We start from the raw sequence: 144,179 nt of genomic DNA on the forward strand, positions 1-144,179 counted from the left end.
GCACGCCAGTACAGTATGATACAGTACAGTGGCAGCGCCGCAACTTCCGGGTCAAATGCTCCGGGCACATGACAGCATGTGACCGGCGCTTGTTGCGCTGCCAGTGTACTGTATACACTGTACTGGCGTGCACCGAATCCAGCAAACCGGCAAAAAGCCGGACATGTGTACCCGGCCTAAGTGTTAACAGTTTACTAAAATCTAGCTGTCAAGGCAAAATACATCTCTTTAGATAGAACATACTGCAAAAGAAATGACTTGCCACATCCTAAGCAGAAGTCACCTGGACAATGTTTTTATTGGATGTGTTGAAAATATTTAATGTTTTACAAAAAAGCCAAAATATCTTCCCACCAGAAGTTTACATGGCTACATGTGAATTACACACCAGAGGGCGCTATCTGACCACGATGGATATTATTATTTATTGCAGCAGATTTTCTTGTTTGCATTAGTTTTTTTTTTTCTTTTAATGTGAAATTAATATTTTTAAACTCTATGGTTTGAAAAAGTATAAATGATAAATACTGTAGATAAAGGGATAGAAATAATCAGATAGATTGATAGATAGATAGATAATAGAGAGACAGATAGATAATAGTTAGGGACATAGATAATAGATACAGTAGATAATATATAGATAAATAGCCTAAATCTCACCTGTGAGTCACTGGATGTATGTGCACACATTGCAGATTTGGTGCAGAAATTTTCTGCATCAAATCCACACCTTCTGTCAGAAAAATGCTCCAAAAACCGTATGCATTTTTGGTGCATTTTTTTACCATGCGTTTCACTATGCTTAGTTATTGGAAAGTGTTTTTACATATTTTATTATCTATTTGTATGCTCATCTCCACTATGATCTGTGATTCCCCATCATTGCTCATTTTTTTCTGCTAAAGACCTGTACATGGCTCCTTGAACCTTGGTTACCTTGCAGCGCATGCGCTCTCTCTTTTTTTCCCATGCTCTCAACTCGGGTAACCTCTCCTCACCGCTGCTCTATGTGGCTTCACGGCTGAGATCCAGAGCATGCGCTTACATAACTTTCCCACGCTTATGCACTATAACAACTCTGAATTTCTTACCTTTATTTTCTCTTGGAACGAGTATTAACTTGTTTCGTTAGAATCATCTCTATTTATTTTAATAATATTTTTTAACTCTATGCTTTATTAAATAAATTAAAAATTACAATACACATTTTTTAGGATGAAACCATATCTTTATTTTTATTCCCGGTCTACCCAATATATACTTTTACACAGTAATTTTACATTTTTTATATATGAAAAAATCTTTTAATATCAGTAGGTATACACATTTGGACTAAAAATGCATATCCATACTTTTATATTTTTATATATTCTTAGCAGTTTTTTAGGAATGCATTATCTATTTATTGATTTATTTATATATGCACAGATTGAAAAATCCCTGGTGGCGTCAACCACTGATGGTCTGATGCCCCTTTTTACAGATATGCTCATCTTCTGTGGGGTTCTTGCCTCTTAAGAGGACACACTGTTTCTCTTCCTTTTTCTTATTTTCATAAATCCCCCCCCCCTTTTTTTTCCTTTCCTTTTTAATTTTCTGAATTTTCATCCATTTATTGTTCATTTCTAATGTAATTAGATACTGTGACCATTATATGTACATTTTACAAAGTATTGCAAAACGCTGTATCATGCATGCAGATGTTTTTTTCTTCACCCGCCGATTTTTTTCAAAGTGCTAGAAGGCGGTCCTGTTTAGATACCATATGTATATAAGGGTTACATCTCTCTGTACATGCATTGTTGATATTCTGGTCCTGAAGAAGAGGTTTTATACCTTGAAACGCGTAGACTGATGGAATAAAAGATTGATTAACTTATCAACATCTCCTCTGCATTTTCTGACGGATTGCGCGGGTTTAACCCCTCCTTCCCCTCCACTTTGAAGTCTGAACCACGTGGGGCCGCGGCAGCCGCCATTATCTCATGCTATCTGTGGTGGTTGTGACCTTTCACAACCACAATTAGTGAGTGTAATTTACTATATATTAACCGTGTGCTTATCTGGTAAAACCCTATTAGCGCTTCTTTTTTCTAGCTTTTTTCTTTTTATTTTCTCAGAATTTCTCAGTAAAGCAGATTGATGAAATATTAATTCTTTCTTTATAAATGTATTCTTTGCCTCGAACAGGTGAAATATATCCTTATATTGTGTAAGGCTAATTACGAAAGCATGCTAAAATTAGCATCTTCTCAGGTATCACTTGAAGAGGATCATTGTTTTTTAACAATTTTTTTTTAGATATAATAATAATATAATATTTATTCATTTATATAGCGCTATTAACTCCATAGCACTTTACATTGGAAACACTGTCCCCATGGGGGCTCACAATCTAAATTCCCTATTAGTATGTTTTTGGAGTGTGGGAGGAAACCGGAGAACCGGGAGTAAACCCATGAAAATATAGGGAGAACATACAAACTCCTTGCAGATGTTGTCCTTAGTGTAAAACCCAGGACCCCAGCGCTGCAAGGCTGCAGTGCTAACCACTGAGCCACCATACAGTGCTAACCACTGAGCCACCATACAGTGCTAACCACTGAGCCACCGTGCCGCCCATACAAATATCTTTCTTAGTACTATTTGTAACGTAACTAATATATGTAACTTGAGTGTTTGAGTGGAATACTTACACGGATTGGTGTTGGTGGAATGGGGATTTTTTTTATACTTAACTAAGGCATGTGATATTTGAATACTGAGCAAATAATATGTGACTATCATATGGCCAAAGGTACCGTATATCTGTTACTAATGAGTATATGTGATAAATGTAATTCGTATATTTAAAGAAGTACTTCAAATTAATGAAAACTTTACAATGCGCATAAATAATAATTGGAAATTAAAGAAACAATATTCGTGCTTGTCCAATGTCTTCTTCGTGTATGTATGCATTGGAAAAACTTTTCATAGTTCTAGGGTATGTGAAACAGTCTAAATCAGGGGTCTCAAACTCGGCTGGGTGTATGGGCCGCACAGAGGAAAAAAATACTTTGGGGGGCCGCATTCTTTGCAGGACAAAGTGACATTTTTATTGGTACCATATATAATATATATTTTTTTTTTTTTACACACCTTTGGATTACTGATTTTGAACATTTTCACTTGTTTATTATAGCAAACGTGCACATTCTTTGTTTAAATATATATAAAAAAAATGTGTTTGTTTTTTTACATTTTATTCCTTTCTTGTAACTAATAGTCTTATAATTAGCACTATCTAGAGATTTTGACCAACATCTTTTAGTAATGTTCCCCATCTTGTAACGCGCCCATCCTTGTACCCTTGTAGTATTGTGCCCCATCCTAGTCCCCATCCCACAGTAATGTGCTCATCCTAGTCCCCATCCCACAGTAATGTGCTCATTTTTGTCCCCATACTAAAGTAATATTCCCCATCCTTGTCCCCATCTTGTACTAATGTGCCTCATCCTTGTCCCCATGTTATAGTAATGTGCCCATCCTTATCCCCATCCTATAGTAATGTCCCCATCCTTGTCCCCATCTTATCGTAATGTGCCCATCCTGTACTAATGTGTTCATCCTTGTCCCCAATCTATAGTAATGTGTCCATCCTTGTCCCCCATCTTATAGTAATGTTCCTAATCCCTGTCCCCTTGTAGTAATGTCCCTATCCTGTAGTACTGTGCCTATCCTATAGTAATGTACCCAGCCTTGTCCCCATTCTATAGTAATAATGTCCCCATCCAATAGTATTGAGCCCATCCTTGTAATGTCACAATCCTATAGCAATGTCCCCAGCCTTGTCCCCATCCCATAGTAATGTGCGCACTCTGTCCCCATCCTTTAGTAATGGGGGGGCAGCGGCTATAACCTACCGATCGCTCTCCTCAGACTCCACAGACGCCGGAGTGAAGCTGAGGGGAGTGGTCTCCGGCCCCAGATCCACAGTGATTGGAGAGATCGGTCAAAAGGCCGGTCTTTCCAGTCAGAGCTGGGGGAGGGTGAAACAGAGGTCACCAAGCTCCAGCCAATGATTAGTGTTACAGCTGCAATGATCAGGGCTGGATTTCAATGTTTCAGCCATTTTCAATGGTTGAAACATTACAGTGGCTGTGATTGGCTGAGCGGCGTTCGTCAGCCAATCACAGCCTCCAAAGGTCCGGGGAGGAGACACCACCCCTCCTGAGGTCAGTCAGAGGGCCCCTCCTCCCCGAATCTAAGATATTTTCAGCGATCGCAGCCACAGGGGCCGCGATTTCACCATGATGTACTGGGTACGTCATGGGTCCTTAAGTACCAGGGAGACATAACGTACCCAGGATGTCATAGGTCGCTAAGGGGTTAATGTGCCGTCCTTCACACACACACATGATTTATGTCAAATGATTGTATGACCGGCGCGAGAGCGCAGCGCTGGGAAAACATTCATCTGACATAAAGCGCAGACAGTGGCTGCGGCCCCTGCACCTGCCGCGATAGTCACCGGGGGCACGGGTCTGGGGGCCGCACAAAGCAGCCTGAGGGGCCGCATGTGGCCCGCGGACCACGTGTTTGAGACCCCTGGTCTAAATGATTGATTGACTGAACAGCTGTTAACCGTAATTTGTCCAGCGAGTTTGAAGCTTCAAGTGAAGAAAAAAAAAAACCCTTTTTAACGTCAAGATCATATATATATGTATCATATATATACGCTTTGTTTCCACCTACAATTCTGAGTGGCATAAGATGCGAGATATTTTGGCTCGCCATTGGTCGGTTCTTAAAACCGACCCCGTTCTATCTCGGTCTCTCTCTCCTACACCCTTGGCCACGGCTAGGAGAGCCAGAAACCTGAGCGATTTCCTTGTTCATAGCCACTACATCACCAAAAAGTCAAATCCATTTGGTTCCAGTGGCCCCACTTTGGGCTGTTTCCCTTGCGGGCACTGCCTTGCCTGCGCCAATGTCCTTCGCTGCAATTCCTTCACTAGTTCCGATTCTCTACGTTCATTTACGATTCAACATCGGATCTCTTGTAGTACTGAAAATGTCATCTATTATGCTACTTGTAATTGCCTATACATCTATGTAGGACTTACCTCTAGAGAATTTCGGATACGGGTGAGGGAGCATGTGAGGGACATTGGCGCGGCCAGGACTATGGATGATTTCTCTTTACTAAAACTCTACCCCGCCATTTAAAAAAATATCATAACTGCGACCCCAAAACCCTAAAAATACGTGGCATTGATGTGGTCCACTGTGGCATACGGGGTGGTAACATTAAAAAGATGCTCTCTCAAAGAGAAACCAAATGGATTGTCGCTTTGGACACGGTCGCTCCTAAAGGTCTTAATGAAGCCCTTAGCTTTGCTTCTTTTCTTTAGGCCAGCTTTACCTTCTCCCTCCTCCCCTTTTTCAATCCCCCCCCCTTTCTCTCCACCAAAGGGACATTCCCTCCCCCTCTCTGTTTTCCATATATTTGCAATGGTGTGTTTTTTCGCTTATGTGATTACTGTGCTTTTCTGATTACAACAAGTATTGCGTATGAAAACGCACTACCCTCTCATCCATTGCATCCCCTTTACCGGTTTCCTTGTGGCTTTTAAATTATATGTTCTGTTTTATTCACTTATGGATTTATTTCCTCCTTTTTTTCTAGATTTTTTAATATGATGCGACATATCCCATGTGACTATATTAATATGGAGCAGATTGGTCTGTTTGAAATGCACCATGGCTGCTTTGGAGATGCGACCTGACCTTATATTCCATCTGGCGACCTCCTGTATACTAGCTATTTTATAGGTTATGCAGGATTATGTTTCATCCTATGATATGCATTATTTAGATGCCGTCTCTTTATCTGTGTAATTCATTCTGCATGATTAGACGCTTCTATGTTTGTTATATGTTCTGTGGTTACCGCCAGTCAATTCTGTTATTCCATTCTATCATTTCTGCATCCCCATATATCCATTCACTGTGTCCGGAGTCTTGTGCGCATGCGTGCGCCCGCCTCTCGTCCCCTGGCCGTGCTCCGGCGTCTCTATGGAGTCCGCGCATGCGCGGCGGTCTGGGCATTCCTGCCCTGGCCTCCGCGCATGCGCCTGACTCCTTGACTGCTGGGGCTGCGCAACGGGGGGCGTCTCGGCGGGCCCGCGCATGCGCCGTCTGACTCCGGAACTGCGAATCTGCTTCGCGGTTTCCACTGCCGCGGAGGTATTTATGGGTCACTCTACCGGATATGTGCACCACTCCTCACTTTCCCCCATGATGAAGTGGCAAGCGATGCGCTAATAGCCGCGAAACGTGCGTCGGGCCCCCTGCCACTGGACTCAGGTAACATGTTCTTTTAAACAGGCACTCTGCCATACCCCTGCCTGATTGCGTTTTTGGGATAAATTGTTTGTTATTGTATCACCCTTCATTCTACTTCCTGTGTCTTGCTAAACGGATTATCAATTTACTATCACATATTGCTTACTGGATGTCCCTATTCGGATTGTAGCTTCTTTGTAGGCTATTACATTTACATGATATTTTTTAGTAATTTCTGAATTACTTTTTGTGATTTGGGTCAAAACCTCAATCCATCTTGGGGGTCTGCTTTACTGACACTCTATATACCACACATACCACCAAATTGAAGTGGTAATTCTGGCCCAGTCCTTTGATTACTCAGTCAGGAGCATCCTTGTTTTTGTGGGATTTTTTATTGTTTTCACTTGATTAAAATCTACTGTAGTCACCCTGTACCCTTGGATGCTTCCTGATTGCTAACCACATTTCTGGCCAGTGATTCTGACCCACCATAAGGACTTCTCCCTTGTGTTTTAACCCTTCAGGGATTACCCAGGTTTATTGACCCCATTTAGCACACAGTTTCTTTCACATTCATCCCAGGTGATTAGGGGTTTACCAATACTGAACATGTTCGCCTGTCAGTCCATACCCGGCTAAGGTTGATTTTGTCTGTACCATCTGTTCCCCACCCTCTCTTTTATTAATACTAATGTTTTATGTACTGCACTGTGCACTTTGAATATAAAAATAAAAAAAATGTGTGATATTTGATTCAGCTTGTTGCTTTGGTTCTCCTGTTTATATATATATATATATATATATAAAATTTAAAATAAGTTTAAAGTATATACCGTATTTTTTGGATTATAAGACGCACTTTTTCTCCCAAAAATTTGGGAGGAAAGTGAGGGGTGCGTCTTATAATCTGAATGTAGCTTACTGGGGTGGTGGAGGGGGGTGGGTCGCATGAGGTTGGGGGAGAGTTGCGGCGGCTGGACTGGTGCTGCGGTGGCTGTGCTGGTACTGCAGCGGCTGGTGTGGGGTTTCCATCAGCTGGTGCAGCTGTGTGGGCTCTCTGGCGGCTGGTGCTGGGGCGGTGTCTCTGGCGGCTGGACTGATGCTGCGGGGAGGGTGGTGAGGACTTCAAATAATGCCACCTGGAGTGCGCAGATAGAGCCCTCGGCTCAAGCCCTCATCTGCGCATGCGCTGCCTCCTGCACCTGGAGGTCGCACTTGTGCACTAGATCTTGGCTTGCCGTTGCGCCGACAGCTCAATCTGCGCTGACTCAGGGTGCCATTTGTTTGAAGCCCTCAGCCACCATCGCAGCCGCAGATTGAGCCTTTGCACAGCTGCCCCAGCACCAGCACAGCTGCCACAGCATCAGCACAGCTGCCTTAGCATCAGCACAGCTGCCTCAGCCCCAGCCTCCGCCTACAGTTTCCGGTACACCCACCACCCCTGCCTCCTGTGACCCTGCTCCACCACCACTGCTGCCCCTCCAGTAAGACACCACCAGATTATAAAACGGACCTCATTTTTTTCACCTTTTTTTGCTCTGAATTTGGGGTGCGTCTTATTATCCGGTGCGTATTATATACCAAAAAATACGGTAAATATTAACAATGAACGAATTTATTCAGAACATATCTTATTCATATACATATTCCTTTAATAATGATGTGTATCAGAATTTAACCAAATTATAGATAGGTAAAACTCATATCAAAGGTTTACTCCAAAGACTCACATTCTTGAATAATTATTTTTAATGTCTTTACCTTTATACAGTTATGTTATTTATTTTACTGATACACAGATTGGTAAACCTTTTCTTCTCAAACAAAAAAGTAATATAAAGTTTTATCCTGAAGATTTCCAAAATCATTTTTAATTTAATCTTGATATATGAATTTTTTTATAACATCATATTTCATGATATCAAAAAGAAAAAAGTTTTTGGTCCTAATTACATATTTATGTTTGATTAATATACATGTCTACACAATATTTTAATAATCAATATTAATCAAGTACAAAGAATAATTATTGGGAATAATACATTGAAGTATGGTAATCACAAAGCATTCATATACTAAAGAAGAGTATTATCTGCAAAAATTACATGAATTAATTATTTTTATGATTTAATGATATGCCAGGTATAGAAATCATATAGAATATTTGTAATATTAAAGTTATGTGTTTATTAAGGACATAAGTGTCAAATACATAAGAGGCCTTATTTTTATTCCGATTTTTATCCTTTATTTTTATTCCAATTTTCATTTTTATTCTGATTATTTTTTTATTCAATATTTGAATTTTTAATCAAAATTTTAATTCTACAACTTTTATTTTTCCTTCAAATATTTGATATCTCAATTGAGAAAACACTTCAATATTTAGTTAAGTAATATCTAATATAAGAATATTACTTTATTAAATATGATTATGTTCAAGTTAATCACATTATAAGGAAAAGTTTCAACTTTTTGGAAGAAAAAAAAACATTCATCGATATATTGAATAATTTGCTTTCTAGTTACACATTATTCTTACATTAGTATGTTAACGCAATAAGGATGAAATTTTGGTTTTAGTTACACATTTTCTTATATAGTAGGTTATTTAACTCCTTCAGCCCCCGGGCATTTTGCGTTCTTCCGGGTTTTTTTCCCCTCTCTTTCTTCCGAGAACCATAACTTTTTTATTTTTCCGTCAATCTTGCCATATAAGGGCTTGTTTTTTGCGGGACAAGTTGTAGTTTTAAATGGAACCATATGTTTTACCATATAGTGTACTGGAAAATGGCAAAAAAAATTCCAAGTGCGGAAAAATTGCGAAAAAAGTGTGATCGCACAATAGTTTTTGGAATATTTTATTCACCATGTTCACTGTAACACTGATGTGTCGTCGTGATGCCTGAGGTTGGTGCGAGTTTGTAGACACCAAACATGTATAGGTTTACTTGTATCTAAAGGGTTAAAAAAAATTCACAAGCTTGTCCAAAAAAAGTGGCGCACGTTTTGCGCCATTTTCCGAAACCCGTAGCGTTCTCATTTTTCTTGATCTATGGCTCAGTGACGGTCTCGAGCTGACGTTTTTAACTATACCATTTTTGCGCAGATGCTACGTTTTGATTGCCTGTCATTGCATTTTGCGCAAAATTTGCACCGACCAAAAAATGTAATTTTGGCGTTTGGACTTTTTTTGCCGTTTACTAATCAGATTAATTGATTTCATATTGTGATAGATCGGGCATTTCTGAACGCGGCGATACCAAATATGTGTATATTTTTTATTTTTTTAACCCTTTAATTTTCAATGGGGTGAAAGGGGGGGTGATTTGAACTTTTAGGTTTTTTTCTTTTTTTTCTTAATTTTTAATACTTTTTTTCAACATTTTATTTTTACTTTACTAGTCCCTCTAGGGGGCTATAGCGATCAGCAATCCGATCGCTCTGCCAAATCTGCAGATCACAGCTACAGAGCTAAGATCTGCAGATATGGTGCTTTACTTTTAATGCCGGCTGTATTCCGGCATTGAGAGTAAATGACTCATGTTAGCTCCAGGCGTCATCACATGACCCTGTGCTACCATGGCAACCACCGGAAGTCACGTGATCATGTCACGTGACTTCGAATGGGGGCGGGGTAAGTCAGCATAATAGCATAATAGATTTTGGCAGCGAGATTTAAGGGGTTATTAGTCGCGGGTGTAAACACCTGATATGTGCACGGATCACCGCGGCCTGCCCACGGCAGGGGGAGAGGATTAACCTCACACGATCCATGACGTACCCAGTACGTCATGGGTCGTTAAGGGGTTAATAAATAATAGACAGATCAAATAAATGAGATTAGAGTAATAAAGATGGAAAAGACCAAGGTACATCTAGTTCTACCTTTCTACATCAAATATATTTTTAATCAATTATAATCATTTAAAATGAATAATATTGTGTTTTAATGGAATCATCCAGTCTTTTCTTAAAGGTTGTTTTATTATCTGTCAATTATTACCCCTTTGGTTTAGCATTTTACAAATGATCTATCTAAATAAGCCACATTGTTGCCTTTCATATTTAGTATTATATTTTGGTTACATTCAAACACATTGCCTCCTATGGGTTGGAAAAGTAATTACACCAATGAAGTAAAAAAGTTATTACATAAAAATACCATTGTACCATTATTCAGTATTATTTCATCATTCTAAGTATTAAATTATATTAATATTTTTACGATAATAATAATGACGTGGTATTATAGTATTAAAGTTATTATATGCCGTGATGTTATGGGTAGCATTATTACCATATTTTAGTATCTTTATTAGGGAATGAAGTCTTCAATAAAGATTACAGAAAAAGACTTTTACTATTTTTTAAGTCCAAGTTATTCTACAAAAAGTTGCAAAAGCTGATATCCAAAAGTCCAAAAGGTAACATCCCAAATAAAGGGCCATTTACACGCTGCGACATCGCTAACGATTTATCGTCGGGGTCATGGTGTTTGTGACATACATCCGGCGTCGTTAGCGACATCGCAGCGTGTGAAACGTACGAGTGACCTTCAACGATCACAAAAGAGGTAAAAATCGTTGGTTTTGGAGAGGTCGTTCATTTACCAAAAATCGTTGTATGTGCAGTAACGAGGTTGTTTGTCGTTCCTGCGTCAGCGCACATCGCTATGTGTGACACCGCAGGAACGAGGAACATCTCCTTACCTGCGACCACCGGCAATGAGGAATGAAGGAGGTGGGCAGGATGTTCGGCCCGTTCATCTCCGCCCCTCTGCTTCTATTAAGCGGCCGCTTAGTGACACCGATGTGACGCCGCACGAACCGCCCCCTTAGAAAGGAGGCGGTTCGCTGGTTACAGCGACATCGCTAGGCAGGTAAGTCTATGTGACTGTTCCTAGCGATGTTTTGCGCCACAGGCAGTGATATGCCCATGACGCACAACCGAAGGGGGCGGGTACGCACGCTAGCGATATCGGTACCGATATCGCAGCGTGTAAAGTACCCTTAAGACTGTGTCAATTACAATACATTTACCGCTTCAGGACTGCAGCAGGATGGACGATCTTATTATAAAGCCTCTTTTTTTTTATCATTTTCAAAACTTCATGATACGTATTGTAAGGAATCTGCAAACCTGACACATGTTCTGTGCATTAAGACTTAACCACAAGTGTTACAAGGAAAGCATGGAACGTGTGAAGTTAACCCCTGTCATGCTGACCGAAGACATCCCACCATCCGTTCCAGGAATAACAACAGGCAGCGCAGAGGATCCAAGGTGATTAATGTAAATTTCACACTGCTCAGATACCAAACGGAAGAAAAAAACAATCCAGCTTCATATAAAATCTTGTGCAAGCTTTATTTTAAAGGACGTCAAAATTATAATTACAAGGGACAAAATAGGGAGCCCATGTGCGGCTACGCGTTTCGAACGCTTCCCGCGTTCTTTGTCAAAGAACCTTGCATACAGAAATGCTATGATTAGAACGTGTAAAACTCACAAGGCTGTGGACGTGAGGCGATACCTCATGGAGACCTTCCTACAAGTCATTGGGTATGATGGCTGCGTGGAGTGGCCTCCACGCTCACCTGACATGACCCCATTGGACTTCTTTCTGTGAGGTCACATCAAACAGCAGGTGTATGCGATCTCTCCACCAACATTGCAGGACCTACGACGACGTATCACAGAGGCTTGTGCAAACGTGTCACCTACTATATTGCACAACGTGCAGCAAGATACAGTATGCTGTCCAGAGTCCAGATGTGCATTGCAGCTGACGGTGGCCATTTTGAACATCCAAGTTAAATGAGCGCCATATGCGTGACCAGCATTCAGTGTTTTGGGGGGCTCGAGGGTTTCATATCATAGCATTTCTGTATGCAAGGTGTTGATTTGTATTGAATTGATGATGCCCTGCAACTTTGTAATTCACTTTTTTTCACTATCTCGTTCCGTTTTCGAAATAAAAATGCGAACTCCGTTGTTTTCCACCAGGTGGCGCTATAGGTGGTTTCATTGCATAGCACATGGCTACTTTACTATACCTAGAAACCACTTCTATGCCTATAGCTGTCGCCGTTCTCAAGTTAATGGCGGTGGATAGGATATGGGTGGACACACGGTATATACCATATCATATGATATTCAGGGTCTTCTCCGGGGTCACTTCTTCCGAAGATCTTTGCTCAAGCAACACATGCCAGCAGACCCACGGCATATGGCCTAACCCATTCAGGAACCAAGGAAAGATGGATAAGGAAGTAGATTTCTACTGATTAAGTAAAGAAATGGACTATTATTGAACTCATCTTGTAAGCTAACGAATAATACTATTTTTTCCTTTCTGTAACTGATGTAATGAACTCTTATATTTTTGTCAATCCATACATCTATTTATTTTTACATTTTTGAAGTCTGTTTTTCATGCGTCTCATCACGTATATATGCAGGACATTTATTTTTACAGTCCTTAACCATCGATTCCAAATTAATCATTCAAGGTTATCCTGGTATAATGGTGAATGGCAAAGAGTATAGTGCTGCATTCTTATAGATAATAGTAGAAAACATGCAAACCAAACAGTACTTTGTTTGACCATGCTCTTGTAGTCAATATAATGCCTACAAAAAACTCAGGGTCCCACATCAACAAAATGCAAAATAGATTGGCTTTACTTATCCTAAAATTAAAACTCACATAAAAAATATATTAATTTTGAGCAGAATATTAGTCATTATATAAACCATTTATGTGACAGTCTATGATCACATAAACTAAATAATAATTAATGACTATTGTTATGTTGAAAAACCTTTCATTCATATTAGTACTTAAATAAAAAAGCATAGAGTTTAGTTAACTAAGCTAAATACATGTAGTATAATAGCAGCGAACATACATATTACTATAATAGTGCTAGAATTCATACAGGCCAGGATCTCCCCAACGCACGTTTCACCGTCACTTCTTCAAGGAACAATAAAACGCACATTGGGCAGTGATGTGCTATGTCTAGTATGTACTGCGTTCAGGTCCGAATACATCATTGCACCATTTTGATTCTAGTTTACTTAAGGAAGTGTACTAGCACTTTAACGTTCAGGTACCAATAATTACAAGTATTTCAACACAAAAATTACAATTCATGACTATTGATATGTGATCAGAAACTGACATGGTTAGTTGCCATCATGACTAATATTTTCTTCAATATATTTTTTTGTATGGGTTTTATGAATTTTTTGAACTATAAGCAAAGCCAGTGTATTTTGTATTAGGGTAGCATGGTGGCTCAGAGGTTAGAACTAGTGAGTTTCCTCCGGGTTCTCTGATTTCTTTCCACAATCCATAGACAAACTGATAGGGAATTTATATTGTGAGTCCCAATGGGGATGGTGATGATAAACTCCCTAAGGCCTCCTTCACACGTCCGTGTCTCCGGTACATGTTTGGTCCGTTTCCTCACATGCCGGAGACACGGGCACACGTAGACCCATTAAAATCAATGGGTCTGCGCACACGTGCGTGTTTTGCCATGGACCATGTGTACATGTGGAGCATACGTGTGCCCGTATGCTTCACGCATGTCCGTTTTTCTCCGGCATCACGGGTGTCACATGGACCACACTGATGTGACCGGAGAAAACACACGTGTCTGTGAAAAAAAAAAAAATCTATATTCACCTTCTCCAGCCCTGCTTTCTCTGCTGCTGCTGTCACTTGCTTCCAACCGCCACTCATTATGCTCATCGCATATTCACTTCACTGTGGGCCGGAAGCAGCAGCAGCGGGGAGTCGGCAGGACCGGAGACCGAAGACCAAAGATCAGCACCACGGAGAGCAATGCCAGGGACAGGTGAGTAGAAAGTTCCCATTCTCCATGTGTTATCACGGATAACACACGGGTAACACACGTGTGCCATAAACACGGCACATGGAGGACAATATGCACCTTTGACTCGTAAGTGAAAAACATATGTGATTTTCACGGACGTGTGAAAGAAGCCTACATTACATTTTCTTCAATATATATATTTTTTTGTATCCGTTTTATTTTTTGAACTATAAACAAAGTCGGTGTGGACTGGCTCCAACCCTCCTGGAAACGGTAGAGGCCTCGTTCCGTAAGGGACGGTTGCGCCACTCTTTCTATGAGGCAACCATCGTTTTGCTACTGAAACCCGACAAGGATCCATTGGATTGTGGCTCGTACAGGCCGATCTCTTTGCTGAACTCAGACTATAAAATACTTACCAAAATATTAGCAACTAGACTTAACAAGGTGATCTCCTCCATAATACACGAAGATCAGTCGAGATTCATTCCGGGTAGGAGTACCTCGGATAATCTGAGCAGGGCGCAGGTGATCTTACAGATGGGCACCAAGTTAGAGGAGGATTGGGCTCTGGTCTCATTGGATGCGGCCAAGGCCTTTGACTCTATAGAATGGCCAAACCTGCTGGAGGTGCTGCGGGCAATTTGGTTTCGGCAACAATTTTATTAGATGGATTGAGATTATATATAAAGCACCGTCTGCTAACATCCATGTGGGTGGCGGAAACTTTCTCCTTGGGGAGGGGAACCAGACAGGGATGCCCCCTATCCACTCTCCTGTTTGCCCTGGCCATGGAGCCGCTGGCGATGCGCATCCGGGCGGACCCAATCTACCAAGGAGTGAAGCACTGAAAGGGAGATGAACGCCTGTCATTGTATGCGGACAACTTGTTATTGTTCGCTTCTAGTCCGGATTCCTCCATTCCTAGGGCTGTGGAGCTTATTGACTGATTCGGGGAGCTCTCGGGCCTGGCAATAAACTGATCAAAGTCATACCTCCTCTTTTTGTCCCAGGACAGAGAGGAAGTGGCAAACACCCACATATGCAGGATTCCAGTGGTTGATCATTTTAAATACCTGGGGATTATACTGACAAAAAGCCCTTCGGAGATGATAGCAAGAAATATCGCCCCTCTTTTATCACATCTTGGGGAGAAATTTAATAGGTGGAGCCAGCTCCTGCTTTCAGTGGCGGGAAGGATTAACCTTCTCAAAATGATATTACAACCAAAGTGCCTCTACATTACCCAGCATGTATTTGTGCAGATCCCCTGCTCCTTCTTTCGGTCCCTGGACTCCTTAATGATTACCTTTGTCTGGGGCGCCTCTAGATCAAATGTCCAGCTGGCCAAATTACAGAGGCCCAATGACCTGGGGGGTATGGCCCTTCCAGATCTCTATTTATACTACCTGGCTGGACAACTGAAATATCTGGGTCAATGGACGCTACCTAGGGTGATGGGCTCTCCGGAGGGATTTTTGGCAGAGTTTACAGGTGTGGACCTCCTATGGCCCCTATTGACTGATTACAAGAGAGCCTCTGGGGGTCGTGTACTCCCGATACACAAACTGGGGGCCAGGGTCTGGAAGGAGGTTAAAGCCATCTTTGGATTCCATGATGTACCAATTGAAACCCCCTTATGGGGTAACCTGGACCTTTCGCATTTTTGTGGGCTGCCGGACTTTGGTGAATGGAGGAATTGCGGAATGGTTTCCCTAAGCTCAATTGTCCGTGATGGTGAACTCCGCCCTTTTGCGCAACTGCGAGCGGAATTCGATTTGCCGGAATCCCATGGGTTTCAGTACCTCCAGATCAGGCACGCCTTTCAGGCTCAGTTCTCTGGTCGTGGGGTTAGATTCTCTTCCTTCCCAATCATCGGAATCATTAGATCACAAGGCCCTGGCGGTCTTATCTCCAAACTATACTCTTCTCTCATTCGGGCCAAAGCCATGAATAACCCTCTTTCTGTCCGGGATAGGTGGAGAGCCAGGATTCCTGAAATAGATGTAGTTTGGGACGACATCGTCGAATCCCACACTTTGGTCTCTCCTGCAATTAATAACAGACTGATCCAATTATACATAATACACCAGAGTTATATCACCCCCCAGAGACTGAAAAAGATGAACAACTCGGCGGGGGAGGGTTGTCCGAGGTGTGGGAGAGACGGTGCGGATTTCTGGCACATGATATGGGAATGCCGGATCATTCACTCTTATTGGGGTGAGGTTATAGCGGTTCTTTGCTCCATACTTGAAAAGCCGGTCCCTATGAGCCCGATTTTGTGCTTATTTGGTGTGGTAGATGTACACTCTTGGTCCCAAGATGAGAACCTATTATTAAAAAAGGTCCTGTTTTTGGCCTGGAAGGGTATCATACTAAATTGGATGAGTATATGTTCCCCATCCAGGGCTTCTTGGATTGTACTGGTAAATGCTATAATACCGCTAGAACAATTTGTATTCAAGTCAAGAGGTTCCTTAAATAAATTTGACAAAATCTGGGGCAGATGGCTGGGTTCGCCCTTGACTGGGGGCTCACCCGGTTCCCTGGCTAATAATTTACAAACACTGTTGTCGCCGTAACAATTTTGTTATCATATTGGTGATATGGAAGGGGAATTCTATGGATTATGAAGCTATGTACAGTTAGGTCCAGAAATATTTGGACAGTGACACAATTTTCGCGAGTTGGGCTCTGCATGCCACCACATTGGATTTGAAATGAAATCTCGACAACAGAATTCAAGTGCAGATTGTAACGTTTAATTTGAAGGTTTGAACAAAAATATCTGATAGAAATTGTAGGAATTGTACACATTTCTTTACAAACACTCCACATTTTAGGAGGTCAAAAGTAATTGAACAAATAAACCAAACCCAAACAAAATATTTTTATTTTTAATATTTTGTTGCGAATCCTTTGGAGGCAATCACTGCCTTAAGTCTGGAACCCATGGACATCACCAAACGCTGGGTTTCCTCCTTCTTAATGCTTTGCCAGGCCTTTACAGCCGCAGCCTTCAAGTCTTGCTTGTTTGTGGGTCTTTCCGTCTTAAGTCTGGATTTGAGCAAGTGAAATGCATGCTCAATTGGGTTAAGATCTGGTGATTGACTTGGCCATTGCAGAATGTTCCACTTTTTTGCACTCATGAACTCCTGGGTAGCTTTGGCTGTATGCTTGGGGTCATTGTCCATCTGTACTATGAAGCGCCGTCCGATCAACTTTGCGGCATTTGGCTGAATCTGGGCTGAAAGTATATCCCGGTACACTTCAGAATTCATCCGGCTACTCTTGTCTGCTGTTATGTCATCAATAAACACAAGTGACCCAGTGCCATTGAAAGCCATGCATGCCCATGCCATCACGTTGCGTCCACCATGTTTTACAGAGGATGTGGTGTGCCTTGGATCATGTGCCGTTCCCTTTCTTCTCCAAACTTTTTTCTTCCCATCATTCTGGTACAGGTTGATCTTTGTCTCATCTGTCCATAGAATACTTTTCCAGAACTGAGCTGGCTTCATGAGATGTTTTTCAGCAAATTTAACTCTGGCCTGTCTATTTTTGGAATTGATGAATGGTTTGCATCTAGATGTGAACCCTTTGTATTTACTTTCATGGAGTCTTCTCTTTACTGTTGACTTAGAGACAGATACACCTACTTCACTGAGAGTGTTCTGGACTTCAGTTGATGTTGTGAACGGGTTCTTTTTCACCAAAGAAAATATGCGGCGATCATCCACCACTGTTGTCATCCGTGGACGCCCAGGCCTTTTTGAGTTCCCAAGCTCACCAGTCAATTCCTTTTTTCTCAGAATGTACCCGACTGTTGATTTTGCTACTCCAAGCATGTCTGCTATCTCTCTGATGGATTTTTTCTTTTTTTTCAGCCTCAGGATGTTCTGCTTCACCTCAATTGAGAGCTCCTTAGACCGCATGTTGTCTGGTCACAGCAACAGCTTCCAAATGCAAAACCACACACCTGTAATCAACCCCAGACCTTTTAACTACTTCATTGATTACAGGTTAACGAGGGAGACGCCTTCAGAGTTAATTGCAGCCCTTAGAGTCCCTTGTCCAATTACTTTTGGTCCCTTGAAAAAGAGGAGGCTATGCATTACAGAGCTATGATTCCTAAACCCTTTCTCCGATTTGGATGTGAAAACTCTCATATTGCAGCTGGGAGTGTGCACTTTCAGCCCATATTATATATATATAATTGTATTTCTGAACATGTTTTTGTAAACAGCTAAAATAACAAAACTTGTGTCACTGTCCAAATATTTCTGGACCTAACTGTATCTGCAGTGTGACGTGGTCCCCATCACCTAGTTTGCATACTCCTTTGTCAATATGAGTTCTTTACCACATGTTAGACACATCTGAAGTATTTATTGTTTCAATGCCAACCTAAAAGAACAGAAAGTGGATTTGATTATGGATGTTTTATCACTCTAGATATTAATTGATATTTCCCATATCCTGACTGTACAAACTGTTGATTTGATTTCTGATGTAATGCCATACTTAACCTTCAATAAAACGAGTTTAAAAAAAAACAAAGTCAGTGTATTTTGTATTGGGGTAGCACGGTCGCTCAAAGGTTAGAACTTGTGTGGGTTTCCTAGTTTCCTTCCACAATCCAAAGATAAACTGATGGTGAATTTATAATGTGAGGCTCAATGGGGATAGTGATGATAAAGTACTAGGTGATATAAGCAAAGCATAATAAATAAATAATAATAAGTCTGTGTGGGACCCCTAATTCTTTATAGGTGTTATATACTGTACATTTTTCAGGTGACCACATTTGGATTACTTTGTGGTTTTATCCTTGGCAGATGTGATCTTTACTTCTTCTAGATGTTGACTCTGGAGGACAAAACTGCAGAGATATTACTTTCGATACAAGTCATGAAATTATTGTTCTGATAAGTTTTGCCACCGGGCTGGTAAAATTGTGTATCTCCATCCAGCTTACCCAGGTTGTACATATATTCATTGCATGTCATTTTCGCTATTTCTTCCTGCACCACCTTTAGCATCAGCATCTATTCACCACCTATATTTGCACTATTGAATTTAAAAACCATCAATTTTCAATGTAGCTCTGACATCTATATTATAATATATATATATATATATATATATATATATATATATATATATATATATATATAAATTTTTTAAACAAAACTGGATCAGATACAGAGTACAGAAAAAAAAGCCTTTGGCATTGGTGTTATTCCAAAAATGTTGGGTGCATCATCCTAAAGTCTCATTCAGATATCTGATACTCTTGTACGTGTTCTGTATTTTTCGATTTGCGTCCATTATAGTCTATGGACATGTGCACGTGTCAATTTGTGATCCAATTTGCGGCTCAAATAATGAAAAAGATAAATAGCTTTCAGATGCCATCTGTGTGCTCCTACAAGTGCTGTCTGTCACAGGGAAGTTGATAAGAGAACCTTTAAATAATCTCGATCAATGGTTTTTTTTCATATGAGAAAAATGGATGTTAGAATGATTGATCCAACATACTGATGAAGAAAGAAAGAAAAAGAAAAAAGTCTTATGATGAGAAAAAAAAATTCCTTCAGGTTAGAATTTTGATGACCTTAAAGGGGTTGTCCACTTTGTTTTTCGCTTAAATGCATATATTTCAGGCTAAAAGTAATTTTTTGCAATTTGGCTTAATTAATAATTTTGCACAATTATCCATTTAGAGAAAATATTTTTCAATCAATTTACAAATAGATGGCTTCCTTGGATAAGAATTTGTAAGCTCAATATTCCTATTTTCTTTATAAAGAAAACAATGTTTTTTCATTTATCCCAGTAATTTTTTTTTTTAATATTTCAAGTATAATATGTTTTGTATATTTACTTTTTTTTAACTAATTTTTATTGAGATTTATAACATTTAATAATGGGCATAATACAAACACAGAACATTTACATTAAGAAAAATGAGATCAGCGGGTATAAAGGGCATTAAAACTTATCAATGGGATTGATCGGCCCTCCAGTGGCTCCGAAGACATATTGCATCCTGGATCGTAGTAAGAAAACTGAAGACGTAAACAACCCTTAAGCCTGCTTTACACGTTGCAATTTCGCATACGATATCGTATGCGATTTGCAACGCCCCCATCATATGTGCAGCACGTTCAATTTGTTGAACGTGCCGCACAAACGATTAACCGCCGTCACACGTACTTACCCTTCCATACGACATCGATGTGGGTGGCGAACGTCCACTTCCTGGAGTGGGAGGGACGTTTGGCGTCACATCGACGTCACGCGGCAGCCGGCCAATAAAAGCGGAGGGGCGGAGCTGAGCGGGACGTAAACATCCCGCCCACCTCCTTCCTTCCGCATTGTGGGCCGGGAGCCGCAGGACGCAGGTGAGATCTGTTCATCGTTCCCAGGGTGTCACACACTGCGATGTGCGCTACCCTGGGTACAATGAACAATCTGCCGTTCAATTCGTCAGGAATGAACGACGTGCATGCGATGAACGGTTTTTCGTTCAATCGCAATTGCATGTCGCTGTCACACGCTACAACATACCTTACGATGCCGGATGTGCGTCACTTACGACGTGACCCCGCCGACACATCGTAAGATATCTTGTAGCGTGTAAAGCAGGCTTTATATGCAAGTTATCCACGGAGCCACTCTAAACCCAACCTGCTTCACTTTATCCAGACAAGATTTCCTTATACATTTATACACAGACAAAAGTTAGGGGACACACATTGGATGCGTATGGGGGGTACGTATGTGGGGTGAGGGGGAGTGAGGGGTTGTTTTTTCAAATAATTTAAAAAAAAAAATGGCATGGGGTTCCCCCTATTTTTGATAACCAGCCAAGGTAAAATAGACTGCTGGGGTCTTGTATTATCAGGCTGAAAGGACCCATGATTATTTGGCTGTTACCAGCCTTAAAATAGCAGCCAACAGCTGCCCCATTAGTGGCACAAACACTTGCCTGGTTAATATTGGCAGTTTCTGATAAACGCCTCTCAATTACTAACTCCTGGGCTTGATGCCAGCTGTCAATTAACAGATGATATCAACCCGAAAAGTATTACCCCAATTGCCATTGCCGCAGGCAATTGGAAGAGCCGGGCAAAGAGCCAGAATTAGGGCATTTAATGGATCTATCATCTCTGTGTGTGTCGGCTGTGGGCTTCTATTTTTAGCCTGGGAAAGGCCAAAAAAACATGAGCTCTCCCAACCTGATTTTACCAGCCCCCAGCTGTCTGCTTTACCCCCATCTCCTTTATTGTGAGTATTGTGAGCCTACGCGTATATCGCACTGCACTTGGATATCATCCGAGTGCAGTCCAATGTTTCTCTCGCACCATAGACTTGTATCGGTGCAAGTGACACGGCATGCTGCGATTTTTTTCTCAGTCCGTTTAGGGCGGAGGAAAAGCTCACAGATCTGAGCTTCAGCATTGTCTTACATGGGGCTGAGTGCAATGTGAGATTTTCTCACTGCACTCGTGCGAGTCGTACGCAAGTGTAACTGCCCTAAGACACACTTTCAGCACGGAATGGCTGTTCAAGCTATGTACAAGCGCTCATACAGTATGGTGGGCCTAATAATAATTTACCATCTATCCTGCTTGTTTTTCCTCTTTCTCCCCCTCCTCGCCTCATCTTTGACAGCTGTAGCTTCATAGAGCCAGAGCGGAGATAGATGGAAAACAAGCAGGATCTTAGGTTCAAAATGTGTATTTAAATGATTAGCCCCGCCTTGATGCACCAAGCGTCTGTGCTTGGTTTGAACAGTCATACTGTGCTGACAGAGTCCTTTTAACTCATTCTGTAGTCAGCAATAGTTAGTGCAACCCAGAAGCTATAGAAGGCAAACAATGCAGAATTTTTTACGACACCCGAATGCAAATATGATTATTAGATCCAATTATATGCTTTTAGATAAAAAAAAAAAAATTGAGAATAGACACCAACTATGCTATGCAAAACCCAACTATTACGCGTTCTGGTAAAAAAAAAAACAACAAAAAAAAAAAACAAACACAGAAAATTGCACAAACTCATCTAGCTGACCTGAAATAATAATCTCTTAAATTTAGTAGAGACTTTTATGATTTATTTTTATATATGATTTCCAAAATAATTTATATTACAGTAATAATAATAATGATAAAAGATAGAAACATCTCCAGGAAACTGCACAAAAAAAAATAAAAATAATATTAATAATAATTTTTTTTTAAAAAAAAAGGTACAAAAAGTGACACGGTTAGAAAAATTAAGTTGATATTGTTGCATGGGATGGAACATGGAGTAATGTGACCACTGCCTAAGCAGCTTTACCTTTTCTCTGTAGTCAGCAGAGTATGGATCTGGCTCTGAGCTGATTGCCTGGATTATTGTAATGCTTTACTAATTGGTCTCCTTGTTACTAAACTCTCCCCTCTCCAATCCATTCTGAATGCCGCAGTCAGGATCATTTTCCTCTCCAACCACTTCACTGATGCCTCTGCTCTGTGCCAGTCATTGCACTGGTTGCCTATCCGCTACAGAATCCACATAAACTTATGACTCTCACTCACAAAGCTCTCCACGGTTCCGCACCACCCTACATCTCCTCCCTCATCTCTATCTATCACCCCACCCGTGTCCTCCGCTCTGCTAATGATCTAAGACTGACATCCTCAACAATTCGAACCTCCCATTCCCGTCTTCAAGATTTCTCACGAGCTGCACCTATGCTCTGGAACACACTACCAAGAACAATCTGATTAATTCCCAACATCCACACCTTTACGCGGGCCCTAAAAATGAATTTCTTTAGACTAGCCTATCAACTCACTGCCCTGATCTCATCTAGTCCCATTCTGCCCTTCATAAAATTTACTTCCAATTCTTGTCCCCTGTATCTTCTGGTTCCTTCCTCTTCATGCACTTGTTTTTACACTCTATACCTGTATAAATTCTGGCTGGTGACTGGTCCACGCAGCTCTTTCTAAATCTCCTATTAAATCGATGGCTGGACCATATATAACAAGCTTTTCTCCCCCCCCCATTCACCTTTTGTGCCTCCCCTATCCCCTATTTCCTCATAGACTGTAAGCTTACAAGAAGGGTCCTCACTCCTCTTGGTATCTTAATTTTGCTATTTTGTTTTGTCTCATATTGTCTGTACATGTCCCCTCTGAATTGTAAAGCGCTGCGGAATATGTTGGCGCTATAGAATTAAATAATTATTATTATGTCTGTGTGTGACTGCCTGGTAGCCCCAGATCCATTGTGTAACATAGTCATTGTTTCCAACGAGGTTATTACTGAATTCATCCTTTGTATCTAGTTGGTCTCTGATTAATCTTGATTTTTCTTTACTCAAGTAGTCATGGAATGTCTTAAATTTCGGTTCTTCATTTTTTGCTTCTTTATTCGCCATATTTTTGATATCCAATTCTACTCTCTATACATACAAGGCATTATTCCGATTTTAAGTCACTCTGGGAAATAATTATTACTATGCTCTTTGATAGTCTGAGAGGTCTACCATGTCATTCAGTTATTGCGATTTTAGACTATTGCCTCTCTCATTGCAGATATGTCTCGTGAACAACATGAAGGAGTGGTTGGTACCATTGAGACCCTATTAAGCGAGGCGGAGGCGCTGAGGGCACGTTGCCAAAAACAGAGCGATGACGTGAGACAACGATGCAAGACCTCAGGAATGAGAACAGAGACCTCGTAGAACGATTTTCCCAGGCAGAACGAGACCTCAGGGAGGTGAAACGCTCGATAAATGAATTAATGGACGCCAAGGTGGCTTTTGAAGCCAGGGAAAGGCAGGTGCGAAAGCTGAGCAAGCAACTGTGATGAAGAACTCTAACAGACGTGGATTCCTCAAATTCTGAAAGTGGCCCCCCGTCTAGGAGATAGACATGGATGAACATAGTTTAATGACAGCTTGTAAGGATCCATCATTCCCATCAACTCACTAGATCCATCACATCTACGAAGCCAGACACAATTTAGCTTTTCTTAAATGAGATGTTATGGTTACTTAGGCCTCTCTTATGACAAATTTAGTATATTAAAATAATGTAGTACAGTGATATGTATCATTTGTTCTATAGATAACAATACGTAGTTGCAAATCAGTCTTTGCAATGGTTATTAATACACTAGGAAATATTTAATTAGGTGCGACAAAGCTATGAGAAGATTTCCAATTTAAAGGAGACCCTTTAATCATTTATTTCCCTATTTTTGTTGTAGGTATATTTTATATATTGCATAACAAAAGAACCCTTGAACATAAAATAGTGTCATCTATAAGCAGACAGTTCTTATTCTTATCAAGTGAAGCCACCTGTCCGTATCTACTATGTGCCCCTCTAAGGTCAATGATCTACTAACATTAAAGGGAACCCGTCACCACTTTTTCGGCCTATAAGCTTTGGCCACCACCACCGGGCTCTTATATATACAGCATTCTAACATGCTGTATATAAGAGCACAGGCCGGGGGTATAACATACAAAACATTTTATAATACTTGCCTAACATTCACGCTGTGGGCCATATGGGAATCTCCGTTGTCCAGTGCCGGCACCACCTCTTTCGGCCATCTTTGTTCTCATTCTTCTCTAGCCGCGGTGCGTGACGGGTCCGATGTCATAAACACTCGCCGGCATTCAGGTCCTGAGCAGGGCAGATCAAAGTATTGTAATGCGCCTGCACAGGACCGGCGAGTGTATGACATAGCCGCGTCATGCACCCAGGCTTGAGAAAGAGGACAAAGATGGCCGAAAGAGGAGGCGCCGACACCTGAAAACGGAGACGCCCATTAGGCCCACCGCGCAACCGTTAGGTAAGTATTATAAAGTGTTTTTTATGTTCTCACAGCGGCCTGGGCTCTTATATAACGCATGTTAGAATACTGTATATAAAAGAGCCTGGTGGTGGTGGCCGCAGCTTATAGGCCAAAAAACTAGTGACAGGTTCCCTTTAACTCACATAGGCAGCAGAGACCCATATTAATTTCATACTTGCGGTCACATGACTGCACAATCTTACAGGCAATACCAGAGAAATCCTGAAAGTGAGTGCACCACTCATGGTCAAGATTGTCCAGTATTGGCCATGAGAGAGTCATATTCAGACTAGACTTGCTTTCTATTGCTTAGCGCTCTTCTATTGAGAGAGAGTGAGCACGTCTAGTCCTCACATGACCGCAAATATGCAAATTGCATACTTGTGGTCCTCTGACTACCCAATCCCAAAAGGCACACCAGAGAATCCTGAAAGCAAGTGCAGCGCTCACTGTCAGGATTCAAAAGTCTGAAGTCAGAGTAACTGCAGATTTTCATTCCAAACCCGGACATGCCCTTTTCAAAACTATGTAAACCCTGCTGTTTTCCAAACTCTGACATTGTTTTTCTTTTGTTCTTGCGCCTTTCCATTCCTGATGAGATATGGATCTCTGTTTCTGTATAGAAAGCAAATCTTTTTTTTTAGCCAGCTGGGAGTGCCCATTATGGAAACGCCCACAGAGATGAATTGATGGCCATGCCCCCTTGGATAACAAGACCAGCTTTCCATACAGGGAAGAGAGCGCCATATCTCTGGAATGGAGAGGAGCAGAAACAAAAGGAGAACAGCGCCGAATTCAGGAGAACTGCGGCATTTACAGCAGGCAAACAATATTCATATTTATGGTAAGTGACAGGTCCCTCTTTAAAGAGCATCACACTGAGAATGAGACTGCTCGAAATGTATTCATGAGGACAGGCTGTTCTGTTAGCAATGAAGGGATTAAACATGACTACAAGTATGGATACTTATTTAATGCTTTAGCTAAAGTCCAATCTTTAAGGCATAAAATGCATCTAATGATCAATGTGAACACACATATGGCAGCTATAAAAGGTTTCCTATAGGTTATAGCTTAGTCTTTAAGTAGGAACAGATAACGTAAGAAACAAACGACTATAAAATATAACCATGAATGTAAGGAAATCTACAAATACTCCAGATCAGCATTTAACATAATATAGCAGGGCGCTGCCATCTATCCGGAGCTCGTCAATGGATTTCAGGTCTAGTTCTGGAGGACCAAAGTCCCCAAGTGGAGCCCCGTTGATGGCAAGCCTGAACATGCCAGACTCAGGAAGGACTAGTACCTGAATTTAGGGAAGAAAAAGGAAAGAAATAATTACAAAAAACTAATAGTTACCAAAAAGAACAGTCAAAAATGTCATTACCACTTGAGTAGCATTACTTTAGAATATATGACATTATTACAATAAAACTCTTATTTCCTAATGTTCTTTAGAAGCATTTATGCTCAGCATTAATGAGTACACCCCCTTTGAAAAGGAAGATTTTAATCAATATCTCACTGAATACAAGAACACTCTTCAAACTTTTCACAAAACGGAGTTTCATATAACTGTTTTAAACAATTAGATTTTTTTCCCCATGTAATCAGAGAGCAGCATGATGTAGTGACAGCGACGCTGATTCCATTGATGTGTCACTTGCTAGTCTGCATATTGTCATTTTGATACAATCACTCTTTTCTCTGCTGCAGATCTAGCAGAGCTCAAAATGCTGAGCTGTGTATAAGCTCGCCCACACCAGTCATTGAAAGAAAGCTGCTAATCAGTGGTGGGGACAGGGTTATACAGAGCTAGGAGGACTAGACGGCATAAGACACCTAGTCCTGCTCTACTGCTGATAAAACACTGATTCTACAGTATTTAAACAGCAAAACATAGTGCAGTAAGTGACACATTGCTGGAATCAAAGTTCCAACCCCTACATCAAGCTGTTCTCAGATTACATAACAAAAAGCTGCTGACAGATTCCCCTTAAGACACATTAAAGAAACTTTTGTTTATGTTAAATTGGTGTGACCGGTAGCAGTTACGTAAATTTGCTTATAGATAGCGGCACTCTGTCTTCAGCTTTGTAGACATTTATTATGAGCTATAAAATGATGTCTCAGGGATTACTCCAAAATGTATGTCATGGTGATATATGTACTTGCTGATAATATTGGTAAGCCATAGACATATATCGGTTGTGGTGCGCATCTGTGCCTGTATCTAATAGCCAGAGAGCTTACCTCAAAATATTTCTTTTCATGGAACACAAAGAAAGGCGTGTGGATTTTTTGTGGTTCCCCCCATGACTGTCCCATGGAGTAGTTGTAGCACAAGGAACTGTCTTTGAAGCTTGCGGTAAGTATAAAAGGAGTGATATTCTCAGACTTCAGCGAGAAAGTGATCCTGTAAGAGAATAGATCACATGTGTCACATACTGGAGGAAAATCCAATTCTTACAATATAAAAAAAACAAACAAAAAACACACCAGTGTTATCTACAATACAGATTGCTAGTACAGCCAGTAGAAAGATGATCTTGTCCTATGCAATAAGGCTGACTATATACAGAACTAGCTGTAGTACCCGGGCGTTGCCCGAGATAGTAACTGTCTCTCTCCCTGTCTGTGTCTCTCTCTGTGTCTGTCAGTCTCTCCCCCTGTCTGTCTCGTTCCCCCATCTGTCTTTCTGTTTGTCTGGCTTTTTTTTTTTTCCTGTCTCTGTCTGTTTGTCTCTGTCTGTTTGTCTCTGTCTGTTTGTCTCTGTCTGTTTGTCTCTGTCTGTTTGTCTCTGTCTGTTTGTCTCTGTCTGTTTGTCTCTGTCTGTTTGTCTCTGTCTGTTTGTCTCTGTCTGTTTGTCTCTGTCTGTTTGTCTCTGTCTCATTCCCTGTCTGCCTGTGCCTGTCTGTCTGTCTCTGTCTCCCCACTGACATCCTATTACCTCACACATAAGCTTCTTATATTATGAATGTCCTTTGTTCCTATAGCAACCAATCACAGCTGCTATTAATAACTTGTAGCTCCTAGCTCCATTCAGTTTAATGGAGGCAGTTCTTTGGAGAGTAACTGTAAAGTGCGGGGTTACATTTTCCAGTCAAAACATAGTCTATGACATTCCCTGGGTCACATGGGGTGTATGTGCAAAATTTTGTGATTGTAAATGCAACGGTGCGGATTCCTTTAGTGGACACACACACACACACACACACACACACACACACACACACACACACACACACACACACATACATACATACATACACTCAGCTTTGTATATTAGATAACCATGCTTCTGTCTATTTTATACATGTCCTAGAGGCACTGTATGATATATGATGTCCTTACTGCCGCTGCCTCAGTGTGCTACAATGAGAGAGGGGAGCAAGAATCTCTCATGTCTGGTGTGCTGCAAACTGGAGACACCATGCTAGCTAGTTTCCACTAGCTCCGAGATAACTGAAAATCACAGATACTGTAGTACTGTAGAGACATAGTAGAAATTGTGTAATTGCTTATATACATACACAGCAGCTCATTCTCACACGTCTTCTAGGTATGCTTTACAGTGTAAAGAAAACTTTTTTAATGCTTTTCAGACGTTTTAATAGCATGTAAATCGGTGGACATCTGGGTCCTCAGACTCTGGTGTTTCTGGCTCAAAAGATGGCTTAAAAGTGATGAACTAAGGAGATTATAGGGGGAGTACAGCAGAGTACAGGAGCAGTGGAAGCCTTTGACTTTCTATTGCACCCATCCTCTGCTGCGAGTCCTCTCGGGCTGGAGAAATGCATTGATATTTCCTTACCTAAGCACTTTTTAGCAATCTTTTGAGCAATTGGTTGGGGTCTCAGGACCTGGACCACCACCAAACTACATGCAATTAAAGGGAACCTGTCAGGTGCAATATGCACAGAGAACCACAAGCAGTTCTGGGTGCATATTCCTAATCCCTGCCTAACTGTCCCTGTATCTAGTAGCATAGACAAAGGGATTTTTAGAAAAAGTATTTCTAAAGATCCTTTATTATATGCTAATGAGCGCAGGGACTAGTCCCAAGGGCGTTAGTTCCTGCACTCATTCCGCCCTCTTAGCATGTTAGCACGCCTACAGGCATAAGGATTTGCTTGCAAAACAAAAAGCTTATTGCACATTTTATAATGTGGGTGTGGCCATGCGATTAAGTAAAAGCAAAGGCCCACTACCTACTCCATCAAACATTTAAACACAAGAAAAAGGAGTTTTAAAGGATAAATATAAAGGCTTTATTGAGTACAAAGATTAAAATCAATTCACATTCATAGAATGTTCCAATATCAATTCATATTCAATAAGTATTACAATAGAACCTGGAAGGTGTAAAAGGACAACAGTAAGAGGTAGGTGGGCAGGCTTGACCCAACGCTGGAATTACATCACACTGTAACTCTGCTGAGATCAGCCCTCCTATTTATCGGATCAGCCCAATGGCTAAAGTGTAAGTCCCAATGGGAGGGGGAGCAGTGAAGCATATTACCGTACCAAGGTGGCAGCGTGGGAACAAGCAGGCGGTTAGGTTGGAGCCCCCAGGAACATCCGACGTACGTTTCGCAACTACGCTGGCTTAATCATGGATCCATCAGCAGAGTTACAGTGTGATGTAATTCCAGCGTTGGTTCAAGCCTGCCCACCTATCTCTTACTGTTGTCCTTTTACACCTTCCAGGTTCTATTGTAATACTTATTGAATTGATATTGGAACATTTACTATTTCTATGAATATGAATTGATTTTAATCTTTGTACTCAATAAAGCCTTTATATTTATCCTTTAAAACTCCTTTTTCTTGTGTTTAAATAAGGATTTTCTTGCAGATTTGTGGCAAAACTGCACTCAAAAACACAACAAAAAACAACACATTGTGTGCACACAGCCTTAACACGAGAAGTCCCAGGAATTTCGCGCTCCATAGGGTTCCAATGGTAGAAATATTAAATGACCCCTCTCTGGGACTTCTAGTGTTAAAGTGTTTAAGTAAAAAAAACTCTACACAAACTCGAAACATAAAATATTTATCCTTTATAGAATTTATATTTTGACCTGAATTTATGCTTAAAAATTACAATTTAAATTCAAGTAATCCCCTATACATAATGTGGGGGTTCATTTACTGCTTGTTGGAAGTTCAACTAATTTTGATCAAGCTGTAAAAATCTGTGTCACAATGGCGATATAATCCTCATATTAAGATGAGCATTTTTGGAATTAAAATATACTTATTTTAATATCAGACAAGTAAACGTTCACAAAAAAAATGACAGTCAGTCGGAAATTGATTTTCACCATAAGTACACCGGCCTCACGGGGTCCAAACTCTGTTTAATAATGTGGTCGTTTTGAAATCAGGTGACATTTCTGACATCTCAATCACATCTGCACCCAAATGACAAGAGCTGTCAATAGCAGTACATTGATGGCTTCTATATATCAATTGCTTACACAGAAGAGGCTATACAAATAATGTAAATGGCACAAAAATAATATTGTCAATTCATACTGCCTAGATCAACTATAGGGGTACAGAAGGAGCAGCTACACCCGAACCCTGATGCTTAAGGGGACCCAATAGCCACATAAGAAGACCCCAGAATCATAAATATAACATAGCAGGTTGCTTTGGGGCGAGGCTACTCTTGAGCACTGACAATATGGCACAATATTAAAGAAATCAAATAATGAAAAGCAAAATAAAATCATAATTAACTGACTCTTGCGGGTTTTCAGTCACCAAACCGCGAACTAAGATCATCTGACCTTCTGACAAGCCCATGGGCAGCGGCCAGGACAGGGGAAGAGTGTTTGCAAAGAAAAAAGAAGGTCATTCTATGAAGTATGCCCTGAAATATAAAAGTATCTTTATACAGTATAGAAACTGATTATATGGACACAGACCCAGATATTATTTCGTTGTACCGTGGTCCAGGTACAGTATCGTCACAGCCATGGCTGGACGTGGTAGATGTACACACACAATATATTTACTGTATATTACAGAAAATCACATATATAAAAGCACTCACCAGATCCGAAGTTCCAGCTTTTAAAGGCTTCAAGAAATAGAAATGAACATAATTTAAATTTAAAAAGTTTTACATTTAGTTTTGCATCATAAATATAGCCATTATTGTTTGCAAGAGTGGACACAGACAGCAATAAGACTTGTGAAATACAAGCTCTTAATCAGCTAATATAGGCTATGTGGGGGCTCATGCTGAATATAGGAAGCTTTGTGGGGGCTCATGCTGTATAAAAGGAGGCTATTTGGGGGCTCATACTGCATATAGGAGGCTACGTGGGGGCTCACAGTGAATATAAAGTGACTATATTGGGGCTCATATTGTATATACAGGGATTTTTTGAGAGCTCATATTGTAAATAGGTGAATGTGTCGAGGCTCATACTGTATATAGGAGGTTATGTGGGGGCTCATACTGTATATAGGAGGTTATGTGGGGGCTCATACTGTATATAGGAGGTTATGTGGGGGCTCATACTGTATATATGAGGTTATGTGGGGGCTCATACTGTATATAGGAGGTTATGTGGGGGCTCATACTGTATATAGGAGGTTATGTGGGGGCTCATACTGTATATAGGTGGTTATGTGGGGGCTCATACTATATATAGGTGGTTATGTGGGGGCTCATACTGTATATAGGTTATGTGGGGGCTCATACTATATATAGGTGGTTATGTGGGGGCTCATACTGTATATAGAACGTTATGTGGGGGCTCATACTGTATATAGGTGGTTATGTGGGGGCTCATACTGTATATAGAACGTTATGTGGGGGCTCATACTGTATATAGATGGTTATGTGGGGGCTCATACTGTATATAGGAGGTTATGTGGGAGCTCATACTGTATATAGGAGGTTATGTGGGGGCTCATAATGTATATAGGTGGTTATGTGGGGGCTCATACTGTATATAGAAGGTTATGTGGGGGCTCATACTGTATATAGGAGGTTATGTGGGAGCTCATCATGTATGTAGGGACCTAAAGTATGTGATGACTCATACTGTATATAGGGGGCTATGTGGGGGCTCATACTGTATATATGGGGGGCTGTCCAAGGGCTCAAACAGTACAGCCCAAAAGTTTGGACACACGTTCTCATTCAAAGAGTTTTCTTTATTTGCATAACTCTGAAAATTGTAGATTCACATTGAAGGCATCAACGCTATGAATTAACACATGTGGAATGAAATACTTAACAAAAAGTGTGAAACAACTGAAAATATGTCTTATATTCTAGGTTCTTCAAAGTAGCCACCTTGTGCTTTGATTACTGCTTTGCACACTCTTAATTAACAAAATTTTTTGTTAAGTATTTCATTCCACATGTGTTAATTCATAGTTTTGATGCCTTCAATGTGAATGTACAATTTTCAGTCATGAAAATAAAGAAGACTCTTTGAATGAGAAGATGTGTCCAAACTTTTGGTCCGTACTGTATGGTATATGGCAAAATGTCAGTATACAGTATTTTTCATTTTATAAGACATACCAGATTACAAGATGCACCCCAAATTCAGAGGAAAAAAAAGGTAAAAAAATAAATATATGGGGTCTGTTTTATAATCCGGTGGTGTCTTACCGCTGTGCTGGGGCTGCAGGCTTTGCGCCGTGCTGGCTCTCCTTTGTGCTGCTCTGTTCTGTCCTGGCTCTGCCCCGTGCTGGCTCTGCAGCAAATCTGTCCATTGAGAAGCCAGCAAAGTCTATGAGAATTCAGAAGTGCTGTGCCCACTTTGAGTATTTTTGCCTTGCGTATTTGGTGCAGATTTATTTTTTTCTGCACCAAATCTGCACCAAACATGCAAGGGAAAAATAAGCAACGTGGGCACAGCACTTCTGAATTCTCAGACTTTGCTGGCTTCACAATGGCCATGCAGATTTTGCTGCAGATTTCTGAAAATACGAGTCAAAACTACATAGCGTGCACACTGGGCCTAACAGCAACTACATCATGATAGCGACAGGAGTCATTACATGACCCGCTGCTACCACGGCAACCATCGAGTCCCCGGCATGGGGCCTACGATGTCGGTGGGAAAAGATGTGTGCGGCCATTTAAATCACGCTGTCACATTTTCACAGCATGATTTAGGGGGTTAACAGGTGCGAGTGGATCGTGGATCCGCCTGCGAGGCACACGTCAGCTGTTCAAATCAGCAGACATGTGCATGGATCTTCGCCGGCTCACCGAGCAGCCAGCAGTAATCACCCCCTCATGATTTAGGATGTGCCAGTACGTCCTCACTTGTGAAGGGGATATGTACTGTAGACAAATGACACACCATAAACGCAGAAAAAAACAAACAAACAAAAAAAAACAAAACAAAAAACAAAACAGGATTTTTTTTTACTGCTGAGAAACCAGGCTTTGCTGCAGGAAAAAAAAATCGCAGTAAAGGTATGTGTGCACATTGAGTTTTTGGATGCAGAAATTTTCTGCACCAAAATGTGCACCATGTGGCAGAACAACGCACTAACAAACCACATACATTTTAGGTGCCTTTTAGTGCCATGTGGTTTTTTTTGTGAAATCAATGGCTGGTAAGGATACAAAACGCATATAAAAAACGCACAATTGACATGCTGCTTCTTTTTTCTGCACCAAAACCTGCAAGGAGAAAAGAAGCATCGTGTGCACAGCAAGTCAGGATTCTCATTGACTTTACTGATTTAGGCAACAAAATGCACCAAAAAACGCAGCGTGCGCATAAAATGTAAAAATGGATTAAAAATGCAACATGTAAACATATGTGTCACTCCTGGAATACTGTTGCACTTTTCGGGCATAGACTTTTCTGGCTGATGTGGTACCATAAAATGATTTGTTTCCTGCACATAATTAGAAGGTCAGAATTGTATACATTACCTGGCAGAGCGGGTACTCAGTCATTTCAGCATGATAAGGCTAATGGAAGGATAAAAAAAGAAGGGAATTTTGTTTACTTACCGTAAATTCCTTTTCTTCTAGCTCCTATTGGGAGACCCAGACAATTGGGTGTATAGCTTCTGCCTCCGGAGGCCACACAAAGTATTACACTTTAAAAAGTGTAACCCCTCCCCTCTGCCTATACACCCTCCCGTGCATCACGGGCCCATCAGTTTTGGTGCCAAAGCAGGAAGGAGGAAACTTATAAATTGGTCTAAGGTAAATTCAATCCGAAGGATGTTCGGAGAACTGAACCATGAACCAAAAGAACAATTCAACATGAACAACATGTGTACACAAAAGAACAACAGCCCGAAGGGAACAGGGGCGGGTGCTGGGTCTCCCAATAGGAGCTAGAAGAAAAGGAATTTACGGTAAGTAAACAAAATTCCCTTCTTCTTTGTCGCTCCATTGGGAGACCCAGACAATTGGGACGTCCAAAAGCAGTCCCTGGGTGGGTAAAAGAATACCTCGATAAAAAGAACCATAAAACGGCCCCTTCCTACAGGTGGGCAACCGCCGCCTGAAGGACTCGCCTACCTAGGCTGGCATCTGCCGAAGCATAGGCATGCACCTGATAGTGTTTCGTGAAAGTGTGCAGACTCGACCAGGTAGCCGCCTGACACACCTGCTGAGCCGTAGCCTGGTGCCACAATGCCCAGGACGCACCCACGGCTCTGGTAGAATGGGCTTTCAGCCCTGAAGGGACCGGAAGCCCAGAAGAACGGTAGGCTTCAAGAATCGGTTCCTTGATCCACCGAGCCAGGGTTGACTTGGAAGCCTGCGACCCTTCACGCTGGCCAGCGACAAGGACAAAGAGCGCATCAGAACGGCGCAGGGGCGCCGTACGAGAAATGTAGAGTCTGAGTGCCCTCACAAGATCTAACAAGTGCAAATCCTTTTCACATTGGTGAACTGGATTAGGACAAAAAGAAGGTAAGGAGATATCCTGATTGAGATGAAAAGGGGATACCACCTTAGGGAGAAATTCCGGGACCGGACGCAGAACCACCTTATCCTGGTGAAACACCAGGAAGGGGGCTTTGCATGACAGCGCTGCTAGCTCAGACACTCTCCGAAGTGATGTGACTGCCACTAGGAAGACCACCTTCTGCGAAAGGCGTGAAAGAGAAACCTCCCTCATCGGCTCGAAAGGTGATTTCTGAAGAGCCGTTAGCACCCTGTTAAGATCCCAGGGTTCTAGCGGACGCTTGTAAGGAGGGACTATGTGGCAAACCCCCTGCAGGAACGTGCGTACCTGCGGAAGCCTGGCTAGACGCTTTTGAAAAAACACGGAAAGCGCCGAGACTTGTCCCTTGAGAGAGCCGAGAGACAAACCCTTTTCCATTCCGGATTGAAGGAAGGACAGAAAAGTGGGCAAGGCAAACGGCCAGGGAGGAAAACCCTGATCAGAGCACCAGGATAAGAAGATCCTCCACGTCCTGTGGTAGATTTTGGCGGACGTTGGTTTCCTGGCCTGTCTCATAGTGGCAATGACCTCTTGAGATAACCCTGAAGACGCTAGGATCCAGGACTCAATGGCCACACAGTCAGGTTGAGGGCCGCAGAATTCAGATGGAAAAATGGCCCTTGAGACAGCAAGTCTGGTCGGTCTGGTAGTGTCCACGGTTGACCCACCGTGAGATGCCACAGATCCGGGTACCACGACCTCCTCGGCCAGTCTGGGGCGATGAGGATGGCGCGGCGGCAGTCGGACCTGATCTTGCGTAACACTCTGGGCAGCATCGCCAGAGGAGGAAATACATAAGGCAGTCGAAACTGCGACCAATCCTGAACTAATGCGTCTGCCGCCAGAGCTCTGTGATCTTGAGACCGTGCCATAAATGCCGGGACCTTGTTGTTGTGCCGGGACGCCATTAGGTCAACGTCCGGCGTTCCCCAGCGGCAACAGATCTCTTGAAACACGTCCGGGTGAAGAGACCATTCCCCTGCGTCCATGCCCTGGCGACTGAGAAAGTCTGCTTCCCAGTTTTCTACGCCCGGGATGTGAACTGCGGAGATGGTGGAGGCTGTGGCTTCCGCCCACAGCAGAATCCGCCGAACTTCTTGGAAGGCTTGACGACTGCGTGTGCCGCCTTGGTGGTTGATGTACGCCACCGCCGTGGCGTTGTCCGACTGAATTCGGATCTGCCTGCCTTCCAGCCACGGCTGGAACGCCTTTAGGGCTAGATACACTGCCCTTATCTCCAGAACATTGATCTGAAGGGAGGACTCTGGCTGAGTCCAGGTACCCTGAGCCCTGTGGTGGAGGAAGACCGCTCCCCCACCCTGACAGACTCGCGTCCGTCGTGACCACAGCCCAGGATGGGGGCAGGAAGGATTTTCCTTTCGACAGAGAAGTGGGAAGAAGCCACCACTGAAGAGAGGCTTTGGCTGCCCGAGAAAGGGAGACGTTCCTGTCGAGGGACGTCGACCTCCTGTCCCATTTGCGGAGAATGTCCCATTGGAGTGGACGCAGATGAAACTGCGCAAATGGAACTGCCTCCATTGCTGCCACCATCTTCCCTAGGAAGTGCATAAGGCGCCTCAAGGGGTGTGACTGGGCTCGAAGGAGAGATTGCACCCCTGTCTGTAGTGAACGCTGTTTGTCCAGCGGGAGCTTCACTATCGCTGAGAGAGTATGAAACTCCATCCCGAGGTACGTTAGAGATTGGGTCGGTGTCAATTTTGACTTTGGAAAATTGATGATCCACCCGAACCTCTGGAGAGTCTCCAGAGCAGTGTTCAGGCTGTGTTGGCATGCCACCCGGGAGGGTGCCCTGACTAGAAGATCGTCTAAGTAAGGGATCACCGAGTGTCCCTGAGAGTGTAGGACTGCCACCACTGTTGCCATGACCTTGGTGAAGACCCGTGGGGCTCTCGCCAGGCCGAAAGGCAGTGCCACGAACTGAAGGTGTTCGTCTCCGATGGCGAAACGCAGGAAGCGCTGATGCTCTGGTGCGATCGGCACGTGGAGATAAGCATCCCTGATGTCGATTGATGCTAGGAAGTCTCCTTGTGACATCGAGGCGATGACGGAGCGGAGAGATTCCATCCGGAACCGTCTGGTTTTTACGTGTCTGTTGAGCAGTTTGAGGTCCAGAACGGGACGGAATGATCCGTCCTTTTTTGGCACCACAAACAAGTTGGAGTAAAAACCGTGACCCCGTTCTTGAAGGGGAACAGGGATCACCACTCCTTCTGCCTTCAGAGTGCTCACCGCCTGAAAAAGAGCATCGGCTCGCTCGGGGGGCGGAGATGTTCTGAAGAAACGAGTCGGAGGACGAGAGCTGAGCTCTATCCTGTAACCGTGAGACAGAATGTCTCTCACCCATCGGTCTTGGACATGTGGCAACCAGGCGTCGCAAAAGCGGGAGAGCCTGCCACCGACCGAGGATGCGGTTTGGGGAGGCTGAAAGTCATGAGGAGGCCGCTTTGGGGGCGGTTCCTCCGGCGGTCTTTTTAGGACGTGACTCAGACCGCCATGAATCAGAGTTCCTCTGGCCCTTCTGTGGCCGGTTGGACGTGGAGAATTGAGACCTGGCTGAGGGCCGAAAGGACCGAAACCTCGATTGTATCTTCCGCTGCTGAGGTCTGTTTGGTTTGGACAGGGGTAAGGACGAGTCCTTTCCCTTGGATTGTTTAATGATTTCATCCAATTGCTCGCCAAACAGACGTTCGCCAGAAAATGGCAAACCGGTTAAGAACTTCTTGGAAGCAGAGTCTGCCTTCCATTCGCGTAGCCACATGGCCCTGCGGACTGCCACTGAATTGGCGGATGCTACCGCTGTACGGCTCGCAGAGTCCAGGACGGCGTTCATGGCGTAGGACGAAAAGGCCGACGCCTGAGAGGTTAAAGACACAACCTGCGGAGTAGAGGCACGTGTGACTGCATTAATCTCAGCCAGACAAGCTGAGATAGCTTGGAGTGCTCATACGGCTGCGAATGCCGGAGCAAAAGACGCGCCTATGGCTTCATAGATGGATTTCATCAGGAGCTCTATTTGCCTGTCAGTGGCATCCTTGAGCGATGAACCATCTGCCACTGCTACTATGGATCTAGCCGCCAGTCTAGAGACTGGAGGATCCACCTTGGGACACTGAGCCCAACCCTTAACGACTTCAGTGGGGAAGGGGTAACGTGTGTCATTAAGGCTCTTAGTAAAGCGCTTGTCCGGAAAAGCTCGGTGTTTCTGGACTGTATCTCTGAAGTTGGAGTGATCAAAAAATGCACTCCGTGTACGTTTGGGAAACCTAAATTGGAATTTCTCCTGCTGAGAAGCTGACTCCTCAATCGGAGGAGTTGGAGGAGAAAGTTCTAACACCTGATTGATGGACGCTATAAGGTCATTTACTATGGCGTCCCCTTCAGGTGTATCAAGATTGAGAGGGGCGTCAGGATCAGAGCCCTGATCTGCCACATCCGCTTCATCCTCCAGAGAGTCCTCATGCTGAGACCCTGAGCAGTGTGATGAAGTCGAGGGAAGCTCCCAGCGAGCCCGCTTAGTCGGTCTGGGACTGCGGTCCGTTTCGGAGTCCTCACCGTGGGACCTAGGAGTCACCCCAGGAGCACTTTGCTGCGCCGACCGAGGGGGGCCTGGGGGCAATGATTCCACAGTGCCCGGGGCCTGTGTTACCGGTCTGGACTGCAAAGCTTCTAGTATCTTAGCAGACCATTTATCCATAGACTGAGCCATGGATTGAGAAAGTGACTCAGAAAGTTTCTCAGCCAACGCTGCAAACTCTGTCCCTGCCACCTGAACAGTGGAAGCCGGTGGTTCTACCTGGGCCGAGGGTCCCACCGGTGGCTGAGGCTCCGGCTGAGTGAGTGTCACAGGGGCCGAGCATTGCACACAATGAGGGTAGGTGGAACCTGCAGGTAACATAGCCGCACAAGAGGTACAGGTTGCAAAATAAGCCTGTGCCTTGGCACCCTTGCTTTTTGCGGACGACATGCTGTTGTCTCCTCTTAGAGCAATCAGTGAGGGTATATAGCCAAAAGCAAATAGTGCGGCCGAACAGAGTAAATGTATACAATATAAGGATATAAATATACACTTCGGCACCCAGGGGGGCCAGCACCTAGTAACAGGTGCGGCTTACCGACCGCCCTCAGCGGTTGTGTGTCCACCAGATTCCCTGCCTGGGCCTCCCAGCGCTGTGGAGCTCAAGTCTGAAGTTCTCCACCGGTAGAAGTGCTGATAGCAATGGCTGCCAGCGTTCTGAGAGGAGGAGGGAGCCGTGGGCGTGCCTCAGAAAGTGCGGGAATCTGGTGCCCCGCAGTGCTCAGTGAGGGGGGAGGAGGATACCTAAGTATGCTCCAGCCCTCACCGCTGACGTCCAGCTAGCGTCCCGTCCTTACCCCTGACTGGCAGGCCCGGGGGCGGGAGTATGCGGTGCTAGGCCGCAAAAGCCGGGGACTAAAGTTATTAACGCGGCCGGCAAACAAGTGCGGTCTGCGCGGTAGTCCCGGCAACACAAAATACCAAGCAGCTGCTGCAGCTCCGTTACACAGGCGCTGTATGCGCCGTCCCCAAGGGGACACAGAGTACCTCAGAGGAGCAGGGCCTGTCCCTGATGATACCCGGTCTCCTGTCCGTCAGATTCCCCCAGGGGCTGCGGAGGGAGCCCGGTCCCAGTGCATGGTGACCGGTTAGGATCCCACTTCACCCAGAGCCCCTAAGGGATGGGGAAGGATAACGGCATGTGGCTCCAGCCTTTGTACCCGCAATGGGTACCTCAACCTTAACAGCACCGCCGACCAGAGTGGGGTGAGAAGGGAGCATGCCGGGAGCCCTGTTAGGGGCCCTCTTTTGTTCCATCCGATAAAGTCAGCAGCTGCTGCTGACTAAAATGTGGAGCTTGCGTGAATGTGTCTGCCTCCTTCAACACAAAGCAAAAAACTGATGGGTCCGTGATGCACGGGAGGGTGTATAGGCAGAGGGGAGGGGTTACACTTTTTAAAGTGTAATACTTTGTGTGGCCTCCGGAGGCAGAAGCTATACACCCAATTGTCTGGGTCTCCCAATGGAGCGACAAAGAAAAAGTTGGTATAACTTATACAGATATTAACCGGAGTCAACAGCATGGACAGAAGCAATATAGAGATACAAAGTAAAGACAGTGACATTAAAAAATAGAAAAGGAAACAAAAACAGCGTTAAAATGTAAATATCCCAACTTGCATTAGTGCTCAGAAATGAGACCTCCTTTACAGAGACATCTCCGTAGATCCCCAATGTGTCCACATAACAGAGGGGGAGACGATAGGAGAAGTCCAGTAAATGCTGTCCACTTATGCTGACCTACATAGGAGAAAAAAAAAATGGTGTCGCATAAGACTAGACCTGCATTGTGGACTATATACGCTCCGTGCAAACTCATCTGTATAAGCACCGACACTAGACGGTCCCTGTGCAGTAAAGGCCGCTTTACACGCAATGACATCGCTAACGAGATGTCGTTGGGGGGTCACGGAATTCATGTCGCACATCAGGCCTCGTTAGCGACGCATGAACGACCGTTAACGATCAAAAATACTCACCTAATCGTTGATCGTTGACGCGTCGTTCCTATCCCAATTATCGTTGCTGTTGCAGGACGCAGGTTGTTCGTCGTTCCTGCGGCAGCACACATCGCTATGTGTGAAACCGCAGGAACAACGAACATCTCCTTACCTGCGGCCGCCCGCAATGAGGAAGGAAGGAGGTGGGCGGGATGTTTGACCTGCTCATCTCCGCCCCTCTGCTTCTATTGGGCGGCCGCTTAGTGACACCAATGTGACGCCGCACAAACCCCTCCCTTAAAAAGGAGGCGGATCGCCGGCAACAGCGACGTCGCTAGGCAGGTAAGTACGTGTGACAGGTGTAAGCGATGTTGTGTGCCACGGGCAGCGATTTGCCCGTGACGCACAACCGACGGGGGCGGGTACGCTCGCTAGCGATATCGATAGCAATATCGCTGCGTGTAAAGTGGCCTTTACAATATATGGGTCCTTGCAGTTTACAAAGTTTGCACCATTTGCCTTGTATAGCCTTCATGCTGCAACATGGCAGAATAAATAAATAATAATAATAAAGTATATTTATATAGCGCCAACATATTCCGCATATTCCGTTATACTCTTAGTTAGCTCATTCTGCTATCAGGGAGCGCATTCTGGCAGAGGTCTGTAAGTCCTTTACTTTTTACAGTGCAACCTTGATTTAAGAGTACCTTGGTTTGAGAGCGTTTTCCAAGACAAGCAAAGCTTTTTAAAAATGTGTAACTTGGTTTAAGAGCAATGATTTGCAATAAGAGCAAATACTCACCAGGCACACGTCTGGTTCTGTCCTTTCACCGCGCTCTAACCCGCTCTGGAGGTAACTTTCTGCACATATGTACTGTATACAGTATACCATTGTACAGTACAGTATATACTATACAGCATGTCTATTAATTTGCTTTTGTGGATACAGTATTGTACTCTCTTTCTGATAACCAGTGCAGCACATCGCTTGTACTGTTCCTCCCGCACACCAACAATTCTGTTGGAAGCTAATGTGCAGTTTAGTTTGTTTTACATGTTTTTACTGTACAGTATTATGTATTAGTGTCTGGTAATAATTTTATATGAATACAGGACATTATTTTGTATTACTGTAATAAGTTTGTATAAATACAGTAAATATTTTTGGGTTGTGGAACGAATTGTCTGCGTTTCAATTGTTTCCTATGGGAAAATTCGCTTTGATATAAGAGTAACTTGGTTTAAGAGCACAGTCCCGAAACCAATTATGCTCGTAATCCAAGGTTCCACTGTACTGAGCTGCTCTCAGATGATTTAACCACACGAAAGTTAAGTTCTCCATTGTGGTGTAAGTCAGCTGAGAGGAGATCCGTAAAAGACACATAAATAAGTTTAATATCTCACTGATGGACACATAGTATCTGCAAAAAGTAATTGGGGCTTGGTTGGGACTGTCCACGATCAGGGTCCACAGCGTTTTAGACACAGTATGTTTCATCTGCATCCAAAACACTTCGATGTACAGAACAATCACAGTGGATGTGATTTCTAGAAAGTACTACCTGCAGCATGTACTGACTTGCCTTGTGGCTTTCTGAGCCGCAAGCATGTCAATTCTTTGCTGCAGAGACGTGAGTGTTCTCCGCAGGGAGAACAGAAGGGAGAGATTGCAGCGCCCCGAACCCAAATCAAAGGCACGAAAGATGCGGTCTCCTGCAGAAGAGACTCGCTTCCCTGCAAGTCCGGACCTGCTGCATCCAGGAAGGAGCAGGTCCTGATCATGTGCACAGACATTTAATGTAGCATTTTTTCCAAATATGTTGCCGCATACAGTACAGACCAAAAGTTTGGACACACCTCATTCAAAGAGTTTTCTTTATTTTCATGACTCTGAAAATTGTAGATTCACATTGAAGGCATCAAAACTATGAAATAACACACGTGGAATGAAATACTTAACAAAAAAGTGTGAAACAACTGAAAATATGTCTTATATTCTAGGTTCTTCAAAGTAGCCACCTCTTACTTTGATTACTGCTTTGCTCACTCTTTGCATTTTCTTGATGAGCTTCAAGAGGTAGTCACCGGAAATGGTTTTCACTTCACAGGTGCGCCCTGTCAGGTTTAATAAGTGGGATTTCTTGCCTTATAAATGGGGTTGGGACCATCAGTTGTGTTGTGCAGACGTCTGGTGGATACACAGCTGATAGTCCTACTGAATAGACTGTTAGGAATTTATATTATGGCAAGAAAAAAGTAGCCAAGTAAAGAAAAACGAGTGCCCATCATTACTTTAAGAAATGAAGGTCAGTCAGTCTGAAAAATTGGGAAAAATTTGAAAGTGTCCCCAAGTGCAGTGACAAAAACCATCAAACGCTACAAAGAAACTGGCTCACATGAGGACCGCCCCAGGAAAGGAAGACCAAGAGTCACCTCTGCTGCAGAGGATAAGTTTATCTGAGTCACCAGCCTCAGAAATCACATGTTAACAGCAGCTCAGATTAGAGACCTGGTCAATGCCACACAGAGTTCTAGCAGCAGACACATCTCTAGAACAACTGTTAAGAGGAGACTTTGTGCAGCAGGCCTTCATGGTAAAATAGCTGCTAGGAAACCACTGCTAAGGACAGGCAACAAGCAGAAGAAACTTGTTTGGGGAAAGAACACAAGGAATGGACAACAGACCAGTGGAAATCTGTGCTTTGGTCTGATGAGTTCAAATTTGAGATCTTTGGATCCAACCACTGTGTCTTTGTGCGACACAGAAAAGGTGAACGGATGGACTCTACATGCCTGGTTCCCACCGTGAAGCATGGAGGAGGAGGTGTGATTGTGTGGGGAAGCTTGGCTGGTGACACTGTTGGGGATTTATTCAAAATAGAAGGCATACTGAACCAGCATGGCTACCACAGCATCTTGCAGGGGCGTGCTATTCCATCCGGTTTGCGTTTGGTTGGACCATCATTTATTTTTCCACAAGACAATGACCCAAAACACACCTCCAGGCTGTGTAAGGGCTATTTGACTAAGAATGAGAGCGATGGGGTGCTACGCCAGATGACCTGGTCTCCACAGTCACCAGACCTGAACCCAATCGAGATGGTTTGGGGTGAGCTGGCCCACAGAGTGAAGGCAAAAGGGCCAACAAGTGCTAAGCATCTCTGGGAACTCCTTCAAGACTGTTGGAAAACCATTTCCGGTGACTACCTCTTGAAGCTCATCAAGAGAATGCCAAGAGTGTGCAAAGCAATAATCAAAGCAAAAGGTGGCTACTTTGAAGAACCTAGAATATTAGACATATTTTCAGTTGTTTCACACTTTTTTGTTAAGTATTTCATTCCACATGTGTTAATTCATAGTTTTGATGCCTTCAATGTGAATCTACAATTTTCAGAGTCATGAAAATAAAGAAAACTCTTTGAATGAGAAGGTGTGTCCAAACGTTTAGTCTGTACTGTATATTGTGCTCTATTCACTGGAAGAATTACTATACCTGCACAGATATGGAGAGAAAAGTAAAAAGACTCCCGGGCACACATTGGAGCTTCCATTTCTCTTTTCCAAAATCAAAACGTTTTATCAGATTCCATCCCATAACCCATTTACCTTTACTTTCTCTGCAAGAAAAAGAAAAAGGAGCACAAAAGAGTCTCCTCTTCGAAGTGGGAAGTCTGAGAATTTGTGCTCACGCAGCCACTTGTCCCTGAGCAGGGTGTTACAGACGACGTGTCCATCCGAAGAACAAAAGCGTGGATTGAAGTGAAAGGCGATGTCCGAGCGAGGAAGAGTGCTGCAGCCACACTGAAAGTCAATCTGGAACCTGGGAATCAGATAGTGACAGGAGAATTTCTTATTTATCAAATCAGAAAGACCGAATACATCCGCTCCTATTGAAGACTTTATTCTCATATATGAGGAGACAACTCAGAATTGCCTTTTGGAAGCAAAATATAAGTGTCTGACTTTCTATAATTACATCTGTTTTTTTTATAGTAATACTTCAAAGGAACAGCTGTAAACAATGACATGTCACTCTAAACATAAAACATAAATCCCTTAATTCCCAGGTCACCAGATAAGGAACTTGTAAACATTATCTATTCCAAATAAGACTTTGTTTGACTGCAATAAATCTTTATCTTATGCCCTATTACCCAAACAGGAGAAGCCTAGAAGGACAGCAGCTAACGCTCCCCTTCTTCATACATCAGCAGATACAGAATCATACGTACAGACAACAACAATTAAAGCCGCTTTTCACGCAGCGACATCGCTAGCTCGTGAAAGCTCCGCACCCGCCGTTCATGCGTCACGTGCAAATCGCTGCCCGTGGCGAACAATATCGTTAGTACGCGTCGCACGTACTTACCTTCCTAACGATGTCACTGTGGTCGCCGAACAACCTCTTTTTGAAGGGGGAGGTTCGTGCGGCGTCACAGCGACGTCACAGAGCGGGCCACCAATAGAAGCGGAGTGGCAGAGAGCAGCCGCATTAACGTCACTCCCACCTCGTTGCCGGGGGACGCAGGTACGCTGTTGTTCGTCGTTCCCGCGGTGTCACACGTAGTGATGTGTGCTGCCTCAGGAACGACGAACAACCTGCGTCCCAAACGAGCAACGATATTTGGGAAATGAACGACGTGTCAACAATCAACGATTTCTGCAGTTTTTGGGATCGTTAGCGATCACTTGTAGGTGTCACACGCAACGGCGTCGCTAACGACGTCGGATGTGCGTCACGAACTCTGTGACCCCCAGCGACATCTCGTTAGTGATGTTGTTTCGTGTAACGGGGCCTTTACCGTATTTTTCGGACTATAAGATGCACTTTCTTTCCCCCAAGTGTTCCAAATGACCACTCTGAATATGGAGAGTTAATGTTCCTTTATTTCATCTTTAGGTCGACGCGTTTCCGGAGTCTCAGCTCCCTTCCTCAGGACACACAGGACAAAAGTACATCAAATCTGCTAAAACATGAGGACTGCCGAATATATGTACATTCCGTCACGATGACGTCAAAGCCCACCCTCTTCCAAAAAAAAGGGCGGGAATGACACATCAGAAAAAAACAAAAAACATGACAGTAAAAATCATGAACAAAGGAAACATTACATATCAAAAATATCATCATATTATCCAAATGGGAACGAAATAAAATCAATAAAAGACTTTAATAAAAAGAAAAAAAGTGTATGTGTATTATTGTGCGTTAAAGATAAAATACGGGAAATGAACTCTGCAATGCCAAGCTGCTCTGCAGCGGTCTCGAACCCCTGAGAATATAACTCTTTTCCCAAACCGGGTTGCATCTTAAGGGAGAAACAATGTCTCCACCTTAGAAGTCCCGAAAATGCCTTTGAAAATCAAGTATAGAGAGGAGTACCTCTGAGAGTGAAGCTGTGAGATGATACGTATAATTCCGAGTGTTAACGTGCAAAAACTGCGTAAGTCAACGTCAAGTACCTAGGCAGGGGTGAGGAAAGTTCAGAGCGTGGGAAAAAAGTGAGTGCGCATGTCAGAAAAAAGGTCCGGAGCTTGTTAAAACAAGCTCCGGACCTTTTTTCTGACATGCGCACTCACTTTTTTCCCACGCTCTGAACTTTCCTCACCCCTGCCTAGGTACTTGACGTTGACTTACGCAGTTTTTGCACGTTAACACTCGGAATTATACGTATCATCTCACAGCTTCACTCTCAGAGGTACTCCTCTCTATACTTGATTTTCAAAGGCATTTTCGGGACTTCTAAGGTGGAGACATTGTTTCTCCCTTAAGATGCAACCCGGTTTGGGAAAAGAGTTATATTCTCAGGGGTTCGAGACCGCTGCAGAGCAGCTTGGCATTGCAGAGTTCATTTCCCGTATTTTATCTTTAACGCACAATAATACACATACACTTTTTTTCTTTTTATTAAAGTCTTTTATTGATTTTATTTCGTTCCCATTTGGATAATATGATGATATTTTTGATATGTAATGTTTCCTTTGTTCATGATTTTTACTGTCATGTTTTTTGTTTTTTTCTGATGTGTCATTCCCGCCCTTTTTTTTGGAAGAGGGTGGGCTTTGACGTCATCGTGACGGAATGTACATATATTCGGCAGTCCTCATGTTTTAGCAGATTTGATGTACTTTTGTCCTGTGTGTCCTGAGGAAGGGAGCTGAGACTCCGGAAACGCGTCGACCTAAAGATGAAATAAAGGAACATTAACTCTCCATATTCAGAGTGGTCATTTGGCGCAGCCCTGCAAGCCCTACTTCACCATTCTCTGTTATCAGCCGTTTTGGGTGCTGCTGCCGTTGGCCGTGTTTATTGCCTGCTCAGTGGTTGTGACTCTCACAACTTACGGGGTGAGTGAATTTCTTTAATTACCCCACGTATTTCTCAGATAAGACCCTATTTTGCGCTTTCTTTCCACAGTTCTCTGTGTACTTTCCCCCAAGTGTTGGGGGAAAGTGGGGGGTGCGTCTTATAGTCTGAATGTAGGGCTGCGGGGAATGAGGGTGCTGCGGTGGAGCGGGTCATCGGCGGCATGAACAGGCTGTAGCAGTCTTTCGTGACCATGTGGGCCCGCTCATTTCATATGCATGTGTGGCGCCCCTGACCTGATCAGGCACCACTGAGTACTGCACCCATGCTGGGACAGTACATGCAGGTAATCCTAAAGGCCAGAATGAGGTGTGTACGCGCAAACACATAGCAACCAGGTCTCCCACACCTTTAGAGGGGACCCTTGGATAGTCTGCAGAGAGGGCTAGCTTTCAATTCTTTTCACGAGGTGAAGCGGAGGGGCTGGGAGCTAAAGTGCAGAGGCTGTAAGGAAAGAGAGGAGGGTCAGTCTGGTAGTGGAGTGCGCCGGTTGCAAGGAGACGCGCGCTGCCACTAGTCAGACCATGCGCGGTGTAGTGACAGATGGCGGGGGAGAACGGTCCCAGGTAGTCAGAGAAAGAGGTGCTCCTGGTGACTAGGCATGCACGGGGTACAGGTCCCTAGAGCAGACTCCAGTTCAACTATCTGCTAAACCTGCCGGTGAGGGGGAACTACAAGTACCTCACCAACCTACAGAGTCTGAGCCTCAGCAGCAACGCAGGGACAGATAAGAAGACAGAGCCAGAAGCCATCTCACCTGGTCCACGCTACCGGCAAACGGTCCAAAATGGGGAGAAAAGGCAGTAGCTACTCCCTGGATAGACCCCCACGGTACTTCAGGTCAAGGGGTTATCCGAAAACAGAAGTGCTAGGAAGGCGAGCTAACTTGTTACCTGGCCCGAAGGATACCTGGTTCTACCTAGTTTATTGCAGCATCGCCCGGGTCAGCTCACAACAGCAGCACAGTGAGTAAAAAACAGTTAAAGACTTTCGGACTCTGCCTGAATTATTCTGGGACCCATTATCTACTCACCTGAGCCCCTGGGGCCTGCCTCACTCACGGGAGGCCACACCATCCGACTGCAGACTCCATCAGCCCCAGACGCTCATAAAATCTGCAGTGGCGGTCATACATATCCCTGACCGCAAGCCGTGAGTGGCGTCATGACACATACATATTTAAAAACTAACATACCTGTTGCCATATATACAGAAGAAGGTCCTGTGGCGTCCCTGAAGCTGGAGCGGCATCCCTTGGGGGGGGGGGGGGGGGGACACCTTCTCTTTTGGCGTTACGAACAGGATCCAGGACTAGAACCGTTCAGACGGGTGACAGTGTGCCTCAGTAGTCCGCTTGAAAAATTTGAAATCACCGCCATTTTAGCCACCGCTGAAAAGTGCATCATCAAGAAGCTGCAGCTAGCGCAGGAGAAGTAACCACCCACAGAGAGGAGTGACCGTCCCAGGATCCCCAGAGCGCTCTGACCCCGTGAGAAGAGAAAATGGGAGGGCTGATCTGCCTCCGGACTGCTGGGACGTCCTCAGTCCTGTGGGAGGAGAAGCAAGAATGAAACTAAGGACAGAAGCTGATGACCGAGGGAAGAAGCAGGATGGCGTCAGCAGAAGGAGATCATAAGGAGCAGGGGTGGTCCAGGCCCATGTCTGCAGAGGAGCTGGAAGCAGAAGTGGAGATAATTGCTGATCGCATGGAGGAGCAGCGGAAGAGTGAGGTGGCCAACTGGAGGCACAGGATTCTAATGGCGATCAGAAACCTGCGACTGTCCGTGCAGCAGGACCAGCCTGGAGGCGCCGCCCATGCCCAGCCTGGACCACCGTCGGCGAAGGCGATCCCACCACCGGGTGTTTCCAGCACGACCCTGGATGAGTCCAAAACAACCCCTGCCCTATCTACTATGCTGATCCCGCCGGCGGTACCATCAGAAGCCGGTGCGACGCCCATGCCGTCCGGACCTGAAGCGGTCACAGCACCCTCCCCGCTGGAGAGGGGTCCGGATGCCCTGACCTCGGCTCACCTGGCTGCTAAATACCTGTTCAGCAAGCTGCCGTCCTGACCTGAAGCGGTCACAGCACCCTCTCCGCTGGAGAGGGGTTCGGATGTCCTGCCATCAGCTTACCTAGTTGTGAGAGGTCCAGTCATCGAGTTGCCACTTGCCCGACCGGAGGAGGTTGCAGCACCCTCTGAAAGAGAAGGAGACCATATTAAGGCCATGCTGCTGTTCCCCCACCAACCGACCGGAAGAGGTTGCAGCACCCTCCGCCAGGGAGGAAGATTTGCAGAACCCCGGGGTCGGTGCACCAAGGTACCAGGCACTGACCTTAGTAGACGAAAGTCGATTTAGTCCGATTAGTTAAAAAAAAAAAAAAAAAAGTACAGTTTAAAATGTTTTTATGCAAGTTTAAAGTAAAGTTCAAGAATATGTGCCCGCAAGGACTTTTGCGTGAACTTTTCAAGTTTTCCTTTTAGCACCAGGTTATGTGCTCTTTATATGGACCATAGGTTATGAACTGGCTATAAACACAAACTCTCGCAGTGTACATAGTTACCTCAATGGTACCAACTCCAGAGTCTACCTGTTGAGGGGCATGGCTCTGCACCACCAAGGGGGCACGCCTGTTTATGGGGTCTGCTCTCCAACACAAAGAAGCAGGTACGCCTGTTTATGGGGCCTACCCTTCGCCACCAGGATAAAGAGGACTGTTGCCAGAATGGTCTGCGGCGGACCAGGCCGAGACCAGGTCACCAAAAGGACTGGTGATCACTCGGGTTTTGGGTTAAGGACTCGTGGGTGGTGATGGCATGGTACCTGGTATGTTTATATGTAAATATCTCCCCTGTGTGGGAAAAGTTGTATTTTATTTTCTTGTCTTTGCAGCCCGAGGACGTGCTGTCGATAACCAAAGGGGAATGTGGCGCCCCTGACCTGGTCAGGCACCACCGAGTACTGCACCCATGCTGGGACAGTACTTCCAGGTAACCCTGAAGGCCAGAATGAGGTGTGTACGCACAGACACATAGCAACCAGTTCTCCCACACCTTTAGAGCGGACCCTTGGGTAGTCTCCAGAGAGGGCTAGCTTTCAATTCTTTTTAAGAGGTGAAGCGGAGCGGCTGGGAGCTAAAGTGCAGAGGCTGTAAGGAAAGAGAGGAAGGCCAGTCTGGTAGTGGAGCGCGCCGGTTGCTAGGAGATGCGCGCGCTGCCATTAGTCAGACCCTGCGCGGTGTAGTGACAGATGGCGGGGGAGAATGGTCCCAGGTAGTCAGACAAAAAGGTGCTCCTGGTGACTAGGCACGCACGGGGTACAGGTCTCTAGAGCAGACTCCAGTTTAACTATCTGCTAAATTTGCCGGTGAGGAGAACTACAAGTAACTCACCAACCTACAGAGTCCGAGCCTCAGCAGCAACGCAGGGACCCATAAGGAGACAGAACCAGAAGCCATCTCACCTGGTCCACGCTGCTGGCAAACGCTCCAAAAAGGGGAGAAAAGGCAGTAGAGACTCCCTGGATAGACCCCCACGGTACTTCAGGTCAGGTGGTTATCCGAAAACAGAAGTGCTAGGAAGGCGAGCTAACTTGTTACCCTCAGACTGGCCCGAAGGAGCCCCTGGTTCTACCTGGTTTACTGCAGCATCACCCGGGTCAGCTCACAACAGCAGCAAACTGAGTAAAAACCAGTTAGGCCCTGTGCGCACACTGAGTTTTTACCCGCGGTTTTACTTGTGGTTTTGCTGCAGAAATTTCTTGAGAAATGTTTGTAATCTTTCTGCAGACGTTTCCCAGCAAAACCTATGGGAAAAAAAAATTAGCTGTGCGCACGCTGCGTTTTTTTCTCAAGAAAATTCTTTCTGCAGAATTTCTTGAGAAAATTTCTTGAGAAAATGTGCATGTCTTTTCCATATGTACCTGCGGTATTTCACTCCATTCACTGTAATGTAATCGCGAAATACCGGGGGTATACCGCAGGTAGCAAATGATGTGCGGTATACCCTCGGTATAGCCGCGATTTCCCTGCGGTAATGTTCATCACTATCTGCGTTTTGCAGGGAAGTGATGTCATTATGACAGGAATAGGAAGCGGAGCATAAATACACACATCACACTCCCTGGACACCACACAGAAGCACTTCCGTGTGACCTCCGTCGGGTGCCCGTGCAGTCTGTGTCCCGATCCAGCCCCGCGGCTGCCTGCACTGCAGTGTCAGTGTCTGCCCACCCTGCAGTGTCAGTGTCTGCCCGCCCTGCAGTGTCAGTGTCAGTGTCTGCCCGCAGTATCAGCATCTTCTCACACTGCAGTGCTGGCAGCCGCGAGGATGACGAACGCTGCTGTCAGGTTAGATGAGATCATTACCTGCTGTGACGATCTTCTGCACCGCTGACGTCACCGCTGTCACTACCTTCTATGCCCGTCTCGCGGGCGGCCCGAGACTGTCACTAGCGGTGACGTCACAGGCTCTCGCGATACTGCTGAGAACGCGGCGGGCATAGTTACAGTGCTGACATCAGCAGTGCAGGAGATCGTCACTGCAGGTAATGATCTCATCTAACCTCCTGATGGCAGCGCTCGTCATCCCCTGCAGTGACCTGGGCTGACCTATTGATGTTAGCTCAGGTCACTGCATTGCTCTCCCAGCCAATGGGGAACATTCTGTTCTTCATTGACTGGGACATCGACTATGGTATGGATCATCATGGGACCCCCTTATTGGATTACACCGGACCTGGAATTGATTGTTCTTTTGAATAAATTGGTGAAAGAGGGAATGTGTTGGGGAGTGTTCAAATAAAACTTTTTTTGTTGTCTATTTTTTATTTCTTACCGACTGGGTTGTGATGTCGGGTATCTGATAGACACGTGACATCACTAACCCCAGGGCTAGATGCCAGGTGACATTACACGTCTGGCATCAACCCCATATATTACCCCGTTTGCCACCGCACCAGGGCAACATCTATCTATTATCTATATTATATATATATATTATATATTTTTATAAATAAACAGAGGGACCAACCCGCAGAAAAACCGCGGCAAAAAGGGCGCAAAATCGCGGCAAAAACGCATGCATTTTTCCCGCGTTTTTTAACCGCAGGTGCGGTAATCTTCAACTCCCAGAAGTTTCTTAAGAAATTTTCTTGAGAAAAATCACTTTTCTAGTGCGAACATAGCCTAAAGTCTTTCGGACTCTGCCTGAATTATTCTGGGACCCGTTATCTACTCACCTGAGTCCCTGGGGCCTGCCTCACTCACGGGAGGCCAAACCAACTGAATGCAGACTCCATCAGCCCCAGACGCTCATAAAATCTGCAGTGGCGGTCATACATATCCATGACCGCAAGCCGTGAGTGGCGTCACGACACATACATATTTAAAAACTAACATACCTGTTGCCATATATACAGAAGAAGGTCCTGTGGCGTCCCTGAAGCTGGAGCGACATCCCTTGGGGCGACACACATGCATCCTCCCGCCCATCATCTCTCAGCGCTGAAGCCAGCGCTGACAGGTGGGCGGGATGATGGGCGGGGAATGCGCGCATAGTAAAGAGCCGGCCCGCGTGATCACCCCTGGCAACTACAGCCTGGAGTGATCATGTGCAGTTGTATTCACTGCACCCCGCGTATTATCATCTGCGCGGGGGGAGGGGGCAGTGAATAAGTATGGTATATTCACAGTTCCCTGCAACATCGCGATGTCTTCCTTTCTGCCGGCCAGCTGATGTGTGTAGAGAGCGGTGAGCACAGGGATGACATCATCGCTGTGCGCACCGCTAGTCTCCACACATATCAGCGGGCGGCAGACAGGAGGACATCGCGATGCTGCAGGGGAACGGCTCCACACAGGTCAGCAGTGCTGCTGCTGACACAGACAGGAAGACGAGCGACGCTGCAGGGAGTGAGGAAAGGTGAGTTTAAAAGTTTATTTATTTTCTGTGCCATAGGATGCAGTCCATATAGCAGGATGAAGTATATAGCAGGATGAGGGCATTTAGCAGGATGGGTGTCTATAGCAAGATGGGGGTATTTTGCAGGATAGGGGTATTTAACATGATGGGGGTATATAACAGGATGGGGGTATATAACAGGATGGGGGTATATAACAGGATGGGGGTATTTATCAGGATGAGGGCATTTATCAGGATGTGGGCATTTATCAGGATGTGGGCTATACCAGGATGAGGAACATATATACAAGGATGGGGATCATATACAAGGCAGGAGGATCATTACCAGGATGGGGTACCTTAGTAGAGAATTTGGGGACATTACCCCCATAACAGTGTTAGCAGCAGATCCTCGCCCCATAACAGTGTGTCATGACCACATTTTTTGCTTAAAATTTTATTTTCCTATTTTCCTCCTCTAAAACCAGGGTGCGTCTTATGGTCCGAAAAATACGGCACTTATAATATCCAGCTATTAATACAAGACTAAAATTCCTATAACACTACTGATAATGAATACAGACTATTGCTATGTAATGTGACAACAGCATGATGTAGGGGCTGAGACCCTGATTTCAGCAATATATCACTTAATATACTGAGTGCAGCAGTTGCGATAGAATCACAGTTGTCTCTGCTGCAAATGTAGCAAAGCTGGGAATGCAGGCCTGTGTATAACCCCTGCCCACACCACTAATTGGCAGCTTTTTAATTAGTGCTGGGGTCCGAAGTGGACCAGTGGTCCTGTAGTGATAATCTCCTGCAGATAAAACACTGATTGTATTGAAACAATAGCACACAGTCGAGTAAGTGACATCATTGGAATCAGGGTCTCTGCCCTTAAAGCATTCTGCTCTCAGATTACATAGCAAATACTTGCTAAGAGGTTCTCTCTAAAGTGGATGTTTACTACAGTCATGGCCAAAATTTTTGAGAATGACACCAAAATTATATTTTCACATGATCTGTTGCCCTCTGGTTTTTAATTGTGTTTGTCTGATGTTTACATCACATACAGAAATATAATTGCAATCATATTATGAGTACCAAAAGGTTATATTGACAGTTAGAATGAGTTAATGCAGCAAGTCAATATTTGCAGTGATGACCCTTCTTCTTCAGGACCTCTGCAATTCTCCCTGGCATGCTCTCAATCAACTTCTGGACCAAATCCTGACTGATAACTGTCTTTTCTTGCATAAGCAATGCTTGCATTTTGCCAGAATTTGTTGGTTTTTGTTTGTCCACCCGTCTCTTGATGATTGCCCACAAGTTCTCAATGGGATTAAGATCTGGGGAGTTTCCAGGCCATGGACCCAAAATCTCTATGTTTTGTTCCATGAGCCATTTAGTGATCACCTTTGCTTTATGGCAAGGTGCTCCATCATGCTGGAAAAGGCATTGTTGGGCGCCAAACTGCTCTTGGACAGTTGGGAGAAGTTGCTCTTGGAGGACATTCTGGTACCATTCTTTATTCATGGCTGTGTTTTTAGGCAAGACTGTGAGTGGTGCGATTCCCTTGGCTGAGAAGCAACCCCACACATGAATGGTTTCAGGATGCTTAACAGTTGGCATGAGACAAGACTGGTGGTAGCGCTCACCTCTTCTTCTCCTAATAAGCTGTTTTCCAGATGTCCCAAACAATCGAAAAGGGGATTGATCTGAGAAAATGACTTTTTCCCCAGTCCTCAGCAGTCCACTCCCTGTACCTTTTGCAGAATATCAGTCGGTCCCTGATGTTTTTTCTGGAGAGAAGTGGTTTCTTTGCTGCCCTCCTTGAAACCAGGCCTTGCTCAAGCAGTCTCCGCCTCACAGTGCGTGCAGAAGCACTCACACCAGCCTGCTGCCATTGCTGAGCTAGCTCGGCACTGCTGGTAGTCCCATCCCGCAGCTGAAATAGTTTTAAGATACGGTCCTGGCGTTTTCTGGTCCTTCTTGGGCGCCTGGAGCCTTTTTGGCAACAATGGAAGCTCTCTCCTTGAAGTTCTTGATGATGCGATAGATTGTTGACTGAGGTGCAATCTTTGTAGCTGCGATACTCTTCCCTGTTAGGCCATTTTTGTGCAGAGCAATGATGGCTGCACATGTTTCTTTAGAGATAACCATGGTTAACTGAAGAGAAACAATGATACCAAGCACCAGCCTCCTTTTAAAGTGTCCAGTGGTGTCATTCTTACTTAATCATGACTGATTGATCGCCAGCCCTGTCCTCATCAACATCCACACCTGTGTTAATGAAACAATCACTAAAACAATGTTAGCTGCTCCTTTTAAGGCAGGAATGCAATGATGTTGAAATGTGTTTTGGGGGTTAAAGTTGATTTTCTTAGCCAATATTGACTTTGCAAGTAATTGCTGTTAAACTGATCACTCTTTATGACATTCTGGAGTATAGGCTAATTGCCATTAGAAAAACTTAAGCAGTAGACTTTGTAAAAATGAATATTTGTAGCATTCTCAAAACTTTTGGCCATGACTGTACAGGATAGCTCCTTTTGAATGACCTCAATGTGCAGCATAAAATAAGAAAATACATATAGATCTCCCAGACTAACACCACCACTCCTCCCTGAAGCGCTGTGCCACCTGGTTATCTTGTATCGTGGTTAATGCCACGTGAACGTTGCAGCCTATCGCTGGCCAAATTCTTCATAGTTCCTTCAAAGTGGACATCAAACCTGATAGAACTGGGAAAGCTGCAGCCCATCAATGATAAATCAGACAGCACATAGACTGCAGGCTGGTGTCATCCGTGCGCTGCCTGTGATTGTCACAAAGCCATAGACTTGTATTATTACTATTTATTCGTTATGCTGGTACAAGAAACGGAGATATGATTGTTTGCACAAACGGTCCAGTAAAAAACATGGATGTCCGATTAATTCCATAGATTATAATTGGGTACAGGGTCTATCCGTGAAAATCAGTATGAGAAACATGGACGTCTGAATGAAGCTTTAGCGAGTGGCACAAAGCAAGCAACCGAAGCTGCAATTAGTCTATCACATAATGATCCCTCACTGCAGGCACCAGACTGTGCGGGACCAAGCAATGGCTGGTCAGCAGGCCACAGCATAGCTAGATTATTACAACCCCTGGCAAAAATTATGGACTCACCTGAGTGAGACTCATCTGAGGATGTTCATTCAGTTGTTTACTTTAGTTTAAACAAAGCAGATCACAGACATGGCACAAAACTAAAGTCATTTCCAATGGCAACTTTCTGGCTTTAAGAAACACTAAAAAAATCATGAAAACAATGTGCAGCCAGTAACGGTTACTTTTCAAGACCAAACAGGGAAAAAAATTCTGGAATCACTCAATTATGAGGAACAAATTATGGAATCATGGAATCATGAAAAACAAACAAAAGAACACTCCATTACATCACTAGTATTTTGTTGCGCCACCTCTGGCTGTTATAACAGCTTGCAGTCTCTGAGGCATGGACTTAATAAGTGACAAACACTACTCATCATCAATCTGGCTCCAACTTCTCTGATTGCTGCTGCCAGATCAGCTTTGCAGGTTGGAGCCTTGTCATGGACCATTTTCTCAACTTCCACCAAAGATTTTCAATTGGATTGAGATCCAGACTATTTGCAGGCCATGACATTTACCTTATGTGTCTTCTTTCAAGTAATATTTTCACAGTTTTTGCTCTATGGCAGGATGCATTATCATCTTGATAAATGATTTCATCATCCACAAACATCCTTTCAATTGATGGGATAAGAAAAGTGTCCACAATTTTAATGTAAACTTGGGCATTTATTGAAGATGTAATGACAGCCATCTCCCCAGTGCCTTTACCTGACATGCAGCCCCATATCATCAATGACTGTGGAAATGTACATGTTCTCTTCAGGCAGTCATCTTTTTATTGTTTAGGTTTTCTGTATGTAAATCCCATTTCCTTTAGGCGGTTTCTTACAGTTCGGTCACAGACATTGACTCCAGTTTCCTCTCATTTGCTCCTCATTTGTTTTGTTGTGCATTTCCTGTTTTCGAGACATATTGTGTTAAGTTTCCTGTCTTGACACTTTGATGTCTTCCTTGGTCTACCATTATGTTTACCTTTAACAACCTTCCCATGTTGTTTGTATTTGCTCCAGATTTTAGACACAGCTGACTGTAAACAACCAACATCTTTTGCAACTTTGCGTGATGATTTATCCTCTTTTAAGAGTTTGATAATCCTCTCCTTTGTTTCAATTGACATCTCTCGTGTTGGAGCCATGATTCATGTCAGTCCACTTGGCGCAACAGCTCTCCAAGGTGTGATCACTCATTTTTAGATGTGGACTAACGAGCGGATTTTATTTGATGCAGGTGTTAGTTTTGGGAATGAAAATTTACACCGTGATCCCATCATTTTTTCCTCATAATTGAGTGATTCCATAATTTTTCCCCTGTTTGGTCTTGAAAAGTAACCGATACTGGCTAGCACATTATGCTTTAATGATTTTTTTTAGTGTTCCTTAAAGCCAGAAAGTTGCCATTGGAAATGACTTTAGTTTTGTGCCATGTCTGTGATCTGCTTTTTTTAAACAAAAGTAAAACAACTGAATCAACATCCTCAGAGCCAGGGGAGTCCATAATGTTTGCCAGGGGTTGTATGTGGCCGAGTCATCATTTTTTTTAAATCAAGTTACTCTTCTTTTTTTGGCCTTGTGAGGCCCTGTGCGCACACTGCATCTTGTTACGTTTTTTGGGTGCAGTTTTTGGACCAAAACAGCATGTATTTCCTTCCCCAGCAAATGGGATTTCAGTTTCCATCCAGCTTCTTCTGGCTGCATCTTTGTGCAGCATGTCAATTCTTCCTGCCTTTTTGCCAGCAATTTTGAGCCCTTCCAGTCAATAGATTTAACATAACAAAACACATTGGGCAAAAACGTGGTAAAAACACATGCCTTTTTTGGATGAGTTTTTGCCGCAAGTGTGTTTTTTTTCGGGCCAAAAAAGTGCATCTTTGTGGTCACCACAAACATGCAGTGTGCACATATTTCCTTACAGTCATTGAATACACTAAAAGCCGCATGGGACAAAAATGCACCAAAACCCGCATGTGTTTTTCGGCCACAAGATGCGTTTTTCTGCCATAAAGGTGCAGTTTTTAGATGCAGAAATTTTCTGCAGCATGCGCACATATGTGATGCCCTTGGCCTATCAGGTCGTCACAGAGTACTGCACAAGCTGCCCTTCCATGCAGTATTCCACCTCTCTCTTGGTTCTGGGTCCCTACTTACGTGGTATTGCCTCCAACAGCAAATCAAATCCTAGAGACACCCTGCACCACACCCACCAGACACACCAGTGGACGGCTTGAGTGGAATAGAGTCGCCCACCTGGGGGGTCAGGGAGGGGAGGTGAGGAGTGTAGTGAGTTGAGAGTGAGAGGTGAAAGTGAGAGGAGGTCGGGAGCGGGGCTCCTAGAGAACTGTCTAGGTTGCAGACGGTGGTCTGGGTTAGAGGAGTCGGACCCCCGGTCACAGGGGATCGTGGCAAGGTGCATGGAACGGTCGAGGACAGCCGGCAGCCTAGCACCATCACCGGTGCGGGTCGAAGGCACAACGGGGTACACGGACCCTAAGTCGGGAAGTAGCTTCAGGCAACCCGATAATTCACCTGAGGAGAACAGAGCCTTTATGATTCGTTCCCAACCGCTCCAGAATTAGGGCACTAGCGCAATGAGGGGGATAGGACTTTCCAAACTACAACGGTCCAGGAAATCCCAAGCGTGAGCCCTGAGAGCAAGCTCCCATACTTAGCCATTGTAGGGAGCAGGGCTCCAGGCTACCAAGTAGAAGTCTAACTAAGTGCCAGGAGGCAGGTCACGGATCACCAGGCAGCACCATTGGGGACGGGACCCGGACGAGCTCTCCTCAGCGGCGTCCAGAGACTTGGTTTACCGGTTGTCAGTGTCCGCTTAATGGACCGAGTGAGTTCAAGAGTGACCCCTGCATCCCACGGCACCCACTCACCGAGTCCCGAGGCATTCCCCCTCTCTGTGAAGGGCAACTGAGACCCTGGAGATCATGATCAGTGTCGTCTTTTCCGGTCGCCGGTCACGTGATCGCCGTTATAAACCGTGTAACAGCAACGACATGAAAGTTAAAGCAGCGCCAGTAAAAAAAAAAAAAAAAGATTCATCTCCCATCTGGCATGATCAAACATGTTAGATGGGAAATGAATGTCCTCCCCCGGTGCTCAGTGTGGCCAAAGTCTGCTCACCTCCCCCCCACGGCCCCGTCTCCCTTCCGACGATCTAAAATGGCCACCGCCGCACGAGTCGTGTCCCGCCGCATTCATCTTTCTTCTTTGATTTCTGTGCCATCTGACATGGCAGATGGCACAGAAAGGTCCCCCCAGGTTACCCCCTGTCAGGCTGTCACCTCCCCTCCCTCGGTCTCCCGTTACCTCCTGCAGCGTCGGTTCCTTGCGCCCTTCCTTCTCCTTGTCTTCAGCAGAAATGCTGGCCGCATGCGCAGAGCGCCTGTCAGCCGACTCTCTGCACGCAAGGACACAGCTTGCTGCAGGTTCATACTGCTGTGCTGTGGACCTGGGGAGCATGCTGGGGAGCGTGAGTGCAGTATTACTGCACTCACACTCCTCACATAAAGGGCCTGCACTTCCAGAAAATGGTGGATACGTTCCCTGAGCGTATCCCCATATCTTGGGACACAGAGTCATTGTGGGACCTCCAAAATGAATTATGGCGGACCAGAATTTTTTTTTTTTTTTCTTCAATAAATTGGTGAAAGAGAGAATGTGTTGGGGAGTGTTTTTTCAAATAAAATGTTTTTTGCTTTCTATTTATTTTTTTTTATTATTATTGACTGGGTGTGTGATGTCGGGTGTCTGATAGATGCAGTGACATCACAACCCCAGGGCTTGATGCCAGGTGACAATACACAGCTGGTATCAACCCCATATATTACCCCATTTGCCACCGCACCAGGGCAGTGGGATGAGCTGGGAAAAAGCACAAGGATTGGTACATCTAATGGATGTGCCACTTCTAGGGCGGTTGTGGTCTGCTATTTTTAGGCTGGGAAGGGCCAATAACTATGGACATTTCCACCTGAGACTACCAGACCACAGCTTTCCTCTTTACCTTAGCTGGTGGTCCAATTTGGGGGGGGACCCAAAAGAGCCTGGGGTGCCCTCCAAATTCGATCAACAACCAAGGTAAAGCTGCCAGCTGTGGTTTGCAGGCTGCAGCCATCTGCTTTACCCAAGCTGGCTATCAAAAATGGGGGGACTCCACTTTTTTTTTTTTTATTTATTTTTTGGTTAAATACAAGTCTAGGCACCCTATAGTGCCACATGAAAGTCACTAAAGGGCGCCAGTTTACAATATTCAGGGGGGTGGGACATTATATATGTGTTTGACATCTTGTCTATCTATCCATCCTAGCTTTTTAGGCTGCGTGCCTGCGATTAGGGTTTCAATAGTTTTGGACGCTGTGTTTTCGCTGCATCCATAACGCTGCGATGTGCAGTAGAAGCGCAGTGGGAGGATTTTTAGAAATCTCCTGTTCGCTCTGCTTATTTTCTCCACAGCATAAACTGACATTTGGTGCTGCAACATGTCAATTTATGCTGCGGAGACGAGAGTTCTCTGCGGATAGAATAGAGCTAAAGTCAGCAGCGGCCCAAACCTGGATCATGGTCACGGGCAGCTGCGTTCTCCCGTGTTAACACTCACATCTCCTCAGACTCAGTGTCACCGGATCGAGAGCACAAGTGAGAAATTTGCTGCTAGAGCAACACTTTTGTAATGTCCCTGAGGGTTCAAAATGCTAACTATACCCCTGAATAAAACCCTTAAGGGGTTTAGTTTCCAAATTGGGGGTCACTTGTGGGGGATTTCTGCTGTATAGGTACCCTAGGGGCCCTGCAAATGCAACATGGTGCCCGCAATCTAATTCATCTTTACCAAAATTCAAAATGGTGCTCCGTCCATTCCAAGCCCTCCCGTTTGTCCAAATAGAGGTTTTTGTCCACATGTGGAGTATCCCTGCGCTCATTAGAAATTGGATAAACTGTGGGGTCCACGTTTTGGTGTTTCCTCTTGAAAATGTGATAAATTTGGTGCTAAAGCAAGATTTTTGTGAAAAAAAATGAACATTTTCAATATGATGACCTAAGGTTATCAAAATCTGTGAAGTACCTGTGGGTTTAAAATGCTCACTATACCACTGGATAAAATCATAAATCATTGAGAGGTCTAGTTTCCAGAATGGGGTCACTTGTGGGGGAGCTCAGGAGCTCTCCAAACGCGACATGGCGCCCGCTAATGATTCCAGCCAATTTTGCAGTCAAATGGCGCTCTTCCCTTCCGAGCCCTGCCGTGCACCCAAACAGTTGATTTCCAGAACATATGAGGTACTGGCATACTCAGGAGAAAATTCACAATACATTTTTGGTGCATTTGTTTCTAATACCCTTGTAAAAAAAAAAAAGCTACTTGGTTGAAGTAACAATTTTGTGGTAAAAATGTATTTTTTTATTTTCACAGCTCAACGTTAAAAAAATTCTCATCAAACACCTAAATAAATTCCTTGAGAGGTCTAGTTTCCAAAATGGCGTCACTTGTGGGAGGTTTTTGCTGTTTAGGTACCTTAGGGGCCCTACAAATTCAACATGGTGCCAGCAATCTTTTTCAGCCAAATTTGCTTTCCAAAACTCAGATATTGCTCCTTCTGTTTTGGGCCCTCTCATTTGTCCAAACTAAGGTTTCTGACCACATGTGGGGTATCAGCGCGCTCAGAAGAAATTGGGTAACAAATTGTGAGTTCCATTTTGTTGTGTTACTTCTTCAAAAAGTAAATAACTTGGCCCAAGAGCAACATTTTTAGGTAAAATATATATATTTTTTTCATTCCACATTGCTTTTGCTCTGGTGAGGCAAATGAAGGGTTAATAAACTTTTTGCATGTGGTTTTGAGCAGTGTGAGGGGTGCAGTTTTAGAATGGTGTCACTTTTGGGTATTTTCTGTCACCTAGGCCTCTCAAAGTCACTTCAAATGTGATGTGGTCCCTAAAAAAATGGTTTTGTGAATTTTGTTGATGAAAAAATGGGAAATTGCTGATGAACTTTGATCCCTTCTAACTTCCTAACCCCAAAAAGTTTTGTTTCAGAAATTGCACTGATGTAAAGTCGACCTGTGGGAAATGTTATTTATTAACTATTTTGTGTGACAGAACTCTGTGGGTTAAGAGCATAAAAATTAAAAGTTTGAAAATTGCAAAAATTTTCGAAATTTTCATCAAATTTCCGATTTTTTCACAAATAAAAGCAAAAAATATCGTTCTAAATTTATAACTATCCTGAACTACAATATGTCACGAAAAAACAATTTCAGAATCACCGGGATCCACTGCAGCGTTCCAGAGTTATAACTTTGGCCTAAGACACACGGCGTGAAAATCGGAGAGAGTGGAGTGTGATAAAACATCGCATTCCACTCGGACCAATTCTAGCCTGTGTGTCAGTGCACATGAGAGATTATTTTCTCAGCCCTAATCGGACCAAGAAAACAATCGCAGCATGCTGCAGGTGCAATGCGATCCTTGTTTCTCTCGCACCCATTCAAGTCTATGGGGCGAGAGAAAAATTGCACTGCACTCACGTTACACCGATGTAATGTGAGTGCAAAGCGAGAAAGGCAATTGCCAGCAACGAAGGAGAGAGGGAGATAAATCCCTCCCTCCCCTCAGTGCCGGCCCACCCATCCTCAGAGCCGGCCCGCCCCTCCGCAGCACCGGCCTGCCCCTCCGCAGCACCGGACCGCCCCTCCGCAGCACTGGACCGCCCCTCCGCAGCACTGGACCGCCCCTCCGCAGCACTGGACCGCCCCTCCGCAGCACTGGACCGCCCCTCCTCAGTGCTGGCCTGCCCCCACAGCTGAGATTCAATTGCATGAATGGACCTCAGTCGCAGTGACACTCGCATGACACTCGACTCCTGCTGTGCTGCCAGTGTGAGCCAAGTGTCATACGAGGATCGCATTAGTCCCCGTGTGGCCCCGGCCTTATAAAAGGACACTGGTCAGAATTGCAAATAATGGCCTTGGCATTAAGTACAAAACTGGCTTTGTCCTTAAGGGGTTAAAATATTTGCAAATGAAATATAAATTTGGTGCAAATCAAAAACAGGATTAAAGCACAAAAAACTAGACAAAACTAGTCATAAATACAATAGTGAATTGAGCCCTATGAACGAGAGAGAGAAATACCGTAACTAAATAATAAATGGGGGTAAAACAGGAACTGCCATCAGATAAGACAAAAAAGGGAACAGAAGACAAGGGCACTGAGCCACATACCTAATGGCATCACTGTCAACTCTTCCTTGTATAAGGATCATGCGTCCATATTGCAGACCCCCGAATATCGTACATGCATAAGGAATAACCTGTATAACCACAAGGAAAAAGAACACAATCACTAAAACAACAACACACAAGAAAGCGGAACATCTTAAAGGGAACCTGTATCCCACCGCTGCCACCAATTGTGGAGACACGGGGCTCAGTGGGTGCTATCGTCCGCTGGCCCAGCTGCCTTTAAAAAGACAGCGTGGCCCAGGGCTCATCCCAACTGAACGCCCAACCTCCTTAACCGTGGGCGTAACACTACTCAGACAACACAGGATGAGGGAACCACAATAATTAGACTTTATTGGATCCCCAAACAATTAACGGCACATAACACAACCAGCAAAACACACAAATGTAACAGGCAACAGAGTCTCACCCTTCCGCTGGCTCACCAGGGATTAGATTGTTCGTGCATCGGGGTTTCCAGGGCCAGCTACTCCGAGAAAAGAATAGCGGCAAGCGTAGGAAGCTTACCGAGCACAGCAAAGTCTGTAGCCAAGTGACCAAATTGTCCCAACCTGGGTTCCTTCCTTAAGTAGTCTTTGGTATGATGATATGATATAATCCTGGCAGCCGGAGTCAAAATCCCTAGACTGCAGTTATGGTCTCCAATCAGAATCGGAGCCCCTAGATTGAAGCCATGTAGCCAAGTGATCCTCTAGTCGGAGCCAAAGTCCCTAGACCGAGTCCACAAGGCATCCTGGTTCTGATCCCCTAGCCAGCTCCTAAGAGCTTAGACTGGATCATGCAACATCCATTAACCCCAGGTGACTCCAAGAAGTCCCCTTTCATAGCCCGCGCCTTCCCTTAGGATATACTGTGCCCTTATCGGATTGGTTGTACAAGGTTGCTTCTCTTATTGGATGAATTTCAAGCTGCATGGATAATGTTCATATAAATGATGTGGACAGAAAGATTGAGGATATTTACATGTAGTCTGCAAACCACAAACTAGACAATAGCCACTGAGGTAATTTACATTAGATTAGCAATACAGAACTACATTGCAATGAATGCTCAGAGGGGTCTGGAGAAACAATAGTTTAGCAAGCATGAGTTAACACACAGAAGAACAATACATCTGGCTAATGTAAGAAATTTAACCCACGACACACATTGAAAAAGTCTGTGTCGTCACACCTGTCAGCAGTTTTTTTTCCCTATTAAACCAAAAATACCACCTTCTGCAGCTCCTGGGCTGCATTCTAGGAAGATGCACCTTGTTGCTGGCCCCCCTTGCAGACCGCTAAAAGAACTTTATAAAATCTTACCGTTTCCTATGCAAATGAGTTTGGTTGGCCAGATTGTCAGGCTCTAATTCGGCTCCTGTCCCCCCTCCTGCCGCTGTTCGCGTCCCCAGGCACGATTTACATGGATGACATTGTCCCCGTCATCGTCCACGCTGCTGGAGTCTCGCGCAGGCGCATTTCGCTGTGCCCCTATCGCGGGGCTGAGCATAAAGTTTCCCTCACGCGAGCTCCGGTGATGCAGTTGGCAAGGCACGAGATTATGGGCAGCGCTGTGTATGACCTCACCAGCGTCATCCTCGTACCCACCCATAATCTCGCGCCTGTGCAACTACATCACCAGCGCTCGCGCGAGGGAAACTTCATGCTCAGCTCCGCAATAGGGGCACAGCGAAAGCAGCGTGGACGATGATGGGGGCGGCGTCATCCATGTAAATCATGCCTGGTGGACGGTGAACAGCGGCAGGAGGGGGGACAGGAGCCGAATTAGAGCCCACCCATCTGGCCAACCAAACTCATTTGCATGGGAAACGGTAAGATTTGATAAAGTTCTTTTAGGGGTCTGCAAGGGGGGCCAGCAACAAGGTGCACCTTCCTAGAATGCAGCCCAGGAGCTGCAGAAGGGGATACTTTTGGTTTAATAGTGAAAAACTGGTGACAGGTTCCCTTTAACATATTTATGAAACATTCTAAAATGTTTACAAATATATATATATATATATATATATATAAAAAAATAGAAGTAATATTTTTAGGCTATGTTGTTCACACAGGGCGTTTTTTTGTGAATTTTTTTTCCTGCCCAAAACCTGATCTTGTGGCAAAAGTATCCTGGGGTTATCTGCAGTTTTGGTCAGTTTTTGCTGCGTTTTTTGCTGCAGTTTCTTCTCATTGCTTTCAATGGGTGAAAAACGCTGGGAAAAGTAGGCAAAACTGATGGAAGAATGGACACACTCCTATCAAAACCTGAACAAAAACTAAGGTCAGGGAAAAAACAAAAAACACGCTGGTAATTTGTGTGTATGTGCATGAGATTTCTGGAATCTCAGACTTTGCTGGGACTGTTTTGGCAGTGTTTTATTAGCGCGGATTTGCATAAAACCCAAAACAAAAAGCGTGCTAAAAACTGCACTGTGTAAACATAGCCTAATATACACAATGTTTTAAAGGGCTACGACTAAGCATTGCCTTCCAATCACAGTCCTCTGATACATCAGGAAAAAGATGCATTAAAAGGGGTCATTAAAGAAGTTAGATCGCAGAGGAGGTTTGATCACTGGGACCTCTGCTGATTGGCAGAATGAGTCATTTTTAGCATTGGCACTCCATTGTAATGGGGATTAAAGAGCACCAAGTGCTGGTCCGTGCATTCAGATCCCATTGATCAATAAGTCGACAATAAATAAGGCCTCTTTCACACATCTGTATTATTACATCAGCGTTTCATCAGTATTTAGATGCCAAAATCAGGAGTGGAACCTACAGAGAAGAACAATAAGGCCTAAAGGCCCCTGATACCCGCAACAACATCACGAGATGTCGTTGGGGTCACAGAATTCGTGACGCACATCCGGCCTCGTTAGCGACGTCGTTGCGTGTGACACCTACGAGCAACCGCTAACGATGCAAAATACTCACCAAATCGTTGATCGTTGACACGTCGTTCATTTCCCAAATATCGTTGCTGGTGCAGGACGCAGGTTGTTCATCGTTCCTGAGGCAGCACACAGCGCTACGTGTGACACCCCAGGAACCAGGAACAACACCATACCTGCCGGCAACGAGGTGGGCGTGACTTCCATACGGCTGCTCTCCGCCCCTCCGCTTCTATTGGACGCCTGCCGTGTGACGTCGCTGTAACGCCGCACGAACCTCCCCCTTAGAAACGAGGCTGCTTGCCAGCCACAGCGACGTCGTTAGGAAGGCAAGTATGTGTGATGGGTCCTAGCGATATTGTGTGCCACGGGCAGCGATTTGCCAGTGACGCGGAAACGGCAGGGGCGGGTGCTTTCACGAACGACATTGCTAGCGATGTCGCTGCGTGTAAAGCCCCCTTAAGACACAAGGCATGAAAATCGGAGAGAGTGGAGTGCGATAAAACATCACATTCCACTCGGACCAATATTAGCCTATGTCCCAGCACCCATGAGCGATTATTTTCTCAGCCCTAATCGGACCAAGAAAACAGTCGCAGCATGCTGCAGCTGTAATGCGATCATTGTTTCTCTCGCACCCATTCAAGTCTATGGGGCGAGAGAAAAATCGCACTGCACTCGCAGAACACCGGTGTACCGTGAGTGCAGCGCAAGAATGGCAATAGCCGGCAACAGAGGAGAGAGGGAAATAAATCCCTCCCTCTCCTCCGCAGCGCCGGCTCTCCCCTCCTGAGACCCGGCATGCCCCTCTGCAGCACCGGCCCCCCCCTCTTGAGTGCCGGCCGGCCCTCCCCTCTTGAGTGCCGGCCCCCACCCCGCAGCTGAGGTCCGATCGCATGAACGGACCTCAGTCACAGTGACACTCACATGACACTCGGCTCCCACTGTGCTGCCAGCGTGAGCCGAGGGTCATGCGAGGATCGCAGTAGTGCCCCGTGTGGCTCCGGCCTAATTGAAAGACTGACACCTATTCTGTGTTTTGGGGACACTTCTGGTTTTTGGCTTCCAAATACTGATGCAAAATACTGATGTGTGAAAGAGGTCTAATACAGCTCTTAGGTGGCGAGTGCTGCTCTGAACAAGGTGTTCTACTTACACGGCAAAGGTTTACTGTTGCATTTCATTTTCACTACTGTGGTTGGAATATCTCCTGTCAGAACCAGAGCTAACTAAAAGGATCATTTAGTGCAGAGGTCCCCAACTTCAGTCCTCAAGACCCACCAATAGTGCATGTTTTTGGGATTTCCTCAGTATTGCACAGGTGATAGTTTAATCACCTGCACAGGTGAGGATTCCACCATTTGTACAATGCTAAGGAAATCCTGAAAACATGCACTGTTGGTGGATCTTGAGACGTGTTCTCCAACTACAGTCCGGAAAACATGCACCAACAGGGCATGTTTGCAGGATTTCCTTAGTATGGCACATGTGATAATTTAATCACCGTCCTACACAGATGATTATTCACACCTCTGCAATGTAAGGAAAACCTGAAAACATGCACTGTGGATGGTCCTTGCTTTGAGGACTGGAGTTCGTGGGCAACACTGGCCTTGAGGACTGGAGTTGGGGTGGGGGAACACAGGCATTGAAGACTGGAGTTCGGGGGTAAATGCTGGCCTTGAGGACTGGAGTTGGGGGGGAAACGCTGGCCTTGAAGACAGGAGTTGTGGGGCAAACGCTGGCCTTGAAGACAAGACTTGTGGGGGACACGCTGGCCTTGAAGACTGGAGTTGTGGGGGACACGCTGGCCTTGAAGACTGGAGTTGTGGGGGACACGCTGGCCTTGAAGACAGGAGTTGGGGGGGACGCTGGCCTTGAAGACAGGAGTTGGGGGGGACGCTGGCCTTGAAGACAGGAGTTGGGGGGGCACTGGCCTTGAAGACAGGAGTTGGGGGGGACGCTGGCCTTGAAGACTGGAGTTGGGGGGGAAATGCTGGCCTTGAAGACTGGAGTTGGGGGGAAATGCTGGCCTTGAGGACTGGAGTTGGGGGGAAATGCTGGCCTTGAGGACTGGAGTTGGGGGGAAATGCTGGCCTTGAGGACTGGAGTTGGGGGGAAATGCTGGCCTTGAGGACTGGAGTTGGCGGGGAAACGCTGGACTTGAGGACTGCAGTTGGGGGGGGGGCGCTGGCCTTGAGGGAGAAATGCTGGCCTTGAGGACTGGAGTTGGGGGGAGGGGAAACGCTGGCCTTGAGGACTGGACTTGGGGAGGAGGGGAAACGCTGGCCTTGAGGACTGGAGTTGGGGGGGAATGCTGGCCTTGAGGACTGGAGTTGGGGGGAATGCTCGCCTTGAGGACTGGAGTTGGGGGGGGGGGGGAACACTGGCCTTGAGGACTGGAGATGGGGTGGAACGCTGGCCTTGAGGACTGGAGATGGGGTGGAACGCTGGCCTTGAGGACTGGAGATGGGGGGGGAACGCTGGCCTTGAGGACTGGAGATGGGGGGGGGGAACGCTGGCCTTGAGGACTGGAGATGGGGGGGGGGGGAACGCTGGCCTTGAGGACTGGAGATGGGGGGGGGAACGCTGGCCTTGAGGACTGGAGATGGGGGGGGGAACGCTGGCCTTGAGGACTGGAGATGGGGGGGGGGGGGGACGCTGGCCTTGAGGACTGGAGATGGGGGGGGGAACGCTGGCCTTGAGGACTGGAGATGCGGGGGAACGCTGGCCTTGAGGACTGGAGATGCGGGGGGGAACGCTGGCCTTGAGGACTGGAGATGCGGGGGAACGCTGGCCTTGAGGACTGGAGATGCGGGGGAACGCTGGCCTTGAGGACTGGAGATGCGGGGGAACGCTGGCCTTGAGGACTGGAGATGCGGGGGAACGCTGGCCTTGAGGACTGGAGATGCGGGGGAACGCTGGCCTTGAGGACTGGAGATGCGGGGGAACGCTGGCCTTGAGGACTGGAGATGCGGGGGGAACGCTGGCCTTGAGGACTGGAGATGCGGGGGGAACGCTGGCCTTGAGGACTGGAGATGGGGGGGGAACGCTGGCCTTGAGGACTGGAGATGGGGGGGAACGCTGGCCTTGAGATGGGGGGGGGGACGCTGGCCTTGAGATGGGGGGGGGGAACGCTGGCCTTGAGATGGGGGGGGAACGCTGGCCTTGAGATGGGGGGGAATGCTGGCCTTGAGGACAGGAGTTGGGGGCGAATGCTGGCCTTGAGGACTGGAGTTGGGGGGGAACGCTGGCCTTGAGGACTGCAGATGGGGGGGGGACGCTGGCCTTGAGGACTGGAGATGGGGGGGAACGCTGGCCTTGAGGACTGGAGATGCGGGGGAACGCTGGCCTTGAGGACTGGAAATGCAGGACTCTGTTTTAATGAATAAAGTCCAGCCATCAAAATGCCCCCTTTTTAGTCAAGATTAGGTCTTATTTAGGCCCTGTGCGCACGCTGCGGATTTACCGCGGATTTGCTGCAGAAAATGTGTCTAACATTGCTGCAGTCATTCCCCAGCAAATCCTATGGGTTTTAAAAAATGCTGTGCGCACACTCCATTTTTTTATACCAGCGGATTTTTCGCTGCGGAATTAATGAACATGTCACTTCTTTTCTGCAGGTAACTGCGGTTTTTGCCATAGATAATGGTATAATCTGCGGGGACCAACTTGCGGAAAATCTGCGGTAAATCCATGGCAAAAACGCGGGTGCGGGATTCTTTCAGAGGGTCCGATTTTTTCTTAAGAAAAAGTCACTTTCTAGTGCGCACATAGACTTAGAGCCATTTTTCAGCCATTGAACACATAATCACTATAATCTATGGAGCCATTAACATATCCATGATTTTTGGGCTGTGGACCATGAGTCTGCAAAAAAATGAACCCAGCAACATCTCCGTATTTGATATGACTCAGATCAAAATCCCTCATAGAAGTCTATGGGACCGTGATAATCTCGGACAGCTTGTTTGCCATACGTGTGCCATTCGGTGGGAGCTTTTTTTTGCAATGAAGCAGAACCCCCCTCCCCCAAATTACTGAATGTGACCTTGCCTAAAATGCCATTGTAAAAAAAAAAAAAACAAGTTTTGAGAATTGATTCTGGAAATTGGCAAAGAAAGAGTCATACAAAATGTTTGTATTGTGCACAGAGATTCCCTTCACTTACTACTTTATTTTGTACAAAACTCGTAGCGACAATATTTCTGAGATTTTAGTTTATTTTATATCAATGAATAACACGCGACAGGTAAGACATGTTGGGCGTTTTGTCTACGCAATGTTTTCTTAAAAACAAAAAAAAAAAAAACAACGCTATCTGCATTGCAAAAAATCCTATTTGCTTGAATTTAAAAAAAAAAAAGCCCAGGCCGCTGTGTAGAACATAAAAAACACTTTATAATACTAACCTAAACCGGTCAGTGCGGTGCAGACTGGTCAGATGGGTGTCTTCGTCCTCCGGTGCCGGCGCCACCTCTTTCGGCCATCTTTGTTGTCCTACTTCTGAAGCCGCGGTGTATAACGCATCCTACGTCATCCACCCTCACCAGCATTCCGGTCCTGAGCAGGGCAGATCAGAGTCTTGTAGTGCGCATGCGCGGGACTGGCAAGTGTGTATGATGTAGCCGCATCATGCACCGAGGCTTCATAAGAAAGATGAAGATGGCCGAAAGAGGACAAAGACGCCCATTTGACCAATCAACGCCGCAGCGACCGGTTTAGGTGAATATTATATAAAGTGATTTTTATGTTCTCACAGTGGCCTGGGCTCTTATATACAGTATGTTAGAATGCTGTATATAAGAGCCCGGTGGTGGCAGCAGCTTATAGGCCCCAAATGTGGTGACAGGTTCCCTTTAACTATTTCCTTTCCAGAAATCACACTTTAGGCCTCCTTCACATGTCTGTGAAAATCACGCACATTTTATTTTTCACGGACGTGTCAAAGGTGCGTATTGTCCTCCGTGTGCTGCGTTTATGGCACACGTGTGTTCTCCGTGTGGTATCCATGATAACACACGGAGAACGGGAACTTTCTGCTCACCTGTCCTTGGCGTTTCTGTCCGTGGTGCTGATCTTCGGTCTCCGGTCCTGCCGACTCCCCGCTGCTGCTTCCGGCCGCAGTGAAGTGAATACTCAATGAGCATAATGGGTGGGGGTCGGAAGCAAGTGACAGCAACGGCAGAGACAGCAGTGCTGGAGAAGGTAAGTATAGAAAGTCTTTTTATTTCACGGACATGTGTTTTCCCTGGTGCATGTCACACAGATCACATCCGTGTGCGGGCCGTGTGACACCCGTGATGCTGGAAAAAAATGGACATGTCTACATGTGGAGCACACGGGCACACGGTCCATGGCAGAATACGCACGTGAGCGCAGACCCAGTGATTTTAATGGGTCTACGTGTGCCCGTGTCTCCAGCACGTGAGGAAACGGACGTGTGAAGGGGGCCTAAGGCTATGTGCGCACGTTGCGTACAGTCACTGCAGAAATTTCTGCAGCGATCTGAAGAGCACATGTGCGCTTTAAATCGCTGCAGAAATGTCCGTAGTGAAGCCGATTCCATGCGCTCTGCCTGCAGCTCCTCCCATAGACAGAGCAGGAGCTGCCAGCAAAGCGCACGGAAGAAGTGACATGTCACTTCTTTTTACGCAGCGCTTCGGCAGTAGCCGAAGCGCTGCGCTCTTAAAACGCCACGTGCGCACGGCCCCTGCACAGTCTCCATAGACTGTGCAGGGGACGCAGGACGCATGCAGTTACGCTGCGCTACAAAGCGCAGCGTAACTGCATGTATTTACGCAACGTGCGCACATAGCCTTAGGGAGAGGGGCACAGTGGTGAATAGGCCTTCATACCTCCCTCAGTGATTGCATTCCTGGCAGTTATTAGCTTTTTCCCAGTTACTTATCCCTCCTCTCTACAGACATGACATGTGGTGACTTATCTACAGTAACAAGCAGGATTCTCCTGTACACACCGGATAGAAGACAGGCGGCTGCAACAGCAGGGACATGGGATCCATAGCTGGATGCTAGCGTCTAGTTGTTTACTTTGTTTGTTTTTTTAGGCAATGACGTCACCGGAAGGGGCGGGGCCTCCTCAGTGCCGTGCTGATCTGTGGGCGGGGCAGTGCTCGGGCTCCTGTGCAGAGCGGAGGGATCCTGACCCTGAGGTGGGAGGAACATTCAGCTATTGCTCATTAGCAGGGATGAGCGCGCATGCTCGCCGCTACTCGGTGCTCACCCGAGCATCTCACTGCTCGGTATACTCTGCGAACTCCGAGTACCGGAGACATGTTCGGGCAGATGCTCGGCTCCCGCTCCCAGCATGTGGGCGGTATTTACAGTCAGCCCACATGCAGGGATTGGCTGTCACACACTGGAATGCCACAACCAACATGGCTGTGGCATTACAATTATTGGCTGGCTGCACAGCTTCATAAGCTCTATATGGCAGCTGACGGCGCTGTGCTCGGCAGTGTGATCACCGCCTACCAACCAGCTGCAGCCTCTGCTCGATCTAAATTAGGCTATGAGCACACACTGCGTTTTTGTGCGTTTTTTAGCGCTAAAAACGCACAGAATCGCACCGTCTTTAAAAAACACATGAAGAAAATGCGTTTTTAGGCTAGGTTCGCACACTGCGTCTTTTTGACGCTGCGTTTTTGTGCATTTTTGGCCGCGATTTGGTGCGTTTTTGGCTGCGTTTTGCTGCGTTTTTTATCTCTGCATTTTGCTGCGTTTTTCCAATGCATTGCACGGGGGGAAAACGCAGGAAAGAACTGACATGTCCATTTTTTTTTTTTTAACTCAAAAACGCAGGTAAAAAAAAACATATTTGTGCGGACAGCAAAAATGAAAACTCATAGACTTTGCTGGGGAAGCAAAGTCCTGCAGTTTTGAGGCCAAAAACGCACCCGAAAAACGCGCAAAAACGCCGCGAAAAACGCACTGTGCGCACATAGCCTTACCACGTTTTGGTGCGTTTTTGGCTGCGTTTTGCTGCGTTTTTTTTTTTAATCAGTGAATATTGCCATTAAAGATTGTTGAAAAAAAAAAAAAGGTCTGATGTCATTTCCTTCTTCCATATGTTCTTCATTCTCCACTAGTGTATGCAAGAGAGCAGACAGCTGCAGAACTACATCCACTAGTGTATGCAGGAGAGCAGACAGCAGCTGCAGAACTACAAGGCTCAGCATCCTCCATCCAGAACTGTATGCAGGATTTCTTTGCCCCACCCAAACAAAAAAAATGACGTGGGCTTCGCCATATTTTTATATGCTAGCCGGGTACAGCAGGCAGGTATGGGCTGCCCCCAACCCCCAGCTGCCTATTTGTACCCGGCTGGGAACCAAAAATATAGGGAAGCCCTTTTTTTTTTAATTATTTCATGAATTTCATGAAATAATTAAAAAAAAAAAATGACGTGGGCTTCGCCTAATTTTTGTGTCCAGCCAGGTACAACTAGGCGGCTGGGGATTGGAATCCGCAGTGCAGAGTGCCCAAGCTTTCTGGGCACCCCCGCTGCGAATTGCAGTCCACAGCCACCCCAGAAAATGGCGCTTTCATAGAAGTGCCATCTTCTGGCGCTGTATCCAACTCTTCTAGCTGCCCTGGTGACGGGTGGCCTGCTGGGTAATAATGGGGTTAGGGCTAGCTGTGTATTATCAGCTGGCCCTAAGCCCGAAATTCATGGTGTCACGCCAATATTAGACATGGCCACCATGAATTTCTAGTAAAGATAAAAAAAAAACACAACACACAGAAAAATATTTTTATTAGAAATAAAACACAACACAATTAGCGACTCCATCTTTATTGAAATAAAGAACCCCCCTCCGCAGTAATCCTTGGTCAAGGGTCCCGCGCCGTCAAATCCGGATCCAATATCATCTGATCGGTTTGCTGGAAGGCAGAGCGATCAGATGTTGTGTCAGGTTCAAGGGCCTGAATCACATGACACAGCAGCTGATTGTATAAAAGCCGGTTATACAATCATCTGATGCATCGGTGCAAAAAAAAACAAATACTCACTTATGTGCTGATTACTGGCATCTCCTGGAGCGGAGTCTGATCCCGTCCGATCGCTGCAGGAGCTGCCGGTAATCAGTCTCCTAACGGTATCAGCTGATAGGTGAAACCGGCCGGGTGCCGGCGTCACCGCGAGACTTACGATCAGCTGATGCGTCAGGTGACTGCATCAGGTGATCCATCGCCAGGTCCTGCAGATATCGGATGTGCCTGAGAGCACACAGCCGGAGTGGCGGTACCGGGAGAGGAGCTGGGAGCGGACATGGCATCGGGAGTCTGCAGACAGGTGAGTATGACAATTTTCTACTGTTCACTTTTAATTTAACAGCTGCTTCCACCTCCTTAATAAACCCTTGTTCTTGAAGTTTTTGCAAACTTGCACTGATAATCCATTTATCCTCCGGAAGCGCCGAAAGGGATTTTGTCTTTACCTCCTGCACGGGAGCGGACATGGCACCAGGCGGGAAATGGAAGCAGCGGTGGCGGTACCGGGAGGATTCACGCTTCTGTGTTTACTGACAGAAGGCATCCTCTTCCTGTACATGTCACTTTACTGCCCACCTCCTGCGTTTATAGCTGCGTTTTTAGTAATAAAAACGCACTAAAATGCAGCTATATTTGCAATTTGCTGTTTTCATTGCGTTTTTGAACATCTCATTGAACTCAATGGGTGGAAAACGCAGTGAAAAACGCAAAAATAATTGACATGCTGCGTTTTTGTGGATACCACAAAAACGCAGCTAAAAAAAAACGCTGTGTGCAGACAGCAAAAATGAAAACTCATAGACTTTGCTGGGGAAGCAAAGTCATGCAGTTTTCTGAGCAAAAACGCACCCGAAAAACGCGCAAAAACGCCGCAAAAAATGCACTGTGTGAACTTACCTTTACATAGCGCAGGGGAGCAGCAGCGTCTTCCTCCCTGTGCTGTGTGATGTAGCAGAGCTGCATGGGTTGAAGAAAACAAGACCAGGATCGTGGAGGGCTGAGAGTGAGTAATAAACATGGAGTCTCTAATGTGTCTGTGTATTTATTTATAATAAAGTATTTTTTCTTTGTGTGGTGTCTTTTTTAACCCTTTATTGGAGATTCTTAATTGCCGGGTCAAACTTGGCCTGACATTAAGAATCTCAGGCTTAACACCAGCTGGTAAAGCAAACCTTGTATTAACCCCTTATTGCCCAGTGTGCCACCTGCCACCAGGGCCGCTGGTAGAGTTGGATACAGCGCCAGAAGATGGTGCTTCTATGAAAGCGCCATTTTCGGAGGCGGATGGGGACTGCAATTTGCAGTGGGGGGGCAGAAAGCTTGGGCCAACCTGCACTGCGGATTCCAATCCCCAGCTGCCTAGTTGTACCTGGCTGGACACAAAAATTGGGTGAAGCCCACATAATTTTTTTTATCTATATATATAATTGCCTTATTCTGTCTGTCTGTCTGTCATGCTTCAAAATTGTGTCCTTCCGGTGACATTGTGTCCTTACGGTGACACAAAGCTGATTGGCCGCTGGGCTCGCCATGGCCCCGCCCCCCCACACCGATTGGCCGCTCGCCCAGGCTGCGCCCCCACACGGATTGGCCAGCCGCTCGCCCAGGCTCCGCCCCCCCCCACAGATTGGCCTCTCGCCCCGGCACCCTGCAGGCATTGGCAACTCGGCCACGCCACGCCCCGCCCCCCTCACGCAATGGACGTTAGCTCTGCCAAAACCCCCCCCCCCGCGCATTCCCCGAACTGACACGGTCACGGCTCCCAGGTGAGTACTGTACAACCCCCCCCCACGGGAGCCCACATCAGCGTACGCCGCCAACCCAGCCGACACTTACCCTCGCATTGCTGGCCTTGCCGCCGTATGCTGGTGTGGGCTCCCGTGCGAGTGGGGGACGTGATGCGCTGGTAACCATCCTAGCATAGTTACTAGCACATCAAGGTCCTGCAGCGGCGGAAGATCCACACGCACGCACATAACAGCACACACACACACATACACACACATCAGATCACACTCACTCTCACAAACACCTCACACACACCTCACACACACATCGCATCCACACACTCACAGCATCCGGCGATATCGCTTGCTTCTCGGCCTCGATACTGTGCTGTTGTGACCTTCCAGGACCTGACGGAGGATCACATGGCCAGAAGCATGTGGTATCTCCGGATGTTGTGAATGTCAGCGCGTATGTGCGATATCGTCAGTGTCTGTCTGTGTGTGTGAGTGTATGCGATCGGGTGTATGTGAGTGTCGGGATCGGGTGTGTGTGAGTGTCGGGATCGGGTGTGTGGGAGTGTCGGGATCGGGTGTGTGGGAGTGTCGGGATCGGGTGTGTGTGAGTGTATGCGATCGTGTGTGTGAGTGTCGGCAGAGGAGCACGGCGTGCTGGAGGAGGCTGGGAGCAGAGAGGCTGATCTTGGGGAAGGCTGGGAGGGGGAGGCTGTTGCTGGGGGAGACTGGGAGGGGAAGGCTGATGCTGAAGGAGGCTGGGAGGAGGAGGCTGGGAGGAAGGAGGCTGGGAGGAGAGAGGCTGATCCTGGGGAAGGCTGGGAAGGGGAGGCTGATGCTGAGGGAGGCTGGAAGGAGAGAGGCTGATGCTGGGGGAGGCTGGAAGGAAAGAGGCTGAGGCTGGGAGGAGAGAGGCTGATGCTGAGGGAGGCTGGGAGGGGAAAGCTGATGCTGGGGAAGGCTGGGAGGAAGGAGGCTTGGAGGAGAGAGGCTGATCCTGGGGAAGGCTGAGAGAGAGAGGCTGATGCTGAGGGAGGCTGTAAGGAGAGAGGCTGATGTTGCGGGAGGCTGGAAGGAGAGAGGCTGAGGCTGGGAGGAGAGAGGCTGATGCTGGGGAAGGCTGATGCTGAGGGAGGCTGGGAGGGGAAAGCTGATGCTGGGGAAGGCTGGGAGGACAGAGGCTGGGAGGAGAGAGGCTGATCCTGGGGAAGGCTGGGAGAGGGAGGCTGATGCTGGGGGAGGCTGAGGCTGGGAGGAGAGAGGCTGATGCTGGGAGGAGAGAGGCTGATGCTGGGAGGAGAGAGGCTGATGCTGGGAGGAGAGAGGCTGATGCTGAGGGCAGAGAGGCTGATGCTGGTGCAGCATGGAGGATGGTGCACGATGGGGGGTGCGCAGCATGGGGGATGGAGCACGATGAGGAGTGTGCAGCATGGGGGACGGAGCACGGCTGGAAGGAGAGAGGCTGATGCTGGGGGAGGCTGGAAGGAAAGAGGCTGAGGCTGGGAGGAGAGAGGCTGATGCTGAGGGAGGCTGGGAGGGGAAAGCTGATGCTGGGGAAAGCTGGGAGGAAGGAGGCTGGGAGGAGAGAGGCTGATCCTGGGGAAGGCTGGGAGAGGGAGGCTGATGCTGAGGGAGGCTGGAAGGAGAGAGGCTGATGCTGGGGGAGGCTGGAAGAAGAGAGGCTGATGCTGGGGGAGGCTGATGCTGGGGGAGGCTGGGAGGAGAGAGGCTGATGCTAGGGAACGCTGGGAGGAGAGAGGAGAGGCTGATGCTGGGAGGAGAGAGGCTGATGCTGGGATGAGAGAGGCTGATGCTGGGAGGAGAGAGGCTGATGCTGGGGGAGGCTGGGAGGGGGAGGCTGATGCTGGGGGAGGCTGATGCTGGGGGAGGCTGGGACGAGGGAGGCTGATGCTTAGGGAGGCTGATGCTGGGGGAGGCTGGAAGGAGAGAGGCTGATGCTGGTGGAGGCTGATGCTTGGGGAGGCTGATGCTGGGGGAGACTGGGAGGGGAAGGCTGATGCTGAGGGAGGCTGGGAAGGGGAGGCTGGGAGGAAGGAGGCTGGGAGGAGAGAGGCTGATCCTGGGGAAGGCTGGGAAAGGGAGGCTGATGCTGAGGGAGGCTGGAAGGAGAGAGGCTGATGCTGGGGGAGGCTGGAAGGAGAGAGGCTGAGGCTGGGAGGAGAGAGGCTGATGCTGGGGAAGGCTGATGCTGAGGGAGGCTGGGAGGGGAAAGCTGATGCTGGGGAAGGCTGGGAGGACAGAGGCTGGGAGGAGAGAGGCTGATCCTGGGGAAGGCTGGGAGAGGGAGGCTGATGCTGGGGGAGGCTGAGGCTGGGAGGAGAGAGGCTGATGCTGGGAGGAGAGAGGCTGATGCTGGGAGGAGAGAGGCTGATGCTGGGAGGAGAGAGGCTGATGCTGAGGGCAGAGAGGCTGATGCTGGTGCAGCATGGAGGATGGTGCACGATGGGGGGTGCGCAGCATGGGGGATGGAGCACGATGAGGAGTGTGCAGCATGGGGGACGGAGCACGTTTGGGAGTGCGCAGCATGGCGGATGGACCACGTTTGGGAGTGCGCAGCATGGCGGATGGAGCATGTTTGGGAGTGCGCAGCATGGCGGATGGAGCACGTTTGGGAGTGCGCAGCATGGCGGATGGAGCACGTTTGGGAGTGCGCAGCATGGCGGATGGAGCACGTTTGGGAGTGCGCAGCATGGGGGATGGAGCACGTTTGGGAGTGCGCAGCATGGCGGATGGAGCACGTTTGGGAGTGCGCAGCATGGCGGATGGAGCACGTTTGGGAGTGCGCAGCATGGCGGATGGAGCACGATGGGGGGTGCGCAGCATGGCGGATGGAGCACGATGGAAGGTGCACACCTCCCCCAACACACACAACACACCACACACACTGGGAACCACAAACACCGCCCTACACAGACACCCACACACACAGACAACGCTGCACACACACAACACCCAACACACAAACACCGCGCCATACATAAATATACGCACATATCATGCAACACACACATTGCACAAAACATACCTCCCCCCAAAACACACCACACCCACACAAACCGTGCAACACACACACACACAACGCTACACACACAGCGCTCCACAAACAACGCAACACACACACAACACCGCTCTCACCCCCCGCCACACCCAGACAACACCCAGAACATGTACAGCTCCTACACAAACACTTGGTAACTACACACAACAACATCTATATATATATATAGATATATATAACAAAAATCATACATTAACTACACAATACGTAAATTCTAGAATACCCGATGCGTAGAATCGGGCCACCTTCTAGTATATATATACATATATAATTATTTCATGAAATGATGAAAAAAAGAGCTTCCCTATATTTTGGTTCCCCACTGGGTACAAATAGGCAGTTGGGGGCAGCCCATTCCTGCTTGCTGTACTTGGCTAGCATACAAAAAAATGGTGAAGCCCATGTCATTTTTTTTTTTTTTTTTTTTTTTTTAGTTTTTTGGAAAAAAAACTTAAATAAAAAGGGCTTCCCTGGATTTTCCATTGCCAGTGAAGAGAACACCACGCAGTGGGGGTTACCAACAAGTAGCTTCTTGGGTTACCCTTAGCTAGCAATAGAAAATGCAGCGGTAGCCCACACATTTTTTTTGTTTTACCGGTTGGGGTTATGTGTTTGCGTTTTTTCTTTTATTTTTTAATGATTTTAAAAAAAAAATCAACATAGGCTTTGCCATATATTTGTATGCCAGCCAGGTACATCAGGCACGTACGGACTGCCCCCAGCTGCCTATTTGTACCCAGCTGGGAACCAAAAATATAGGGAAGCCCTTTTTTTTTATGTCATGAATTTCATGAAATAAAAAAAAAACAAACAAAAAAAAAAAATGATGTGAGCTTTGCCCAATTTTTTTGTCCAGCCAGGTACAACTAGACAGTTGGGGATTGGAATCCGCAGTGCAGGTTGGCCCAAGCTTTCTGCCCCTCCCCCTGCTGTGAATTACAGTCCGCAGTCACCCCGAAAATGGCGTGTCCATAGCAGAGCCATCTTCTGGTGCTGTATCCAACTCCACTAGTGGCCCTGGTGCTGGGTGGCTCGCTGGGTAATAATGGGGTTAGGGCTAGCTGGGTATTATCAGCTGGCCCTAAGCCCAAAATTCATGGTGTCATGCCAATATTAGGCATGGCCACCATGAATTTCTAGTAAAGATTAAAAAAAAAACACAGAAAAATAATTTTATTAGAAATAAAACACAACACAATTAGTGACTCCATCTTTATTGAACTAACACCCCCCCCCCCGCCCGCCGTAGTTCTGGGTGGAGGGTCCCGCAATGTCCATTCCGGATCCAGTATCATCTGATCGGTTTACCGGAAGGCAAAGTGATCAGATGTATCAGGTTGAAGGACGTGAATCACATGACACATCAGCTGCTTGTTTAAAAGCCGTTTACACAATCAGCTGATGCATCATTAGAAAAAAAAAACTCCTCTGTGCAGTCTCCCGTCCGATCGCTGCAGGACCTGCCGGTAATCAGATGATGTGGTCACCTGTCAGCATCAGCTGATCGTTTAAGCCGGGTGGGCGGTAAAAAGCTGACCTCACCGATGGACTTATACGATCAGCTGATGCCGTCAGGTGACCGCATCAGCTGATCAAGGGCAGGTCCTGCAGCGATCGGACGTGTCCCAGGAGTCTGCAGACAGGTTAATATGATATTATTTTTTTCTTCTTCTACTGTTCACTTTTGGTTTCGCTTTGTAGTGAATGTATAGGCAGAGAGAAGCTGCCGCACATATGCTACTAAGTGAAAGTACATGTCACATGGGGGAGGAGGAACACAGGATTCTTCCTCCCCCTAATACAAAGACAACATTGCTCACAACAGTGACATGGGAATCAGAAATGCTTACAGGGGTCTTCCCATGCTGCTCCCATGTCATTTGAGCACTGTTGTTACACATTTGTGACAGTTTTGAGCTTTCTCCAGGCCACTGGGGGTGCGGCCGGAAAAATGCTCGAGTTTCCCATAGGCTAACATTGGGCTCGGGTCGAGTACTCGAGCATTTCAAAATGCTCGACCCAAGCATCGAGCACCCGAGCATTTTATTGCTCGCTCATCTCTACTCATTAGTTATAACTCTGAGGTCTCAGACTGTATTTTGGGGGCAGAAAAAAGTGTCCCCTGTCCCTGCTGGGGGCTGCAGGTCATGTATATGTCACAGGGAATGTACTGAAGATGCAGCACGGTGCTGTGGAGGCTTCAATAAGCAATGGGGGGTTACACAGGCCAGGGGGCGACGCTGCATGGCGGGGGGGACTTGCAGGGGGAGATGCATGTTGAGGAGGAGGCTTACACTAGGCGATACTGCATGTTGAGGGGGCTTACACTCTGCGACACTGCATGTTGGGGTTACACTAGACGACACTGCGTGTTGTGAGGGCTTACACTAGGCAACACTGCATGTTGTTGGGGGGGCTTACACTAGGTGACACTGCATGTTGGGTGGGGCTTACACTAGGCGACACTGCATGTTGGGGGTGCTTACACTAGGCGACACTGCATGTTGACATGGGCCTACACCATGCGACACTGCATGTTGAGGGGGCTTACACTATGCGACACTGCATGTTGTGCAGGCTTACACTAGACGACACTGCGTGTTGTGGGGGCTTACACTAGGCAACACTGCATGTTGTTGGGGGGCTTACACTAGGTGACACTGCATGTTGGGGGGCTTACACTAGGCGACACTGCATGTTGGGGGGGCTTACACTAGGCGACACTGCATGTTGGGGGGCTTACACTAGGCGACACTGCATGTTGGGGGGCTTACACAAGGCGACACTGCATGTTGGAGGGGACTTACACTAGGCGACACTGCATGTTGGGGGGGCTTACACTAGGCGACACTGCATTTTGGGGGGCTAACACTCAAGGCTGTGGAGTCGGTATAAAATGGACCAGACAGCAGTAGAACAACACCACCAGACTGGGACCCCCAATTGCTCTACGCCATGGGGACCCACTAACCAGAGACAGGTGCAGAGGAAGAAGTTACCAGATTACTAACTGGCACTGGGAATAAGGGAACCTGGAGGTGAAACCAGCCGACCTCGGGTACCCAGTTACCATCACCGGACAGTGAGTAAAACCAGTTGCACTGAACCCCTTGTGTGGACTCCCTTCTTCCAGCATCTGTCACATCATCTACCCTCTGGGGCCCGGCCCTGCTTGCGGAGGGCCTAACATCCAGGCTGCCATTAACACCAGCCCCAGCAGTGGACATTGTGCAGCGGCGGCTCCATACACATAGCTTCAACACCGCAAGTGGCGTCATAAGTGAACATTTCTTTATCCCCTGTAAATATTCCCCTTTACTTAAAGGGCCCAGGGCATGTAACCAGGCATCAGCCACAAGAGTGACATTCCCCAGATATACACCACCCGGGACCGAGTACCCCATACTCCTGGGCAACACAGAGACATGTCCGTTTTTTCTCCGGCAGCACTGATGTCACACGGCCCGCACACTTATGTGATCCACATAACATCAGCGTGACACGTACTGGAGCAAACACATGTCTGTAAAATAAAAAGATTTTCTATATTCACCTGTATACAGCACTGCTTTCTTCAGCTCTGCTGCCTCCTGCTTCTGACCCCCACTCATTATATTCATAGAATATTCACTGCACCTCGGAGCTGGAGCATCGCTGGGGACAGCACAGGGGACCACATCGCTGGGGACAGCGCTGGGGACAGGTGAGTATTCAGCAAGCAAGCAGTGTGTGTGTGTAGTGACGTCCAGGAGGTCATCCTAGTTCCCAATGAACTCTGATGAATCCGTGAAGTCACCATCATGACACCGACTATAGCGTGGATGTCACCACAGAGGTGTCATCAGGAGATCATCAGACTCCGATGACCTCCTGGACGTCACTGCACACACATTGCTTGCTGTATACTCACCTGTCACCGACTATGCGGTCCCCGGCGCTGTCCTCGGTGCTGTTCCCAGTGATGCTCCTGCTTCCAGCTCCAATGTGCAGTGAATATTAAGTGAGTATAATTAGCGGGGGGGGCAGCAAAGCAGAAGAAACCAGCGCTGGATACAGGTGAATATAGAAAATCTTTTTATTTGAAAGACGCGTGCTTTCTCCGGTACGTGTCACACGTATGCAAACACAGATGTCACGTGTGACACACGTATGACCATACCCATGCGTGTGGCTTGTACCTGATTAAACACTGACGTCTGAAAGGGGCCTAAAGGGAATCTCTCAGGTGATTTTTGTGTATCGTACTAACGGTATCCTGAAATAAAGCTTGGGCAGCCCTTTCATGATATGTAACTTTTATTCCTGTACGATGCCCCATTATGTTGCTATAAGCCCTTGAAATGTTATGATCTCCTGCAGATGCGTATTCACCCCTTTTCCCCGCCCACCCATGTGCGGCGACAGTGATTGGTGCAGATTGTCAGTATTCATTTGTTAGAGAAAGTGAAAGTAATACACTATAGTGTGCGGCTAAGGCTAGTTTCACACTTGCGTTGTTTTCCTTCAGTCGCAATCCACCGTTTTGGAAAACAGCGGAATCCGTTAACGGATTCCACTGCTTCCCATTGACTTGTATGGATGACGGATTGCGACTAATGGACCTGCGTTGCTTCCGCTGGCTGACGCTGCGTTGCTTCCGCCGGGTGGAAGGAACGCAGCATGTAATGTTTTTTGAGCAGTGGAATGCTTAGGATTTCGCTGCACATGCTCTCTCTGGCTCCCTGCACACGTAACCAGGGTTAACATCGGGTTACTAAGCAAAGCGCTTTGCTTAGTAACCCGATATTTACCCTGGCTACATGTGCAAGGAGCCAGCGCTAAGCGGTGTACGCTGGTAACCAGGGTAAATATCGGGTAACCAAGCAAAGTGCTTTGCTTAGTTACCCGATATTTACCCTGGTTACGTGTGCAGGGAGCCCGACCCTTCCCCGCTTGGCTCCGCCCCCTCCCGCACTCCACGCCGCATGTACACACACACACACTCACCTGTCCCCAGCCATGCAGTCCCCGCGGCACTGACGTCCTCAGTGCCATGGCCCTGCTCGGCTCCACCCATCCCGCACTCCGCCCCCCGCACACATTCTCGGCGGCCGAACGATCAGCTGATCACCCGGCGGCCAGCTAATGAGAGCGATCAGCTGATCACCCGGCGGCTGGCTGCTGTGAGCGATCAGCTGATCACCCGGCGGCCGGCTGCTGTCAGCGATCAGCTGATCACCCGGCGGCCGGCTAATGAGAGCGATCAGCTGATCACCTGGCGACTGGCTGCTGTGAGCAATCAGCTGATCGTTCACAATAGTCTGCCGCCGGTAAAACTGTAAAGAAAAAAAAAAAAGCAGATTCTGTTGTTTTGTATGATCCGTTGCATCCGTTGTGCCACTATATGCAACACATCCGTTGCATCCGTCACACAACGCAATGCAACGGATACCGTTCAACGCAAGTGTGAAACTAGCCTAAGGGAGGGGGTGTCACCGCTGCAGGAGTAGTTTCACTTTCTCTGACAGTCTGCACCAATCACTAACGCCACACAGAGGTGAGCAGCGGAAGGAAGTGAATATTCAGGAAGTGTTTACATCCTCACCTACCTGTTCCACCCCTTTCCTCTTCGTGAGGCATATTTGTGACGGTATTATATCTTTCAAATGATACATGGTTAATAGAAATTGCTTTAGTAAAAAAAAAATAATACATCAAATAATGCTAGCTTCTTAAACACAGTTAAAATGAAATATTCCAAAGCTAAAAAACAGCATTCGCGTGGTCACCGGGAGTTTAAATCAACATCTAAGGCAATAATAATAAAACTAATTTTACTGCTTGATTAATGATTCTTCTCTAGTAATACTTGCACAGCAAATTATACAGTTATTGCATACGGCCTACTACCTGTCCTGGCATGATACCACCTAGAATATGTAATTGCAGTGCCAGACACTATGATAAGAAGTAATCCTATGCAAAGTGAAGAATCACACACACTAATCTTTATTACCCAGCTGCGATCATGCTGTCCAAGCATTCATTTGGCATGTAGATTATACAAAGAATTTAGAAATCATATACCAGGCCTAACAATAGCTCATTAACTTCCAGTAGGCAACTCGCATTCAGCTTGTACAACCTGCTTAGAAATAGAAGTATGAAATGTTAAATGAAATTTTTATGTTATTATACAAAACGCATAGTGGCCCTGTAGTGATGGGCCAGGGGGGCCTCGGGCTGTGTAGTCGTGGCGAGATTTTTCAGGCTTGCCCCTGGCTCCAACACTACCTCAAGGACAGGGGTTGACTTGATGGGGCAGAGTGTGGTGATGTCGTCGGTCGTTGCACAAACAATCTCCAGGCAAGATGTGATGAAATCAAAAGCCATCTTTATTCACACACGGTGTCACAATCCGGCTGTTGCATATAGCAGAAAAAAACCACTTCCTAAGGCTGGGGGACAACCTGCCCTGACGTTCCCTCACGTGGGGCTATGCCCTGATTACTCCGCTTCACCGGGCTCCCACTGTCGGTTACACACACACCGGACCCACACCGGCTGCTTCACTCTCCGAGGTTGCGTCCACTCCCGTTCTCTCCGGCGTCCCCGCTTCACAGCCCCCACACTCTGCCCCTTGATCTTCACCCTCTCACGTCCCGGATCCAACCATAACCTTCCTTTTGGTTAAACTTAACTACTACCCCAGTAGTATACTGGTATTCGAGTTCTTCGCCATGGGGACCGGCCATTATCTCCCGAGTGACGGTCTCCGCTCTCGCACTGGATCCGGCTCAGGGGACGGGGATCTTCGGGTCGGTAGGGGAGACGGCAGCACCGGATCCCAATAGAAACCCCAGTCATCTCGCTCCAGCATCTGGGCATATTCCTCCGCCGGAATTCGAGTTGGCGCAGGCTTTTCAGACTCCACCGCGGCTGGCGGGGGTCTCTCTGGGTGGGGATATGGGGCTCCCAGCATCCGGCTCCCTGACGGTATCTGGGCGGCGTAGGTCGCCCGGACCTCCGTGGTGGTCGCACCGGTCTCCGCATCCCATGTCGTGAGCCAGGTCACCCTGTTGGCTCGTCCCGGTCCTCCAGGTACGGCCGGCAAGTAGGCGGGGAATCCCTCCGCGGACACCAACTGCTTCTGGCGGTTCTCGTCCAGGTTCTCCATTTCCTCGGCAGCACAAGGCTTCAGTACGTGCGTCAGGGTCAGTGGCGAGACTACAGGAAGTGGAGGCGGGCTCACTTTTCCCGCTCTTGAAGATGCTCCACCCTTGGTCCCACGCCACAAATCAACCCCTCCGCGGCGGCACTCCTTTCTCTTCAGCACACCGCCCACTTTACATGTTCTTCGGCGCGCCCTGGGACTGGCGCCTCCCCTCTTTGGGCGGAGTACTCTGTGCTTCTTCTTCGGCACCGGCCAGCCCCAGGCTCTTCTTTTGGCGCCAATTTTTCGCGCCCTTTTCTCCTCAACTTCACAGATGGCGGCCATCTTGTCGCCATCTCGTGCCCGGTCCAACGCCTGGGGCACTTCTTCTTCCCACCATGGGACTGGAAATCTTCTCTCATAGCCCGGATACGGTGCACTTGGCACTACTTGATCTCCGGCTTCTTGGGTTCCTGGCAGGGGAATCGTATCCTGCCGACTACGCCACATGTAGTGATGGGCCAGGGGGGCCTCGGGCTGTGTAGTCGTGGCGAGATTTTTCAGGCTTGCCCCTGGCTCCAACACTACCTCAAGGACAGGGGTTGACTTGATGGGGCAGAGTGTGGTGATGTCGTCGGTCGTTGCACAAACAATCTCCAGGCAAGATGTGATGAAATCAAAAGCCATCTTTATTCACACACGGTGTCACAATCCGGCTGTTGCATATAGCAGAAAAAAACCACTTCCTAAGGCTGGGGGACAACCTGCCCTGACGTTCCCTCACGTGGGGCTATGCCCTGATTACTCCGCTTCACCGGGCTCCCACTGTCGGTTACAGCCCTACACAAAAAAAACATTGAAATTGGTGGGAAACAATCTAGTAAATGAAGAAAATATTAGTTGCCTCCTATTTTGCTCTTATTATGGATAAAATTGTTGCACGGCATAATGCAAAATGTAACATACAGTTCAGGAGGGATATAACTTGTTACATAAAAATCCTCCTTTCCTCAGGAGGAAAAGTCATACATTAAGGAACTGTCACTTGGTAAAAAAAATAATTGAGTTATATACCTTTTAAAAATCCCTGAACTCCCCAGATTCTGCCAGTCTTTTCCGTTTTGCACTGCGTCACTCCACTGCAGAGATATTCACATTTGTTGCTTTTGGAGCACATCACAATATGTGAAATCTCTGCTTGCACTCCAACTGGGCGTTTCTTCAGAGTCTGCTCTTGGGGCGTGTGCTTCCACCCCTCCCTCCCAGATGCTAGCATCTGAGACTGTTACATCAGCTGTTAAGCAATGATTGGCAGCAACAAGGAGGGAGGGCTGAAAGAACAAGCCCCAAAGAAGACTCTAAAGAAACACTCGGTTGGATTGCAAGCAGAGATTTCAGCAGAAAAGAGGGCAACCAGTCCAGTTAGCCCAGGCAACACACTTAATGCACCAACAGGATGCAGACAAGCCTCTCAACATGATGGACACTTCACAGGTGCAAGGTAAATTGCACACTAGTGGCGCGCATAGGGCACTGTTCACACTCGTATGCGCATGGTATCCAACCAGCAACCTATTACCACGCCCTTACTATTAGGTTAGGCGGGTTACCCGGACACTACTCACTACAGCACACAAGGGACAAAGACTCCACTATGCACAGCCGTATTAGGAGGCCTGGCTGCACCCCGTATAAAAAAAGTGCAAAAAATATATCATATATATGAGGTATTAGTTAGCAAATTTGATATATTTTTTTCATTTTTTCATACGGGGTGCAGCCAGGCCTCTTAATACAGGCTGTGCGTAGTGGAGTCTCTGTCCCTTGTGTGCTGCAGTGAGTAGTGTCCGGGTAACCCGCCTAATCTAATAGTAAGGGCGTGGTAATAGGTTGCTGGCTGGACACCATGCGCATACAAGTGTGAACAGTGCCCTATGCGCGCCACTAGTGTGCAATTTACCTTGCACCTGTGAAGTGTCCATCATGTTGAGAGGTTTGTCTTCATCCTGTTGGTGCATTAGATGTGTTGGCCTGGGCTAACTGGACTGGTTGCCCTCTTTTCTGCTGTGAGTATGTTAAATTTTTGGGGGAGTTTTTATCTCCTCTTTTTGTTGCTATATTTGATATTAAGCAGAGATTTCACATACTGCCATGCAGGAGAAACCAATGTGAACATTTCTGCAATGGAGTGATGCAGTGCAAAACAGGAAAAAACAGAATCGGGAGAGATCAGGGATTTTTACAAGTTATTAAGCTTATTGTTTTGGAGCAAGTGAAAGGTCCTTTTAGTCGTATTATAAAATTCTTCCTGCATTCAGCTGCCACTGAAAGGAGCTCTTTATTAACCCCTTCATGACTGACAATGCACCGTACGTCCTAAATCATGAAGGGGTAATCACCGCCGGTTTCTGCATTGAGTCTGCGGCGATCCCTGCACGTCTGCTGATTTGTACAGCAGACATGTGTGCCTCGCAGGTGGATCCACGATCTACCGGTGCCTGTTAACCTCTTAACTCATGCTGTCAAAATGTGAAAGCGCGATTTAAATGGCCGTAGCGGGTAGTGCGCCCTTACATGACGTGATCACGGGGATCGGATGGTTGTCAAGGTAGCACAAGGTCATATGATAACTCCTGTAACAGAAGACGGGCATTTCTCCTGATCTGAGCTGTGGAGTTCTGATCAAGTGAAATGAATGAGTGATCAGACTGCTGCAGATCCTCATAGTCCCCTAGGGGGACTAGTAAAATAAAAAAAAGTTTTAAAAAAATTTAAAAGAAACAAACTAAAAGTTTAAATATAAAATAAATTAACCTGATCAGTAAACGGCGTAGCGTCAAAAAATTCCAAACACTAAAATTACATGTTTTGGTCGTCGCAAATTTTGGAAAAAATGCAATACCAGGCAATCAAAATCTAGCATCTGTGCATAATTGGTACCGTTAAAAATGTCAGCTCGAGACACAAAAAATAAGCTGTAACTGAGCCCCAGATCCCAAAAAATGAGAACGCTACAGCTCACAGAAAATAGTGCAAAAAGTGCGCCCCTTTTTGTGGACAAAGTTCCGAATTTTTTTTAACTCTTTAGCTAAAAGTAAGCCTATACATGTTTGGTGTCTACGAACTCGTACCGACCTAAGGCATTACATTGGCACATCAGTTTTACCATATAGTGAACAAGGTGAATAAAATATTGCAAAAACAATCATGCAATCGCTCTTTTTTTGCAAATTTTTCTGCACTTGAAATTTTTTGCTATTTTCCAGTTCACTATATGGTAAAACTTATGGTTTCATTTAAATTTACAGCTTATCCCACAAAAAACAATCCCTTATATGGCAAGATTAACAGAAAAATAAAAAAGGTTACGGTTCTCGGAAGAAGGGGAGCAAAAAAACAAAAAAAAATGGAGAATCGCCCGGGGGTGAAGGGATTAATATTGAGCTCAATGAGAAAGGTTTAATATACAGTTAGGTCCAGAAATATTTGGACAGTGACACAATTTTCGCGAGTTGGGCTCTGCATGCCACCACATTGGATTTGAAATGAAACCTCTACAACAGAATTCAAGTGCAGATTGTAACGTTTAATTTGAAGGTTTGAACAAAAATATCTGATAGAAATTGTAGGAATTGTACACATTTCTTTACAAACACTCCACATTTTAGGAGATCAAAAGTAATTGGACAAATAAACCAAACCCAAACAAAATATTTTTATTTTCAATATTTTGTTGCGAATCCTTTGGAGGCAATCACTGCCTTAAGTCTGGAACCCATGGACATCACCAAACGCTGGGTTTCCTCCTTCTTAATGCTTTGCCAGGCCTTTACAGCCGCAGCCTTCAGGTCTTGCTTGTTTGTGGGTCTTTCCGTCTTAAGTCTGGATTTGAGCAAGTGAAATGCATGCTCAATTGGGTTAAGATCTGGTGATTGACTTGGCCATTGCAGAATGTTCCACTTTTTTGCACTCATGAACTCCTGGGTAGCTTTGGCTGTATGCTTGGGGTCATTGTCCATCTGTACTATGAAGCGCCGTCCGATCAACTTTGCGGCATATGGCTGAATCTGGGCTGAAAGTATATCCCGGTACACTTCAGAATTCATCCGGCTACTCTTGTCTGCTGTTATGTCATCAATAAACACAAGTGACCCAGTGCCATTGAAAGCCATGCATGCCCATGCCATCACGTTGCCTCCACCATGTTTTACAGAGGATGTGGTGTGCCTTGGATCATGTGCCGTTCCCTTTCTTCTCCAAACTTTTTTCTTCCCATCATTCTGGTACAGGTTGATGTTTGTCTCATCTGTCCATAGAATACTTTTCCAGAACTGAGCTGGCTTCATGAGGTGTTTTTCAGCAAATTTAACTCTGGCCTGTCTATTTTTGGAATTGATGAATGGTTTGCATCTAGATGTGAACCCTTTGTATTTACTTTCATGGAGTCTTCTCTTTACTGTTGACTTAGAGACAGATACACCTACTTCACTGAGAGTGTTCTGGACTTCAGTTGATGTTGTGAACGGGTTCTTTTTCACCAAAGAAAGTATGCGGCGATCATCCACCACTGTTGTCATCCGTGGACGCCCAGGCCTTTTTGAGTTCCCAAGCTCACCAGTCAATTCCTTTTTTCTCAGAATGTACCCGACTGTTGATTTTGCTACTCCAAGCATGTCTGCTATCTCTCTGATGGATTTTTTCTTTTTTTTCAGCCTCAGGATGTTCTGCTTCACCTCAACTGAGAGTTCCTTAGATCGCATGTTGTCTGGTCACAGCAACAGCTTCCAAATGCAAAACCACACACCTGTAATTAACCCCAGACCTTTTAACTACTTCATTGATTACAGGTTAATGAGGGAGACGCCTTCAGAGTTAATTGCAGCCCTTAGAGTCCCTTGTCCAATTACTTTTGGTCCCTTGAAAAAGAGGAGGCTATGCATTACAGAGCTATGATTCCTAAACCCTTTCTCCGATTTGGATGTGAAAACTCTCATATTGCACTTTCAGCCCATATTATATATATAATTGTATTTCTGAACATGTTTTTGTAAACAGCTAAAATAACAAAACTTGTGTCACTGTCCAAATATTTCTGGACCTAACTGTATATTGTAAATTGTAACATTTATTGTGAAAGCAGTAAGTTTAGCATAATGGTAACTGCAGGCAACTAGGATTTTTTTTATATATACTTTTAGAATTATATGAAGGGGAGAAGAAGATTTTAGCGTTCTGATTGAGAAAACAGAACTCTGACCCCAATAAAAATCAATTTAGAATAAATGAATTGATATATATGTATACTTTAGCTCTGTAGTGTCATAGACCATCATAGATGATGCCATTGACCTCTCACGAGCAGTGCAGAAAGATTATTTGATTGAAAGAGACAAATCTAAACTGGTTGTTGCTGAAACCTGTGTCTTATTTATGTATGCGCTGAACGTCCCTTGCTCCACACCAGTGCACAGCTAGAAGCAGTTGTTGTAATTCGCAGAGTTCTTTACAAAGTGTGAGCACAGCCTGTACACTATAAACTGTAGAAAGGAACAAACCCAAAATAGATCTCCATCTTTCAAAGCCATGCCCCTATCCATCATGGAGAACATACATCCCAACAGGATCATTACTGGACAGCCTTGGCTGTTGTCATGTTCCTAAAACACAAGACATTTCTGTAGGACGCCGAAGTCTTTGAATACATGGACTTATGAATCACTGGGATCATAGAGACAGACAGAACATTTTTATTGTTCGCCATTTGTAGGTAGATAGATCCTTCTGACTGCAGCTCGCAGATACCTTGTCCTGGTGGGTACTCATCTTGGGTGGGAAGGTCACACAAAGTCAATTTCACTTGTGTATAAATTGGGTTTTCTTATTGTGTTGGTGTCTCTGAATCATTGAGTCTTGGCTTTCTGCTTTTCCACAAGAACTTCCCAAAATGAGAAGACATCGATATATTGGAGCAAGTTCAGAGAAGAGCAACCAAGATGGTAGAAGGTCTGCAAACCATGTCATATGAAGAATGGCTAAAAGAACTAGGGATGTTTATTTTGAAAAGAGGAGGCTGAGAGGAGACTTAATAGTGGTCTACAAATATCTGAAAGGTAGTCACAGTGCACAGGGAACTATCCTGTTCTCACTAGCACAAGGAAGTACAAGAAGTAATAGGGTGAAACTTAAAGGAAGGAGATTCAGATTAGACAGTAGGAAAAACTTTTTGACAGTGAGGGCAGTCAGAGAGTGGAACAGGCGACCACGGGAGGTAGCGAGCTCTCAGTCAATGGAAATCTTCAAGTGGAAACTGGATAAATATATAGCTGGGATGATTTAGGAAAGTCTGCACCCGCAAGGGGTTGGACCCGATGGCCCTTGAGGTCCCTTCCAATTCTACCATTCTATGATTCTCTGATTCTATGACGTGGCCATTGGATTAATGACTAAAGTTTGCTCAGGATTCCTGTACACTTAGAGGAATTCCATTTCTTGTCTCTCTATATCAGACCTGGGCAAGGGGCGGCCCGCGGGCCACATCCGGCCCGCCTACTCTCTGTGACCGGCCCGCCTGGCTCAGGGCGTCCTTGCTGGCCAGTCACTGATGAGAGCAATCTGACCTGTTGTGCGGAGCTCCAGGCTCCGGGAGGCGCGTGGTCAGATTGCCCTCATCAGTGCCCGGGCAAATGCCGGGGCCCTGGAGAGCCGGGGGGGCCCACTCGGCCTCGTCAGTTCTGGTGACCCTTGGCCAGGACCCACTCGCCTTAGTTCTGCTGTCCCCCGGGCCGAGTAGGAATCTGCAGCGCCGTCCCTTTAAGGAGCAAAGACTTCCTGGCTGAACTTAATCTGTGGGCGGAGCTACCGGCCGGCGTCCTGCTCATCCCACAGATGAGAGTTGCAGTGCCAGCCAGCGACCCCCAGCACAGTGCTTCTTTCCGGCTCTGTGTGGGCCCCCTCTCCACCGTGACCTGAGCGGTATGTGCCCTCTCCACCGCCCGATTTATGGGCCCTGGTGAGCTGTATGGGCTCTTCTCCCCCCTAGGTGTATTCCCTGCAAACCCCCCCTCCCCGGTGCCTTATGTGCTGGGCCCCAGAGCCGCGTGTGTGTCTGTCTGTATGTACATATGTAGCAGAGCTATGTGTGTATGTATGTAGCAGAGCTATGTGTGTAAGTATGTAGCAGAGCTATGTGTGTATGTATGTAGCAGAGCTATGTGTGTATGTATGTAGCAGAGCTATGTGTGTATGTATGTAGCAGAGCTATGTGTGTATGTATGTAGCAGAGCTATGTGTGTATGTATGTAGCAGAGCTATGTGTGTATGTATGTAGCAGAGCTATGTGTGTATGTATGTAGCAGAGCTATGTGTGTATGTATGTAGCAGAGCTATGTGTGTATGTATGTAGCAGAGCTATGTGTGTATGTATGTAGCAGAGCTATGTGTGTATGTATGTAGCAGAGCTATGTGTGTCTGTAGCAGAGCTATGTGTGTCTGTAGCAGAGCTATGTGTGTCTGTAGCAGAGCTATGTGTGTCTGTAGCAGAGCTATGTGTGTCTGTATGTATGCAGCAGAGCTGTGTGTCTGTAGGCATGTATAATGTGTATCTATGTATGTCAGTGTATATGGCTGTATAGATGTGTCCGTTCTATATGTATTTTTGTGAGTTTGTCTTTAAATATGTATGTGTACGTATGTGTGTCTGCGTGTTGATGGGGCCCACTGGGACTCTTCCGCCCGGGGCCCACAAAAACCTGGAGCCGGCCCTGACCCTCATCACACGCTGCGTGTCGGGCAGGAAACAGAGGACAGATCCTGAAGCTCCGCACAGTGTAGGCAGCGGAACGCAGGAATCTCTCCTCTGTTCCTTGCCCGACACTTTTCTCTGTGACACACGCGCGCCCTGATATCGTCAGTACGGCGCGCGTGTGTCATTTGCTGGGGGAGAGGGGTAACTTTTGACAAATATTTGGGGTGTAGTGGTTTAGTATATGGGAATGTAGTTTTACAGGTGTGGTATATGGGGGGGGGTGTAGTGGTGTAGTGTTATAGGTGTGTAGTGGTGTAGTATAATACAGGTGTATATAGGAGTGTAGTATAATACTACACCCCTATATACACCTGTATTATACTACACCACTACACCCCTATATACACCTGTAATATACTACACCTCTATATACACCTGTATTATACTACACCCCTATATACACCTGTATTATACTACACCACTACACCCCTATATACACCTGTATTATACTACACCCCTATATACACCTGTATTATACTACACCCCTATATACACCTGTATTATACTACACCACTATATACACCTGTATTATACTACACCACTACACCCCTATATACACCTGTAATATACTACACCCCTATATACACCTGTATTATACTACACCCCTATATACACCTGTATTATACTACACCACTACACCCCTATATACACCTGTATTATACTACACCCCTATATACACCTGTATTATACTACACCCCTATATACACCTGTATTATACTACACCACTATATACACCTGTATTATACAGGTGTATATAGGGGTGTAGTAGTGTAGTATATTACAGGTGTATATAAGGGTGTAGTGGTGTAGTATATTACAGGTGTATATGGGGTGTAGTGGTGTAGTATATTACAGGTGTAGTGGTGTAGTATAATACAGGTGTAGTATATTGGAGTGTAGTATAATACAAGTGTAGTATATAGGGGTGTAGTGATGTAGTATAATACAAGTGTAGTATATAGGGGTGTAGTGATGTAGTATAATACAAGTGTAGTATATAGGGGTGTAGTGATGTAGTATAATACAAGTGTAGTATATAGGGGTGTAGTGATGTAGTATAATACAAGTGTAGTATATAGGGGTGTAGTGATGTAGTATAATACAAGTGTAGTATATAGGGGTGTAGTAATGTAGGTTATCACAGGTGTAGTATATAGTGATGTGCTGCAGTTTATTACAGGTGTAGTATATAGTGATGTAGCATATTACAGGTGTATATAGGGGTGTAGTGATGTAATATATAGTGGTATAGTATATAGAGGTGTAGTTTATTACAGGTGTAGTGTATACTGATGTATATTACAGGTGTAGTATGTGGCGGGTGTAGTGATGTAGTATATGGGGATTGTGTGTGTATGTATACATTGTGTGTATGTGTATATATATTATACACGCACAGTATATATGCGTGTTTGTGTGTATATATATATATATATATGTGTAGAACCGAGTTAATTATATTAGTCCGGCCCTCTAAAACCATCCCAATTTCTCATGCGGCCCCATGGGAAAATTAATTGCCCACCCCTGCTCTATATGGACATATACGTTAAACCGTTCTTTCGTTCAAGAGTTATTCCCACAATGACATTATTTGTCTCGAAGCACTGTAAATACATACTTATTGTTAACATACAAAGCCCAACATACAGTTTCTTTCTTGTATGCAGCATCGGACTGGCTACCGAAGGAACTGCAGTAATACCAGTCCTGGCCGCAGTTACCTGCACTGAACTCCAGAGCTCTCAGCTGAGCCCTGGAGTGCAACCCGGCCTGTTCGCAGCTGAATGCAGGTTACCACAGCCAAGACTGGTATTACTGGAAAGTGCCGGTAATACCAGTCCTGGCCGCGGTTACTTGCATTGAACTCCGGAGCTCTCACCTGAGCTAAGGAGTCCAGCCTGGCCTGTCCGCAGCTGTCATGGACTGAACTATGATAGCCTGTGAATCAGTCGGCACTCACAGTTCAGTCCTGCAAACCCGCGGCTCAGTCCAGGCTCCACTCCAGAGCTCAGGTGAGAGCTCCGGAGTTCAGTGCATGTAACCGCGGCCAGGACTGGTATTACTGCAGTTCTGGTAGCCAGTCCGACGCTGCTTGTATGTCTGCCTTTTTTCATCTATATCTGTCCCTCAGTACATCCAGTGTCATGTAACGGAATGGATGGTGCTTTTCTTGGTTATCGGTTGTTCATGACCCATCCATCATATCTAGAGTCCACTTACTTTTGTGAATGATGAGAGTCAGGACCCCAGTGAGAGCCGCTCTCAGTGGGGGTAATTGATGTCCTGCTAGTAATGTGACAGAAACCCCACTCACCCAAAGTGAAAACTGCTCTGTCGTTGGTAGGCTGCAGGTGAGAAGGGTTTTTTACCATATTGGGCTGCTATGATTTTACCATAAATGCATGCTTACCAGCGGGTGTGTACATTCTAAGTGATCAACCAGGAGTGCAAAAACTACAGCTTTCACGGGTGACAGTCCTGTTGTGTTTGGCTATAGAAGGACACAGCATTTGGCTGCTCAAACTGTTCCCTGACCTATTATTTCTGCTTGTTTTTCATCCCTTTCCTTTTAGGACTTTGCAGATATCCTCAGCATGTCAGCTGCTGTTCATCAGTACTTCCCTTGTCTTTATATACCTTCACTTTCTATTACTCGGTGCTGGTAATATTTCATATATGTTTATCAAGTCTTCAGTTCCAGCAGTCGGCTTGCATACATCCGGAGAATCTTGGTGGTTTTTGCAGTTTCTCTCCCTGAGTCAGCTGGAGATAAGTTGTTTGTTGTTTTCCCTTGTTTATTAATCCCTGTGTGTTCTTTAGCGCCTAATGGGGTTGATGTAGAGCTCATCCCATCCGCTCCCTACCTTGAGCCCAGATCAGGGTCGGCCTAGGGCCAGGTATCCAGCTCAGCACATAGGTGCAGAACCTATCTAGGGTGGTGAGGGAACCCAGGGCCCAGCGGTACGCTTGATCAAGGGTCATCATCTCCCCCTTCCCTAGACACAGGGTTTCCATTCCCTTTCGCCGTTCCCCTGGTACTTCCCCGTACCTTGCGTGACAACAGCAGGGCAGTTCATACGGCAACTTGAGGGTAAATAGAGCCTTATGTGGGATCCTTTGGGTGTGATATGTGTATAACAGGGAAAATTTAAAAACTGGTTATTTTGCCACAAATGAATACATGTATGTCTACATTATTATATGAACATATTGTGATTTGGAAGTAACCCTTTAAGGCTAGTGACTCTGTAAGAGGGATGTGTAATCTCTTAAATATTATGGAAACACTCAACATCATTGCACTTTGCAGTGTCCTCACTTATGGATAGTAGAAGGAATGTACAGACACCACCAACAGTTCACATAGATTGAGCAAAGCACAATGGTTATTATAGAACAAGCAGCACTTACCTATATTTGCTTGTGCTTGCAACAGTCTGCTGGCAAACATTTCAGCAGCACCTCCTTTACTCTATGACTTCTTCAGAAGTCAAGACACATCCATAGTGCTAGTTATGACCCCATGGTCACCTCTCTTGGCAGCAGTGCCCTGAAGTAGCTGAAGTTTGGCATTATGGGCAATCCTGCAGCCTGTTCACACATACACAGATCTCTGACTATCTCTGATGTAAATTCTCTTCACATTCAGGCATCAGCACTCAGACTATACTTTTGTGGCACTCCACGCATGTAATAATAAATGCTTCTTTCGTATTCTATTATAAATAAGAGCAACAATAGGGAAATTAATGACCAATATGAAATATCAGAGTATAAAACTCCAAATAAAGTCCAATTCTTTGTAAATATCAAAAATCTTTATTAATACAAAAGATTAAAAATCTCTCACAAAAAACAGAGGACAGTATTAATGCAAAGGTAGTACAGGTTAAAGGGTGAGGTATTCCAGATAAAGATATCTGTTAGAAGTGGATCAGGAATGGGGAATTACTGCACACAGGTGCAGAAAATAACTAGGTGTTTGCTGGAGAGGTCACTACATGCAGCTATAATAAGGTTCATTATATTACCCATGTAAGACTCTAAATAAAGAATCCCACTATATATAATGCATAGTGCAATTGCTGCATGGAGTGACAGTTTTCCAGCATCACATATCAACTAGTTCGCATATCAAGCAAGTGCTTACCCATCCTGGTCCACAAACAACAGATAACCAACGCGCCCCTTTCGTATTCTGCAGTGGCACATTGTCGCTTTATGGGGGATAATTTTCACCATGTTGGGTAGATAGTCTAGAGATGAGCGAACCGGCCGTGGTTCGGCTCGAGTTCGGTTCGTCGAACGGAGGTCTCGTTCGAGTTCACTTCGGCGAACGTTCGACGAACCGAACTCGAACCAATAGGATATAATGGGAGGCAATCACAAACACATAAAAACGCATTATAAATGTACACATACAGTTAATAAACATTGCCATAACACTTACCGGTCCCCGCGATCCCTCCTGCACTCTGTCTCCTGCCGCTATTCCATCCGATGATCGCTGAATCCTCCCGGTGACCAGCACTGCCAGCAGTGATGCAGGACCTATCGTGACGTCAAAATAGCCATGTGACCAGTCACATGGCTATTATCTCATTGGCTACAGAGTGGTCACATGACTATGACGCGTCATGTAGGACCTGTCATTGCACTCTCCGGTACACGGTGCACATTTGGGTATCGCCGTGTACCGGCGACATGCTCTAGCACACGGTCGACTCCCCGTTCCGTTAGGGACTGGCTGACACAGCCGGTCATTAACGGAGATCACCGTTGCCATAGCAACGCAGTTAGCGGTGACGTCACCACTAACCACGGCTCCGGGAGCACCGTTGCTATGGTAACGCGTCTGTCAGCGTTACCGCTGTTACCGCTGACAGCCAGCAGCACTGATCACTCACGGAGTGAAGGCTGCACGCTGCTTCCCGTGCAGCCTTCACGGAGTGAAGGCTGCACGGGAAGCAGCGTCTTCCCCCATGCAGCAGTGATGGAGCAGAGCTGCATTTGTTGAACGAGAAAGACAGAAGACCATGGATCGTGGAGGGCTGACAGGGGGTAATAAAGATGGAGTCTCTAATGTGTCTGTGTATTTATTTCTATTAAAGTATTTTTTCTCTGTGTGGTGTCTTGTTTTTAACCCTTTATTGGAGATTCTTAATGGCCAGGTCAAACGTGCCTGACATTAAGAATCTCTGGCTTAATACTAGCTAGTAAAATAAAGCTAGTATTAACTCATTATTACCCAACAAGCCACCCGGCTTCAGGGCTGTTGGAAGAGTTGGATACAGCGCCAGATGATGGCGCTTCTATGAAAGCGCCATTTTCTGGGGCGGCTGCGGACTGCAATTCGCAGCAGAGGCGCCCAGAAACCTCGGGCTAACCTGTGTTGCGGATTCCAATCCCCAGCTGCCTAGTTGTACCCGGCTGGACACAAAAATGGGGCGAAGCCCACGTCATTTATTTTTTAATTATTTCATGAAATAATTAAAAAAACGGGCTTCCCTATATTTTTGGTTCCCAGCCGGGTACAAATAGGCAACTGGGGGTTGGAGGCAGCCCGTGGCTGCCTGCTGTACCTGGCTAGCATACAAAAATATGGCGAAGCCCACGTCATTTTTTTGGTGGGCAAAAAACTTCTGCATACAGTCCTGGATGGAGTATGCTGAGCCTTGTAGTTCTGCAGCTGCTGTCTGCTCTTCTCCATACAGACAGACAGCAGCTGCAGAACTACAAGGCTCAGCATACTCCATCCAGGACTGTATGCAGAAGTTTTTTGCCCCCTGAAAAAATTATGTGGGCTTCGCCATATTTTTGTATGCTAGCCAGGTACAGCAGGCAGGTACGGCTGCCCCAAACCCCCAGTTGCCTATTTGTACCCGGCTGGGAACCAAAAATAAAGGGAAGCCCTTTTTTTATTATTTCATGAATTTCATGAAATAATTAGAAAACAAATGTCGTAGGCTTTGCCCCATTTTTGTGTCCAGCCAGGTACAGCTAGGCAGCTGGGGATTGGAATCCGCAGCACAGGTTGGCCTGAGCTTTCTGGGCCCCACTGCTGCGAATTGCAGTCTGCAGCCGCCTCAGAAAATGGCACTTTCATAGAAGCGCCATCTTCTGGCGCTGTATCCAACTCTTCCAGCACCTGCCTGCTATACCTGGCTAGCATACAAAAATATGGCGAAGCTCACGTCCTTTTTTTGTAGTTTTTTGGCAAAAAAAATAAAAAATGCTTCCCTGGATTTTCCATTGCCAGTGAAGGTAACACCAAGCAGTGGGGGTTAGCAGCCAGTAGCTGCTTGGATTACCCTTAGCTAGCAATACAAAAAATGCAGCGGGAGCCCATATATATTTTTTTTAATTATTTATTTAAATAACTAAAAACAAAATGGGCTTTCCTGTATTTTGATTGCTGGACATCACAGTGCTGTAAAAATAAATCTTTAAAAAAAATGACGTAGCACTCCGCGGTATTTTTGATTCTCAGCGCAGATAAAGCAGACAGCTATGGGTTGCCACCCCCATCTGTCTGCCGTTACCTTGGTTGGCAATCAAAATACAGGGAAGCCCATTAATTTTTTCTATTTAAAAAATAGTTAAAAAAAAATGACGTTGGGTCCCCCCATTTTTGATAGCCAGCTAGGGTAAAGCAGGCGGCTGTAGCCTGAAAACCACAGCTGGCAGCTTTACCGTGGTTGGGGATCCAATGTGGAGGTCCCCCCAGGCTCTTTTTTTATAATTATTTTATAATTATTAATAATTACACAAAAAAGTAGGGTCCCCCCCAAATTGGATCACCAGCCAAGGTAAAGCGGACAGCTGTGGTCTGGTATTCTCAGGGTGGGAAGGTCCATAGTTATTGGGCCTTCACAGCCTAAAAATAGCAGGCCGCAGGCACCCCAGACGTGGCGCATCCACTAGATGCGCCAATCCTGGCGCTTCACCCCAGCTCATCCCGTGCCCTGGTGCAGTGGCAAACGGGGTAACAAATCGGGTTGATACTAGCTGTAAGGTCACCTGACATCAAGCCCAGCAGTTTGTGATGTCATGGCGCCTATTAGATACCCAACATCATAAACTGTCAGTACTAACAAAAAAAAAATCGACAAAAGAAATTTATTTGAAAAAACAGTTCCCAAAACATTTCCTCTTTCACCAATTTATTGTAAGAAAAAAAATAAAGGGGTCCCACGACGACTCTGGACCGTCTAGAATATGGGGGGGAGACACTCAGGGAACGTATCCCCCATTTTCTAGGAGTGCAGACCCTTCATGTGAGGAGTGTGGGTGCAATGAATCTGCACTCACTCTCCCCGGGTCCACAGCAGCAGAGACCATGTCGTAATGGTTGCTACCAAAGCTGCAATGCCCTGCTCATGAGGTAAGGGCATGCCTAATCAGGAGAACTATTCTACATTTCCAAATATTGGTATTTGCTGATATTATTGCTATTCCACCTACTATATATTGGGGATAGGATCTTGGAGATGGAATACCCCTTTAAGTCCAGTTATCCAGCTGAATGAATACTTAACAACAGAGCTCGCTATTTAGATGTGTTTTCTTGTGGCGTATAACGGACTCTCATGTTTGGTAGTCATTCAGCAGGGAAACTATGAAAGCAAATCCCTCCATTTGGAAATGTAGTATATAGCTCTCCTGATCAATTATGTTCCTTACCTCATGAGCAGGGCATTGCAGTAATAATAATAATTTATTCATTTATATAGCGTTATTAATTCCATAGCGCTGTATGTCTTTGGAGTGTGGGAGGAAACCAGAGTACCCGGAGGAAACCCACGCAAACACGGGGAGAACATACAAATTCCTTGCAGATGGTGTCCTTGGTGAGAATTGAACCCAGGACTTCAGCGCTGCAAGACTGCAGTGCTAACCACTGAGCCACCGTGCCGCCCATTTAGCTTACAGATGCATAACCACCACTCACTGTGTCTGAACACAGGAAGCTGAGCTGACAGCCGCTCTGTGCATGCGGCAGCGTCTATTGTGAAGGAGAGGGCCATGGGGGGATCAACGCTGCACAGGTACTGTGGGACACCGGGGAACACCGGTGGGGTTATAGGGGGTCACCTGGCAGGGCCTGGGGAGGAGTTTTCTGTCGCATGTGTCATGGCACATGCGACAGAAATCAGGGGAGTAGGGTGAATGCAGCCGGCGCGCTGCTGTGCGCGCGGCCATCTTGGATTTCTGGGAGTGCATCAGGGGGGGCACTTTGGCGACACCGGGGGCCCAGAGGGGACCGGGGAGGAGATTTATCATGTTTGTTCATGCCAGATGGGAGATAAATAATTTTTTACCGGCGCTGTCATTTACTGTAACGTGATCATCGGTGTATGGTGTATACCTGTGATCACGTGAGCGGGGACCGGAAAAACCGTCCTGAATCATGATCTCCAGGGTCTCAGCTAGCCCTGAAACCCCGGAGATTTTCTGACGCTGGGGGGCGTTATTCACTTATTTCTGCCTGCTGTTTATAAACGGCAGATCAGAATAAGGCTACATTAACACGACCGATCCATTTTTGCGGTCTGCAAAAAACAGTCCGTTTTTTTTCACGGGTGCATCGTTCCGTAGACGGTCCGTATGTCATCTGTTTGTCATCCGTGTGCCTTCCGTTTTTTTTTGTGTACTGCAAAAAAACTGAAGGAGGGTAAATGCATACATTTACCCAGGATCCATAGCTTCATCCTACATGAGGCGGTCACATGTTCACTCCAGTGCCATTTTCTACTGCTTTTCACAGCGTAGAGCGCTCTGGTGATTTTCTTGTGCTTGTACACTTCATATCAGTCTTTTCTGTCATTATAATGGCAGAAAGACACATAATGTCCCACTCTCCTGCATTTTGTAATTTTGCACCCTTTGGTGCCTTTCATGTGGCACTAAGGGGTGCTTAGCTTTGTATTTAGCCAAAAAAATGGAAAAAAAATGACGTAGGGTTCCCCCTATTTTTGTAGCCAGCTAGGGTAAAGCAGACGGCTGCAGCCCGCAGACCACAGCTGGCAACCTCACCTTGGCTGGTAATCCAAAACTGAGGGCACCCCATGCTGTTATTTTAAATTAAATAAATGATTTAAAAAAAAAACCACGTAGGGGTCCCCCCAAAATTGGATCACCAGCCAAGGTAAAGCAGACAGCTAGGGTCTGATATTCTCAGACTAGGAAGGTCCATGGTTATTGGACTCTCCCCAGCCTAAAAATAGCAGGCCGCAGCCGCCCCATAAGTGGCGCATCCATTAGATGTGCCAATCCTGGTGCTTCGCCCCAGCTCATCCCGCTCCCTGGTGCGGTGGCAAACGGGGTAATATATGGGGTTAATACCAGACGTGTAATGTCACCTGGCATCAAGCCCTGGGGTTGGTGAGGTCAGGCGTCTATCAGATACCCGACATCACCAACCCAGTCAGTAATAAAAAAAAATAGACGACAAACACATTTTTATTTGAAAAAACACTCCCCAATACATTCCCTCTTTAACCAATTTATTAGAAAGAAAAACAAATCCAGGTCTGGTGTAATCCAAGGGGTTGCCATGACGATCCACACTGTCCCAGTCAATGAAGAGCAGGATGTTCCCCATTGGCTGGGAGAGCAATGCAGTGACCTGAGCTAACATCAATGGGTCAGCCCAGGTCACTGCAGGGGATGACAAGTGCTGCTGTCAGCGAGGTACATTACCTGCGCTGATCTCCTGCACTGCTGACAGCACCTGTCACTGAGTTCAATGACCGCCGCCTTCACAGCCAAGTATCGCGAGCGGCCCGTGACGTCACCGCTAGTCAGTCTCGGGTCGGAAGCGAGAGAAGGTGATGTGACAAGCGGCGGCCATGGAGGACAGTGACAGCGCTGAGGTCGGGACTTCATCACCGCAGGTAAGCCGAGCGGGACCATGTGTGCAGAGTGCAGGTGGGCGGAGCCATGTGTGCTGGCAGCGGAGTGCGAAGTGAGTGGCGCTGAGGACGTCAGTGTCGTGGACTGCTTGGCTGGGGACGTGTGAGTGTGTGTGTGTGTGTGTGTGTGTACATGCCGCGTGCAGGAGGGGGCAGAGTGAGCTGAGCGGGGAAGTGTGGGCTTCCTGCACGTAACTAGGATAAACATCGGGTTACTAACCAAAGCGCTTTGCTTGGATACCCGATGTTTATCTTGGTTACCAGCTTCTGGCAGGCTGCCAGCGATGGCTCCTGCACACTGTAGCTGTAAAAAGCCCTGCTTTTTGCTGCTAGAACCGTTCTCAAACGTATCTAGAACTATCGAGCTTTAGCAAACAGCTCGAGTTCTAGTTCTATCTAGAACAGCCCCCAAAATCACTCAAGCCGCGAACTGGAGAACCTCGAACCGCGAATCGCGCTCAACTCTAGTAGATACACTCTTTGTACAGAGAAATTGATTGTATGCTCCCATCTGTGGTGGCAATCCTTGGTCTTCTCAGTAATGGCAGTGGCCTGACCTCTTATTCCTGGGACAAAATGCAGAGACTGCAGTACTGGTAGCCTACGGAGTCTTTAATACAGAGGCGACATGGTTTCACAAACCTGGGTTTTCCTCTCCCTCCCCCTTTCCTTTTTTCTGCTCATTAGGGGTTGTAGGGGTTAATTTAGCTGTAGCAGCCCTGGTAACGCGGGTGGCTGGGTTTTGATTGGTCAGAGCCACTGCGTGCCATTTTGTAAGCTATTTGCTGATTGGTGGTCTTGTGGTTATGTGGGAGCTAGATATTTAAGTCCCACATCAGGTGTTTGCGGCATTCCTGTGAGGAAAATTTAAGAATAAGCCCTCCCATTTATGTTTACATTTGTCGTATGCCTTGATTAGTGGGGACAATTACCCTCCCTGTTCAAAAGGGGAGTTGGATTTGTTTTAAGCTGGTTATCATAAGAGTAATGGATTTATTATTTAAGTATTTATGGATGAATATTTATTCAAAGGTGATTTATTTAAGTAACCCCTTAATAAAGGCATCACGGCCATTTAGTTCCAATTCTGTCTTGTGTCCTTATTTTGCATTAGATCTCATTAGGTTTTGTGTAACCAAGACTGGAGCTTCTATCATGCTCCTTTTTGGCATTCTAACATGCTGTATATAAGAGCCCAGACCTCTGTGTAGAACATAAAAATCACTTTACAATACCTAAAGGGTGGTGCGGTGCAGACCGGTCAAATGGGTGTCTCTGTTCTCCAGTACCGGCGCCTCTACTTTCGGCCATCTTTGTCCTCCTTCTTCTGAAGCCTGGGTGCATGACCTGTCCTACGTCATCCACACTCGCCGGCATTGAGGTCCTGTGCAGGCGCACTTTAATCTGCAGTGAGCAGGGCAGATCAAAGTATTGTAGTGCGCCTGCGCAGGACCTCAATGCCGGCTAGTGTGAATGGTGTAGGACGCTTCAGAAGAAGGAGGACAAAGATGGCCAAAGGAGGAGATGCCGGTACTGGAGAACAGAGACACCCATCCGACCAGTCTGCACTGCATTGCCCTTCAGGTGAGTATTATAAAGTGATTTTTATGTTCTACACAGCGGCCTGGGCTCTTATATACATCATTCTAACATGCTGTATATAAGAGCCCACTGGTGGTTGCCGCAGCTTATAGTCACCAAATCTGGTGACAGGTTCCCTTTAAGACTACTTTCACACTTGCGTTGAACGGCATCCGTCACAATGCGTTGTGTTGTGCATGTGATGGATGCCTTGCAAAAAGTGTGATAATAAAGGCAATGGATAGTGAAATAACGCGTTGCATTAAGTTTTCTTTAGCCGAGAGAGAGCCCCCATCACCGCGCACACACCCCGGCACAACTGCACCCATCATCACCGCACACACGCAGGAACTACCGCACATATCATCACCGCGCACACGCAGGCACTACTGCACCCATCATCACCGCACACACCCCGGCATTACTGCACCCATCATCACCGCACATACGCAGGCACTACCGCACCCATCATCACCGCACACAACCCGGCACTACTGCACCCATCATCACCGCACACACACCGACACTACCGCCCCCATCATCACCGCACACATCGGCACTACCTGAGTGACGTCCCCGCTGACAGCGCGATTCACTTCATTTGCTGCGTGGAGCTCACAGGAGCGGCGGTGTTCTACGGCCGCTCCTGTCAGCTTCATGTAGCAGAGCTGGATGCGTCGTGGGACCTCGTGTGGATTACGTCGGACCTGGAGGGGTATTTGGGGATTTTAATAAAGTGGTGAAAGAGGGTGTTTTTTTAGTCTTTTATTCCAAATAAAGTATTTTTTCGGGTGTATGTGTTTATTTACTTTCACTTACAGGTTAATCATGGAATGTGTCTCATAGATGCCTGCCATGATTAACCTAGGACTTAGTGGCAGCTATGGGCTGCTGCCATTAACTCCTTATTACCTCGATTGCCACTGCACCAGGGCAATTCGGGATGAGCCGGGTAGAGTCCCGTGACTGTTGCATCTAATGGATGCGGCAATTCCGGGGGGCTGCTGGCTGATATTTTTAGGCTGGGGGGCTCCCCATAATGTGGGGCGCCCCATCCTGAGAATACCGGCCTTTAGCTGTGTGGCTTTACCTTGGCTGGTATCAAAATTAGGGGGGACCACACGCCGTTTTTTTAAATTATTTATTTATTGTACTGCACGATATAGACCCGCCAACGGAATCCGTCAAGGTGCATTATTTTAACAACCCAAAAAACGCTACATGTAGCATTCCCTCCGCCTGGCACTGCGTCAAAATAACGACTCATTGTCGTCCAGCAGATGCAACACAGTCACTTGCGTTACAGTGCGTCGTCAATACAAGTCTATGGAGAATAGCGCAGTGCGTTAACGGACTGCGCTATTCTCCATAGTGGCAGATTGCGCTGAACACAAGTGTGAAACTAGCCTAAGGTGGTTGTCCAGGCTTTTCACAAAAGTCTAATTGGAATGTGGACATCTCCCCTAATGTGATGGTACAGCTATCATATCCTTTTCTATCTGACATGTTCTTTAGGAATTTATGTGTATGATCCATATAAAGGATGCCTGATTCACCAGGTGGGGTATGGTTTTTTTCCATATGTATAGCCATAACTTGTATCTTCTCTATGAAGGTTTTCCCACCTTTTTCCTCTCACTATCTTTCTTCTTGACTCAGGAATTACTATACTTTGAATACCTTTATTTTCATTCTACCTATATGTGGATAGCACACAGTGATGTGGTGACGCGTTTCATTCATGTTTTATGACGATGCTAAAAAACATCTAATATCTGTCAGTTTAATTCCAGGTACACTATACATAAGGGATTCCCTGTACCGAATTCCCAGCATGAAGTAAGTGAACTGATGGACACTAAGCATTGTGCCTGGAGCTACGGACATTATCATCTGCAATATCGATGCAGAACACAATGACACAGTTGAATGTTATGGGATCTGTATTGTTACACGGTCCTATACCAGCTATGCAGAGAGAGCAGGGGATTCAGAACTCAATATGGGAGAAGTATTTATTATACTTAACCCATTACCCACCATAACCACTCACCTATATTATAATCTATTAACCCCTCGACCACTTTGGACCTCCAAGGATGTTAGCTTTTAATGGGGTTGTCCAGATCTTATTAATAAATGGAAGAAAGTGAATGGGAAATAAAGTTCTCAGCAGCACTCCCTAAAACAATGTACATAGCTGTGGTGTGCGCTATCCATGACTTACATCCGACCACTGCCAGAGAAGATATCAAATCAATGTTTGGTGCCAGTGCTGGGTGTCGGACACCCAACAATCATATTGATGACCTGACCCCTAGATAGGTAATGAATATGTAAGTCCTGGACAACCCTTTTAATTGTCTAAATTGTGTTAGACCACCATCTGTACTACCAAAAATAATATATTTGCAGCATATTAACTGGCATGTTGGCTCAGTTGATAGCATTGCAGTCTTGCAGTGCTGAGGTCCTAGGTTTGAATCCCTCCAAACAGTTTGTATGTTCTCCCCATCTTGGCTTGGGTTTCATCTGGTTTCCTCCCATACTCCAAAGACATACTGATAGGGAATTTGGATTGTGAGCCCCAATTCGGACAGTGATGATGATGTATGTAAAGCCCTTTGAAATTCAGTATGTTGGTGCTATAGAAAGATTATTATTATTACTTTTAACCCCTAGGAATAATATTTCTTGATCCCTTAAACTTGGACTTACATTTGCATGGTATCCTTCATGTTTCCAGTAAAATAAAAAAGCTGTTTTTTCATGCTTCTTTTCATCTTTTCATGCTTTTTTTTCATGCTTCTTTTCATGTATTTTTCATGCTTTTTTTTATTATGCTTCTTTTTATGCTTCTTTTTATGCTTCTTTTCATGCTTTCATGCTTTCATGCTTTTTTATGCTTCTTTTCATGCTTCTTTTCATGCTTTCATGCTTATTTTCATGCTTCTTCTTAGATAGTGTCTGTCTAAATCCATTTGTACCTATCATATAATGTATTCATCCGAGCATGAATTGTGTTGTTATTCTGCTCCCTATACATAACAGAATAATGGAATTTAATGGGAACCTGTCATTTAAAAAAGTTATTAATCTGTAAATATGGAGTTATTGTGAAGATTAATAGTGTTCTAAAGTTATGCAGTCGCAGCTCTGAAATTCCGGCTACCCGGGATGAAATGAACTTTAATCCTCATGGCAGCCTCTGGCTTTCAGTCATAGAGGTCCGGCTCTAACCACGCCCCAGTACTGACTAACAGCCAACACTGTACTGATGCTCTGTTGAGCAAACTGTCAGTCAGTGCCAGAGCACGGTTACAGCCACCAATCACTGTGTACTGAGTGGTGAAGGAAGACGCGCCTCTGTGACAGAAAGCCGGAGGCTGCTGAGAGGAATAAAGCTCATACCCTCCTGGTAGCCGGGCTCTCAGTCTGGTGGTCGCTGGGGTTTAGAACACTATTAACCTTCAGATTAATCCGATATCTGCAGGCTAATAGTGTTTTTTCTTACATGATAGGTTTCTTTTGAAATGGCAAATGTAAACCATTCTTATCACTATCACATACAAGATTTCTCCAATACTTCCCCCATACTCTGGAACTCACCCTGGAAACCTTCAAAAGAAACCTGAAGGCCCACCTCTTCTAACAAGCCTACAACCTGCAGTAACGCTCAGCCTCTACCCTCACCTACTGTATCCTCAACCCCTTCCCTGTAGACTGTGAGCCCTCATGGGCAGGATCTTCTCTCCTCCTATAACAGTCTATGCTTTAAAATGTTCACTCTTTTTGTACTTGTCTATGTGTGCCTCTTTTTCACTTGTAAGGCTATGTGCCCACGCTAGAATGTCCCTGCGGATTTTTTTGCCTGAAAATCCGCGACTTTCGCGGCAAATCCGCACCCGCGGATTTGCCGCGGATTTGCCGCGGATTTACCGCGGATTTGCCGCGGATTTTGATGCGGATTTTTTTTTTTTTTTCCCATTCAAAGCCAAAAATCCGCACCAAATCTGCACCAAACAATTGACATGCTGCAGATTTTTCTGCATCAAAATCCGCGGCAAATCCGCCGCGGAAAAATCCGCAGCATGGGCACAGCATTTCCAAAATGCCATTGAAATGGCTTGGAAGTGCTGCTGCTGCAGATTTTCGGCAAATCCGCGGTAAATCCGCGGCAAAATCCGCGGTAAATCCGCTGTAAATCCTGTAGCGTGGGCACATAGCCTTAAGCTCCAAGGAACAAATGGCGATATAATAATAAATAATAATAATCATAATTATGCTGATGCCCTGATTCACTAACTGGCATTTACTACACCAATCTTAAAGAAGTAAGTGTTAAGAGTAAGATGAATCAAATACATTAAGTGGCATGTTCCTGTTAATGAGTTTGTAGCATATTTCAACTGACGTGCACATCGCAATATGGTGCGCCACATTTGTGATTCATTATGATGAATTTGTTGGGCATGCATCCCACCCAGCTTTTCAAAAAGTTGGAAGACCTGGAGTATACACTGTGTGCAGAATTATTAGGCAAATGAGTATTTTGATCACATGATACATGTTGTCCCACTCCAAGCTGTATAGGCTGAGAGCCAACTACCAATTAAGTGAATCAGGTGATGTGCATCTCTGTAATGAGTGGTGTAATGACATCAACACCCTATATAAGGTGTGCTTATGTACCGCCCCAGGGCTCGGCCGGCTGCCGAGCCACTCGGATCCGGGCTCGTCGGTGGGTGGCTCGAGCTCCTCCCGGACCCAGGGGTCACGTCGCTCTGAAGGGATGCTGGCGCTACGTGAGGGGTGGTGTTCGGTGGGGAGGTCCACGGCCAAGGCCGCGGTTGTTTTTGGGGGTTAAGTTCGTGACGCCACCCACGGTTTGTGAATCGATGGACACCACCGCTGCCATTGACTAGGCTCTCGGGGACGGTGTTGCGCAGCTTGGTGTTGACCCCTCTGTGGGTAGGGGGTGATGGTCCCGGGGAGCCCGAGGGAGGTGCTGAGGCGGGGGGATGGATGCGTGCTGGCGTGGCGGTGCGGCGCGGTGCGCGGCCCGAGGGCACTGTTGTACTCACTATTACAGACACACTGGAGTCTCTGGTAAACCAAACAAGATGGTGGACAGTGCCCACAGCCGACTGCGCTTTTTCCCTTTTTCAGGTTGGTGGTTTCCGCCTTTTTCCTGCACCTCACTTTTAGTAGAATAGTGACTCCTATGCCTGAGCAACGATAGTCCGCTCACAGCATTGTGTATGCTGGTAGAGCCTGTTTGCCCGCAGACGCTGGCCCGTGGGATCTCGATGCCTGGGCGGTGGCTTTCTATCCCTCTGGTTGGGATGTTGTCTTCAGTCGGGTCTTGGGTGGGAAAGTACCTAAAGTTCAGACCCCAATCAGTGAATTCGACTTGGTCCAGTGGCTTCTGGGCCTCGTACTGGGTCTGAGTACCCCTCCTGGTGCTCCGGTTTCCAATCGGTTCTCCGGTTTGGTACCGTCGGGCCACTACCCGGTCCCGGTCCCTTACGGTTCCACCGGCTGTAATCCCGGCTCCTGCAGGCGGCCACCACCGTCTGCCTCCTGGCCACAGGGTATCCGGGCTCCAACCCAGATCCCTGACAGACGTCCAAACTTTGCTACCACTCTCCTCCACTGCTGTCACTGAACTCTCTGTTTTTCCCGCCTCAGGCTCTCCGAACTCCTCGGTGGGCATGGCCAACCGCCTAGCCCCGCCCCCTGGGTGTGAACATTAAGTCCCGAGAGGGGTGACTCAGGGTTTTAAGGTTGGCTGCTGGTACCTTTTTAGGGGAAGGTGTTTGTGCAAGGGCCTGCCTTTGACTACCTAGCTAGTCCAGGGCGTCACACTTAATTATTAGGCAACTTCCTTTCCGTTGGCAAAATGGGTCAGAAGAGGGATTTGACGGGCTCTGAAAAGTCCAAAATTGTGAGATGTCTTGCAGAGGGATGCAGCAGTCTTGAAATTGCCAAACTTTTGAAGCATGATCACCGAACAATCAAGTGTTTCATGGCAAATAGCCAACAGGGTCGCAAGAAGCGTGTTGGGCAAAAAAGGCGCAAAATAACTGCCCATGAATTGAGGGAAAACAAGCGTGAAGCTGCAAAATGCCATTTGCCACCAGTTTGGCCATATTTCAGAGCTGCAAAGTTACTGGTGTATCATAAAGCACAAGGTGTGCCATACTCAGGGACATGGCCAAGGTAAGGAAGGCTGAAAAACCACCACCTTTGCAAACGCAATGAAACCCATATAATTTGCTACCTGCGTTATTCCCTGCGGTATTACCTGATTACACTACAGTCAATGGAGTGAAATACCGCAGGTACCTGTGGAAAAGAAGTGACATGCAGTTCTTTTTCCTGTAGAAAACATGCAGCAAAACCTCTAGGTGCCAAAAAACGCAATGTGCATTTTTTTTTTTACCATAGGTTTTGCTGGGGAAGGACTGCAGCAAGGTTCTAAACATTTTCTGCAGCAAAACCACAGTAAAAACCGCAGCATGCGCATAGGGACTTAGACTGATTTTTTAAAGGTTTTATGGACTGATGAAATGAGAGTGACTCTTGATGGGCCAAATGGATGGGACCAGAGGCTGGATCAGTAAAGGGCAGAGAGCTCCACTCCAACTCAGACGCCAGCAAGGTGGAGGTGGGGTACTGGTATGGGCTGGTATCATCAAAGATTAACTTGTGGAACCTTTTTGGGTTGAGGATGGCGTGAAGCTCAACTCCCAGACCTACTGCCAGTTTCTGGAAGACAACTTCTTCAAGCAGTGGTACAGGAAGAAGTCGGTATCGTTCAAGAAAAACATGATTTTCATGCAGGACAATGCTCCATCACATGCATCCAACTACTCCACAGCGTGGCTGGCCAGTAAAGGTCTAAAAGATGAAAACAAAAAATGGCATGGCCCCCTTGTTCACCTGATCTGAATCCCATAGAGAACCTGTGGTCCCTCATAAAATATAAGCTCTACATGGAGGGAAAACGGTACACCTCTCGAAACAGTGTCTGGGAGGCTAAAAATAAACAAGTGAGATGGGAATATATTTGGTTTTTATTAAGTTGCCTAATAATTCTGCACAGGAATAGTTACCTTCACAAACAGATATCCTCCTAAGATAGCCAAATCTTAAAAAAAACCACTCCAACTTACAAAACTATTAAGCTTCGATATTTATGAGTCTTTTGGGTTGATTGAGAACATAGTTGTTGATCAATAATAAAAAATGTCAAACGGTGTAAATGTCAAACGTTACACATTTTTTAGACCAAGCGGCACAAAAATTTTGCATCATTTCAAGTTGTTTTTTGCCAAAATTCCGCTAAACACTGGTTGAACACTTATGAAAACAATTATAAAGTGTTAAGTTACAATATACAGAATTGTAAAGTGATGCATTTTGCGCATTTCCAGTACAAATAATGATTTGTTCTTCACGTTATGTGTAGGTAGACAGATATATAGATCATCTCCAGATTCCGGTCCTGTGACACATTCTAATAATCTTCTTTGCATTCATAGAACATTTCCAGCAGAACAATATTTTGATGCTGCATATTATGAGCCGGCTAATGAGCGCTGACAATTTCACCGGGGTGTAAAATACAAAAATAGATTTAGAAAATATATCTTAAATTAGGATTAAGCTAATACATGCTTAGATCTTCTTGGAAATTTTCTCTGTAATTACAGTTCTTGGTAATTAGTTTTTGGAGGGAGTGTCTTATGTCTTTGGGCTTGTCACCTCTAGATTAGCAGGAGACCAGTTGTATTGTCTACCGACTGAGAAAAGAAGGGGTTATCCCTATCCCCTGCTGGAACAGCCCTTCTTAGCAGAGGCGGTGAAAAGGAGGGGGACCTTGAGAATAATTTCATCCTAACAATGAATGTGGGAGGGGGGGATCCCTGTCATTTCGCAGCAAGGTGGCATCGTAATTTCAGGTTGTCATCATCAAAAGTTCACATGGTATTTGGGTGGGTGGGAAATCTACAAGTACCGGATACAGAGTTACTAATGTACAGGTATGACTAGAAATGAGTATATCTAGACTTTAGAATAGTGCCATTTGCCTTTTCTAGCCAAGGTCTCAGGAATAGTATCTTTATAGAATAAAAAACTAATATTGTTCTAACCCCATAATATACGAGCCAGATTTTTTTCATTGTAAATGTATACGTAAAGGAGTTGTCTGTGCCTGATGTGACATTTTTGGGAAGCCCAGCTACTGGCCAAATAGTAACAAGTCTAATGCCAGTGCATCCAGCATAATTCAAATCTGTACCACAATTAGCATTTTTTTTATAGGGGGCTATGTTTCCCTATATAAATGAGTACATGGTTTTGAGCATTACAGGGACCGACTCTGTGTAATTCTTCAACTATCACCAGTAAGTGTTTACTAAACTCTACCGGTCAAGGAAAAATACATCTCTTTAGATAGTACATGCTGCAAAAGAAATGACTTGTCACATCCTTAGCAGAAGTCACCTGGATAATGTTTTTATTGGATGTGTTTAAAATATTTAATGTTTTACAAAAAAGCCAAAATGTCTTTCCACCAGAAGTTTACATGGCTACATGTGAATTACACACCAGAGGGCGCTATCTGACCACGATGGATATTATTATTTATTGCAGCAGATTTTCTTGTTTGCATTAGTTTTTTTTTTCTTTTAAAGGGAAATTAATATTTTTAAACTCTATGGTTTGGAAAAGTATAAATGATAAATAGATAAAGGGATAGAAATAGACAGATAGATAGATAATAGATAGATAATAGAGAGAGATATAGATAGATAATAGATAGACGATAGATAATAAATAATAGATAGATAGATAAATAGATAATAGACAATAGATAGATAGATAGATAATAAATAATAGACAGAGAGAGATATATATAGATAGATACTGTAGATACTGTAGATAATAGATAGACAATAGATAGATAGATAATAAATAATAGATAGATAGATAGATAGATAGATAGATAGATAGATGATAGATAGATATAGATAGATATTTGGATAGATAGATAGATCCTGTGATGCACAGGGGACATTTAGGCTATGTGCACACATTGCAGATTTGGTACAGAAATTTTCTGCATCAAATCCACACCTTCTGGCAGAAAAATGCACCAAAAAACGTATGTTTTTTTTTATGGGGAATTTTTTACAATGTGTTTTTCTTAATGAAGTCAATGGCTTGAAGTGCTAAAAAAAACGCTGGCAAAAACGCACCAACAATTGACATGCTGCAGATTATTTTCTGCGCCAAATCTGCAAGGACAAAATAAGCAACATGCGCACAACACTTCAGAAAGCTCATTGACTTTGCTGATATAAGGATAGACATGCAGATTTGGGTAACAATCTGCACCAAATCTGCATCAAATCTACATTACAAAAATGCATGTGCGCACATAGCCTTACTCTGATTGTAGTCATTCACGTTCCGTTTATTTCTCCATTTGGTCAAAAACATCTTGAAGACTTCTTCCATCCATCTGCTGGCTAACACGGTACAAAGATATACTTTACCCGTATCAAAATGGAAGATACAAGAATGTACCACATCTTTATGGAACTAAAGACACTGTATAAATATGTGACTCTTCAGATTTTGTGTTAGGCTACTTTCACATTTGCGTTAGTCGCCATCTGCCGCTTTTGAAAACAGCGCAATCCATTAACGGCTTGCGCTCTTGCCCATAGACTTGTATTGACAACGGATTGCGACTAATGTGTCTGCGTTGCATCCGCCGCGTGACGGATCAGTCGTGGAATGACTGACCGTCGGGTGGCAGGAACGCAGCATGTAGCGTTTTTTGAGTGGCAGAATACTTTTTTTTCCACTGCGCATGCTCAGCTCTTATGTTTCTCTCTGTCTCAGCGCCCGAATGATCAGATAATCGCCCGGCGGCCGGCTTTTGAGATCAATCAGCTGATCATCTGGCGGACAGCTTTTGAGAGCGATCAGCTGATCGCCAGGCGGCCGACTTTTGAGATCGATCAGCTGATCATCCGGCGGACAGCTTTTGAGATCGATCAGCTGATCACCCGGCGGCCGGCTTTTGAGATCGATCAGCTAATCGCCCGGCGGCCGGCTTTTGAGATCGATCAGCTGATCATCCGGCGGACAGCTTTTGAGATCAATCAGCTGATCACCCGGCGGACAGCTTTTGAGAGCGATCAGCTGATCGCCCGGCGGCCGACTTTTGAGATCGATCAGCTGATCGCCCGGCGGACGGCTTTTGAGAGCGATCAGCTGATCGCCCGGTGGCAGGCTCTTGAGAGCGATCAACTGATCGTTCACAATAGCCTGCTGACAGTAAAACAGTAAAAAAAAAACAACGGATCATTGTTTTGCAGCATCAGTCACATCAGTTGTGCCACTATCTGCAACGCATCCGTTGCATCAGTCACACAACTGATTGTGACGGATGCTGCACAACGCAAGTGGGAAAGTAGCCTTATACTGATCCTGATGAAGAGATCTGAGTAGTCTCTAGAGCTTGCTACTACCATCTTTTCAGTTAGCCATTAAAAGGTATCAACCACTGAGGACTTCAGTTCTTTAAAAAAAAAAAAAAAAAAACTCCATCCATGACTTGTCTCTGCAGAATGTGATGTACATACATCTTTTGCTCATTGCTCTTCTAGCATCCTACTAAAGGAGTATGTAAAGATGCCTGCCAGTGCACCCAAGCACTGCTAGGAGAGGAGTAGCAGGGCATCCATGAGCATTTATTTCTTTGGCTTATGGTGTAGCAGTGAACTGGCGCTTTAAATCTACACCCCCTCTCACTTGTCTTATACTTAAAGGGAACCTGTCAGATCCCATATGCCTTCTAACCTAGTAGTGTGCCGCCCTCACGTCAGCAGCCGGGGCTGCTCAGATCCGGATCCGCGGTGGCTCCAGGGATCTCCGGACCTGGGGATCGGGGTCGCGTGGCCACTCGGAATAAAATGGGTGAATATTTACAAGGGAGGTTGTGGAAAGTTTGTGACGCCACCCGTGGTGTGTGGTATGGTGGAGTACCACCGCTGCAGTTGGGAGCACCCGGTGGCGATAGTGTGGGCAGCCAGGTGTTTAACCCCTCCACGGGTAGGGGGAATGCCCCGGTGTGGCTAACTGGGTGAGCTTGCTCTCAGGGTTCACGCTTGGGATTTTTTGGACTATGTAGTGGGAAAGTCCTATCCCCCTCGTTGCGCTAGTACCTTGATTTTGGAGCGAGTGGAGAATGGATCTTGAAGGCTCCGTCCTCGTCGGGTAAATTGCCAGGACGCCTGAAGCTACTTCCTGGCCTAGGGTCCACGTACCCCGTCGTGCCCTGGCCCCTGCCTGGTGATGGCACAAAGCCGGCGGCTGTCCTCCTCGACAGTCTGTGCCCCTTGTCACGATCCCCTGCAACGACCCTATTCCGGCGGCTGTCCTCCTCGACAGTCTGTGCCCCTTGTCACGATCCCCTGCAACGACCCTATTCCTTTCAGGCCGTTCACTTGTGTGTCTGGTGGGTGTGGTGCAGAGTGTTTCTAGGATTTTGATTAGCTTGTTCTTGGCAACACCAAAGGTCAGGGACCCGTAAGCAAGGAGGAGGTGGATACTGTGTAGAAGGGCAGATTGCACAATACCCTGTGATGACCTGATAGGCCAGGGCGTCACAGTAGCAGTGTGATGTGTGGCCCATCCCTGTGTTGTAATATTCTGTAATGTGAATGTATAAAAATATCTTTTATTACTTATGTGTACCCTATGTAAATGAGCAGGGGTTCTAGCCCCATGGGTGTCGCACTAAGCCATACACATACCTCTCAACCCTCCCAGATTCTGCTCGAAGCTGTTGTCCCAGCTCTACTCAGTGCAGTGAATACATTAAATTCTCACCTACTCTAAATTCTCATCTGCTCTGGTTTGCCAGGACTTGAATTCACAAACTTATCATCTATAGGCAGCAGCTCTACCACTGAGCCACTGTCTGTATTGTAAAACACAGGAAGATTTGGTAACCTTGACCTCTATATTGCAGTAGAGAACCAGAAACCAACTAAAAAGATGGATGGATGGATGGATAGATAGAGGGATAGCTAGATAATAGATAGATAGATAGATAGATACTGCATCTCTTCGTAGGTGAAGGAAAGAGTCAGATTCATTTATTCCCATAAAACTACTATAAAGAAATGAGGAAAAAAAATACAAATACAAATTTTTTTTCACCATCGTGGATTCAAACCAGTAACTTTCAAACATGTCTCCAGCAGCCCTCCTAGTTTTTCCAGATGTTGAGCCACTAAGTTTCATGATGTTGGAAGGAGGATTTTATATAGATGAACCTAGAATGCAGCCTCTGATTACACAGCAGATTACACAGGACACAGAGTTCCATTGTACAGAGCAGCGTCCCTGTGTCCTGTATTCTACAGGGAGAGGAAAAAAGTTTTTTTTCTTCTAATAAAATTACTAAAAATAATAAAAAAAATAGAATAATGTCATTTTATTACACTTTTTTATAAAATAATGAACATCACAAATCAGCAAATAACATGGACATATTTGGTGTCCCTGTAATCGTAACAACCTGAACAACACAGCGATCACATTATTTATGGGGATTAATAAATCGTGTAAAAAAAATGGCGCACTTTATTATTTTTCTTTATCAAAACCCATAAAAAATGTTATAAAAATGTATTCATTATTTTTCTTTATTAAAACACTTAAAAAAATGTAATAAAAATGCATTGATGAGGCCGTGTTCACACATAGCGTAAATGCTGCATTTTTTCTGCAGGTGTCTGCACCACGAGCGCAATAACATTCTTCTCTGATTATTGCGTGTCTGCAGTGTTTTTTATGCATTGTCGCCTTATTTGATACATGTTTGGTGCAGATGTGATCCTGAAGCTTATAAAGGAAAAAAAAACACCAAATCCGCACAGTTCAGCGGCGTCTTTAGACGTAAAAGGGGCGGAAATTTCATGACGTTTCATCCACTTTGCTTGAACAATTAGTCCATATTCACATGTAGTGTAAATGCTGCATTTTTTTCTGCTGTTTTCTTGCACATATATTCTGCTGTGTGTAATTGTCCAAGTAAAGTGGTTGTAATTTCATGAAAATACGCCGCTGAACTCTGCGGTTTTGTTGCTTGTTTTCCCTCTACAGGTTTCTATGTGGAGCTTAAAAAAATGCAGGAAAAAGCTTCTCTGTACAATAAAAACACATAAAAACGCAGATTCACATCTGAACCAAAACTAATTAAATAATGGAGAAAAAGCATAAAAAATGCAACAAAAATGGATTGTGTAGGTTAGTGCAAACAGTGGCAGAAACAAAAAGAAACAGAATTTATGTGAACACGGCTTTATAGGCACAAATAAGCAACATGTCATATAGTGACACATAAAAATATAAGAACATTTTGGCTTCCATGACTATGAATGAACAGTCAGGGGCATCTGCTGAATGACACTTACTGACAAATGGGTGTGGCTATGGGGCATGGTCAAAATTTGCTGCGATTCAGTCTTTGTCCCTCTTTCCTTTCTTCAAAAGTTGGGAGGTATGCACACATCACCCTGCTACTAGGTTAGAACACATAAATTACCTGACAGGTTCTCTTTAATTTCCGTCAGCTTTACCTCTTACACAATTTAGTCCCACAGCGCCATCTTGTGCCTGCAACTTCTAACTGGCTGTAAGTAAGAAGTTACGTCACAAGTAGAGATGAGCAGACCGGTGGAAGTTCGGTTTGGCGGGTTCAGCTGAACTTTACATAAAGGTTGGTTTGGGACCTGGACTTGACCTGAACCCCAATGGAAGTCACTGCGACCACATACAGCCAGCCATAAACAGATCATTTCTGGCCGTGGGTGGGAGAGGTTTTTCCTTTGATTTTTTGTTTTGTGCACACTATATCCGATCATTCTGTGGTTCGCCCCAGTGCGAGCCGTTCAAACAATGCAAGCAGCTCACACTGGGCTGAGGACCGAGTGTCAAGTCCGGATCCCAAACTGATCTTTATCTAAAGTCCGGATAAACCTGCCAAACCGAACATCCACTTTTTCGCTCATCTCTAGTCACAAACTATCAATGCTTCTCTATGAGAGACAGAACAGTGCCTGGACTAAGCTCTCATAGACGTGTACTGATTTGTGACCACCATGAAACACTGGAGGCGCTGCCATGTCACAAATCCCCGCAGACTGACTGGAACGGCGCTGGAAAAAGGGAACTTGTTAGGTGATTCATACAACCCACACCATGAGCAGCAGGAATCATAGTCTGGCTCCACAATTGCAGACAAGTATATTTTTCTTGGAAACGCTATGGTGTTACAGGGAGGGTATAGTTAGTAGCAATGGTCGGACCCAGACTGTAAAAGTACAGATTTGCGCGGTTTCCAACATACCTAAGTGTCAGACCCGGGCCCGGAATTCTCAGGGGATTCCGGCTAATGATCCAGACCCGGCAACTGCGCTTATCTTCCCTGTGTATCAAAATAAGAGAAACCAATTGCGGCTTTTTATTATTATTATTATTATTATTATTATTATTATTCTGATTATTTAAATAATTACAAAAAAACAGTGTGAGGCCCCCCCCAATTGTGATACCCATCCATGATAAAGCCTGTGATTCTCAGGCTGGGGAGACTCATGCTTATTGTGGCTCCCCAGCCTAAAACTAGCAGCCTGCAGGCGCCCGAAATTGCCACATTCTTTAGTAAGTATGAAGCACTTGCTCCAATCTCCCTATCTATAGATTCTTGCTGCCCCTTAGTGATAGCTGCATGAATCATCTGACAAGTTCCCTTTAATGGAGCTCTCTTCCTGCTCCAAAGTAACTACGAAGGCATACAGTATGTGTGGCATATCATACAAATCCCCAGCAATAAAGCTGAACTCACACCAATGTGAGAAAGCAACTGTGCTTATCCTTTCAAGCGAGATACATCTGAGCCATGAGACAAAAAACTTGAATCAGGACCTTGTCAGCACTAGAGTTGAGCGCGGTTCGTGGTTCGTGGTTCTCCAGTTCGCGGCTCGAGTGATTTTGGGGCATGTTCTAGATCGAACTAGAACTCGAGCTTTTTGCAAAAGCTCGGTAGTTCTAGAAACGTTCGAGAACGGTTCTAGCAGCCAAAAAACAGCTAAATCATAGCTTGGTTTCTGCTGTAATAGTGTAAGTCACTCTGTGAATCAAACTATTATCACATTTCAGTGTATAGTGTGCGTGAACAGCGCCTTCAGATCACTGCTGTTTCTATAATGGCGATCGCCATTTTTTTTTTTTTTTTTTCTTGTCTTCCTTCCCTAAGCGCGCGCGTCTTGTGGGGCGGGCCAGCATGTCAGCCAATCCCAGACACACACACAGCTAAGTGGACTTTGAGCCAGAGAAGCAACGGCATGTGTGATAGGATCTGCATGTCACATGTCCCTGCATTATAAAACCGGACATTTTCTTCACGGACGCCATTATCTGCCTTCTGCGTCTTTGGTGTCAGACATCACTGTCGCAGCTCCGTCTTCCTGAGTCCTATAGCCGATACAGCTGTATGCGCTGCATACACAGCGTTAGACAGCTTAGGGAGAGCACTTTATAGCAGTCCTTTTAAGGGCTCCAACCGGCAGGGTCAGAGAGCCATAGGTGACAGGTCCTGCAAACAGCAACAGCGTCTGTGTAGCCCAGGTCAGGGATTTCCTACCTGCATTTCACCATTAGGAGGGAATAGAAAGGCAGGCTTCCATTCCTCTACCCAGAGCACCACAATCCTGCCACTGTACCCTCTTGTCCTCTGCACACTCCAACTGATAACTAAGCCATTATACTAGCAAACACTCAGTGTACCTAGTGGCATCCTATACGTGGCTATTGGACTTTGCTATAGTCCCACTACTGCAAAGACATTTGCAGAGCGCGTCTGCCTGCATTGCACACTACAACTCATTCTAACCAAGCCATTATACTAGCAAACACTCAGTGTACCTAGTGGCATCCTATACGTGGCTATTGGACTTTGCTATAGTCCCACTAGTGCAAAGACATTTGCAGAGCGCGTCTGCCTGCATTGCACACTCCAACTCATTAAAACCAAGCCATTATACTAGCAAACACTCAGTGTACCTAGTGGCATCCTATACGTGGCTATTGGACTTTGCTATAGTCCCACTAGTGCAAAGACATTTGCATAGCGCGTCTGCCGGCATTGCACACTCAAACTCATTTTAACTAAGCCATTATACTAGCAAACACTCAGTGTACCTAGTGGCATCCTATACGTGGCTATTGGACTTTGCTATAGTCCCACTAGTGCAAAGACATTAGCAGAGCACATCTGCCTGCATTGCACACTACAACTCATTCTAACCAAGCCATTATACTAGCAAACACTCAGTGTACCTAGTGGCATCCTATACGTGGCTATTGGACTTTGCTATAGTCCCACTAGTGCAAAGACATTTGCATAGCGCGTCTGCCTGCATTGCACACTCAAACTCATTTTAACTAAGCCATTATACTAGCAAACACTCAGTGTACCTAGTGGCATCCTATACGTGGCTATTGGACTTTGCTATAGTCCCACTAGTGCAAAGACATTAGCAGAGCACATCTGCCTGCATTGCACACTACAACTCATTCTAACCAAGCCATTATACTAGCAAACACTCAGTGTACCTAGTGGCATCCTATACGTGGCTATTGGACTTTGCTATAGTCCCACTAGTGCAAAGACATTTGCAGAGCGCGTCTGCCTGCATTGCACACTCCAACTCATTAAAACCAAGCCATTATACTAGCAAACACTCAGTGTACCTAGTGGCATCCTATACGTGGCTATTGGACTTTGCTATAGTCCCACTAGTGCAAAGACATTTGCATAGCGCGTCTGCCTGCATTGCACACTCAAACTCATTTTAACTAAGCCATTATACTAGCAAACACTCAGTGTACCTAGTGGCATCCTATACGTGGCTATTGGACTTTGCTATAGTCCCACTAGTGCAAAGATATTAGCAGAGCACATCTGCCTGCATTGCACACTCCAACTTTTTTAAACTAAGCAATTTTACTAGCAAACACTCAGTGTACCTAGTGGCATCCTAAACGTGGCTATTGGACTTTGCTATAGTCCCACTAGTGCAAAGACATTTGCAGAGCACGTCTGCCTGCATTGCACACTACAACTCATTGTTACTAAGCCATTATACTAGCAAACACTCAGTGTACCTAGTTGTATCCTAAACGTGGCTATTGTACTTTTGTCTATTCACAGTATTGGAACGATATTTGCAGCACGTCTGCCTGCATTGCACACTCTAACTTTTTTAAACTCAGCCATTTATAGTAGCAAACACTCAGTGTACCTAGTTGTATCCTAAACGTGGCTATTGTACTTTTGTCAATTCACAGTATTGGAACGTTATTTGCAGCACGTCTGCCTGCATTGCACACTCAAACTTTTTTAAACTCAGCCATTTATAGTAGCAAACACTCAGTGTACCTAGTTGTATCCTAAACGTGGCTATTGTACTTTTGTCTATTCACAGTATTGGAACGATATTTGCAGCACGTCTGCCTGCATTGCACACTCTAACTTTTTTAAACTCAGCCATTATACTAGCAAACACTCAGTGTACCTAGTGGCATCCTATACGTGGCTATTGGACTTTGCTATAGTCCCACTAGTGCAAAGACATTAGCAGAGCACATCTGCCTGCATTGCACACTACAACTCATTGTAACCAAGCCATTATACTAGCAAACACTCAGTGTACCTAGTGGCATCCTATACGTGGCTATTGGACTTTGCTATAGTCCCACTAGTGCAAAGACATTTGCAGAGCGCGTCTGCCTGCATTGCACACTCCAACTCATTAAAACCAAGCCATTATACTAGCAAACACTCAGTGTACCTAGTGGCATCCTATACGTGGCTATTGGACTTTGCTATAGTCCCACTAGTGCAAAGACATTTGCATAGCGCGTCTGCCTGCATTGCACACTCAAACTCATTTTAACTAAGCCATTATACTAGCAAACACTCAGTGTACCTAGTGGCATCCTATACGTGGCTATTGGACTTTGCTATAGTCCCACTAGTGCAAAGATATTAGCAGAGCACATCTGCCTGCATTGCACACTCCAACTTTTTTAAACTAAGCAATTTTACTAGCAAACACTCAGTGTACCTAGTGGCATCCTAAACGTGGCTATTGGACTTTGCTATAGTCCCACTAGTGCAAAGACATTTGCAGAGCACGTCTGCCTGCATTGCACACTACAACTCATTGTTACTAAGCCATTATACTAGCAAACACTCAGTGTACCTAGTTGTATCCTAAACGTGGCTATTGTACTTTCGTCTATTCACAGTATTGGAACGATATTTGCAGCACGTCTGCCTGCATTGCACACTCAAACTTTTTTAAACTCAGCCATTTATAGTAGCAAACACTCAGTGTACCTAGTTGTATCCTAAACGTGGCTATTGTACTTTTGTCTATTCACAGTATTGGAACGATATTTGCAGCACGTCTGCCTGCATTGCACACTCTAACTTTTTTAAACTCAGCCATTATACTAGCAAACACTCAGTGTACCTAGTTGTATCCTAAACGTGGCTATTGTACTTTTGTCTATTCACAGTATTGGAACGTTATTTGCAGCACGTCTGCCTGCATTGCACACTCTAACTTTTTTAAACTCAGCCATTATACTAGCAAACACTCACTGTACCTAGTTGTATCCTAAACGTGGCTATTGTACTTTTGTCAATTCACAGTATTGGAACGTTATTTGCAGCACGTCTGCCTGCATTGCACACTCAAACTTTTTTAAACTCAGCCATTTATAGTAGCAAACACTCAGTGTACCTAGTTGTATCCTAAACGTGGCTATTGTACTTTTGTCTATTCACAGTATTGGAACGTTATTTGCAGCACGTCTGCCTGCATTGCACACTCTAACTTTTTTAAACTCAGCCATTATACTAGCAAACACTCAGTGTACCTAGTTGTATCCTAAACGTGGCTATTGTACTTTTGTCAATTCACAGTATTGGAACGTTATTTGCAGCACGTCTGCCTGCATTGCACACTCAAACTTTTTTAAACTCAGCCATTTATAGTAGCAAACACTCAGTGTACCTAGTTGTATCCTAAACGTGGCTATTGTACTTTTGTCTATTCACAGTATTGGAACGATATTTGCAGCACGTCTGCCTGCATTGCACACTCTAACTTTTTTAAACTCAGCCATTATACTAGCAAACACTCAGTGTACCTAGTTGTATCCTAAACGTGGCTATTGTACTTTTGTCAATTCACAGTATTGGAACGTTATTTGCAGCACGTCTGCCTGCATTGCACACTCAAACTTTTTTAAACTCAGCCATTTATAGTAGCAAACACTCAGTGTACCTAGTTGTATCCTAAACGTGGCTATTGTACTTTTGTCAATTCACAGTATTGGAACGTTATTTGCAGCACGTCTGCCTGCATTGCACACTCAAACTTTTTTAAACTCAGCCATTTATAGTAGCAAACACTCAGTGTACCTAGTTGTATCCTAAACGTGGCTATTGTACTTTTGTCTATTCACAGTATTGGAACGTTATTTGCAGCACGTCTGCCTGCATTGCACACTCTAACTTTTTTAAACTCAGCCATTATACTAGCAAACACTCAGTGTACCTAGTTGTATCCTAAACGTGGCTATTTTACTTTTGTCTATTCACAGTATTGGAACGATATTTGCAGCACGTCTGCCTGCATTGCACACTCTAACTTTTTTAAACTCAGCCATTATACTAGCAAACACTCACTGTACCTAGTTGTATCCTAAACGTGGCTATTGTACTTTTGTCAATTCACAGTATTGGAACGTTATTTGCAGCACGTCTGCCTGCATTGCACACTCAAACTTTTTTAAACTCAGCCATTATACTAGCAAACACTCACTGTACCTAGTTGTATCCTAAACGTGGCTATTGTACTTTTGTCAATTCACAGTATTGGAACGTTATTTGCAGCACGTCTGCCTGCATTGCACACTCAAACTTTTTTAAACTCAGCCATTATACTAGCAAACACTCACTGTACCTAGTTGTATCCTAAACGTGGCTATTGTACTTTTGTCAATTCACAGTATTGGAACGTTATTTGCAGCACGTCTGCCTGCATTGCACACTCAAACTTTTTTAAACTCAGCCATTATACTAGCAAACACTCACTGTACCTAGTTGTATCCTAAACGTGGCTATTGTACTTTTGTCTATTCACACTACTGCAAATCTATGTGCAGCACCTCTGCATGACAACCTCGTGCTCTGTTTTTAATAAGCTATAATGATAGCACAAAATACTGCCATTTTGTGGCATCATAGAACTGGCTGTTGTATTCCATTAGTGCCCCACTGGTGACAAGCTATTTCTAGCACCTCTACATCACACCCTCATGCACATTTAGCTACGCTAATGTTATAGCAAACTCATGGAATTCATTGCTGCATTTCATAATTCGGAGGGATAGAAAGTCAGGCTTCCTTTAGCTTTTCCTTCTGTTCATAGACAGCATCTCCAAGACAAATTTCCCCTCCACGTCTAAGTGTGGAGAGGCAGCTAGTGCGCATGCGTGTGCCGATGTACCCCAGCTGCAGCATAATTACAGTGTTTCGCCTAGTGAGTATGCTCAGCCTGACTGTGCCATTCCTGACGCTAAGTCTTCATTTCGGGATACAGCGCATGCTCCCACACTAAGTGTGAAAAGCCTCTTTGCACAGGTGCTTGCATTCTGTGCCGGGTCTAAGTCCTGTTTTGTGCCTAGACACCATGCTAAAGCTGATAGTCTTTTTTCAGAGACTGTATTTCATGCTACTGAGCATGCTCAGGCACTTCCTGCATCAGAGACTAGGTCCGGTAATGAACTCTTTGGCCCTGGCCCTGATGTGGGGGTCCCATATAGACCACAGGGCATCAGGTGTCCTCCCAAATGGCTTGCAGAGGCCCACACCTATGACTTGTCACCGCATTATTGATGGTCAGACGATGACTGGTGAGGTGTTTGGGTCATGGCAGCCATGAGGTCATCATTGAAGTTGCGTTTCCAAATAGGACGCTAGTTATGCCACTCATGACGTGTCACTCTGCTTTTGTCTCCAGGAGGTGCATTGTGGTTCACCCTGGTTTGGGGCGGACCCAGGTTATAAAAGGGGCTGGAGCCAACAAGGAGGTGCGCAGTCTTCTATTATGCTCCGAAAGAGCACACCTCCATGTGTTGAACCCATTGCGGCTTTAGGCCAGAGGTAGGCAGGGATAGGGTGGTGGATGCAGGCCACCACCACAGTTGGTAACGCAGAACGGTTAAGACCAGCTCCTGTCCTAACAGTCCTGCTTGTGCAGCCCAGTGGCATTAACAGGCCTGCTGCTGCTGATGCGCCTGCTGTCCACAGGTGTGGCCCCTACGCACACGGTCAGCGTACTCAATGGCCCCTGTGTTGTTAACAGGGAGTTCCTGGGCTGGGTGGGCATGTGGACCCTGTGACGCTAACAGGGCTCACAGTCTCCAGATCCGAATGGCGTCTAACTCGGTTCAGGCTACTATTAGTTTCATAGCCACACAGCTCTGTATCCTCCACCAAACCTTCAAGTTGCCAACCTCTCCTTTTCCAACTGGGAGCACGGTGGACACTGACTGCTGAAGGTGATATATACCTTTCTCTTTCTTTTCTTATTAATTTTTGTTATATAGCGGTCACAGATTATATACCACTTTATCCAAATCTGCCAGTCCCACTGTAACAGATGTTGTTTCTTCAGCAAATGTTACAGTTGTTTAACCACCAAATCCACGGACCAAAATTTTTTTCCCCTTTCCAACACACCTGTTCCCCTTTCCAACAGCATCTGTCCTTTTTCAACTCATTTTGGGATATGACCAAAAGTGCAACTGTGCAGGGACACCGTACTCAACGCCATCTCAGCACAGCAGCCAGCCCTCGGTCCCTCAGATGTGGACAAGTAAAAGACCATTTCCTCCTATCCATGACAAAGTGTTGAGATTCACTCTGTGCAGCACTGGTGTTTAGTGGAAAAGTAGATCTAAGATTGCGTACCACATTCTGCAGATACTCCTGTATACGTGCGTCTATTTCTATGGCAGGAATTAGTTCGCCAAATTTTGTCTTGTACCGGGGATCTAACAGTGTGGCAACCCAGTATTCAGGATTACTTCAAATTCATACAATCCGAGGGTCATGTAGGTAGTGCAGCAAGAAGGCGCTCATGTGTCTTGTGCATCCAGGAGGACCAAGTCCTTGGTGTGTTGGTGGCAGAGAGGTGAGAATCGTGCATCCTTCCTCTGCCCTCTACCCACAACCTCGCACAACCGAAATGTGAGCAAGCTCTCACTCATCTGCTGAGTCTTCCATGCCCATCGCCAGTTCGTCCTCCATTTCTTCATGGGCTCCTGCACTTTCATCAACACTTTTTGCTGATACTATGCGCCCTTGTTAATCCCTCTCCCTCACCATGACTGCCGCATAGGTGCCGCTGACCATCTGGACCTCGTAGATCTTGTTATCCCTTCCGCATATGACTCCTCCTGTACTTCCTCCCCTTCCTCTTGTCCCAACACCTGACTCCGAATAATAATTACAGTGTGCTCCATCATGTAGATGACCAGAATTGTCACGCTGAGAATGACATTGCCAGTGCTAAACATCTTCGTCGACATTTCAAAACTGTGTAGCAGGGTGCATAGGTCCTTGATCTGACACCACTCCAGCAGCGTGATCTGCACCACCTCTGGATCAACTTATCCCAGGCTATATGTCTTACCGTATTTCAGCAGGGCTCTGCGGTGCTGCCACACACGCTGCAACATGTGCAGATTCCAATTCCTGCGTGTCGGAACATCGCATTTCCGGCGTTTAACTGCCAGACCCTAAGACTTCCGGAGTGATGAAAGTTGTTGAGCTGCTGTGTGCGCACGATGGAAGTGAGCACATAGCGAGCGTGCCCGCTGCACAAGGCCATGTAGGCCGTGATGGTGTTTTAAAAATTGCTGGAGAATTCGGATCAACACGTGAGCCATAAAAGGCACGTGTGTCACATTGCCCTGAGGATGGCCCGCAGCCAGGTTTGCATCATTGCCGCACACGGCTGTTAAGTCACCAACGGAGTCCGCTCCGTCAATTTGTACTCCGGTCGCCAGGTGACAACGTGTTCCTTTCATGAATAGTGCTGATGATGGGAGAGTAGTCGATGCCAGCGGCGCAGGTGGACGCAGGTTATGCTCACCCACTGGGCTGCATTACCTTGACAGATGCAGAATCTCTGGCTGAATGTAGCTGGTGGGTATCTCACAGATGAAATACCATCATTCAGCTACAACCAATGGGAAGACACCACACCCTTTTTTATGCCCATCCTGTCTGCAGACCACTGCCAGACATAGCTATGAACCTCTGGTTAATTTTACCCCCAGTTCAGTTTTATGATTTTGTGTGCTTGTTACCTGACTACTTTTCCTGCTTGCTGTTTATGTACCTTGTTGGCCGATACGCATTTCACCTCTGCTTGTTTTCTGATTAAGTCCTGGCCGTCCCATTCTGTTCCTGTTCCTCAATTAATGTTTTGACCCTGCCTGACTACTATTCTCTGTAATAGCGGTGTGACTCACATTTCCCATACATTTCAAAGTAAAACTTTGACCGCCTGATGGCATTGAGCTCTGCTGCCAGCATAGTAAGGAGGTGTGTGGTAGTCCTTGTGCGCAGTTGCAAGGAAGGGTGGCCTGACCACACAGGGTTTGCGCAAAGGTAGAGGACCCACACGAGGTTGAAGAGGCAGAAGCAGTGTATTAACTTCTACATACAGAACAAGGATTGAAACAACTCGTGGGGACGGCAAGACTTGTACAGCAGACCCTTCTCCATCTCTCACCATAGTTTGCCAGTGCCCAGTCAGTGACATGTAATGACCCTGTCTATGCTTACTGGTCCAAGTATCTGTGTTGAAATGCACCCTGTCGCACACAGATTTTCTCAAGGAAGTGGTGATGTTGTGTGCGACATGCCGGTGTAGCGCGGGCATGCTTTTCTTGGAGAAGCAGTGGTGATTGGGCATCTGGTACTGGGGCACAGCGACAGACATAAGGTCTGTAAAATCCTGTGTGTCCACTACGCGTAAAGGCAGCATTTCGGTAGCCAACAGCTTACAGAGGGATAGAGTCAACCACTTAGCTTTGTCATGGGTCGCAGTAAGTGGCCTTTTATTTGACCACATCTGAGGGACAGAGATCTGGCTGCTGTCTGTAGACGGTGTTGAGTAGGGTGTCCCTGGAAAAATGCAGGTTTGTGAGAAAAGTGCAGGCGGAGACATGATGTTGGCTTCATCTTGCCTTCAGATCTGTTCATCTTGTATCATTTTTAAAAAACACAGCAAGCAAGGGTTACTCCAAGCGGAGTCTCCCTTTTTTTCCAAAAATTGGGCCCCACACAGACACCTTATCAGTGGCAGCACTTGTGCCCTAGTTGCAAACAGGATGTTTTGATTTGCATCAAGCACATTCCAAATCCACAAGCATTTACTCTCCCCAGGATGACACAGGGGTAGTAAATTCCTTCTGGATCCATGACTTGTTCATTTTGATGAACGTCAGTCTGTCCACATTGTCACTGGACAGACGCGTGCGCTTATCTGTCAGCACACACCCAGCAGCACTGAAGACACGTTCAGAGACAACGCTGGCAGCTGGACACGACAAAATCTTCGAGGCGTAACTGGAGAGCTCTTGACATTTTTCTAGATTTGAAGCACAAAAGGAGCAAGGCTCCATTTGCAAAGTCATTGCATCGATGTTCATTTGGAGATACTCCTGTATCATCCTCTCCATCCGTTGACTATGTGTCAGACTTGTTGTCTCTGGTGGCCTTGCAAAGGAGGGTCTAAAAAAATTATGAAAAGATTCCATAAAATTGCTGTTACCAGCACCAGATACGGTCCTACTGGTACGGGTAGACTGTTGAAGATGACGAGGCCGTCCCATGTTTGTCAAGTTACAACTGGGAGAATCACTCCCTTCACCTGCACGGTTGTTTGGTGGAAAAGCCGAGCTAAGATCGAGTAACAGCTTCTGCTGATACTCCTGCATACGTGCGTCCCTTTCTATGGGTGGAATTATGTCACAAAATTTGGACTTGTCCCGGGGATCTAATAGTGTGGCAAGCCAGTAGTCATCATCACTTCTAATTTTGACAATACGAGGGTCATGTTGGAGGTAGTGCAACAAGAAGGCACTCATGTGTCTTGCGCAGCCATGCGCACCAAGTCCACGCTGTGTTTGTGGCATAGAGGTGCTAACCGTTCTTTCTTCCTCTGTCATCTCCCCCCAACCTCTTTCAACTGAAATTTGACCAAGGTCCCCCTCATCTGCTGAGTCTTCCATGTCCATGGACAGTTCGTCCTCCATATCTTCATGTCCTCCTGCACCTTCCTCAACATCTCACCTGCTACCATGCGCCCTTGTTGATCCCTGTCCCCCATGGTCCCATGCCTGCCGCGTTGGTGATGATGAACGTCTGGACCTTGGTGATGTTGTTGTGTCTTGCGCATATGAATCCTCCTGTAGTTCCTCCCCTTCCTGTTGTCCCACCCCCTGACTACGAATAGTGTTTAGCGTGTGCTCCAGCATGTAAATGACTGTAATCGTCATGCTGATAATGGCATTGTCAGCGCTAAACATATTCGTCGCCATGTCGAAACTGTGCAGAAGGGTGCATAGGTCCTTGATCTGAGATCACTCCATCAGGGTGATCTGCCCCACTTCTGCATCTCGTTGGCCCAGGCTATACATCATGACGTATTGCACCAGGGCTCGCCGGTGCTGCCACAGTCGCTGTAACATGTGGAGAGTTGAATTCCAGCGTGTCGCCACATCGCATTTCAGGCGATGAACCGGCAGGCCGAAAGACTTCTGGAGCGATGCAAGTCGCTCAGGTGCGGCGGTTGAACGGCGGAAGTGAGCACTGCAGACAGTTTCCGTGCCCTGGTCAGAAGGCCATCTAGGCCGGGATAGTGTGTTAAAAATTGCTGGACAACAAGGTTAAACACGTGAGCCATACAAGGCACGTGTGTCACCTTGCCCAGGCGAAGGGCCGCACCCAGGTTTGCAGCATTGTCGCACACGGCCTTACCAGGCTGCAGGTTGAGTGGAGACAACCATTTATCAAAATCAGTCTCCAGAGCTGCCCACAACTCAGTCGCTGTGTGACTCCTATTTCAAAGACATGTCAAGCTAAAGACCGCCTGATGCCGTTGCGCTCTGCTACCAGCATAGTAATGAGGGGTGCGTGATTCCTTCTGCGCAGTGAGAACGCTGGTGGCCTGACCAGGCAGGCTTGGGGCGGAGGTGGAGGACCCAGATGAGGTGGAGGATGCAGAAGCAGTGGCGGAACTTGGACAGACAGAGGATTGACACACAAGTCGTGGGGACGGCAAGACTTGTGCAGCAGACCCTTCACCATCTATCACCATAGTTACCCAGTGGCCAGTCAGCGACATGTAACGTCCCTGTCCATGCTTACTGGTCCAAGTATCGGTGGTGAAATGCACCCGTTCACACACAGAGTTTCTCAAGGAAGCGGTGATGTTGTGTGCGACATGCTGGTGTAGCGCGGGCACACCTTTCTTAGAGAAGTAGTGGCGACTAGGCATCTGGTACTGGGGCACAGCGACAGACATAAGGTCTCTAAAATCCTGTGTGTCCACTAGGCGGAAAGGCAGCATTTCTGTAGTCAACAGCTTACAGAGGGATAGAGTCAACCTCTTCGCTTTGTCATGGGTCGCAGGAAGTGGCCTTTTATTTGACCACATCTGAGGGACAGAGATCTGGCTGCTGTGTGTAGACGGTGTTGAGTCGGGTGTCCCTGGAAAAATGCAGCTTTGTGAGGAAAGTGCAGGCGGAGACATGATGTTGCCTTCATCCAAAGTTGGTGCTATCGATGTCTGAGAGAGCTGTACACACTCACTTGTTTCCCCTTCCAAACCAACTGACGACCTACCAAGCAAACTGCCTGTTGCGGTTACAGTGGTGGAAGTTGTGGGTGGAAAAACAGGTGTGACAGCTGTCCCCACAGTCCTAGAAGATGACGAGCGCGCGGATGCACTGGAAGGGGCAGGCGGTGGATGGTTCGCTCCGCTAGGCCGCATTGCAGCACGGTGAGCTTCCCATCGGGCCATATGATATTTATTCATGTGACGATTCATGGAAGAAGTTGTCAAACTGCTGAGGTTTTGACCTCTACTAAGAGAACCATGACAAATTTTACAGATCACATAATTTGGGCGATCTTTTTCTATGTCAAAAAAGGACCTGGCTAGGCAAGGCTTAGAGGCCATGCGACCTGTTGATCCACCCCGAATAATGCTCAGAGGCAGAGTGGTGGCTGAGGATGCAGTTGTAGACGTGCTACCAGTGCTCCGACTGTGTCCAGGAAGGCGCCAGGTTACTTCGACGTCGGTTGCATCCTCCTCCACCGCCTCTGTTGACCTCCTCGAGTGTCTGACTGTGGGTTGACAGTAGGTGTGATCTAGAACTTAATCATCAATTGTTGTGTTTGCACTCCCCTACCCCTCAGACCGAGTTTCTTCTTGCCCTGACCGAATATTTAAGTTGTCATCCCAATCGGGTATCTGCGTCTCATCTTCATCAGTATGTTCCTCATTGCCTATAACCACAGTTGTTGGAAAGGCAGCATTTTGGTAGCCAACAGTTTGCATATGATGAAAGTCAACCTCCAAGCCATTTCATGCCCTTCTAAAAGCATGTAAAACACAGCGAGGGGACTCCAACCACAGTCTCCCTCGTTGCCACTAACTGGGCCACACACACCCCACTTGACTGGCATCGGTTGAGCCCCCTTTTGAAAAAGAAAAAGATGCTTTGCATGAAGCACTCTCAAAAATACGCGTGCCTTTCCCGTCCCCTGGCTGACCCAGGGGAAGAAAAGTCCTCTGAGAGCCATGACTTGTTCATCTTGGTTCTTTTAGAGACACAGCGAGGGGACTCCAACCACAGTCTCCCTCGTTGCCACTAACTGGGCCACACACACCCCACTTGACTGGCATCGGTTGAGCCCCCTTTTGAAAAAGAAAAAGATGCTTTGCATGAAGCACTCTCAAAAATACGCGTGCCTTTCCCGTCCCCTGGCTGACCCAGGGGAAGAAAAGTCCTCTGAGAGCCATGACTTGTTCATCTTGGTTCTTTTAGAGACACAGCGAGGGGACTCCAACCACAGTCTCCCTCGTTGCCACTAACTGGGCCACACACACCCCACTTGACTGGCATCGGTTGACCCCCCCTTTTGACAAAGAAAAAGATGCTTTGCATGAAGCACTCTCAAAAATACGCGTGCCTTTCCCGTCCCCTGGCTGACCCAGGGGAAGAAAAGTCCTCTGAGAGCCATGACTTGTTCATCTTGGTTCTTTTAGAGACACAGCGAGGGGACTCCAACCACAGTCTCCCTCGTTGCCACTAACTGGGCCACACACACCCCACTTGACTGGCATCGGTTGACCCCCCCTTTTGACAAAGAAAAAGATGCTTTTCATGAAGCACTCTCAAAAATACGCGTGCCTTTCCCGTCCCCTGGCTGACCCAGGGGAAGAAAAGTCCTCTGAGAGCCATGACTTGTTCATCTTGGTTCTTTTAGAGACACAGCGAGGGGACTCCAACCACAGTCTCCCTCGTTGCCACTAACTGGGCCACACACACCCCACTTGACTGGCATCGGTTGAGCCCCCTTTTGAAAAAGAAAAAGATGCTTTGCATGAAGCACTCTCAAAAATACGCGTGCCTTTCCCGTCCCCTGGCTGACCCAGGGGAAGAAAAGTCCTCTGAGAGCCATGACTTGTTCATCTTGGTTCTTTTAGAGACACAGCGAGGGGACTCCAACCACAGTCTCCCTCGTTGCCACTAACTGGGCCACACACACCCCACTTGACTGGCATCGGTTGACCCCCCCTTTTGACAAAGAAAAAGATGCTTTGCATGAAGCACTCTCAAAAATACGCGTGCCTTTCCCGTCCCCTGGCTGACCCAGGGGAAGAAAAGTCCTCTGAGAGCCATGACTTGTTCATCTTGGTTCTTTTAGAGACACAGCGAGGGGACTCCAACCACAGTCTCCCTCGTTGCCACTAACTGGGCCACACACACCCCACTTGACTGGCATCGGTTGAGCCCCCTTTTGAAAAAGAAAAAGATGCTTTGCATGAAGCACTCTCAAAAATACGCGTGCCTTTCCCGTCCCCTGGCTGACCCAGGGGAAGAAAAGTCCTCTGAGAGCCATGACTTGTTCATCTTGGTTCTTTTAGAGACACAGCGAGGGGACTCCAACCACAGTCTCCCTCGTTGCCACTAACTGGGCCACACACACCCCACTTGACTGGCATCGGTTGAGCCCCCTTTTGAAAAAGAAAAAGATGCTTTGCATGAAGCACTCTCAAAAATACGCGTGCCTTTCCCGTCCCCTGGCTGACCCAGGGGAAGAAAAGTCCTCTGAGAGCCATGACTTGTTCATCTTGGTTCTTTTAGAGACACAGCGAGGGGACTCCAACCACAGTCTCCCTCGTTGCCACTAACTGGGCCACACACACCCCACTTGACTGGCATCGGTTGAGCCCCCCTTTTGACAAAGAAAAAGATGCTTTGCATGAAGCACTCTCAAAAATACGCGTGCCTTTCGCCTCCCCTGGCTGACCCAGGGGAAGAAAAGTCCTCTGAGAGCCATGACTTGTTCATCTTGGTTCTTTTAGAGACACAGCGAGGGGACTCCAACCACAGTCTCCCTCGTTGACACTAACTGGGCCACACACACCCCACTTGACTGGCATCGGTTGACCCCCCCTTTTGACAAAGAAAAAGATGCTTTGCATGAAGCACTCTCAAAAATACGCGTGCCTTTCCCGTCCCCTGGCTGACCCAGGGGAAGAAAAGTCCTCTGAGAGCCATGACTTGTTCATCTTGGTTCTTTTAGAGACACAGCGAGGGGACTCCAACCACAGTCTCCCTCGTTGCCACTAACTGGGCCACACACACCCCACTTGACTGGCATCGGTTGACCCCCCCTTTTGACAAAGAAAAAGATGCTTTGCATGAAGCACTCTCAAAAATACGCGTGCCTTTCCCGTCCCCTGGCTGACCCAGGGGAAGAAAAGTCCTCTGAGAGCCATGACTTGTTCATCTTGGTTCTTTTAGAGACACAGCGAGGGGACTCCAACCACAGTCTCCCTCGTTGCCACTAACTGGGCCACACACACCCCACTTGACTGGCATCGGTTGACCCCCCCTTTTGACAAAGAAAAAGATGCTTTGCATGAAGCACTCTCAAAAATACGCGTGCCTTTCCCGTCCCCTGGCTGACCCAGGGGAAGAAAAGTCCTCTGAGAGCCATGACTTGTTCATCTTGGTTCTTTTAGAGACACAGCGAGGGGACTCCAACCACAGTCTCCCTCGTTGCCACTAACTGGGCCACACACACCCCACTTGACTGGCATCGGTTGAGCCCCCTTTTGAAAAAGAAAAAGATGCTTTGCATGAAGCACTCTCAAAAATACGCGTGCCTTTCCCGTCCCCTGGCTGACCCAGGGGAAGAAAAGTCCTCTGAGAGCCATGACTTGTTCATCTTGGTTCTTTTAGAGACACAGCGAGGGGACTCCAACCACAGTCTCCCTCGTTGCCACTAACTGGGCCACACACACCCCACTTGACTGGCATCGGTTGAGCCCCCTTTTGAAAAAGAAAAAGATGCTTTGCATGAAGCACTCTCAAAAATACGCGTGCCTTTCCCGTCCCCTGGCTGACCCAGGGGAAGAAAAGTCCTCTGAGAGCCATGACTTGTTCATCTTGGTTCTTTTAGAGACACAGCGAGGGGACTCCAACCACAGTCTCCCTCGTTGCCACTAACTGGGCCACACACACCCCACTTGACTGGCATCGGTTGAGCCCCCCTTTTGACAAAGAAAAAGATGCTTTGCATGAAGCACTCTCAAAAATACGCGTGCCTTTCGCCTCCCCTGGCTGACCCAGGGGAAGAAAAGTCCTCTGAGAGCCAGGTCCACATTGTCAGTGGACAGACACGTGTGCTTATCTGCCAGCAGACCCCCAGCAGCACTGAAGACAGGTTCCGAGAGAACGCTGGCTGCAGGACACGACAAGATCCTCAAGGCGTACGTGGCGAGCTCAGGCAATTTATCCAGATTGGAAGCCTAAAATGAGCAGGGCTCAAGTTGCACAATAATGGAATCGATGTTTCTTTGCATATACTCATATATCTGTGTGTCTCCCTCTTTTTCCTTGTCCAGCTGTTTTGTTTTCACATGAGTATATGTCCTTGTCACTTTCCCATGTGTTTGTGTTATGTTGTGAGTTGTTTGTCACCTTTTGGACACCTTTCAGGGTGTTTTCTAGGTGTTTTACTGTGTTTGTGATTGCCTGCCATTGTTTCCTATGGGCTCGAGTTCGGTTCGTCGAACGTTCGACGAGCCGAACTCGAGCCAGACCCCCCGTTCGGCGAACCGCCTCGAGCCGAACCGGGACCGGTTCGCTCATCTCTAGTCAGCACTAGAACTTTGAGGCAGTAGGTATGAAGGGGTCTCAATCTCTTCTCGTTTACTGGTCTTGTTCGAATATTTAGGGGTCTGGAGAGTGGTTTGAATTTATTTTAAGGGCTACTTGAGGTTCTGAATTAATTTCAGGAATGAGATCATGGATCCGAATCAATTGTTAAGCCTGGTCATAAGTTTTAAGTCTTTCTTAAATCTGATCCAGTGACTATGCAGGTGATGTGGAAGGAGGGATCAGAGACTTAGTTCAGAAAGGAGGTGACTAGGAGATGTGAGATCTTAGAACCTACAGAAATCACTAGCTGCAACCAATATTGGATCTTGGTGAGTGACTATGTTCTTTACATGTGGTAGGTTCTGTACAACACCTGCCACTTTCCATTTCCCCAGCCCTTGGCCTACAAAGCCCTTCTTCCTAGTCTATAGCACTTTTTATGAAAAAGACACTGATAACCTACTTTATCCTTCCTTTTCTGGCTTTTTTTTTTTGATGCCCAAATGATAATAAGAAAAGAGGGTCTGGGTAAAATATTTTTTGCACTAAGGGGCCCAAAAATTCCAGATGGTGGCCCAAAAAACAAAGCTTCAAGTCCTACTGTTCAAAGTGGCTAAAGAAATATTAGTGTTAGGCGGGCTTTACACTCTGCGACATTACTAGCAATTGCTAGCGATGTCGAGCGCGATAACACCCGCCCCCGTCGCACATGCGATATGTGGTAATTGCTGCCATAGCAAACATTATCACTGCGGCAGCTTCACACGCACATACCTGGTCAGCGACGTCACTGTGATGCCGAACGCACCTCCCCCTTGAAGGAGATATTGTTCGGTGGTCACAGCGACGTCGCCGACCAGGTATGTGCATGTGAAGCTGCCGTAGCGATAATGTTTGCTATGGCAGCAATTACCACATATCGCATGTGCGACAGGGCCCTATCCCCCTCGTTGCGCTAGTGCCCCGATTCTGGAGCTAGTGGGAACAGTCCATAAAGGCTCCGCTCTCCGTAGGTTAATTGCCGGGTTGCATGAAGCTTCTCCCCGACCTAGGGTCAGTGTACCCCGCCGTGCCTTCAGTCCCAGACCGGTGATAGGACCAGGCTGCTGACCGTTCTCTTTAACAGGTCCAGGCACCTAGCCTCAATCCCCTGCGACAGGGGGTCCGACTCCTCTAGGTCCAGACCACCATCTGCAACCTAGACAGCTACTCTTGGGAGCCACCACTCCCTGCCTCCTCCACTTCACTCTACTCTCTTCTCTCTTCACTGTTTTTCTGACACTCCTCACCTTCCCTTTCTGACCCCTAGGTGGGCGACCCTATTCCACTTAAGCCACCCACTGGTGTGTCTGGTGGATGTGGTGCAGGGTGTATCTAGGATTTGATTTGCTGTTGGAGGCAGCACTGTAAGATGGGGACCCAGAACCATGAGGGATTTGAATACTGCACTAAGGGAAAGAGCGTGCAGTACCCTGTGAAGACCTGATAGTCCAGGGGCGTCACACATGGAAAGATGGATGGATGGCAGGATGGATAGATGGATGGATGTGACTCGCCCACCCCAGGGCTATGGGACACCCGGTGCCGGGCCGGACCAGTCTGGGGGTTGTCAGTGGTGGCGGAGCCCGACTCCGTGGCCCTGGTGGGTGTCAGTTTAAATATGGCTGGTGACTTGGGAGCAATTAAAGTATTTGTTTCGTGACGCCACCTGTGGTTTGCGGCTATTATGCCGCCGCTGCTGTGTGAGGCCTCCGGGGTGATGATACGGCAGCAATGGTGGTACTGCTCCCCACAGGTGGAGCGGTGCCCTGGGGACACTGTTGGTGCTCATGAAAGTCTTTGGTGTTGTGTGGATAACACGGTGCAGGGCCGACAGGCAATGAAAGAAACAGGCACAAACAACAGTCTCTTTAACTTCTCATCTTTTACTTTAAGAACAGTCCAGTCCTGGGAGACCGTCACAGGTGGTGAAGGGGATCCGGTCGGCCTGGAAGTACTTGGGGTGATCTTTTTGGCCAGCTGAGTATGAGGCCTACTCCTGTGCTTTTCTTTACTATTATAGGACCCTGCTCTCTGGATCTAGCAATGGCCCTCTTGCTGCTGGGACCGGTGGTACGTCCCTTTCCCTCTGTGGTAGGCTGTGCAGGCCCTCTCTGGTGCTTCTCTGCTGGAGTCCACACCGGGCCCTGATGATGCAGCTTTACCTTCGGACTGTTTATGGGCCAGGTGCTTGCAGCTCTCCTGCCCTTCGGATTCGGCTACCAGGAGTATTTTAAGCCCTGGTGGCCACAGACTCCGATGTCCGAGTCTCTTCTCTGCCTCTCTGCTACTCCTGCTTCCCTGGGCCAAGCTGCTCCAGCTCTAGGCCCCAGATCCACAGGACAGCACACTCTGCGTCTGCTTGCTATCACTTCTCTCTACAGACTGAACACTACTTCCTCCCTCATGTCAGACTTAAGGAATGCTCCCTGGAATTCCAGGTTCAGAGCTCCCCCTGCTGGCCGGAGGGAGAACTGCATTGGATGTTAAACTTACTGGCCAATGGACCTCCCAGTTACCTCCAGGCTCAGCATTAACCCTTTGGGAGGGCAATGCTGTTGTGGCGACCAGGGCCTGGGGCGCCACGCTCCCCCTTAGTTAAATTCAGTACTCCCGGACTGTAGAAACAAAACATAACATGTTAGAACATTTCATCCCATTATGGGAGGCGCATTACTTAAACGTTACAAACTTAAACACTACTATAAGAGTCCAGTGTGGCTCCCTGCCGGGTGTCCATTACACTACTCCATGGGGGACCCGCCACGATCAAACCCCCAACGTAGGCTCTGGGCGTGCGTCAGAGCATTGATGACCCCACTCTATGCACGCCGGACAGGTTTTTCTTCAGGGGTGTGGAGCACACTGGTGCTAACTATGTACAATTAGAGTGTTGGCCACCCATAGTCCAGTGGCCCAATTGTCCATTTACTTAATCACCTAAAACAAAACATTACATACCAGACATTTTCACATAAAAATTTACACTCTGTTAGGTATTTTACTTTCTTATGTTCTATACCTTGGAGGGGGCTGTCCCCGAGTGCTACGTTGGGACCGGCGTAGCTCTGGGGTTTGTCCCTGACTACTTGGAGTGTCTGCCCCCTCCGTGTTACTGGTAGGCCTAACCCTGACAGGTATGCGTGTTGGTTGCCTACGGGGTCTCAGATTCGCCAAGGGTACGACAGGTTCACCACTGGCAGGGGGTTGATTCTCCTGTTCTACTGCTGGCGTGTCATCTTGTGTTGGGGCGGACAGTTCCTTAGGTGGATCTGGAACCTCTTCTGTCTCCGGCTCGACCAACTGCGGGAACGTCAAGTCTGGTTCCACTATGGCGTTATTGATTCGGGTCCAAGTTTTGGGGAATTTTCCGAGGATTGTTTGGATCATTTCTTCCTCCTTTTCTTGAATTTCTTCCACTTCTTTTTGGATCTTGCACTGCTCAAGGCACACTTTCAGGCGGTCTCTAGAAACTGTTTGATAGGTCTTGCCTTCATCTTTGCTTATGAGGCATACCTTACTATTGTCAAAGTTGGAGGGAATAATGGTGTAGGGTTCATTCTCCCACTGATCATCTAATTTATGCGCCCTCCGCTTTTTCTTGAGGACCTGTTCTCCAGGTGCTAAGGGAGTTGCTGGGGCTGTTTGATTGTAGTTCTGCTCTTGCCTCGTTCTTGCTTGGCACAGGCTCTTTTCTACGCATTCCTGGACTTTGCGGTACTGCTGTTGTCGCTCTGTATCCCAATCTTCTATCTCTTGAACCGCTTCAGGTGACACAGTTCCCATCTCAAAGTCTACAGGTAACTTGCCAGGTCTTGCTCGCATCAGGTAAGCAGGGCTGCAGTTGGTCGAGTTTACTGGGATATGGTTATACAGGTCTACCAGATCTGGTAACTTCTCTGGCCATTGGTTTCTTTCTTCCAGAGGTAGAGTCTTGAGCATATCAATAACCACATGGTTCATCTTCTCGCACAATCCATTGGTTTGGGGGTGGTACGGTGTTGTTCTGATTTTCTTACAACCGTACATGTTACAGAACTCTCGGAACACTTCTGCCTCGAATGCAGGACCTTGATCAGTCAGTACCCTTTCCGGATAACCGTGAGGTCGACAAAAGTATGCTTGAAATGCTCTAGCTGCTGTTCTGGCTGTCTGGTCTTTCACCGGCACTACTACCAGGAAACGAGAGTAATGGTCCACAATGGTGAGGGCGTACACATAGCCTGACCGGCTTGGTGTTAACTTCACGTGGTTCAGGGCCACCAACTCCAGGGGCTGCTTCGTGACAATTGGCTGTAGGGGAGACCTCTGGCTGGCACCATCTTTCCGCCTCAGGTTACACGGACCACAGTCTCGGCATCACTTCTCGACTGTCTTTCTCATGTGCACCCAGTAGAACCGATCACAGAGTAGGGTCTCCAACTTCTTCCACCCGAAGTGTCCTGCTTTATCATGGTAAGCTGCTAGGACCATTGGAGCATCCCTCTGTGGGACCACTATCTGCCAGACGAGTTCATTCGTTCGCCAGTTGACATATCTCTTGCATAGCTTGCCTTGGTAGGTGAACAGTCGTCCCCTCTCCTTCCACAGCTGCTGGGCTTCTTCTGGAGCATCTGGGCCAAGATGGGTCTCAGCTTGTGCTAGCTTTTCTTTGACCAATCGCACAGCCGGGTCACCGTTCTGTGTCTCTTCCCAATTATGGTGGAGTAATGGGTTGACCGAGACCTCGTGCTGGCTCGAGCGCTTCTCTCCTACAGCATGCTCACACTGGGAAACACCTTGGTGATGGAAAGCTGGTAACTCTATCTCTTCGAGTTCATCCAGGTCTTCTCCAGACTCGGGTAAGTGAGGCATTCTGGACAGCGCATCAGCATTGTTATTCTTCTTGCCAGCCCGGTACTTGATGGTAAAGTCAAAGTTAGACAGCCGGGCCATCCATCGCTGCTCCAACGCACCTAGCTTGGCTGTTGCCAGATGTGTCAACAGATTGTTGTCCGTGAAGATGGTGAACTTGGCCGACGTCAGATAGTGCTTGAAGCGTTCAGTCACTGCCCAAACAATAGCGAGGAACTCCAGCTTGAAGGAACTGTAGTTTTCTGGATTCCTTTCTGTGGGATGAAGCTTCCTGCTGGCGTAAGCTATCACCTTCTCCCTGCCTCCCTGCACTTGGGACAGAACTACTCCCAGTCCCACGTTGCTGGCGTCTGTGTACAGTACAAACGGCTGGCTGTAGTCAGGGTAGGCCAGAATTTCTTCTCCCGTGAGAGCCCCTTTCAGCCGGACAAAAGACGTTTCTATTTGGCTGTTCCATTCAAATGGAGGGCTTTGCTTCTTAGCCTTCTTTGGCTGGCCCACCAGGAGATCTTGAAGAGGCGCTGCTATCTTGGTGAAACCATCAATGAACCTTCGGTAGTAGCCCACCAGCCCAAGGAACTGCCGCACCTCCTTTACCGTGGTGGGTCTCGGCCAGTCCTTGATTACTGTGACTTTCTCTGGATCAGGTGCCACACCTTCTGCGCTGACCACATGACCCAAGTACTGTACCTTTGGCTTCAAGAGGTGACATTTGGACGGCTTTATCTTCAGGCCATACTTTGACAGGGACTCGAACACTTCTGCTAAGTGCCTCAGGTGGTCTTCATAAGTTTTGGAGTAGACTATGACGTCATCCAGGTACAACAGCACGGTTTCAAAGTTGTGATGGCCCAAGCAGCACTCCATCAACCTTTGGAATGTCCCTGGGGCGTTGCAGAGCCCGAATGGCATACAGTTGAACTCGCAGAGGCCCATTGGTGTCGTGAATGCAGTCTTCTCCTTGTCCGCCTCTGCCACGGGAACCTGCCAATACCCACTGGTGAGATCCAAGGTGGAGAAATAGTTAGCTGACTTTAAGGCTGTTAGTGACTCCTCTATTCTGGGTAGTGGATAAGCATCTTTATGTGTAATGCGGTTAATTTGTCTGTAATCTACGCACATTCTCATTGTACCATCTTTTTTCTTTACGAGCACTAGTGGAGCTGCCCAGGGGCTACAACTATCTCTGATAACCCCAGCCTCCTTCATTTCCAGTAACATTTCTTTGGCACGCTGATACTGTGCTGGGGGTACAGGGCGGTATCTCTCTTTAATGGGATGATGATCTCCCGTGGGGATTTGATGTTTAACCCCTTTTACCTGCCCAAAATCTAGGGGGTGTTTGCTGAAGACCCGCTCGTACTCCTGTACCACCCGGTAAACCCCATGCTTTTGGTGTGAGGGGGTGGAGTCGGTGCCCACATGTAATTTTTGGCACCAGTCTTCCAGTTGTCCCTTGGAGCCATTGTCTTCCGCCTGGTCGGACGGGATCAAGGGTTCCACTGCTTTGATGGTATTGTTACTGACAGTGTACAGTTTTGCTACAGTGGCGTACCGGGGCAATTTGGCTTCCTCCTCCCCACAATTCAGGACACGGATGGGCACTCTTCCCTTGCGGACGTCTGCTACCCCTCTGGCTATCAGGACACCAGGCCTACTCTCTGAATACACAGGTTCCACCAGGGGCTGGTAATCTTGACCCTTGAGGCCTATTGCTGCCCGACACTATATCAACATTTCCCTTTTTGGGGGTATTGCAATGGGGAGAGGGTCACTTACCCTTACACTGACAATTTCTCCTCCGGCCAGCTCTACCTGCTGCCTCCTCATCAGGGCTCTGATCTCCCTCTGTAGGGCACGCTGCGGCCCGGAGCTGGCACCTTCAGACGCCTGCTGCAACAAAATTATCACTTCGGCAAGACAATTTTCCATCACATTTGTACCAATGGTTAGCAGTGGGTTAGATTCTTTGCGATCAATATCTACAATTATCATCCCCTGGCATGGCAATTCTACCCGCTCCACTTTAATGGTTACTTCCTTATACCCAATTTGAGGCAAGGGCTGACCATTACTGGCCACAATTGTTAAATCATCATCTGGGCCATGGTCAATGTCTGAATCAGCCCAATATCTTTTGTACAGTTTATAAGGGATGGTTGTTACCTGGGACCCCGTATCCAGGAGGGCATTCAACGGGATCCCATCCAGCACAATAGGAAGGACTGGTCGTCCTCCCACATACTTGCT

At 46.3% G+C, this 144,179-nt stretch overlaps 1 protein-coding gene across 1 annotated transcript; it reads right to left on the reverse strand.

Moving 5' to 3' along the window:
- Positions 1 to 26,217: 26,217 nt before the first annotated feature.
- On the reverse strand, positions 26,218 to 72,147 carry LOC142254355 (galectin-12-like). Its single transcript, XM_075325400.1, has 8 exons — positions 72,094 to 72,147; positions 49,058 to 49,121; positions 44,162 to 44,375; positions 40,233 to 40,352; positions 31,123 to 31,149; positions 30,811 to 30,893; positions 27,312 to 27,474; positions 26,218 to 26,364 (listed from the first exon to the last, which is right to left on the reverse strand). Exons 2-8 carry the CDS (start codon positions 49,078 to 49,080, stop codon positions 26,218 to 26,220), a joined length of 777 nt encoding a protein of 258 aa, XP_075181515.1. The 5' UTR covers positions 49,081 to 49,121; positions 72,094 to 72,147.
- Between the last annotated feature and the right edge of the window lie 72,032 nt (positions 72,148 to 144,179).

The sequence above is a fragment of the Anomaloglossus baeobatrachus genome, chromosome 10 (genome assembly GCF_048569485.1).
Source record: "Anomaloglossus baeobatrachus isolate aAnoBae1 chromosome 10, aAnoBae1.hap1, whole genome shotgun sequence".
In the NCBI taxonomy this organism is placed as follows: domain Eukaryota; kingdom Metazoa; phylum Chordata; class Amphibia; order Anura; family Aromobatidae; genus Anomaloglossus; species Anomaloglossus baeobatrachus.

Excerpts from the sequence above, each read along its gene's own strand:
- LOC142254355 (XM_075325400.1), bottom strand. The coding sequence starts at position 49,080 with ATGACTGGACCTCTCACAACTAG. Across the intron at positions 27,475-30,810 it reads GTGACTGAAAACCCGCAAGA|GATCACTTTCTCGCTGAAGT; the intron begins GTCAGTTAATTA and ends ATTCTCTTACAG. Across the intron at positions 26,365-27,311 it reads ATGAAAAGAAATATTTTGAG|GTACTAGTCCTTCCTGAGTC; the intron begins GTAAGCTCTCTG and ends CCCTAAATTCAG.